The 144,179-nt window shown below is 37.1% G+C and overlaps 1 protein-coding gene and 1 pseudogene across 3 annotated transcripts; both read left to right on the top strand.

Annotated features, from left to right (window-relative positions):
* The first annotated feature begins 60,244 nt into the window (after window positions 1–60,244).
* LOC149160295 (casein kinase 1-like protein 11) lies at window positions 60,245–131,112 on the top strand. Of its 3 annotated transcripts, none has more exons than XM_089436683.1 (13): window positions 60,245–60,787; window positions 67,641–67,710; window positions 67,885–68,033; window positions 68,234–68,329; window positions 70,988–71,058; window positions 71,257–71,318; window positions 71,521–71,584; window positions 71,683–71,767; window positions 71,858–71,984; window positions 72,245–72,324; window positions 72,700–72,754; window positions 111,047–111,198; window positions 130,238–131,112. In XM_089436683.1, the coding sequence occupies exons 3-13, from the start codon at window positions 67,935–67,937 to the stop codon at window positions 130,523–130,525; spliced, it is 1,179 nt and encodes a 392-aa protein (XP_089292809.1). In that variant the 5' UTR covers window positions 60,245–60,787; window positions 67,641–67,710; window positions 67,885–67,934; the 3' UTR covers window positions 130,526–131,112. The 3 variants fall into 3 exon arrangements, with proteins under 3 accessions (XP_089292809.1, XP_089292808.1, XP_089292810.1); XM_089436682.1 differs by lacking the exon at window positions 60,245–60,787 and adding an exon at window positions 62,888–62,984; XM_089436684.1 differs by lacking the exon at window positions 60,245–60,787 and adding an exon at window positions 62,896–62,984 and having other exon boundaries at window positions 130,253–131,112.
* Window positions 131,113–138,003: 6,891 nt separating this feature from the next.
* Window positions 138,004–138,701, top strand: LOC149160294 (proteasome subunit beta type-7-B pseudogene; annotated as a pseudogene).
* Window positions 138,702–144,179: the final 5,478 nt, after the last annotated feature.

Here is a 144,179-nt window from a genome sequence, read left to right as displayed (position 1 = left end):
AGAGATCTTGTGGAAACAAAAATCGAGAGTCCAATGGCTCCGAGAGGGAGACAGGAACACCCGATTCTTCCACAAAGCTATGATACAACATAGACATTAGAACTGAATATTCTCATTACTATATCCGAGAGGAAACCGACTGGTTCAAAATGATGAGATGGAAGATTTTCTGGTGAACCACTTCCAAAGATAGAACCTAATCCTCACAGGTCAGAAGCTATAAACAGGATAACTGGGCATATCCCCCAGTTGATAAGCAGGGACCATAACTTAGTACTTATGAGAGCTATTACCTTGGAAGAAGTGGAGGAGGTAGTTAAAGTACTGGGACAGAATAAAGTGCCTGGACGGGATGGCTTTAAGACAATTTTTTTTCAGGCAACATGGCCTATCCTAGGAAAAGATATCCTGGAAGTAGTGGAATAATCCAAAAGAACAAAAAAGTTACATCCTACCCTAAACTCAACTTTTGTAGCTCTTATTCCTAAATTGGATCACTCTGAAGAGCCCCGGGGGTTTAGACCTATAGCACTATGCAATGTAATCTATAAAATCATCTCAACTATAATGGTAAATCAGCTCAAACCAATCCTCCCAGCCTTAATGTCCCAAGAGCAAACTGGTTTTGTCAAAAGCCGACAAATTTTGGATGGTATAGTCATTACTCAAGAGGCAATCCACTCCCTTAAGAATCTCAATGCTAAAGGAATGATGATCAAGCTAGACATGTTGAAAGCCTACGACCGTTTAAGCTTGATCTACCTTCAAAGTATTATGAAAGCCTTTGGCTTTGACCCTCGATGGATAAATTGGATCTCTTCTTTCATATCGACCCCTGTGTTCTCTATCCTACTGAATGGAACACCCTCTGAGGCTTTCAATGCAATAAGGGGGCTAAGACAAGGAGACTCGATCTCCCCTTTTCTGTTCATCCTAGCAGCTGAAGGTCTAGGAAGATATGTCAAAGCTAAAGTTCAAGAAGGACAATTTAAAGGCCTACACATGTGGGGAAACGATCTTCCTTTAACTCATCAACCGTTTGTTGATGACATTATGATGTTTTGTCAAGCTATCCTCAAGGAAGCAAGGTCCCTATTAGCCATCCTCCAAGATTTTATGAATGCCTCAGGAACTCAGATCAATAAATATAAGTCTGATATCTTTTTCTTTAACATAACTGCTCAATCTCAAGCCTTCCTAGCAAGAATAATGAGCTTTTGAATAGGAACCCTACCCTTAAAATACTTGGGGATTACTTTAAACCTTAACTTGCTCAAAGTGGAAAATTGGAAGGTTCTCCTGGACAATATTCAAGGTTGCCTTCAAAACTAGACCTTTCGAGCCCTTAACATGGCTAGCATAGTAATCCTTCTAAAGGCGGTGCTGCAATAAATCCCTATCTACTAGCTTTCAAGTCTAGCAGTGCTAAAAATTGTATGCAATGACATGACAAATATCTTTAAGAAATTCTTGTGGCAAGGGCCATAAACAACAAAGAAACGGGCTCTTATTTCCTGGAACTGACTAACGAAGCCTAGGCAGGGGGTCTAGGCCTTCGAGACCCTTACACTCTGAACCAGGTTATGGGGGCCAAGCTATGGTGGAGATGGATACAGGGAGGTATTGACTTCTGGAAATAAATATGGGGAAGAAAATATGGAATGCCTAGGATAACTGAAGGAAGACTGAGAACCTAGGTAAATACAAAGGGATCGGCTATATGGAACCTAGCAGCAGAAAATAGAGAATTGATAAGAAACCACAACTTCTGGGAGATCAGGGGAGGGGATAAGGCCAGGTTCTGGCAAGATGCTTGGCAACAGAGGGAGAAACTATTTAGTAGGCAGGACCTAGTGGAAATATTCTTGAAAACAAACCAACCAGCAAACCAAACGATGAATAAATTCTGGGAAGCAGAAGCAGGATTAATATGGAGAAAGTGGAAAAGGAGACAACACTAGCTAGAAGCACCAGATTCTCTCCAATGGGAAACCTATGATAAAAAGGTTGACTCTAGAAGAATAATGATAACAGAAGGAACAAACATTATAAGGTGGGGATAAAAAATCAAAGGAGTGTTTACTATACAAGAAGGCTACTACTTGAAAGCATAACACCCAAAAAAACAAGGGATACCCATATGGGAATGAATATGGAAGGATCAACTATGGCCGAAAGTAGCTTTTTTCCTCTAGGTGGTCCTCCATGGCCGAGCCCTAACATGGGAACAAATTCAGAAAAGAGGGATACAGGGACCATTTGTTTGTTGCACATGCGAAGAACAAATGGAAACGATGGAACATCTACTGAACTTTTTCATATATAGCAAAGTCCTATGGTAGAATCATGAAATTCTCTTTGGAAACTTGAATAGAGATTGCTCAAGCACAAAAAGAAAAATGGAAAATTGGAGGAAGAAAATCTACCAGATCCCCATCCTTAACCGAGCCTGGAACATCTCCTTAGGATTTCTCCTATGGACGGTGTGGAAAGAGAGAAATCAGAAAATCTTCAAAGATGAAAAAAAGACGGCAATGGAAGTGTGGAAGGTTATAATACAGAATATCCGTGAAACTATTTTTGGCCAAGAAATGGTACCCAAAACACTGGGAAGTAACACCCCAGAAGAGCCGAATAATGGCAATGCTCAATCTGAATCCACAAATGTTGATGCCTGACTCTTCGAAGCTGAAACCTACACATCTACAATCCCTATCATACTTTGTTTACCCTCTTGAGGATTTCATAAAACTTGATGGAGCTGCCAAAGGAAATTCGGGAGAAGCAGGATTCAGAGGAGTATTCAGAGACCACCAGGGCCAAACAATCCGGTTGTTTGCAATGGACTATGGAATAGCGAGCAACAATGAGGCAGAATTTAGTGCACTCAAACAAGGACTGGAAATTGCTAGAAGGGAAAGGCTACAGAAACCGGTGCTGGAAGGGGATTCCACATTGGTGATTGACACAGTGGAAAAACTCGAATAGGGTTACCCAATGGGAAAAAATAAGCAAGAGCTGGAGAACGACTATATTAGTCCAGGAAATAGGAATCCTCGTACAAGGGATAACATACCTCATTCTGACACATGTTCGTCGGTTGGAGAATGTGGCAGCTGATTTCTTAGCAAATTGGGGATGTGGAAATCCTAGAATTAACTTGGACATCCCTGGGAACGAGATAAATCAGATAGAAGGAATGAACATTCTGGGGGAGATCCTGGGAAAAGACAAGGAAGGAAGAAAAAACCCCCAATCTGGGTGTGAAGGGAGCCTGGATCCGGATGGGGGATCAGTCACATGATTGAAGGACGAATGAGGAGGGTACGTGGGCAGCCCATCCAAGGACCCCACACGAATGAGGTAGAAGGAACTGGGAGAATGAGGCAAGTGGAGGAAGCCTTGGGAAAACAAATGGGTAGGTGGGTGAACATTCAAGGAAGAAAGATGGCAAGAGAGATTAGTGAATGCATGCGAAGTGCGAGAGGAGAACGAGAGCCAGGTGACGCGGGGGGTAGTCGAGAGGAGAACGATACCAACAAGAGAAGGGGTTGTTGTCGGCAATTGCATTATGTCTGCATCAACCTAGAAAGAGACTGGTATGTAACCCGAGCTTTCCTAAGTCTAGATTTGGCATCAATGTTGCAAAACTGGAGGAGAGTCTGGCATAGAAAGATGGTGGTGTCGAAAGTAGTCGGAAAATGATGGTCCTGTCTTAAGTTGTTGATGTCTGGTTTCTTAATTGTCGTAAGAAATGAAAGAATACAAGACTTTTGGCTCAATTGTCTGGATATGTATTGGTTGCATTTCATGGAAGGCGGGGGGGAGAAGGGATATGTGGAGGGTTTGGAGGGACTCTCGGGCACTGGGGAAAGAATTTGACAATTTCCATAGTGAAAATCAGTAGCTCGGGATTGAGAAGAGGCTATGGCTCCTCTAACATCCTGCAGGGGTCTAGTAGTTTCCAGAACCAGTGGGGGGTGCGAGGGGCGTATAAGAAATGGAAGACAGGCTTAGCCTGGCTAGTTCGGTTAATGGGGGGCATTCAAATCCCAAGGGGAAGGAAAGAGATATAGTGGAATAATAATGGGGGGAAGGGTCTCTGCATGGCATCTAGGTATCCGTAGAGGCAGTAGGATATCTGTAGGGGGCATAAGTGGGTCGAGGGCCGAAAATCTGGCCGGGGGGAATATTGTGCTGGCAACTAAATCCATTCTTAGTCATCCTGAGTCGAGATGGACTGCAAGGGTGGGCCAAAACCCGTAATGATAAGAGGGAGGTGTCGGTGCATCTCAAGTCCAGTGGGTCTACCCTTGTGGCGGAAACGGAGCCAAAACCTTGCTTTTCCGACTTTGGTCACCTAAAACTTGTCTACCATCTCCCAGGAGTGGAGCTGAACCATAGCAGGGATCCCAGTTTGAGGACTCCATGGGGGGCTTTGAGCAAAGGAGGGAAGCGATACCCTTATTGTTGCATGCAGCAAGGACCAAGGACAGATGGGAAGGGAATTAGGGACAACTAGGTTGCCGAGAGAAAATCCACAGTTGTATGCTGTAAATAAGAATTACAAGGAACGACCGAAGGTTGTGAATGAAATTCGGATTGGTTTTAATGTTTGCAATTATGTTTACATTACATGTTTATTTAACTCCTCTACCATTCAAACTCTGACACTTCGAAAACAGGAGCAGGTAAGAACGCGAGAGGGGTGGGCACTGAAAGAATTGCCGAAGGAAAATATAGTGAAGGAGAGGCGAGGCGGGGAAGAAAAGGAGGTCGGCGGGTAAGTAAACAAGTAGAAAAGAAAATGAAGGATCTGGTGGCTTCAGCGAGCAAAACCTAGTGAAAAAGAGGAAGAAAAACGGGTGAGGAAAGTATGCAGAATTAATGCATGCATACCATGCAGGCACTCTAGCACAAGTAAAAGCAGCAATAGCAACTTGGGAGGCAGAGATAAATGCCAATGTGACAAATGAAACACTTCCAATGGAGGACTGGGAGCCATTGCTTATTGACCCAGGACATACCAGAGGCCGTCAAACACTGTTCAGACAAACCATCTAGCAGTACTGGGTCATGAAGAACATGTTGGCCAAGGCCATGACAACATACAGGGACAGAGAAGAATCAGTGCAATCTCGGCAAGAGGAACCAAGTCTAAAGGACATCCAAAAGGAAATCCAGGCGATGCAGGTACAACAATATCATCAAAACCTCTGTTTTGGGCAAATGGAAAAACAAATCCAAAACTTGTTGTAGAACGAAGTTCTTAGGTCAAGTGCCAAGGACCCAGCTCCTATCGAGTCATTTGACGACTGATACAAAGTAGTAGAAAGTAAATTTTGTTATTATGACAGATAACATTTACTTTACAAGTCAAAGGATTAGGCATATAACATTTAACATTTTAATTAAATTTACTTTAAATTTTGGATGGCTTATGATATTGATCGATGGCCAACAGACTCAGTTTCCCTCGGACAAATTGAAACCAACATATATATTTTGTTATTTGCTTATAAATAATTAAAAAAACAAAACAAAAAAAAAAAACACAAAAAAAAAACTACCAATCTTACACAAAATATATATATATATATATATATATTATTTAGAAAACTAAATTTAAATAAAAATAATAATAATCATTCTCCTCAAGTCATCCAACTCTACTCAATTATATAATAAAATATTTACACAATATAACTAATAATCTTTTTAAAACTATAAAAAATATTTTAATTTTTAAAATATATATATTCTTACATTTAATGGCTCGCTAAGAAGGAATATGTCAACTTTTTGTTAAAACAAAAAGTGCCTGGTCGGCTTCCCGCCTTTTACTCTTTCTTCAAAACAAAAATACAATGACGTCGTTACGATGTGACTCTTCAATATTTTAAATTGGCGTTGCTATGATGTGACCTTTCCTCACTATTTATTTAGTATTTTAAAATTATTAATAACTAAAATTTTAGTCCCTCTTTCCACTTTCACTTACTTCATCATTGTCGCTTTTTATTTACCACGTGTAGATGGCGAAAACAAAGATCCATTCTTCTCTTTTTCCGTACGCGGTGAACATTTCTTTTTCACACAAGATATTGCGTCGACATTATTGGAACGAGTAGTTGAATTATTTTATTATTATTTACAGGGATATTAAATGCTGAAGCCTAAATCATTGTCAACGATTTTATGATGACTATGACATTAGAGGAACAGTTTACACGGAGCATCATTATCATTTCACATTTAACGAGGGGACAATTTAGTTGGTAATTTGTTAAGTTTAATTTTAAAAAGTTACAAATCAGTTTGGAAAATAATGGAAATTTCAGTAAGATTACTATAAAATTTTGCATAAATTTTTCAAAATTTAGGTTGCAGTTGTTAAATTTCAAGAATTTGGGTATTGACATGTATTTTTACTATTCAAAAAACTATTCAAACATTTCAAGATTATGATTTTTATTTTTATTTTTTTCTACCAAATTTCACTGAGAAACTAGTCATCTAGGCAAATTTGTGGCGGACAATGCCAATTTTTTTTATTGGAATATTAATTTTTTTTTTGTAAAATCTTGATTTAGATGTTTTCTAATCTTGGAATTTGAAATTATGTATAAATTCAACACCCTTACAAATCCCCAAAGCTTATAATATTCACACTGTAATTTTAATTTTGCTTAAATTATAATTATAATTTATTTTAATATGATCGATTTTGGGTTTCCAGTCTAGCCTAATATGATAGTGATAATATCAACATAAATATTTTGACTTGCTTTAAAAAAAAAAAAAAAACTTCAATCTTGTGATAGTTAAAATTATAAATAAAATAAAAATAAAAATAATTAAGTAATATGGTAGAGACGTTGTAATGTCATGTCAACCACAAAGACTAACCCAAGAGAGAATTGAACTTGTGACCTCTCAATAACAAAGGTGCTTCAACTATAAAGGCTGGAGGGACTGGAACACCCACCAGGATTTGAACTTGGAATCTCACAATTTACATATTACTTTATAACACAATAATGTTGAGTTGCCCATTGGCAAAATAAAATAAATAATTAATTAATTAACATAAAATTAATATTTATATTTATAAGTATAATCATAATTAATAATTAAACTAACCTAGAAATCATTTAAGATGTAAAGTGTCTTTTAGAGTGAAAAGATATTTGATTTCTCTAAGCACTTGGTCGCAAACTATGGTGGATCCACATTGGTTATATTTTTAACTATAAAATTATAAAATTAAATTAAACTAAAATTATTGTAGTTTACAAGCCCACAATATTGCATAGCCCATGATATTTATTATGATGAAACTTATTTAAAAATTTGAGAAAATCGATTATAGAAAATAAAATTAATTTCTTAGATCATTCTTAATTTTAAATAATTACTTAGATCATTCTTAATTTCAAACATAAACTTTATAAAATTTTATAAACATCTCATATATTCAAATTTAAAATAAATCAAATTGATAATTAATATAAACAACTCTATTAAACAAACAAAATATATTTAACTCTCTTCCTATTTTTTTTTTCTAAATAAGACTATTTTAATATTCACATTAAAAGTGTAAAATTACAACATGACGAGCAAAAAGAACCAGTTGTCAAGAAGGGAAGACAGCATGATACAAAAAGTGTCCAGAGCACAGTTGTTGGACAAGACCATTTTTTGCAGTCCCGCGCAGGGGATCCAGAGGAACAGAATTTAGCCTTCCTGAGCTTACCAGATTTACAAAAAAACAAACATGATTGACCTCGACACAACAGCAGATACAAAAGATTGACGGTATTGACAAAAAGCCCTTGCTACTGGGCCGCATAACCTGTTAAGAAGCTGCAAAGCTTGATTTAAACTTCAGGAGTCTCCTCCACGATCCTGCACCATCCACCGTCAGCCAGGTCCTGGGCCTGGGCCTCCTCATTCGCAGTCGAAACCGGGGGCGCAGCCTCCATCATTATGTCATTAACGTTGCTGGCCGGCGTTTCCATGTCTTGCGAGGAACCTGCAATTGGCATCGGAACTGTTCACTGGTCCTCTCGAAGAACACTGGATTCGCCCTCTTCTTGGGCTTCCCCGAGAAAGAGCACAGATACATGGGCAATGATCCGAGGACGGTTCAGGGAGCAGTTGAAAGTGAAGATTGTTGAGCCGAAGGAGGGCAAAGACGAGGAACCTGGGGAGCTGGGTTCAAGAAATTGACAGGGCCTCAGAATGCTCCCTCTTCCGCTGCGAGAACGAGGGTGATGACTCGAAGTAGCATCACTGGAAGAAGGGCGAGAAGGAGCGCCCCAAGAGGTGCATCTGCGGCTGAGCATTCTTTAGCGGAGCCAAGGCATGACAACAGAGACAGCGCTTTTATGGATTACAGAACAGACCACCGGAGAGATACATCTCAGACCAAACACACAGGCTATCGGACGGGAACCCAAAGCAGCAGCGGGAGTCGGAGAAGTAGACGGAGGCTTCGAGCTAGCTGAGCCAGAGCCCAACCAACACAACACAAGGAACAACAGAATAAACCCATGGCGGAGTCTGGTTAATATGCACCTTCCCCTGCCTCGAGACCCTCCCGCCATAACTGTGGCATTCATGGGAGCCGAGAGCCGAAACAAGATAGCACGTGCGGAGATGAACGAAGTCTTAATGTCACCTGCAAACATTCCCTTAAACCAAGTTAAACCCACCTGCTTGTGATCCTCCCTCCACATGGATCCGGCTTCGCTGTACAAGGCTAGCAGGTGGTGGCTCTGCTCCGCCCACTCCAGTCCCATCGCAATGAAAGCAACCTTAGACACCTGCATCCAAGTTAACTCTCTTCCTATTAAGTACATCCAAAAAATCAGTTTCAAATCATGTTTAGGTTACCTTTGTTTTTGCTTTTCCTTTTAATACATAGAGCATTTCTCATTCTATAATACTTTGAATGAGAGTGAACTTGATATTACTTTGATAATTTTAATTAACAATTAAATTATAAAGAGTATATATAATATAAGTAAGATTTAAATTTTGATGTGAAGAAATCTAAATTAAATCTAATTAATAATTAAAAATAAAGTTTTTTCTTTTTCTTTTTCTTTTTCTTTATTATTAATTTTTTAATGACAAAAAAATTGTTTAATATTTTGTTTTTAAATCAAATTGTATTGTTTTAGGGCACTATTTTAGTGTTAGAAGATTTTATAATTTTATAACTATAATTATTTGTCATCTAATTTTGATAGTCTTCTCTTTTCGGGATAGTAGCTTAAGAAGTTGGTAACATGGTTTGTTTCCTCATCTATCTGAGTTCAATTCCAAGGGACATGTGTTGGTCCATTGTGATAAAGCTCAAAGAGTAGGCATCCATTGGGATAGATTCAACTTTGATGGGGTCAGGACGTCTTGGCTCTTGCTAAGTCATAAATTATTACTATATTTAGCTTACAGGTTGTTGTATATACTCTTGGTGTTATAACCACACTCAAAAAGTTTGATCTTGGGCCTTGCCCAAATTACTCCAATGAGTTATCAATTCACCATAGTTAAAAATAAAATAAAATAAAAAGCTTGATGGTCTCCCTAAGCCAATTAATTTTCCAAATATAGATGTTTATTTATTTTATTTATTGATAATCAAGGAAGTATTGGTAATTGGAACACACAATCATCCGCACCACCATAGATCGCACTGCATTGCCACCACTATAACCCCTTGGCATGATATAATAGCCCAAAAACTATATCGAGCAAGTTTAACTATGATTCAAGCAAAGTGGGCATCATTGACATTGTTAGTCCTAACCACTTTGACTACCCCTAACAGGCTTAAAATTATTTGAACGACATAATGGTGGAGTTTGATCCACTTGTGTTAGCATGTGTCACAAGATCATTTAATGTAGTCTATTTGGGTACAACCACACATTCAATCGCTACATCAAGATGACGTCATGGCTCCACCTCAAGACCTTGTGGGAATTGAACTTTGTTTAATAGTGAAAAAATCCTCACTTTCCACCATTGGATCCAACCATTTGGGCTTAAAATTTTGAAGGGCATGTGAGCGGGCTTTGATCCTCTTATGTGTGCACAAGTTACAAGATCAATTTTTATCATAATATCTCTACAAGCAACCACGCATTCAACTACTACATCGAGGTGACCCATGACTCCATATTAAACCCTCACAAGAATTGAACTTTGCTCAATAGTTAAAAATTCCTCATTTTCCACCATTAAACCAACCCCTTTGAAAAAGATTAAACTTATATTATCAATGTAAATAATTTACAATTTATTTAACGAAATTTAATATTTGATATTTAAATTAAACAATTGTTTATATTTCATTGTTATTTATACAAAACCATAACCCAATTTAGTTGTTTTACCATAATTGAAAAAGAATCTCCAAATTACATATCTCATAAGTAATAATTATAACTCTTACCTTTTTTCCTCAAAATCCAACTTAACTTAATTGAAGATCACTCAATCTCCAAGAATCATTAACTATTTTCCATTAATTATTGAAATCCATAGGAAAGAGAAGGTCTAAATTAGTTGAGTGGTTTATTTGCTTTACCATGTTATGATTCAAGAAAACTAAAAAATTTGCATAGTTTAATTATTTTATGTTTTGATTTTTTGTATTGAATCACACAATACGTTTTTTTGGTCAGATTTTGAGTGGTTTCTTTGCTTTACTTTGTCATGATTCAAGAAAACTAAAAAATTGTGCAATTTAATTATTCTATGTTTTGTTTTGTTTTTTGTTTTTTGTTTTTTTTTTGAATTAGATAATACATTTTTTTTATCAGATTGCATTTTTTTCATTATTTAAATTGTATTTTTTAAGACATAGTCTAACTATTAGATTGCATTTTTTCATCATTTAAATTGTGTTTTTCAAGGCATAGTTTAACTAATAGATGAAATGGCTTTTCAATCAGAAACTGACAATATAATTTCTAACAAGATTATGATTTCTTGTTATTTAAAATACACTTTTGAATGCAAAATGGATTCAACACCAAAAAAACACACGAGGCACTCAACCTTTGCAAATTAAACAACTTAAAAATATGATTTTTAAAAAATTGTACTAGATTTTGAGCAAAATTGACCAAAAAAATGTTTGGAAAATGGCCATTCCTTCTATTAATTAGACTACGTGGTTTTTTAATGTATAAATGGATTCAAAATCTTGAAAACCCTCTAGGGCACACACATTGTGTAGACTATGGAGCTCAAACTTACAACCTTAAGAATTCCTTGTAATATTTCAAATAATATGTTAGGTCCCTATAATACTAGTGTATTCTCTTATTATTATTGTTGTAGCCCCTTATTGTTATTGTTGTGCCCATGTTGTCCCCATATTGTTATTATTGTGCCCCATAAAAGCCCACTGTTGTTATTGTTGTGCCCTTACATTATTATTGTTATGTCGGTTGTGACTATATTGTGACCCCTTGGACTCTTATATATAGAAAGGAGGTCTTGTCATTTGTATCATCCAAGAATTTTTCATTTATGTAATGTAAAAGAGGTTGCCCCCTTGAAGAGGCTAATTTTGAAGTCATTTCCCTATCTTTTCTTCTATTTTGTGAGCTAGTTGCATAACAAATGGTATTAGAGCTTTGGATTCTAGAGTTTCGCTGTTTCAAACAGGTCATCGTGGCATTTTCGCTATAACTTTTTTCTACAACGTTTCAAAAGCTAAAATTAAAATCCATTTGAGCCGAAATCTTGATTAACCTCGAGTACGAATTTCAGATATTGTCTAGCTATATTTTTAGAGATATGATCCAAGGAAGTTAGGGTTTTTGCAGGCTCCTGAATTATATCTCAAATAGGTTACCTGGGGAAAATAGTCATAACTTTCTCTCTGAGCATCAGATTGAAATTTCGTAAGAAAAAATACAAAAAGAGGACAGATCGTAGTGTTTTGTGTATCGATTTCATGTCCAAAGAACAAAACAATGACATGTGGAACTTCGTACAAGTTCGCTCTACTCAACGAGTCTATAATCAGGTCATTGTGGGAGATTTGGAATAACTCTTTCTTGGAGAATCCAATCTTGATCAAACTTCCGGGGTTGGAATGAGGACTCAGAGAGCTACCACAGGACGAAATTTCAAACCTTGGAGATCTACAATTACAGAGATAAAACCGATTCAATATCAAGCTCCTACAAAGCCAAAAAAGGTGTGTAGTCTTTTTAAAATTTTGCATAAGTTTGGTTTGAAAAATTAGTTTGAAGGAATTCAAAGGACATAGTGAAGCATAATTATCATTAATTGATGCCCCGAAGAAAGAAAATAGAAACACCTAGTAAGCAACTTAAAATATCTAGCATGACTCATGAAGAAGATGAAGAAATGCAACATGATATATCAAAATTACGAGACCAAGTGCAACAAATTTCACTCTCACAAAAAGTAACAGAAGCTAAGATGGATGGTTTAAAGAAAGGCGTGGAAGCTAAGATGGATGGTTTAAAGAATGGTGTGGAAGCTAAGATTAATGGCGTGGAATCTAAGAAGGATGCCGTGGAAGCTAAGATGAATGGCATGGAATCTAGGATGGATGGTGTGGAAGCTAAGACAGATGGCATGGAAGCTAAGATGGATGATATAGAAGTAAAAATTAAAGGCAACATGGAATATTTGAAGATAGATTTGACAAAGTTGCTACAAGAAATGCTTACTAATGGCGAAAGGGTAGTAAAAGAAACTCATGATGAGAACAAAAGAAATGTTAATAATGATTTCATAGACTCTAATGTTGGATTGAAGACCCACCATGTTCCAAAGATCGATATGAGGAAGTTTGATGCCAAAGATCCTGTATCATGGATATTACAGATGGAGAAATACTTCGATCTCCATAATGTGCAAAACACACAAGAGGTACGCATCGCAACTTTATATTTGGAACCCAATTAGTTTGTATGGTATCGATGGCTTTAGTCTTGTAAACAAATTGTCACTTGGGCAATTTTTACGGAAGAAATGACAGCACATTACGAGGATAAAAAAGCAACATTTTTTTTAGCCAATTGATAAATATCAAACAAAAAGGTTCAATGGTGGAGAATATTGAGGACTTCCAAAAATTGAATATATGGGTAAAATATATTCTAGAGGAGCATGGGATTGATGTGTTCATAGGGACATTAAATGATAACATCCAACATGAGGTTCGCATTTGGGAACCTGATTCATTGCGGAAGGCATTCAAGTTGGTAAGAAAAATTGAAAGCAAAATTATGGCAACAAGGAAGCCTACCAATCACAACTATAAAGATGGAAGTGTTGTTGCCCCTAGCCTTCCACAATGTACAAGGTTGACACCACAACAATTAGAAGAAAAAAGAGCAAAAGGGCTTTGTTACAGTTGTGATAGAAAATACACTAAAGGTCATAAGTGTGTTAGGAAGAAATTATTTTACATATATTGTGAAGAGGAAGAAGAAAAGGAACAAGAAACATCAAAAGAAGTTGATACACGCTAGGAACAAAGCCTAGAGAAAGAAGAAATGAATCCGACCATATCTTGTAATGCATTGGTCGTAATAACCACTCCTCAAACTATCAAGATAGAAGGACATATCAAGAAGAAAAAGGTAATAGTGTTGATTGATTCGGGTAGTACCCATAATTTTATTCATTGTTAGATAGTGAAGGAATTGAATTGCTTCCTATATCCAGCACCAAAGTGTCAAGTGATGGTTGCGAATGGAAGAACCATAAATTGCTCTGGAAAGTGCCATAATATCAATCTATCCATGGGAGAATATGTGTTGAATAGTCCAATGCTTTCCATTCCAATGGGTGGTGTTGATGTTGTACTAGGAGTCCAATGGCTACAATATATGGGTACGATAATTTATTATTATTATTATTATTTATTTATTTTTTTGAACAGAAGGAAAGGAAGTTGAATTAAGGGGTATAGCAAGGAAACCAGGAAATATGATCAGCTCTAAGGGCATCACAAAGCTTCTAAAAAGAGAACAACGTGGCGTAATTACACAATTATGTTCGCTAGAGGTTCCCAGGTCGAATCATCTATTTCTCCATATCTCCAAAAAGCCTTGGATAACTATTCCAAGGTATTTGAGACTCCCAAAGGCCTCCCACCTATTCGTGATCATGATCATGCTATTCATTTAATTCCATGAAGTGTTCCTCCAAACATCAGGCCTTTCAGATATCCCTATGCCCAAAAGAGTGAAATTGAATGTATGGTTGCAGAAATGCTAAAGGCTGGTATAATTCAACCTAGTCAAAATTCTTTCTCTGCTCCAGTAGTATTGGTGCATAAGAAGGATGGATAATGGCGCATGTCTCTGGATTATAGGGAGCTCAACAAACTCACTATTAAAGATAAATTTCCCATTCATGTCATTGATGAATTATTGGATGAATTGCATGGAGAAATTTACTTCACCAAGTTGGACCTTCATTGAGGATATCATCAAGTCAGAATGAAGACTAAACACATTCTAAAAACAACATTTAGAACTCATGAGGGTCATTATGAATTTTTGGTCATGCCTTTTGGCCTTACCAATGCACCTTCTACATTTCAAGGTTTGATGAATTCCATTTTCAAACCCTTCCTTAGAAAACTTGTGTTGGTATTTTTTTTTGATATACTAATATACAACAAGTCTTGGAAGGATCGTGTTCAACATGTTGATAGAGTGCTCAAACTATTGGAGGAGAACCAATTATATGCAAAAACCTCCAAATGTTTCTTTGGAGTACAAGAGGTGGAATATTTGGGTCATATTATATCTCATGAAGGTGTTAAGGTAAACACTAGAAAAATTAAATCCATTAAGGAATGGAAAATCCTCACATCCATAAAGAATCTACGAGAATTCCTCGGGTTGACAGGGTATTATCGCAAGTTTGTTAAGAATTATGGGAGAATAGCAGCACCTCTAACAACATTACTAAAGAAAGATGCATTTTCTTGGACTCCAGAAGCAACAAAAGACTTTGAACATCTTAAAGAGGCAATGTGCCAAGCACCAGTCTTAGCTACGCCAAACTTCACAAAAACCTTTATTGTGGAATGTGATGCCTCAGGAAATGGAATTGGTGTTGTTTTAATGCAAGAAGAAAGACCCATTTCTTTTGAAATTCGTCTAATCAAAGGAAAGTATTTACACAAAGCTATTTATGAGAAGGAAATGTTGGCAATACTACATGCACTTAAGAAATGACGGCCTTACCTAATGGGAAGAAACTTCAAGGTAAAAACAGATCGTGATAGTCTTAAATTCTTTTTAGAACAAATATTTTCTTCAGAAGAGTAGCAAAAATGGGTCACAAAGATTTTGGGTTATGACTTTGAAAACATCTACAAAAAGGGAAGCAAAATGTTGTTGCAGATGCACTCTCAAGAAAGGATGAGGATGTGGAAGCATTGCTTTGCGTCATTTCTATTATCCAACCAAATTGGATAAACGAAGCAAGGGATGAATGGAAGAATGACGAAGAAGTGTGGGCACTCATTCAAAAGTTACAACAAGACCCCAATACATCTGATACATTTAGATGGAAAAATGATTCGTTATGGTACAAAGATCGCTTATACCTCTGTAAGAATTCCCAACTCAAACAAAATATTCTTATGGAATTGCACACCTCTCCCTTAGGAGGGCACTTAGGATTTTTAAAAACTTACCATAGGGTTAAGAAGGATTTTTTTGGGATGGCCTTAAATCTGATATTCAAAAGTTTGTGGCAGAATGTTTGGTTTGCCAACAAAATAAAGTTGAAACAATTAAGACCCTAGGTCTATTACAACCTTTATCCATTCCAAGTCAACGTTGGGGGGAGGTTTCAATTGATTTTATCATAGGTTTACCCAAGTTCGAAGGAAAGAGTGTCATCATGGTGGTACTTGATATACTTACCAAGTATGCACACTTTTGTGCATTATCTCATCCCTTTAAAGCCAATACAATTGCTACTGTATTTATGGAAACAATTCAAAAGCTACATGGAAACCCAAATATTATTGTAGGCGACAGAGATCCCATTTTCACTGGAAATTTTTTTACAGAATTATTTTCTTGTCTGGGTACTCAGTTAGCTCATAACTCATCGTATCATCCTCAATCTGATGGGCAAACTAAGATAGTGAACAAATGTTTGGAATGATATCTTTGTTGCTTTGTATCTGATAAACAAACACAATCGGTCAAATGGTTGCCTCTGGTTGAATGGTGGTATAACACTTCCTTCCATACTGCAGCGAAAATGGCCCCATTTATGGCACTTTATGGATATCATCTATTGTTCATCACATCATATTTAAGAGAAAAATCTAAGGTTCAAGCAGTAGAAGATCACATCAAGCATCAACACAAGTTCTCCAACTCTTAAACGATAACCTCTCTTTGGCACAAAATAGAATGAAACAATAGGCATATCAACATTGCAGTTAAAGAAGTTTTAATGTAGGTGACTGGGTATTTCTATGGCTATAACCATACAAACAGATGTCCCTCAAGCAAGCTAAGAAGGATACTAAATTATCACCAAAGTATTATGGTCTGTACAAGGTGTTGCAAAAGATTGGTACTATGGCATACAAATTGGAGCTTCCTACAACTTTCTGAGTGCACCCAGTTTTCCATCTTTCATGCTTAAAGAAGGTTATAGGTGACAAGCTCCCAGTTCAAACAATATTGCCAAAACTTGACGAGGAAGGAAAAATCATATTGGAACGTGAAGCAGACACAGAAACAAGAACTCGACAGCTACGAAATCGATCAATTTCAGAGTATCTCATCAAGTAGAAGAACTTACTTGCTGAAGATTCCACATGGGAGGATGAGAATTTTATACAGAAGCATCCAAAACTACTCAATCGTTGAGGACAACACTTTTCTGAAAGAGAGGGGCATGTTATTCCGTTATTATTATTGTTGTAGCCCCTTATTGTTATTATTGTGCCCATGTTGTCCCCATATTGTTATTATTGTGCCCCATAGAAGCCCACTATTGTTATTGTTGTGCCCTTACATTATTATTGTTATGTCAGTTGTGACTATATTCTGACCCCTTAGACTCCTATATATAGAAAGGAGGTTTTGTCATTTGTATCATCCAAGAATTGTTCATTTGTGTAATGTAAAGGAGGTTGCCCCCTGGAAGAGGCTGATTTTGAAGTCGTTGCTCTATCTTTTCTTCTATTTTGTGATCTGGTTGCATAACATAATATTGACCACAAAATATGCTTGAAAAAAATCCAAAACATAAAAAATTTAGACTAAACCTAAAAAATGGGTCATTGAATCCTAAATCATCACTATATAGATGTCTTTTATGAGCATTTATTGAAACAATCAACACAATTATTTTTGAAGACTACTATGACTTTACCTAATAGTCAACCATATTTGAAAAGCCTTTCTACAATGTGAGTTTACTTATTTTCCATTTAGAAGATTGTGAGACTATTGTCCATGCTAAACACATTGATTTACAACAAAATGTTATATTCCATCATAACCTAATAAGAATGTTCAAATTTTACTTCCATTTTTTAACATAATTTTATAAAAAATTATGCACTTAAATTCAAGTAAATGTAAATATTAAATATTAATTCATCACATAGTCTAACTAATAGATGAAATTACTTTTTGCGAGGCATTTTTTATGGTTAATTTTAATCAAAATACAAGATAGTTGTTGTTGTTTTTTAGGAAACAAGTATATATTTTCAATAAAACATATGGTCAAACAAATACCTCAACCCAATATGATCACTCATCAGTACAAACCTCTTGCTAAGAAGATAGTGTATCCACATCTTTAATGCATGTACAATCGTTGTTAAGTCAAGATCACGTGTCGGGTAGTTATGCTCATGCTCATTTAGTTTTCAAGACTCAAAACTACCACCTGTCCATCTTGCATAAGGACTCCACCAGGCCCTCTCTTGCAAGCATCTGTGCATACCACAAACTCTTTGTCCAGATCTGTAATCTGTAGTACTGGTGCATGTGTCAACAACTTCTTAAGTTGCTCAAAGCTAGCCTCACACTCCTCTATCCATTCAAACTTCTTACCTTTCCTTTTCAATGATGTGATAAGATAAGCAATATGTAAGAAGTTCCTAACGAACCTCCAATAGTAGTCTACCAGACCCATGAAATATCTTACCTCATCCACACTCTTAGGAGCTATCCACTCCATCATGGCCCTTATCTTCTCTGGATCTATTGCAATGCCCTCCTTAGAGACAACATGTCCCAAGTAGTGTACCTCAGTCTGAAAGAAACTACACTTGCTGAGCTTAGCATACAACTGATGCTCCCTTAACAACCTCAACACTGCTGCTAAATGCTCGGCATGCTCTTCCTCATTTTTAGAATATACTAGTATATCATCAATGAACACAATAACAAACTTATCCAAATATGGACGCAACACATTATTCATCAAAAACATGAATGTAGCTGGAGCATTAGTTAAGCCAAATGGAACAATAACAAACTCATAATGCCCATACCTGGTCCTGAACGTAGTCTTGTAAATGTCCTCCTCTTTGATGTGTACCTGATGGTATCCGGATCTCAAGTCAATCTTCGAGAACATTGTTGCTCCCTTCAGCTGATTGAACAAATCATCAATCCTCGACAAAGGGTACCTGTTCTTGATAGTCACTTTTTTCAACTGCTTGTAGTCAATGCATAATTTGAGAGTACCATCTTTCTTCCTCACAAACAAGACCGGTGTGACCCAAGGTGATACACTTGGCCTAATGTATCCCTTGTCCAACATTTCCTTCAACTGCAACTTTAACTCAACCAACTCATGTGTGCTCATCCTGTAAGGTGCTTTTGATGCTGAAGTTCCGCCTAGCACTAACTCAATAGAAAAATCTACCTCCCAATGAGGTGACAACTCTATAATGTCCTCAAGGAATAGATCCTGAAATTGCTACATTCAACACATCTGTATCCTCAGCCTCCTTATCGTTATCACTAGAAATGTGTACTACAAATAGCTTCCACCATTTCCTGCAGCTATGCTTTTCTTGCATGGTTATCACCATCCTAACTGATGTGGATTTGTTCTTACCCTGCAAAACTCTTGGTTCCCCATTGTCATCAACACACTCTATGGATTTGTCATAACAGTCTATCTTGGTTCTATGAAGATACAACCAGTTCATGCCCAACAACATATTGTATGATCCTAACGCTAATACATTTAAATGTGTTGCGGTAGGCATAACGTTCTAATTAAATGCACAAGCTCTTACCCAATGATGAACTCGCTTCTTTGTACTTGTAGCCACTTGCACTAACCAAGACTCTGCATGCAATTCTGTACTCAAACCACACTTATCCACCAAGTCAAGACTAACATAGCTATAATTAGAACCAGGTTCAATCAAAATAGAAATAACTTGATCACAAAGCTTACTATCCATCTCGATTATAGATGCTTGATGTTCTACCTACATGTTGTCCATTGATGCATAAATACGAGGAATACTCTGGCTAACATCCCCAACAACTTGCGCCTTCTGTGCACTATATATCTTAGGCCTACCACCCTGATGTTGCGGACAATCTCTCCTAAGGTGCTCGTCACCACATGTTCAACACTCCAACCGACCAGTGCCCTCTCCTCTATGTTTTTGTTTTTGTTGTTGTTGTTGTTGTTGTTGTGACCCATGTCCATGTTTAGCTACATTAAATCTCTTTTGCATTGCCATGTTTTCTTTCCCATTTACATTTCGAGGCCTTATTCTCTTAGGTTGTCGTTTACCTCTACCAATGTATTTTCCCTTACATCTGTGCTAAGATTCATTCTTATGCTTTGATTGTTAACAGCAATGCTTCAATTCCCCAATGACTTCCTCAAGTGACCGAGGCTCATAATATTCAATCCAATCTCTAAATGCTAATGGAAAACCACTAACAAATCACAAAACTTTAGCCTTCTCATCAGTAAGATACAGTACCTACCTCAATAGCTCCAGAAAACTTGGTTGTGTACTCTTCATCTTTCATTGATCCCATCTTTAGCTCATAGAATTATTTAGCCTTATTGTCATAGTATCTCTTTGACAAGTACTTCTTCCTAAAAAACCTCTTGAACTCCTTCCAACTCAAGTCATTTGTCTTGATGTCTCTGAACTGCTTAACATCTCCCCACCAGATGTCTTATTTACCTTTCAAGCTGAAGATAACTATTTTGGCCTTCATTTTATCTGTGTACTCATGCAACTCAAAGAATTTGTTCATCCCAAGTATCCAAGCCTTACATCTTCCGGCTTCTTCACATCTCCATCAAAATTGGGTGGTTTTTCTTTCTTGAATTCATCCGACAAGTATCCCTTATCATTCCTCCTATAAGGATGATAACGTTGACGATCACGATGTCTATCAGAACCAGAACTAGAATAGTACCTATGCTCATCACCCCTCCTTCCGGAGTGTCCAACAACCTGCCATCTCTCACTGTGTTTGATCTATCCGACCTGTGCCTACCAGGAGACCTATTGCCATATGCCCCATTAGTTCCATCCTCATGTCCCTGGCTTATCCGAAGAGGCCCTTGTTGTTGCAAGTCTGGCAAACTCTGAAGAAGTATTACATTAACCTCTGCTCGCTGCTTTTGTGCCTATATGATCCGGTCATTATCTTCCTTACAACTTCTTATCTCTTCCTTCAAGCTTATTAATGTAATTGCAAAATCGGAAGGGTTCCCAACACCATACTACTCTCTGGATTCATAGGGAGAGTCTTTGCAGTCAAGCATCCTACCAGCCATTTGATATTTCTTCCTGCAACGCATAATATGTCAAATAAACCAAATCACAATAAATCGGCCTACCTTAGTTAAACTCAAGGAGGATACCTTGTCTCTAAGGTCACCAAATCAACGTGATCATGTATAACATAATCATAACAACATATACACATACACAAATAAATGTATCAACACATAAACATCACTCTAACGAGGGTCCAATCAACAATGAAACGCCATATCAACAATGCATGCTATGACCTCATGCATGACAAAAACCATTACTCCATTGTGCACATTGCCACATGCAACCAACAATATGCATAAGCAATTCTTAACCAACTACACATACGCATAAACCCATGTAGTCGAGCATAAGCGATCAATTCTTGTAATCAACCTACAATGCTGATACATGTAATCAAAATATTAAAAAATGTAACCTAACATACAAGGATGTAAGTAGGTGACATAAAATCAACATGTAAGCAACATATAATCCAGATGCAACTAGTGACATAAGCATGACAAATGCATTCCACAAAATCAACATCAAATTCTCCATGGAAACATTACTACAACCATAATCAATAATCAAGCAAATGCAACAAGCACATAAAATGAAAGTGTAAGAGACACACATGCAATTGACATGCATGCATGACCAACACACACCACCCATCCAATCCGTGAGTTGAACCATGCTTTGATACCACTCTATAACACCATCCTCCCACATCTACCCAAGTAACCATGGCAACTGAGGTAAACATGAGACGAGAGGCTATTATGATTGGATTCGACCTCCTATGTGACCTTAAGGAAGTGGAACTGACAGAAACTATTAGAAAATATATATTACAGAGCAATGGAACACATAAAATATTACAGAAATATAAACACAGAAAACACATAAAAAAGAGAGACACAGATATACGTGGTTCACCCAATTTGGGCTACGTCCACAGAGAAACAACCAGTCCTTCATTTTATATTATCCAACAAAATGAAGAGATACAACCTACAGCAAACCCGTTGTAATTCCTTCTTCTATCTCAATCTCCTCTCTCTTCCTCGCGCAAAATACACATCTACATAGCCGCAATACAATTCCCTCATATATAGTGAGGGGTTGCCTTCTAGAGAAAAAAACCCAATTAAACATAATGTCTACCATCAGATTTCCACCTAATGAACGACCCAGATTGACTACAAAATTACAACATTTTACAAGGCAATTTTACATATGTTTTTAGCTTCGGGGGCACTACCCCCAATCCCCCGCTAGGGGGGGCTCTAAATAATTGTCATTGCCCCCCTTCGAGGTGCACATAAACAGGCGCGTTTTCAACACATTACTAAATGGGGTCCAATGCAGCGACACCTCTGAATAAAGAAGATAATCATGCTCCACACCCAACAAAAATATCACAGACTGTCATCTAACATCAGCTTCAGAACCCTCAAGAGACATGTCAGCCACTCAGAGAGCTTGTCCCTAGGTCCCACTGTTGTTCTGGATCTCTTCGGCCATAGTTTCTCTCATGCTGATCCAGGTGGCTCCAGAGACACATAGTGGACAAAGAGGGTTTATGGAAGCTTGAAAATCAAAGTGATCAGAATGATTTCGAACTAGGATCAAAGTGTAAATCTCGTCGTCCTGATCGTGGTGGTGTGAATGGTTCGTCAAACTGAGTCCGTATGCGAAAGTTAGAAGCAATCAAAGTTCAATTGACTTTTTGCTGACCATGCAAGCTTAATGAGGCCACAATTTGGACAGAACCCGGCTACCAGATTCCTGCCAACCTGGGCCAAATTTTGGGTGAATTTGTGGCCTAGTTAATTTGTCTCCTTCGGTCATTTTTCGAATTTTCGAAAATGACTAAGTTTGTTTTAAATAAAACAAAATATATATATAATTTGGGGTGGCGGGCCACCAACCCCGCCACCCCTCATACCCCATGTCTATATATATATATATATATATATATATATATATATATATATATATATATATATATATATATATATATATGTATATATATATATATATATATATATGTATATATATATATATATATATATATATATATATATATATATATATATATATATATATATATATATATATATATAATGGGGCGAACGGACATGACCCTGCCACCCCCGAAACCGCTCAACCAAACACCACGTGGGGTGGGCGGCCATGACCTCGCCACCTCGGAACCTCGCAACCCCTTACCATATCAAATGCTGCCATAAGAAAACAGGGTCGGTGGGAGTTGAACCCACGGCCGGCGGGAGGGCCGGCCCCGGCCACGCAGTGGCCCCACGATGTAACACCAACCCATAAGTACAACCAACCTATCATGTAATGCGCCAACAAACCACCATTAAATGAACCCCTCAAATGGTACCAATGTACCATGCCAAATAAAATGTGCGCCATTCAAATGTTGTTACGGGAGTTATGGGGGCTGGCTGTCCAATGTGGACCCGACCCCCCAAATACATTACGGTTAAAAAATTAAACTATAATGCGCTTAAAAAGGGAGGGGCGGGGTTTGACCATTGGACCCCTCCTTAACCATTTTCCTTATTTGCCACTACGCCAAACCAATTCATTGGTTTATCCGCACAACAAACTTATATAAACATTCATTTCACTAGTGCGCCCAGGCAGATGGAGGGACCAGGAGCGGGCACGGAAAACGACGCAGAGATAATTTTTAATTAATTTTTATGCAGGTGGAACCATGACTAAGAAAAAATTCTAAGAGGGTGAAATTTTTGCAGTGTCCAAATTGGACAAATTTTATGTCAATCTTACACCTCTCGGCAACACAAACTTGATGGCGTAGTCAGTTTCCTAATCTGAGAAGCCGATTTGCAAAGGACCCGGAGGAGGGAATCTTTTAGACTCCCCCTAGATTCCGTATGCGAAAGTTAGAAGCAGTCAAAGTTCGGTTGATTTTTTGCTGACTAGGCAGGCTTAAGGAGGCCACAATTTGGACAGAACCCAACCACCGGATTCCGGCCAACCTGGGACAGGTTCTGGGTGAATTTGTGGCTTGGTTAATTTGTCTCCTTCGGTCATTTTTCGTATTTTCGAAAATGACTAAGTTTGTTTTATATATATATATATATATATATATATATATATATATATATATATATATATATATATGGGGTGGTGGGCCACCAACCCCACCACCCCTCATACCCCATGTATTAATATAACAAAATATATATATTAATGGGGCGGGCGGCCATGACCCCGCCACCCCGGGAACCACGCAACCCCTTACCATATCAAATGTCGCCATAATAAAACGGGGCCGGTGGGAGGGCCTGCCCCACCCACTCGGTAGCCACACGATGTAACGCCAACCCATAAGTACAACCAACCCATCATGTAATGTGCCAACAAACCACCATTAAATGAACCCCTCAAACGGTACCAACGTACCATGCCAAATAAAATGTGCGCCATACAAATGTTGTTACGAGAGTTATGGGGGTGGGCCACCCAATGTGGACCCGACTCTCCAAATACATTATGGTTAAAAAATTAAACTATAATGTGTTTAAAAAGGGAGGGGCAGGGTTTGACCACCCGACCCCTCCTCAACCATTTTCCTTATTTGCCACTATGCCAAACCAATTCATTGGTTTATCCGCCCAGCAAACTTATATAAACTTTCATTTCACCAATGCGCCCTGGCAGATGGAGGAACCAGGAGTGGGAACGGAAAACGAGGCAGAGATAATTTTTAATTAATTTTTATGCAGGTGGAACCATGACTAAGCAAAATTTCCAAGAGAGTGAAATTTTTGTAGTGTCCAAATTGGACAAACTTTATTTCGATCTTACACCTCTCAGCAACACGAACCCAATGGCGCAGTTAGTTTCCTTATCTGAGCAGCTGATTTGCAGAGGACCCAGAGGAGGGAATCTTTGGGGAATCTAGGGGGAATCTAAAAGATTCCTTAAGCCACAGATTCTCACTTTCTTAGAATTCAGAAATTTGACAGTCGATTTTGCACTATTCGACGCCACAAATCTAATGGTGCGTTTAGATTTTCCATTTTCTCATTCTAATTTTTGGTAACTTTTCAATGTGGAGTGCAGGAGTCAGAATTCATGTGCGAGCAGTCATTTCCATGTGATTCAATGCTGTGAGATCGATGGTCCAAACAGCTTCAGCAACTTGACATCCTTTTCTTCAGATGGCCCCTGGATGTGAGGTATATGCAGTGTTTTCATGTACTTCTTTTTCCATGCATTGTGATGCACAAATCCCTGTTTAATGTTTGGTGTGGGATCTTGTTTTCTTACTTTTCTCATGATTCATGCTTGATGTGATGCGAAATCATCTGTGTGATGTACTTGTTGTCATGATTCGTCATGTTTTATTTGAGATCCCTTTATCGTCATGTTAATGGGATACTCATGTTGTTGCCATGTATGTTTGCATTGAGATCCCTTGTGAGCCATGTTGGCGGGATGATCATCATGCATGTGTTTTGTGTCATACTGATAGGAGTCTTTTTTACTGAGAGTTCCTGTAGCGGAACATCTCTTGGAGCCACTCCCGCATGAGGGCATTTTTCTTGTATGATAGCGACGTCACCTCTTATGTACATCATCACTATTGACAACACTTAATGCAACGGCCTATACCATCTTGACATCGGGGCCAAGAGATGTAGTCCCTCCTGGACAAACTCCGTTATCAACGTCTTGTTATTTTATGTTGCTGATGATTGTCATGTTCCTCTTCTTTACAGCATGCAGATGTATTCATTTATGTTCTTTTAAAAATGCAATTTAACACACCATGAAAGTAAAAGGTCTTGGAAGGGTCCTTCGTCACACCCGAACCTGGATCACATGCTATGGGCAAGGGAGCAACTAGAAAGCCAAAGTCTCTCTCACGGGCTTGCCTGCCAACGATCGGATAACAAAATTCCCAGCTATGTGCCAATGACCCCGAGATTTAAGCCATTTTTCCAGGCCTAGAGCCTAGGTCACTGCCCAGAATGGAGTGATAGCTTAGAATCAATAAAAATACAGGGAAAAAATGATGCAAAAGAAATAAGCTAAACAATACCATAATCAGACCCCTACTAGCTATGACAGGCATTTCGTCAAAAACATCATCAACGTGTAACCTACAGGTGTAAACAACATAATTAAGTGTAGGGATTTCATACTTATCTGAGAATTGCTATGAACCATTGTTCCCTCGTGTCATTTGCTGCATTATCATCTATTAGGTCATAAACACATTATTCATTCATATACGAGTAAAAAAATGTTGAGAGCCATACATAATTTTTGTCATAAAACATACATATAACCAACATAATAGGAACATAAATACCATAAACATATCAACCATCAAAATCCTCATATACATAAGTACATTTACACATGGAAATCAAGAGAATGAATTTCCCATTAATGAATGCAATGAACCAATCGGAGATGGGACTACCACGTTCCACCCGACCATATATTGGCTGAGCCAAGTCTCTCTTCATCTAATCACCCTCGTGCCATATCCAAGCATGAATATGGGACTAATAGAACACATCAAAAACACCAACAACGTGGATGCCATTGGATTTCTCTACCTACACCATGAGGAATTTGAGTGCCTCCTAGTCTCTTAGGCTTTACCGCAATCCACAATCTGATCCAGGGATCACTAGGCCCTATATCAAGACATACTCTCCAAGCTTTACTGATCCAGGTGGCTCCAGAGGCACACACAGGACAAAGAGGGCTTATGGAAGCTCAAAAATCAAAGTGATCAGAATGCTTTCAAACCAAGACCAAAGCGTATATCTTGTCGTCTTGATTGCAATGGTGCGAACGGTTCGTCAATCTGAGCTCGTATGAGGGAGAACGAGCTAGTCAACATTTTGGTTGACTTTTGCTCATTAGGAAGGCTTAATGGAGACACAATTTGGACATTTTCAGGCGGATGGAATACGGCCAACTTTGGCCGGATTCCGGGCAAAATTGTTGCCTCGTTAAATAATCTCCTTCGGTCTAAATTCCGCATTTTTTAAAAAGGCCCTATTATTAATAAAAAACAAAAATATATATAAATGAGGTGGCAGGCCACCACCCCCACCACCCCAAACTATATTACAACAAAATTAAAAAAAAAAATATGGGCCGACGGACCATGACCCCCACCGTCCCTCCCTCAACCCCCGCACCATATTAAACATTAAACATTTATGGGGTGGACAGGCCACCTCCAGTGGACCCGGCCCACACCCCCAACCCACTTAACAAAACATATGTCGTATTAAGAGAGGCCGGTGGGAGTTGAACCCAAGACCGGCGGGAGGGCCGCCCCCTTCCATATGACGGCTCCATATGGTGCATACAACCACCCAACCAAACCTCAAATTAATGCGCCAAGAACACAACGCGCCATTTCCACATTGAATATGCCCCATTTAATACATGTGTTGCGGAGGGTATGAGGCGGGCCGCCCAATGCAGACCCAACCCCCCAAAACAAATGTGGTTGTTTTAAAAAATGAAATGCATTTAAATATGGAGGGGTCGGGGTTTGACCACCCGACCTCCTCATTATAATGCGGGAATCTTACCGTTGGGCCAATGGCCATTTCATTGTAATATCCACCCGAAAAAAGTTTATATAAACCTATCATTTGTTTAGTGCGCCCAAGGATGGAGGAGCCAGGAGCGTGCACGGAAAGTGAGGCATAAATTTTTAATTAATTTATTTGCAAGCAAAACCATGATTGGGCGAAATTCTCAGGAGGGTGAAATTTTTTCAATGTCCAAATTGGACAAATTTTATGTCGATCTTACACCTCTCAGCGAGACAAACCTGGTGGCGCAGTCAGTTCGCTGATTTGAGCAGCCGATTTGTAGAGGACTCGGAGGAGGGAATCTTTGAGGAATCTAAGGGAATCTAAAAGATTCCTTAAGCTCCAGATTTCCACTTTCTCATAATTCAGATATTTGACAGTCGATTTGCACTATTCGACACCACAAATCTGATGGTGTATTCAGATTTCCCAGTTGATCATTTCATTTTTCGGCCACTTTTCAAAGTGGAGTGCAAGTGTCAGCATTCAACGTGTGAGCAGTCCTTCCATGAGATTCGACGCAACGAGATTGATGGTACGACCAACTTCAACAGTTTGACATCCTTTTCTTCAGTTGGCCCCAAGATGTGAGGTATATGCAGTGTTTTCATGTACTTATTTTTGCTATGAGATGCAATGTGCTGCATAAATCCATGTTTGATGTTTGACGTGGGATATTGTTTTCTTACTTGTTTCATGATTCCTACTTGATGTGATGCGGAATCATTTGTGGGATGTACTTGTTGTCATGATTCGTCGTGTTTTATTTGAGATCCCTCTGTTGTTATGTTGATGGGATACTCATGTGTCGCCATGTATGTTGCATTGAGATCCCTTTTATGCCATGTTAGCAGGACACTCATTATCATCATGCATGAGTTTAGATCATACTTATAGGAGTCCTTTTTTGAATGAGAGTTCCTGCAGCAGAACATCTCTTGGAGCCACTGTTGCGTGAGGGCATTTTCCTTGTATGATAGCGACGTCACCTCTTATGTACATCATCACTATTGACAACACTTAATGCAACGCCTACACCATCTTGACACCGAGGCCCAGAGATGTAGTCCCTCCTGGACGAACTTCGTTATCAAGGTCTTGTTATTTTATGTTGCTAATGATTGTCATGTTCCTTCTTCTTTACAGCATGCATATGTATTCATTTATGCTCTTTTAAATGCAATTATAATCACCTCATGAAAGCAAAAGATATTGGCTAAATTCGGGAGTTGAGTCAACTCGGATCATTTACAGTGCATCCCATTCCTAGGACCACTAGGCCCAATGGAGAGAAAATCCACCTCTTGGCTTTATCATATATCCCACCATTCATCGACAAGGATTCCTAGGCCCACTGAGGCACACAATCTGGCTTTACTGCAACTCACAGTTTGGTTCAGGGTTATTAGTCCAGTGGCTTCGTGATCCACAATATGGTTTAGGGACCACTGAGACCATGTATTTGTCAATTCGAAGATCCACCCTACTCAACTTCGAATCCAATCTAGCCATCCCACATAAACTGAATGAGAGAACCCATCTCATCAAATCTATCAGGAAATGGCAAGGCTAGGCTAAAAATACTGTCACACCTGGCAAAACCCATGCCATGGTAGAAAATAAACACATGCAATCCCATGCATGCCAAATCTAGCAAGGAAAATACACATGCAAGTCGATACCTGCAATGAAGCCTGTTGTAGCTACTTGATCCTGCCTTTCCCTGCTTGATCTTTGCTTCCTCTTGCCTTCTTTTCCTTTCTTGCTCCAATGCCAAAGTTCTCCAAGAAGACTCTAAGTGTTCGAGAGAGAGAGAGAGAGAAAGAGAATAATGAGAGATCTCCAAAGCTAATCTGACAAAAGGTTACCAACTGATCCTCAGAAGACTTTTTATGAATGAGACCTCTATTTTCTTCATTTTGCATTATTTTCCTTTATTTTCCTCCTCACATGCAACCTGTGACCTTTCACCTCCTTTTTCTCCTAATTTCCATTATTTTCATAAATAATTGTGCCAAAAATGTCATTTTGTCTTTCCAAAACCTTAGTCATTGCCTTTGCCAATTTCCTTAGCCATAAACAACCAAATGAACACCCCTAGGATGTTTTGCCCAACATTCAGCTTAGAATAAGTGTCTCATCGACCGTTGTTATTGTTTTTAACTTTCATTACATGGAATTTTCACCGGGCTATTACAAGTTGAGCTTGCCGCATAAGGCGCGTAGTATTGTACTACCATGAAAGAATATTGCTAAGATCTTTAAAGGATCCTAGAATGTGAAGAAAATTAGTACAAAGCTCAAAAACCAAGCACACAGTCCTGCATTATTTAAAGAGAATTACATGCACACCATCAAATTCGTGAATACATTGACTCTGTAAATGCAATTCTATGTGTGGGAAAATTATTAAAACCGACAAAAAAAACATAAATTGCAATCAATTTTGCACATATAATAGAATTTTAGTCAAATATGGCAACAACAAAGTTGAAATACAAAGCAAAATATATGAAGGTAATGGATAAAACATGATATAAGAAAAAATTAGAAAAAAAAAATAGTGTTGGGATGGAGCTATTATCCCTATATTCACTTGCCATGAAAGCCTTCACGATGAACATCCCAGCAATTTAATGATTTGACTAGCATTTGATGACACTCACATGTACTAAACAAGATAATCCACAGAGCAATAGAGGTGCGAGATAATAAGTTTACTATCATCGACCTCAAAATAAGAGGTAAAATTCCTCAAACAATTAGTGACCAAATAAATACATTATAATATTTATTAAAAATAAATAAATAAATTCCCTAATGTAAAACGTTGAAAGAGAGATAAAATTTATGATCAATCAAAAATTTGCTAATGTAAAACTTTGGATGAGAGATTAAATTATAGTCAACTGGAGAATAATAGGTAGACAATTGGTGAACTCATTAATATGGTCAGCAACGTGTGCTCCATCATAACAAATCAAAAGGGTGGTAGAGTATGTATGCTAATGTATACATTAGCGATTAAATTGTTCAGTGAAGACGGATCCCTACTCCCATAAACAAGGGGATCTCATACACCAATTTGGTGTCTCGCTTGGCTATAACCTTGAAATTAGATGACAGGTATAATATTATGTTCAATATTTTCAAATGTACTTTTAATTGCAATTTGGTAATGTAAGGTGGATCCCAACCATGGGGGTTTGCAAAACGAACAAAAAAAGAAAGACAAAAAGAAGAAGTTAGGGGATTTGTATCATACCTAACTTCGACATAGTATTTGTAAATTTCACAGTCTTTTTTTTTTTAAGTATTGAGGGGTTTTCGCAATGCATTATATTAGATATCATTTTTTTGGGATTCAATTGTGTTAAGTAAGTCATTCATCTATGACCATTTCCATCAGTCTTTTTTTTTTACGTATTGAGGGGTTTTCGCAATGCATTATATTAGATATCATTTTTTTGGGATTCATTTGTGTTAAATAAGTCATTCATCTATGACCATTTCCATGAGAGATAGTTGTAACTCACTAATTTCTCATGATTTTTGAATAGTCCACTTAGCATTCATTGCATCGGGTGATGCTCACAAGGGTGAAGAAGTGGGATTGAAACTAGTGAAATGAATCACATAGCGTCAATCATCACTTTTGGGGCTTGCACCCAATAACTAGGACTTCCTGAGAGGTCACCCATCCCAGATCACCTCTGGCTCAAGCACGCTTAATGTTGGAGTTCTCCCCACAATCAAGCCCACTTAGCTTGCTACCCCATTTGCAAAACCTTAGCAAGTATTGTGCCTCATGAACCATTCAAGTAGAGTTCCCTTCACTCTTTTGAATTTAAGTATTGAGGGGTTTTCACAGTGCATTATATTAGATATCATTTTTTTTTGGATTCAACTGTGTTAAGTAAATCATTTATCTATGACCATTTCCATGAGAGGTAGTCGTAACTAACTAATTTCTCATTATTTTTTAATAGTTCACTTAACACTCATTGCATCAGGTGATGCTCACTGGGGTGGATAAGTGAGATTGAAACTAATGATGGGCGACCTCTCGGAAGTCCTGGTTACCGTGTGCAAGCCCTGAAAGTGATGATTGAAGCTATGTGATTCATTTAACTAGTTTCAATCCCACTTCTTCACCCCAATGAGCATCATACGATGCAATGAGTGCTAAGTGGACTATTCAAAAATAGTGAGAAATTAGTCAGTTACGACTACCTCCCATGGAAATGGTCATAGATGAATGACTTACTTAGCGCAATTGAATCCAAAAAAAAAATGATATATAATATAATGCACTGTGAAAACCCCTTAATACTCAAATTCAAAAGAGTGAAGGGAACTCTACTTGAATGGTTCATGAGGCAAAATACTTGCTAAGGTTTTGCAAATGGGGTAGCAAGCTAAGTGGGCTTGATTGTGGGGAGAACTCCACAATTAAGCGCACTTGAGCTAGAGGTGATCTGGAATGGGTGACCTCCTGGGATGTCTTGGTTACCGGGTGCAAGCCCCGGAAGTGATGATTGACGCTATGTGATTCATTTCACTAGTTTCAATCCCACTTCTTCACCCCTGTGAGCATCACCCGATGCAATGAGTGCTAAGTGGACTATTCAAAAATCATGAGAAATTAGTCAGTTACGACTACCTCTCATGGAAATGGTCATAGATGAATGACTTAAGGCAATTGAATCCCCAAAAAATGATATCTAGTCTTTCTTTTATTTGTTATAAGTAATATGTCTTCTTTGATCAAATGCTTGAAGCATCTACATAATGTAATTTTGTTCCTTGTTTCAAGTTGAACAAAATTACAGATTTTTTTGGGGGAAAAAATATAAGATCTTAAATAACTTATAAGTTTATTATACATTGTGTAGAACCATCTATAAATTAATGATTCCAACTTTTATGTATGTGATCAAATTAATATTATAGATAATCTGATTTTCTATATTTTGAAAGAAACTTAATGCAGTGGAATCCCCAAAAAATGATATATAGTCTTTCTTTTGTTTGCTATAAGTAATATGGTTTCTTTGATCAAATGCTTGAAGCATCTACATAATGTAATTTTCTTCCTTGTTTAAAGTTGAATAAAATTACAGATTTTTTGGGGGGAAAAAATATAAGATCTTAAATAACTTATTAGTTTATTATACATTGTGTAGAACCATTTATAAATTAACGATTCCAACTTTTATATATGTGATCAAATTATTATTATAGATAATGTGATTTTCTATATTTTGAAAGAAACTTACTTAACGCAGTTGAATCCCCAAAAAATGATATCCAGCCTTTCTTTTATTTGCTATAAGTAATATGGCTTCTTTGATTAAATGCTTGAAGTATCTACATAATGTAATTTTGTTCCTTGTTTCAACTTGAATAAAATTATAGATTTTTTTTTTGGTGGGGGGGGGCAAGAATATAAGATCTTAAATAACTTATTAGTTTATTATACATTGTGTAGAACCATTTATAAATTAATGATTCCAACTTTTGTATATGTGATCAAATTATTATTTTAGATAATCTGATTTTCTATATTTTGAAATAAATTTCTCAAACACTTCTTTTATTTTGAGAATAATGTTTAGGATATATTTTATTTTAGATATATATTAAGAATTAGCGTAGACCTTTTGGAGTTTTTGGCGAAATAATTTTTGGTTAAATTATCATTTTGTTGTTGTTGTTGTTTGAAATGTGTTTTTGATTGGATATATACATTGGAGTTGTCTTTAGTGCGACTTTTTGGAGTCTCCGGCGGGAAAAAATTGTACTGAAAACTTGATTTGTGTTATTTAAACTAGTTTTTTTTTTACTGTATATATAGATTCAACACCCTAGAAAACTCTTAGGGCACGGAAAAATGTGTGCTGAAATCTTGATTTGTGTCATTTAAACTAGTTTTTTACTGTATATATGGATTCAACACCCTAAAAAACTCTTAGGGCACTTCTATTGCGTAGGGGTTACCCATAAAACTTGTGATTTCAATGAATTCCTGTTGGAATTTAGAGAAATTAACTCGGAAAAATCTATCGGAAAAGCTTCCAAAAATTGCACTAAAGACAACTCGATTAGATTTACTATTACGAGATTGTAAAGAATTCTCACCACTCAAATTTGTGATTTTAATAAATATCTACTAAAACAAATTCAACTAGAATATTTTCACAAAAAAATTAAACACATCTAACAAATAAACTACATCTTATAAACTCAATATATTATTTGGGAAACATTTTATATTTTGAAGTAGGAAATGAAGCAAGGGAATCAAACAACTCTGTAATCGATGAAATCAACCTAGGGTTTGATGGTCTGCAGAACCCTGACAACCTTGAGGGCGCAGCGTGTAGATGAACAACTTGTAGATTGACAGAGGAAATGCAAGCCCCAGCGGGGGGGGAGAGATCCTTTCCTATCGGAATGTAACATCTGGTGAATCAAGCGGGAAAACTAGAAATCAACCCAATTCCCCTGAAGCCGCTGGCTCTAATAATATTCTTATCCTCGAAGCCCGATGGTAGGTAAGAATTAGAGGGCAGTGTTTTCCATGTGCAACGGAGAAATCCGGATTTGTAATTCCACTGAACAAATTGGAGAAATACCGTAGTTATATGAAGGATCATGCGATGATATGCAAATTCATCGGAGTATGGTCGACAGAGAAAGACCTGATAAATTGGATCCAACAGAAATGGCAGCCAAAAGGCCATGTAGAACTCAAGTTGGGAGCTAGAGGATTTTCATCATAATATTCTCAAACCTGCAGAATAAGGAAAGGGTCTTTGAAAATGGTCCATATTTTCACCACAATACAAGGTTTTTCATGAGATACTGGGAGGAATTCTATAACGCAAATAAGGAGCAATTTCTAGCAGCCCCTGTTTGGGTCCAACTCTTTGGCCTCCCAATGGATTTCTGGGATCCAGAAATACTAGAAGGCATAGGTAATTCAATAGGTAGGTTTGTCAAAATAGAAGAATCCATGCGAAGGGGATGATATACCTCCTATGGTTGAATATGTGTTTATATGAATATTTTGAAACGCATCCCTGAATCGGTAGAACTGGAATACCAAGAAGAAATATGGTAGTTGACCTTGGATTATGAGCACATCTCGTTCTGTTGTCACCGATGTCATGAGTATGCCCACATGTACAAAACATGCCCGATGAACCAAGAGGACCTGCCAGACCTAAAGGAGGAACAAAAGAACCCCAAACAAGAGGCAAATGAGGGGTTCAAAGAGGTCATGCATAAGAAGAAGACCATGAGAACACAACAGAATCCAGGAAACCATAACCAAAAGCAAAGGGAAACTAAGAATAGATATCAGGTACTGCAAGAGGAAGGAGAAACCGTAAATGAGACATAAACAATGGAGAATCAGGACAGAGAGAAGGAGAACAATCATGCTAAATCAACGACCACCCCAAAGAGAAAAGCCCAAATAAATCTAAGAGAAAAAGAAGAACATGAACTAGTAGATCTAACAGAAATGGAAGTCGATGCAGCCAAGGATGAGTTGAGCACGAAGGAAGAAGTTCTGAAAATACTCTTGAATGATTGGAGACACCTTGATGAAAGATTCATTCCATAGGATCAAAAGAAACTGTACAATGAAACCTTCCAACAATACATGGCTACCCAAGGCCAAAGACAAGGAAACATAGCAGAGCAACTCAGAATGCAACAATAAACTTCTAAGGAACAACACAACCGAAGTAAAGGAGGGAAGAAAAGGGGTAGAAGAAATCTACAAGATTCAATTCAAATAATGGGAGAGATGATGGTAAACACTGGAAGGGTAGTACCGCTCTCATCGGTATTCCAACAACTCAATAAAGTTAACTAATGATAGTGATCTCATGGAACGTAAGGGGCCTTAACAACTGAGTTCAACAGAGGTACCTACAAGATCGTTTGAAAAAGGAAAAGCCTCAAATAGTACTCCTACAGGAAACAAAGGTAAGAGGAGAAAAAATAGAGGAAATACTACGGAAAATGAAACCACGATATGAAGCAGTAGCATTGGATGCAAAAGGAAGCATAGGTGGAATTATTATACTATGGAATCCCATCGAGGTAATGGTGGATCACTAGATAGGAATGTCAAGAATTTTGACTGGAAGATTTTGCAACATAGGGACCAAAGAATGGATCATCATTTCAGCAGTATATGGGCCTCACATTCCTAGAGAGAAAGAAAGCTTTATCTATAGTATTAGGAAACTAAGTCAAATGCATACAAAAAAATTATGGTTAATAGGAGGGGATTTCAATCTGATAACTTCACTGGCAAAAAAAAAAGGCGGGATAAGAAGGGAAGAACCAGAAATGGAGCAGTTCAGGGACATGCAAGAGGAGCTGCAACTAGTAGATATTCCAACCATCAATGGAACTCATACCTGGAACAACTGCAGAGGAGGAACCCGCCAAATAGCATCTAGGTTCGACCAATTCTTGGCAACGAAAGATATAATAAATAGGGATGTATATTATGAAGTGTCAATCCTGCCATGCATGGGATTTGACCATTGGCCAATTAAGCTAGATGTAGACATGAGACAAGGGCAGAATAAGAGGTCATTCCAATTCGAAGCCTTCTGGCTACGGGACCCTGCCTTCCTAGATAAAATGAAGGAATGGTGGAGATTGAGTACAGAACAGGGGAGGAATAAAATGCATACATTCCAGCTACGCCTTAAAGAACTCAAGGGAAAAATAAAGAAATGGAACAAAGAAGAATTTGGCAACATCTAGCAAGATCAGGAACTGCTCCGGGTTAGGATGCAGCAAGTTCAACCACAGATGATAACAAACGGCCGCTTGGGACCCCTATTGGAGGAAGAAGGAAAGCTACTGACCAAGATCGAGGAAAGGAGGAAGCAAGAAGAGATATTGTGGAAACAAAAATCGAGAGTCCAATGGCGTCGGGAGGGAGAAAGGAACACCCGATTCTTCCACAAAGCTATGATACAACATAGACGTTAAATCGAATATTCTAATTACTAGACCCGGGAGGAAATTGACTGGTTCAAAAGGATGAGATGGAAGATTTTCTAGTGAACCACTTCCAAAACATTATGACATAACCTAATCCTGATAGGTCAGAAGCTATAAACAAGATAACCGGGCATATCCCCCAGTTGGTAAGTAGGGACCAAAACTTAGCACTTATGAGAGATATTACCTTGGAAGAAGTGGAGGAGGTAGTCAAATGACTGGGAAAGAATAAAGTGCCAGGATGGGATGGCTTTATGGCAGGATTTTTTCAGGCAACATGGCCTATCCTAGGAAAAGATATCCTGGAAGTAGTTGAAGAATCCAGAAGAACAAAAAAGGTACATCCTGCCCTAAACTCAACTTTTATAGCTCTTATTCCTAAATCAGATCACTCTGAAGAGCCCCAGGGATTTGAACCGATAGCACTATGCAATGTAATCTATAAAATCCTCTCAACTATAACGGTAAATCGGCTCAAACCGATCCTCCCAGCCTTAATCTCCCAAGAGCAAACTGGTTTTGTCAAAGGCTGGCAAATTTTGGATGGTTTAGTCACTACTCAAGAGGCAATCCACTCCCTTAAGAATCTCAAAGCCAAAGGAATGATGATCAAGCTAGATTTGTCGAAAGCCTACGATCGTTTAAGCTCGACCTACCTTCAAAGTATTATGAAAGCCTTTGGCTTCGACCCCCGATGTATAAATTGGATCTCTTCTTTCATATCGACCCCTGTGTTCTCTATCCTACTGAATGGAGCACCCTCTGAGGCTTTCAATGCAACAAGGGGGCTGATGAGCCCCAATTTTGGTACAATTTGGGCTCATTTTGGCCTATTCTACTTGCTCAAACCATCCATTTTTTATTGCTTATGCATGCATTTCTTAGTTTATTCATGTTGTTTGTAGGAAGAAGGGTAGGCACTCTATCTACGTGACTAATGCATTGTGATTCCAGGTTTTGGCATTAAAAGGGAGCAAAAGGCAACGAAAAAGGGGACAAGGAGACAATGAGGTGGCACTGCTGACTTTTAGGAGAGGATGTCCACGGTCTTGGGGACATTCCTCGTGATTCCCACCAAGAACTCCGAGCTCCAATCCATCTCCCCTCCGAGGTTAGAAGCAGCCAGCTGTTCTACAGGAACAGCAGTTATAAACTGCTCTACAGGAACAGCAGTTATGACCGTCCTACAGGATCAGCAGTTAAACTCTAGTTGGACAGCCGAGCTCCTAAAATCAAGGACACTAGTTGGATCATCGCTTTTGTATAAGTATAGAGGCCTTAGCCTTAGATAGGTTGTTGAAACTCTCGTATTGCTATTGTAATTTTGGAGCACAGCTCAGTTTTTGTTCCTTTTTGTAAGCCAATTTGGCATGATATCAGATTATGAATAAAGAAGGCAGATTCTGATCTAGTTCTGAGTTTTCTTAAGGAGACTATAGCTCTCAGGTTAGGGCCCAACCTGAGAGCCATAGATCCCCTCTGCTGTAGTGTTGTTTCCATTTCATTTCAGCACTTTGAGCTTTTCATTTGCACATGCAATTCGAATTACAGGTTGTTAAGTTGGTCTTTTTCATGAATTAGATAGGAGTTGCTTATGATGAATTTGTTTCCACTTGCTTAGTGTAGCAGAGGATAGATATAATCGATTGGAGCTCCAACAAAAAGGTTGTTAAGGCTCACTGCCGTCTCATCTGGGATTGGAGTGTAGTCCATGACTAGCCACCAAAAATACGCATTTCTTGATTCCATGATTGCTGCAAACACAGTCACGTTATGTTAGATGCTTCCACATGATTCACACCTGCACCACACTCCTTTACCACAGCTTCATGCACATTCTCCTTCGCGTTTAGATTGCTGTTCATTGAATTTATAAGCACAGATAGTTAGGTTGATGCATTTTCGGTTTGGTGACAGTCATAAGCATTTGTTTCACTTACACTGCTTTCTCTCGTTCCATTATTTCATTCTCCATCTTGATCACGCATGCACACACATCTTCGACCCCTGCTCCGCTCTGTTATCTCCCAAAGTCTTTCACTCCTCACGTACTTCCATTCTCTAGCCCTTTCATTGACCTAGCCCTCTATCTTCCAACCTACTCCCTACATTCACTCCCTATCCTATTCTTCCACTTATGAAGCCATCACCAGCCTTATTCCTACCTTGCACATCTCCTCCTACCATTCCATTACTCCTCCATCACTCCAAACACTCACGGTAGGTCATCCTGTAGCCATTTGGAGACATCCTGTAGAAACCAGAGTATCCTGTAGGATCCCCTGCAGCCATCCTGTAGGAGGCCACTCTCTCGGTTGCTGAGCATCTGAATGCGAGGAACCTCTGTGGATGGATGCTAAGGATCCCTAGGGACCTCTCCTAGCCTCCCCAACCTGTCCCACGCTTTCCTTCCTTCTCCATCCCATCTGCACAACCAAACCCTAGTTAGCACAAGATCACAACCATTCCATTCACTTAAAGGAAAAATACAAAACATAACTTTCATGATGCAAGTAGTTTAGATCCATGCATTTTCACTTATTAGAGGTAATGACAGCATTGGTAGAAGTTGCATTTACATTCCTTGCATTGTAGAGGTCAGACTAGTTGAATTAGGGTTTCCTAGGTTTACATGCTTTGATTTGCTTTCAGTTCATTTTTGTCAACTAAAGTAGCTTTCCTTTGAGATTAGCTTTCTTCCATCAATTAGCAAGCTTCTTCTGAGAGCCTATAGAAGTTGGCTTGAGCCCTAGCGGACTTGTGCCAGCTGACCAAGTGACAGCTGCGACAAGAGCTAGTACTTGTGCATATAGCACCGTCGCTTCCAAGTTTGTACGAACTACCGGGTTGATAAAATGAGAGACAGGAAGCCCCAGGAGTTGTAGCATTATTGCTACAATACTGGAGCTCACCAGGGGCCAAGACAAGGAGACCCGATCTCCCCTTTTTTGTTCATCCTAGTAGCTGAAGGTCTAGGAAGACATGTCAAAGCTAAAGTTCAAGAAGGTCAATTTAAAGGCCTACACATGTGGGGAAACGATCTTCCTTTAACTCATCAACTGTTTGTTGATGACATTATGATATTTTGTCAAGCTACCCTCAAGGAAGCAAGGTCCCTCATAGCCATCCTCCAAGATTTTATGAATGCATCAGGAACTCAGATCAATAAAGATAAGTTTGATATCTTTTTCTTTAACACAACTGCTCAATCTCAAGCCTTCCTGGCAAGAATAACAGGCTTTCGAATAGGAACCCTACGCTCAAAATACCTAGGGATTCCTTTAAGCCTTAACTCGCTCATAGTGGAAAATTGGAAGGTTCTCTTGAACAAGATTCATGGTCACCTTCAAAACTAGACCTTTCAAGCCCTTAACATGGCTAGCAAAGTCATCCTTCTAAAGGTGGTGCTGCAATCAATCCCTATCTACCAGCTTTCAAGTCTAGCAGTGCCAAAAACTGTATGCAATGACATGACAAATATCTTTAAGAAATTCTTGTGGCAAGGGCCACAAACAGCAAAGAAACAGGCTCTTCTATCCTGGAACAGGCTAACGAAGCCTAGAAAAGCAAGGGGTCTAGGCCTTCGAGACCCTTACACTCTGAAGCAGGTTATGGTGGCCAAGCTATGGTGGAGATGGATATAGGGAGGTATTGACTTCTGGAAAGAAATCTGGGGAAGAAAATATGGAATGCCTTGGAAAACGGAAGGAAGATTGAGAACCCAGGTAAATACAAAGTGATTGGTTATATGGGACCTAACAACAAAAAATAGAGAATTGATAAGAAACCACAGCTTCTGGGAGATTAGGGGAGGGGATAAGGCCAGGTTCTGGCAAGGTTCCTGGCAATAGAGGGAGAAACTATTCAGTAGGTAGGACCTAGCGAAAATATTCTTGAACACAAACCGACCAACAAACCAAACGGTGAATAAATTCTAGGAAGCAGAAGCAGGATTAATATGGAGAAAGTGGAAAAGGAGACAACACTAGCCAGAAGCACCAGATTCTCTCCAATGGGAAACCTATGATTAAGAGGTTGACTCCAGAAGAATAACAATAACATAAGGAATGGACATTATAAGGTGGGGATACATAATCAAAGGAATGTTTACTATATAAGAAGGCTACTACTTGAAAGCAGAACACCAACAACAACAAGGGATACCCATATGGGAATGAATATGGAAGGATCAACTATGGCCAAAGTAGCTTTTTCCCTCTGGGTGGTCCTCCATGGCCGAGCCCTAACATGGGACCAACTTCAGAAAAGAGGGATACAAGGACCATCAGTTTGTTGCACATGCGAAGAACAAGTGGAAACGATGGAACATCTACCGAACTCTTGCATATATAGCAATGTCCTATGGCAGAATCATGAAATTATCTTTGGACACTCAAATAGAGATTGCTTAAGCACAAAAAGCAACAACCGAAAATTGGAGGAAGAAAATCTACTAGAGCCCTATCCTTAACCGAGCCTGGAACATCTCCTTAGGATTTCTCCTGTGGGCGGTGGGGAAAGAGAGAAATCAGAGAATCTTCAAAGGTGAAAAAAGACGACAATGGAAGTGTGGAAGGTTATAATATAGAATATTCGTGAAACTATTTTGGCCTTGAAATGGTACCCAGAAGACTAGGAAGCAACGCCCCAGGAGAGCCGAATATTGGCAATGCTCAACCTGAATCCACAAATGCTGATGCCTAACTCTTGGAAGTTGAAACCTACACCTCCACAATCCCTATCATACTTTGTTTACCCTATTGAGGATTTCATAAAACTTGACGGAGCTGCCAAAGGAAATTCGGGAGAAGCAGGATTCAGAGGAGTATTCAGAGACCACCAAGGCCAAACAATCCAGTTGTTTGCAATGGACTATGGAATAGAGAGCAACATTGAGGCAGAATTCAACACACTCAAACAAGGACTAAAAATTGCTAGAAGGTAAACGCTATAGGAGCTGGTGGTGGAAGGGGATTCCACATTGGTGATTGACACAGTGAAAAAACTCCAACAAGGAACCCAATGGGAAAAAATATGTAAGAGCTGGAGAACGACTAGATTAGTCCAAGAAATAGGAATCCTCATACAAGGGATAACATACCTCATTCCAACACATGTTCGTAGATCAGGGAACGTGGTAGTTGATTTCTTAGCAAATTAGGGATGTGGCAATCTTGGAATTAACTTGGACATCCCTGGGAATGAGATAAATCAAATAGAAGGAATGAACATTCTGGGGGAGATACTAGGAAAAGACAGAGAAGGAGGACAAAACCCCTGATCGGGGTGTAAAGGGAGCCTAGATCTAGACGGGGGATCAGTCACATGATTGAAGGACGAATGAGGAGGGTACGTGGGTGGCCCATCCAAGGACCCCACACGAATGAGGTAGAAGGAACCGGGAGAATGAGGCAAGTTGAGGAAGCCTCGAGAAAATAAATGGGTAGTGGGTGAACATTCAAGGAAGAAAGGTGGCGAGAGAGATTAGTGAATGCATGCGAAGTGTGAGAGGAGAATGAGAGCCAGGTGACGAGGGTGGTAGTCGAGAGGAGAACCAGACCAACAGGAGAAAGGGTTGCTGTCAGCAATTGCATTCCATCTGCATCGACCTGGAAAGAGACTGGTATGTAACCGGAGCTTTCCTAAGTCTAGATTTGGCATCAATGTTGCAAAATTGGAGGAGAGTCTGGCATAGAAAGAGGGTGGTGTCGAAAGTAGTCGGAAAATGATGGTCCTGTCTTAAGTTGTTGATGTTTGGTTTCTTAATAGTTGTAGAAAATGAAAGAATACGAAACTTTTGCCTCAATTGTCTGTTGTTATTATCTGGATATGTATTGGCTGCATTTCATGGAAGGCGGGGGGGAGGGAAGAAGGGATATGTGGAGGGTTTGGAGGGACTCTCGGACACTGGGGAAAGAATTTGGTAATTTCCATAGTGAAAATTAGCAGCCTGAGATTGAGAAGAGGCTATGGCTCCTTTGACAACCTACAGGGGTCTAGTAGTTTCTAGAACCATTGGGGGTGCGAGGGGCGTATGGAAAATGTAAGACAGGCTTAGCCTGGCTAGTCCGGTTAATGGGGGCATTCAAACCCCAAGGGCAAGGAAAGAGATATATTGGAATAGTAATGGGGGGAAGCTTGACCAACAGGTCTCTGCATGGCATCTAGGTAATCTTGAGAGGCAGCAAGATATCAGTAAGGGGCATAAGTGGGTCGAGGGTTGAAATTCTGGCCAGGGGGAATATTGTGCAGGCAACTAAATCCATTCTTAGTCATCTTGAGTCGAGATGGACTACAGGGGTGGGCCAAAACCAGTAATGATAAGAGGGAGGTGTTGGTGCATCTCAAGTCCAGTGGGTCTTCCCTTGTGGCAGAAACGGAGCCAAAACCTTGTTTTTTCGACTTTGGTCACCTAAAACTTTGTTTGATAGCTCCCAGGAGTGGAGCTGGACCACAGCAGGGATCCCAGTTTGAGGACTCCATGGGGGGCTTTGAGCGAAGGAGGGAAGCAATACCCTTATTGTTGCACACAACAAGGACTAATGACAAATGGGAAGGGAATTGGGGGCAACCAGGTTGCCGAGAGAAAATCCGCAGTTGTATGCTGTAAAGAAGAATTAGAAGGAATGACAGAAGTTTGTGAATGAAATTCAGATTGGTTTTAATGTTTGCACTTATGTTTACATTACAGGTTTATTTAACTCCTTTACCATTCAGATTCTGATGCTTCAACATCAGGAGCAGGTAAGAACGCGAGAGGGGTGGGACTGAAAGAATTGCCAAAGGAAAATATGGTGAAGGCAGAAGCAAGGCAGGGAAGAAAAGGAGGTCGACTGGCAGGTAAACAGGTAGAAAGAAAATGAAGGATCTGGTGGCTTCATCGAGAAAAACCTAGTGAAAAAGGGGAAGAAAAACGGGTGAGGAAAGTATGCAGAACTTAATGCATGCATACCATGCAAGCACTCCAGCACATGTAAAAGCAGTAATAACAACTTGGGAGGCAAAGTTAAATGCCAGTGCAACAAATGAAACACTTCGAATGGAGGACTGGAAGCCATTACTTATCGACCCCGGACATACCAGAGGTCATCAAACACTGTTCAGACAGACCATCTAGTAGTACTAGGTCATGAAGAACCTGCTTGCCAGGGCCATGACAACATATAGGGATAGAGAAGAACCAGTGCAAGCCTGGTAGGAGGAACCATGTCTAAAGGACATCCAAAAGGAAATCCAGTCGGTGCATGTACAACAATATCATTTGAATCTTTGTTTTGGGCGAATGGAAAAACAAATCCAAACCTTGTTGTAGAACGAAGTGGCCAGGTCAAGTGCCAAGGGCCTGACCCCTATCGAGTCATTTGACAACTGATACAAAGTAGTAGAAAGTAAATTTTGTTATTATGACAAATAACATTTAATTTACAAGTCAAAGGATTAAGCGTATAATAGATACAGTAGCAAACTTAGCATGGATCATAATGATCAAACTATTTAAATTTTGCATAACTTATACATTTTATTACCTATTTATAGATAATTAATAAATAAAAAAATACTACCAAACTTACACAAAATAAATTATATATATATATATATATATAAATATTATAAAAACTAAATTTAAAATAATAATAATCTGTGATCCATATCGAGTTTATGAGAGATTTTTTGGCGTAAATCACAAGATCTATCATTTGTCGACGCGTTTTGAACCAACTAGTGTGGTTCATCGTCAGGACAAGTTGAAGAACCAGATCCAGCTTTGCATGTTAAATAGCTTGAGCAGAGCCTCCAACGGCTAACTAGGCCAACGGCTAAATTGGACTAGGGACCTTACCTTTAAAATAAATATATAAATAATTTAATTTAATTGGAAGTTAGTTATAATAAGGGACCTTACCTCTAAATAAATATATAAATAATTTAATTTAATTGGTTGTTAATTTAATAGTTAGTTAAAGGGGATTAACTATTTAATAAATACATAGAAAATATAAATATTAGAATAAAAAGTATAATTAACTATTTATAGAGTTATTAACTATACATATAAATATTGGAATAAAACGTATGATTAACTATTTATAGAGTTTAAAATTGGTTATTAAGTTAAAAATAATAATAAAAATAAAAATAAATAAATAAATAAAATAATAATAATAATAAGTGGTCGAGCAATCTCAATAGAGAGGATGGCTGGAAGATCAGTAGATGTTGGGTCCCAGCTCTCTCTTCCTTTCAGCCCCTCCTCCTCCCCTCCCATCGTTTCTTGTCTCATCTTTTTATTTTATAATAAGTTAATATTTACAATTATTTTATCTAATTTATTTATTTTAAGTATTATTTATTTATTAATTTTTTAAATTATTTATTTATTTTTATTTATATATATATATATATATACTTAATAACCAATTTTAAACTCTATAAATAGTTAATCATCCAATATATATATGTACATTTAATAACTCTATAAATAAATAGTTACAATACTGACCTTCCTAGCCTTTTACAATGTCAAAATTATAGTGAACTCGGGAGGCTTCTCTCCAAGCTTTTTGAGCATAGGAATAAAATCTTAAATCAAAATAAATAATTTGTCTTTTTAGGTCCGATAGATCATTATTTGGTCTCAGCGGACGTTAACCATCATCATCATCATCATCATCATAGTTAATTATACTTTTTATTCTAATATTTATATTTTCTGTGTATTTATTAATTAGCTAATCCCCTTTAACTAACTATTAAATTAACAATCAATTAAATTAAATTATCTATATATTTATTTAGAGGTAAGGTATCTTATTATAACTAACTTCCAATTAAATTAAATTATTTATATATTTATTTTAAAGGTAAGGTCCCTAGTCCAATTTAGTCGTTTAGTCGTTGGCCTCGTTAGGCGTTGGAGGCTCTGCTCAAGCTATTTAACATGTAAAGCTGGATCTGGTTCTTCAACTTGTCTTGACGATGAACCACACTAATTGGTTCGAAACGCGTAGACAAATGATAAATCTTGTAATTTACGCCAAAAAATCTATGGTAAATAATAATCATTCTCCTCGAGTCATCCAACTCTACTCAATTATATAATAAACTATTTACACAATATAACTAATAATCTTTTCAAAACTATAAAAATTATTTTAATTTTTAATATATATATATATATATTCTTACATTTAATGGCTCGCTAAGAAGGAATATGTCAACTTTTTGTTAAGACAAAAAGTGCTTGGTCGGCTTCCCGCCTTTTACTCTTTCTTCAAAACGAGTTACGATGTGACTCTTACTATTTATTTAATATTTTAAATTGGCATTGCTATGATGTGCACTGGGACCCTTCCCTTACTATTTATTTAGTATTTTAAAATTATTAATAACTAAAATTTCAGTCCCTCGCTTGTCACTTACCACGTGTAGATTTCAATCCATACTTCTCTTTTTCCCTACGCGGTGAACATTTCTTTTTCACACGGGTAAAAGGACAGAATATTGCGTCACATTATTGGAACAAGTAGTTGAATTATTTTATTATTATTTTCAGGGATATTAAATGCTAAAGTCTAAATCATTGTCAACCATTTTAGGATGAATATTATGACATTTGAGGAACAGTTTATACGGATAAAATTTTGCATAAGTTTTTGAAAATCTATTTTATAGTTGTCAAATTTTAAGATTTTGGATGTTTTAGGGGTTTTTGATCCTGTTGAAATGCGTTTTCATTATTTAAAAACTATTCAAACACTTCAACATTATGATTTTTTGAATTTTTTTTATCAAATTCTAGCGAGAAACTCGTCATTTTTTAGGCGAATTTGTGGCGTTGGCAGACAACCTTATTTTCGTTTTATCAGAATCACAAGTTTTTTATTTTTGTAAAATTTTAAAAATCCCCAAAAACATATAATATTCTAGTCCTTCGCTACATCTAAAATTCTATAGTTTGACAATTCTATAGTTTGACAATTGTAATCTAGATTTCCAAAAATTTCAACAAAAAATTTCCAAAAACTTATCACAAAAATCTATATTTTCAAAATTAAATTGTGAACTAATTAAACTACTCTATTTTAAATTTGAGTAGGTAATTAATAGTTTTTCTTTAACCATTTGGATTAGATTTACTTGGTTTTACATTATAACATAATTTTATTTGTGATTTTATTCTATCTAAAATATTTATGTAATTTTAATTTTGCTTAAATTATTATTATAATTTAATTTAATATGATTGATTGTGTGTTTTTAATCTGTTTAATATGATAGTGATATTGTAATGTCAGCATAAACATTTTGACTTGGTTAAAAATAAAAAATAAAAAAAAGGACTAAATCTCGTGATAGTTAAAATTATAAATAAATTAATTAATAATTGTGTTAAGAGAGTCTCTCGAGCGCAATATAGTAGAGATGTTGTGATATTGTAATGTCATGTCAACCACAGACACTAACCCAAGAGAGAATTGAACTTGTAATCTCTCAGTAACAAAGGTGCTTCAACTATAGGGAGTGGAGGAACTGGAACACCGGGATTTGAACTTAGAATCTCACAATTTACATATTACTTTATAACACAATAATGGCCAATTGAGGTGCCCATGGGCAAAATAATTAATTAAATAAATTAACATAAAATTAATATTTATATTTATAAGTATAATCATAATTAATAATTAAACTAACCTAGAAATCATTTAAGATGCAAAGTGTCTTTTAGAGTGAAAAAAACATTTGATTTTTCTCAGCACTAGCACTTGGTCGCAACTATGATGGATCCACATTGGTTATATTTTTAACTATAAAATTATAAAGTTAAATTAGACTAAAATTATTGTAATTTACAAACCGCGATATTACATAGTCTATAGTATTTGTTATGATGAAGCTTATCTCATCTATCTGAGTTCAATTCTAAGGGACATGTGTTGGCCCATTGTGATAAAGCTCGAAGAGTAGGCATCCATTGGAATAGATTCGACTTTGATGGGGTCAGGACTTCTTGGCTCTTGCTAAGTCATAAATTATTACTATATTTAGCTTACAGATTGTTGGATATACAGCTGGTGGTATAATGACACTCGAAAAGTTTGATCTTGGGCCTTGCCCAAATTACTCCAATGAGTTATCAATTCACCATAGTTAAAAATAAAATAAAATAAAAAGCTTGATGGCCTCCCTAAGCCAATTAATTTTCCAAATATGGATGTTTATTTATTTTATTTATTGATAATCAAGGGAGTATTGGTAATTGGAACACACAATCATCTGCATCACCATAGATCGCACTGCATTGCCACCACTATAGCCCCTTGGCATGATTTAATAGCCCACAAACTATATCGAGCAAGTTTGACTATGATTCAAGCAAAGTGGGCATCATTGACATTGTTAGTCCTAACCACTTTGACTACCCCTGACAGGCTTAAAATTATTTGAACGACATAATGGTGGAGTTTGATCCACTTGTGTTAGCATGTGTCACAAGATCATTTAATGTAGTCTATTTGGGTACAACCACACATTCAATCGCTACCTCAAGATGACCTCATGGCTCCAGGTCAAGACCTCATGGCTCCATGTCAAGACCTCGTGGGAATTGAACTTTGCTTAATAGTGAAAAACTCCTCATTTCCACCATTGGATCCAACCATTTGGGCTTACATTTTTGAAGGGCATGGGAGCGGGCTTTGATCCTCTTGTGTGTGCACAAGTTACAAGATCAATTTTTATCAAAATATCTCTAGGTGCGACCACGCATTCAACCACTATCTCAAGGTAACTCATGACTCCATATTAAACCCTCACAAGAATTGAACTTTGTTCAATAGTTAAAAACTATTCGCTTTCCACCATTAAACCAACCCCTTTGAAAAAGAATAAACTTATATTATCAATGTAAATAATTTACAATTTATTTGACAAAATTTAATATTTGGTATTTAAATTAAACTATTGTTTATATTTTATCATTATTCATTTATTACTTTGTTTATACAAAACCATAACCTAACTAGGTTGTTTTACCATAATTGAAGAAGAATCCCCAAACTACCTATCCCAGGAGTAATAATTATAACTCTTACCTTTTTTCCTTTAAAGCCAACTTAACTTAATTGAAGATCACTTGATCTCCCAAATCATTAACTATTTCCCATTAATTATTGAAATCCATAGGAAAGAGAGGGTCTAAATTAGTTGAGTGGTTTCTTTGCTTTACCATGATATGATTTATGGAAACTAGGAAAAGGCATAGTTTAATTATTTTATGTTTTGATTTTTTCTATTGAATTAGACAATACATTTTTTGGTGAGATTATGAGTGGTTTCTTTGCTTTACTTTGTTATGATTCAAAAAAACTAAAAAATTGTGCAGTTTAATTATTTTTTGTTTTGTTTTTTTTTTCTATTTGAATTAGATAATACTTTTTTTATCAGATTGCATTTTTTCATTATTTAAAGTGTGTTTTTTAAGACATAGTCTAACTAATAGATGAAATGGTTTTTCAGTCAGAATCTCACAATATAATTTCTAACAAGATTATGATTTCTTGTTATTTAAAATACACTTTTGAATGCAAAATGGATTCAACACCAAAAAAAACACATTAGGCACTCAATATTTGCAAATTAAACAACTTAAAAATATGATTTTTAAAAAATTGTACTAGATTTTGAACAAAATTGACCCGAAAAATGTTTGGAAAATGACCATTTCTTCTATTAATTAGACTACGTGGTTTTTTAATGTATAAATGGATTCAACATCTTGAAAACCCTCCAGGGCACTCACATTGTGTAGACTATAGAGCTCAAACTTATAACCTTAAGAATTCCTTATTATTTTTCAAATAATATCTTAGGCCCCTATAATGCTAGTGTATTCCCTTATTATAGTTGTTGTAGCCCCTTATTGTTATTGTTGTGCCCTTGTTGTCCCCATATTGTTATTATTGTGCCCCATAGAAGCCCACTATTGTTATTGTTGTGCCCTTACATTATTATTGTTATGTCAGTTGTGAATATATTGTGACCCCTTAGACTCTTATACATATAAAGGAGGTCTTGTCATTTGTATCATCCAAGAATTGTTCATTTGTGTAACGTAAAAGAGGGTTCCCCCTCGAAGAGGCTGGTTTCGAAGTCGTTGCTCTATCTTTTCTTCTATTTTGTGAGATAGTTGCATAACAACTGGTATCAGAGCTTTGGATTCTAGGGTTTCACTGTTTCAAATAGGTCATTGTGGCATTTTCACTATAACTTTTTTTCTACGACATTTTAGAAGCTAAAATTAAAACCCATTTGAGCTGAAATCTTGATGAACCTCGGGTATGAATTTCAGATCTTGTCTCGCTATATTTTCGGAGATATGATCCAAGGAAGTTAGGGTTTTTGCAGGCTCCCGAATTATATCTCAAACAGGTGACCTGGGGAAAATCGTCATAACTTTCTCTCTCAGCACCATATTAAAATTTTGTAAAAAGATACAGAAAGAGGATGAAACGTAGTGTTTTGTGTACTGGTTTCAGGCCCGAAGAACGAAACAATGACATGTGGAACTTCATACAAGTTCGCTCTACTGAACGATTCTATAATTAGGTCATTGTGGGAGATTTGGAATAACTCTTTCTTGGAGAATCCAATCTTGATCAAACTTACGGGGTTGGAACGAGGACTCAGAGGGCTACCACAAGACGAAATTTCAGACCTTGGAGATCTACAATTACAGAGATACAACCGATTCAATATCGAGCTCCTACAAAGCCAAAAAAGGTGTGTAGTCTTTTTAAAATTTTGCATAAGTTTGGTTTGAAAAATTAGTTTGAAGGGATTCAAAGGACATAGTGCAACATAATTATCATTAATTGATGCCTCAAACAAAGAAAATAGAAACACCTAGTAAGCAACCTGAAATCTCTAGCATGACTCATGAAGAAGATGAAGAAATGCAACATGATATATCAAAATTACAAGACCAAGTGCAACAAATTTCACTCTCACAAAAAGTAACAGAAGCTAAGATGGATGGTTTAAAGAAAGGTGTGGAAGCTAAGATGGATGCTTTAAAGAATGGTGTGGAAGCTAAGATTAATAGCGTGGAATCTAAGAAGGATGGCGTGGAATCTAAGATGAATGGCATGGAATCTAAGATGGATGGTGTGGAAGCCAAGACAGATGGCATGGAAGCTGAGATGGATGATATAGAAGTAAAACTTAAATGCAACATAGAATATTTGAAGATAGATTTGACAAAGTTGCTACAAGAAATGCTTACGAATGGCAAAAGGGTGGTAAAAGGAACTCATGATGAGAACAAAAGAAATGCTAATAATGATTTCATAGACTCTAACGTTGGATTGAAGACCCACCGTGTTCCAAAGATCGATATGAGGAAGTTTGATGGCAAGGATCTCGTAACATGGATATTACAGATGGAGCAATATTTCGATCCCCATAATGTGCAAAACAAACAAAATGTACACATCACAACTTTATATTTGGAACCCAATCAGTTTGTATGGTATCGATGGCTTTGGTCTCGTAAACAAATTGTCACTTGGGGAAATTTTTAAGGAAGAAATGACAACACATTATGAGGATACAAAAAGCAACATTTTTTTAGCCAATTGATAAATCTCAAACAAAAAGGTTCAATGGTGGAGAATATTGAATATACGGGTAAAAGATATTCCAAAGGAGCATAGGATTGATGTGTTCATAGGGACATTAAATGGTAACAGCCAACATGAGGTTCGCATTTGGGAACCTGATTCATTGCAGAAGGCATTCAAGTTGGCAAGAAAAATTGAAAGCAAAATTATGGCAACAAGGAAGCCTACCAAATATAAAGATGGAAGTGTTGTTGCCCCTAACCTTCCACAACCTACAAGGTTGACACCACAACAATTAGAAGAAAAAAGAGCAAAAGGGCTTTGTTATAGTTGTGATAGAAAATACACTAAAGGTCATAAGTGTGTTGAGAAGAAATTATTTTACATAGATTGTGAAGGGGAAGAAGAAAAGGAACAAGAAACATCAAAAGAAGAGGATACACGCGAGGAACAAATCCTACAAAAAGAATAAATAAATCCAACCATATCTTGTAATGCATTGGCCGTAATAACCACTCCTCAAACTATTAAGATAGAAGGACATATCAAGAAGAAAAAGATAATAGTGTTGATTGATTCAGACAATACCCATAATTTTATTCATTGTAAGATAGCAAAGGAATTGAATTGCTTCCTATATCCAGCACCAGAGTGTCAAGTGATGGTTGCAAATGGAAGAACCATAAATTGCTCTAGAAAGTGCCACAATATCAATCTATTCATAGGAGAATATGTGTTGAATAGTCCAATGCTTTCCATTCCAATGGGTGGTGCTGATGTTGTACTGGGAGTCCAATGGCTACAATATTTGGGTACGATAGTTTTTATTCAAGATTTATTTTTTTTTAGAAGGAAAGGAAGTTGAATTAAGGGGTATTGCAAGGAAACCAAGAAATATAATCAGCTCTAACGGCATGATAAAGCTTCTAAAGAAAGAACAACGTGGCATAATTGCACAATTATGTTCGCTAGAGGTTCCCACGTTGAAATCCTCTATTTCTCCAGATATCTGAAAAGTCTTGGACAAGCATTCCAAAGTGTTTGAGACTCCCAAAGGCCTCCCACCTATTCATGATCATGATCATGCTATTCATTTAATGCCAGGAAGTGTTCCTCTAAACATCAAGCCTTACAAATATCCCTATGCCCAAAAGAGTGAAATTGAACGTATGGTTGCAGAAATGCTAAAGGCTGGTATAATTCAACCTAGTCAAAGTTCTTTCTCTGCTCCAGTAGTATTGGTGCACAAGAAGGATGGATAATGGTGCATGTGTCCGGATTATAGGGAGCTCAACAAGCTCACTATTAAATATAAATTTCCCATTCATGTCATTAATGAATTATTGGATGAATTGCATGGAGCAATTTACTTCACCAAGTTGGACCTTCATCCTTCATCCAGGATATCGTCAAATCAAAATGAAGATTGAAGACAATCCGAAAACAACATTTAGAACTCATGAGGGTCATTATGAATTTTTGGTCATGCCTTTTGGCCTTACCAATGCACCTTCTACATTTCAAGGTTTGATGAATTCCATTTTCAAACCATTCCTTAGAAAACGTGTGTTAGTATTTTTTGATGATATACTAATCTACAACAAGTCTTGGAAGGATCATGTTCAACATGTTGATAGAGTGCTCAAACTATTGGAGGAGAACCAGTTATATGCAAAAACCTCCAAATGTTTCTTTGGAGTACAAGAGGTGGAATATTTGGGTCATATTGTATCTCATGAAGGTGTTAAGGTAGAGACTAGCAAAATTAAAGCCATCAAGGAATGGAAAATCCTCACATCCATAAAGAATATACGAGGATTTCTCGGGTTGACTGGGTATTATCGCAAGTTTGTTAAGAATTATGGGAGAATAGCAACATCTCTAACAACATTACTGAAGAAAGATGCATTTTCTTGGACTCTAGAACCAACGAAAGACTTTGAACATCTTAAAGAGGCAATGTGCCAAGCACCGGTCTTAGCTACGCAAAACTTCACAAAAACCTTTATTGTGGAATGTGATGCCTCAGGAAATGGAATTGGTGTTGTTTTAATGCAAGAAGAAAGACTCATTGCTCTCGAAAGTCATCCAATCAAAGGAAAGTATTTACACAAAGCTATTTATGAGAAGGAAATGTTGGCAATAATACATGCACTTAAGAAATGATGACCTTACCTAATGGGAAGACACTTCAAGGTAAAAACAGATCATGATACTCTTAAATTCTTTTTAGAACAAAGATTTTCTTCAGAAGAGTAGCAAAAATGGGTCACAAAGATTTTGGGTTATGACTTTCAAATCATCTACAAAAAGGGAAGCAAAATGTTGTTGCAGATGCACTCTCAAGAAAGGATGAGGATGTGGAAGCATTGCTTTGCACCATTTCTATTATCCAACCAAATTGGATAAACAAAGCAAGGGATGAATGAAAGAATGACGAAGAAGTGTGGGCACTCATTCAAAAGTTACAACAAGACCCCAATACATCTGATACATTTAGCTGGAAAAAGGATTCGTTATGGTACAAAGATCACTTATACCTCTGTAAGAATTCACAACTAAAAAAAAAGATTTTTATGGAATTGCACACCTCTCCCTCAGGAGGGCACTTAGGATTTTTAAAAACTTACCACAAGGTTAAGAATGATTTTTTTTGGGATGGCCTTAAATCTGATATTCAAAATTTTGTGACAGAATGTTTGGTTTGCCAACACAATAAAGTTGAAACAATTAAGACCCTAGGTCTATTACAACCTTTATCCATTCCAAGTCAACGTTAGGAGGAGGTTTCAATTGATTTTATCATAGGTTTACCCAAGTTCGAAGGAAACAGTGTCATCATGGTGGTAGTTGATATACTTACCAAGTATGCACACTTTTGTGCATTATCTCATCCCTTTAAAGCTAGTACAGTTGCTACTGCATTTATGGAAACAATCCAAATGCTACATGGAAACTCAAATATTATTGTAGGCGACAGAGATCCCATTTTCACTAGAAATTGTTTGACAGAATTATTTTCTTGTTTGGGTACCCAGTTAGCTCATAAATCATTGTATCATCCTCAATCTGATGGGCAAACTAAGATAGTGAACAAATTTTTGGAAGGATATATTTATTGTGTTGTATCTGATAAACAAACACAATGGGTCAAATGGTTGCCTCTGGCTGAATGGTGGTATAACACTTCCTTCCATATTGCAACAAAAATTGTCCCATTTATGGCACTTTACGGATATCATCCACCGTTCATCACATCATATTTAAGAGAAAATTCTAAGGTTCAAGCAATGGAAGATCACATCAAGCATCAAGAACAAGTACTCCAACTCTTAAAGGATAACCTCACTTTGGCACAGAATAGAATGAAACAATAGGCATATCAACATCGTAGTCAAATAAGTTTTGATGTAGGTGACTGGGTATTTCTATGGCTACAACCATACAAACAAATGTCCCTCAAGCAAGCTAAGAAGGATAATAAATTATCACCAAAGCATTATGGTCCGTACAAGGTGTTGCAAAAGATTGGTACTATGGCATACCAATTGGAGCTTGCTACAGCTTCTCGAGTGCACCCAATTTTCCATGTTTCATGCTTAAAGAAGGTTATAGGTGACAAGCTCCCAGTTCAAACAATATTGCTAAAACTTGACGAGGAAGGAAAAATCATATTGGAACCTGAAGCAGACATAGAAACAAGAACTCGACAGCTACGAAATCGATCAGTTTCAGAGTATCTCATCAAGTGGAAGAACTTACCTGCTGAAGATTCCACATGGGAGGATGAGAATTTTATACAGAAGCATCCAAAACTACTCAAGCGTTGAGGACAACACTTTTTTGAAAGAGAGGGGCATGTTAGGCCCCTATAATACTAGTGTATTCCCTTATTATTATTGTTGTAGCCCCTTATTGTTATTGTTGTGCCCATGTTGTCTCCAAATTGTTATTATTGTGCCCATGTTGTCCCCATATTGTTATTATTGTGCCCCATAAAAGCCCACTATTGTTATTGTTGTGCCTTTACATTATTATTGTTATGTCGGCTGTGACTATATTATGACCCCTTAGACTCCTATATATAGAAAGGAAGTTTTGTCATTTGTATCATCCAGGAATTGTTCATTTGTGTAATGTAAAGGAGGTTGATTTTGAAGTCGTTACTCTATCTTTTCTTCTATTTTGTGATCTAGTTGCATAACATAATATTGACCACAAAATCTGCTTGAAAAAAATCCAAAACATAAAAAAGTTAGACTAAACCTAAAAAATGGGTCATTGAATCCTAAATCATCACTATATAGATGTCTTTTATGAGCATTTATTGAAACAATCAACACAATTGTTTTTGAAGACTACTATGACTGTACCTAATAGTCAACCATATTTGAAAAGGCTTTCTAAAATGTGAGTTTACTTATTTTCCATTTAGAAGATTGTGAGACTATTGTCCATGCTAAACACATTGATTTACAACAAAATGTTATATTCCATCATAACCTAATAAAAATGTTCAAATTTTACTTCCATTTTTTAACATAATTTTATAAAATTTATGCACTTAAATTCAAGTAAATGTAAATATTAAATATTAATTTATCACATAGTCTAACTAATAGATGAAATTACTTTTTTCGAGGCATTTTTTATGGTTAATTTTAATCAAAATCCAACATAGTTGGTTTTTTTTTAAGAAACAAGTATATATTTTCAATAAAACATACTAGAATATAAGCCAAAACTTGGTACATATTGAACCCATGATTCTTCTTCAGTGATACAAAAGATCTATCATTGCTTGACACCATTTACACTCGTTTAGAAACATACATTCTAAACAAGTTTTCCATCCGCTTCCGTGACCATCTCATCCATGTGAAGGCTCAACATTTCCATTGCGAGTTGTAGCTTTCCATCTTGATTTCAACAATCCCCAGTTTATGAGTTAACAACTCATAATGTGTACACATCTCAGATAGGATCATTTCCGTCTGTTTGATGGATAAAGATACTATGAAGTCAAGCGCACCCTCCTGCTACTCCACAGTACTGTTCGCCTCACTTGAGTTGTCATTGATATCCATGGTGATCACCCAATGCCAATTCCTCCCTTTGTACTGATAATATATGTTGCAATTCTCTAATTTTGGCACCATAGGGATGCTCCTTGGCTCTACATATTTTTTCCAAGTCCACTGTCCTCCATTCATGGATTTTCAATACTCCTTTAATGCCGCAAGAGACCCCAGATAATGTTTGGACGAAGAAATCCAACAACATTGTAGGAAGGAAGATATTAGATACCAGCTCTCATGACGACGAGGGGCACACAACTTGCTGCCTGCTTCTCAGATGAAGTAATACTTAAGTCACACACTATTCTTTCCTCCTTAAGTTTATAACTAGGCCTCCAACTGTCCATCCTCTAGCATTGCATGTAACTAGAGAGTGTATGGATACACATTTATGTCCTTAGATGGTGTGAACCAATGTCCGCTGCATGAAGAGGTTTATTATCATCATCACGATTACGATATTTGTAGTGTCCGGATGAAATGATTGCTCCTGACGCTGTTTCCTATGTTGATCTATGGTTAACTCCTTAATACAATGGGGTTAAAATTCACCTTTCATGGAATTGGTTTGATTGTAAAATCCCCATCATCAACTTTCATTACTCGTTCTAATGGAACTCCTGGATTGGCTAGAGAATTTGCCTCTATATTAAGATTTTTGTTAATGTGGAATAACACTACCTTCTCAAATTTAATCACAATAAGTTTAATTCGATGCAGGATTGGGATCAAAGTTTGTTCATAATTTCCTTCCATTTTGCTCACTTGCTTTACGACAATCATTGAGTCGCTGAAGACCATCAAATGATGAATTTCTTTGTTAAGTGCCAATTCAAATCCTTGTCACAAAGGTAAGTATTCAGCTTGGTTGTTAGTTGAATCCCCTAGTCCCTAGGCAAATTGGATCTCCCTTTCTTCATCAAGGTGAAAGATAACCCCTCCCGCTCTTATCGCCCCTAAAAATCCGACAAAGATTTTTAAAAACTCGAGTTTAAGTTGTTAAATATGTAGAATTCGAGTGTCCCAGATGTTTTTTAAGGTGCTAAATCTATTTATGCATTCAAAAATACAATTTTAAACAACAAAACTCATAATCTTGCTTAAAACTATAATATCAGATTCCAATAAAAAACCATTTCATTTATAAGTTAAACTTGACCTTAATTTATTAAATAAAATGATAAACTTCTTATTAATTAAATTTATTTTAAATAGTTAACCTTTTATTATTATTTTACTCATCCAAATTTAATTTCCACGAACAAAATAGCAAATATTATTATAATAACTTCTGAAACCAAATTCCGTTAGACTAAATCCAAGTAAAAAATGAATAAGTTCTCATTCACTCTTATCCTCAATCCCATTAAAAATTAAAATTCTAACCATTATTATAATTATTTAACAGCATCCCCATCTTAATAATCCTAATAATCCAGATCTTATTCAACCCTTTCCTATTCTACCAGTCACAATCCTCTATTCAGCCCCTCTATATAACCTATCCTTCAGATAACCGTTATCTCCGTTGTCCCCATCCTTATTTCAACCCATTAGGTAGCGTCCAATTATAACACTTATTATTGACTCATTCAAAACTATAAAAAATTATGACAGAGAGGCGTGGAGAAAGAGAAGATTTGGTATTGATTTGAAGGTATTGTAACCATGTTGTGCGTGGAAAAAGGAAGGCATAGAACGCGTCTATATACGTGGAGACACCGCCAAAGTGGTGATTCTCTGCAAAGACCTAGTCAAAGTGGTGGTTTTATTTTTGAGGCTTGATCAAATTGGCGGTTCTCTTTCATGCAATCCACTATTAATCTTTAAAAAAACAATATGGCTAGAGTGATATTAATATATCATCCTCAAATATCTGAAAATTGGATGACATGACATAGACAAGTGGGGCCTATCTTATATTCCATCCCATCTTCAGGTTAGGTTCACCATATATGTGTGTGTTTTTGAAGGTAAAGGGATTGTAGTGGGCAATATAGATTTGTGTTTTCAGAATGACATTTGGAAAAATAATTTAATATTTTGTTAAAGTTTATCTATGTATTTTTTTTTTAAATAAATTTTATTAAAATTGAAAATTATATATAAGTTGTATTCTAATAAGTATTATATTTTATTGATTTGATTAATAATTTAATTGATGATCTCAATAATATATTAAATTATTATTATATAAAATATAATTATTTATCAATAATATATTAAATTATTATTATATAAAATATAAATATTTATGAACAATTTTACGCTTTATAAAATAATGTAAATTTGTATTTTTATCTCATAATTTCTCTATAATTTAACATTTTTTCAAATATATTTATGGATTAATTTTATTAATAAAAAATAAATATTTTAATAAATAGTTTTTATTTTTATTTTTTATCATTCTTAACAATGTACACAATAAAAGTCTTTCTACTTCATCAATTTCATTAATAAATTAAAATCTATTTATACATTATTTAAATAATTATAAAAAAGATGAATTTTATATAATATTAAAAACAAATCTATTTTTTTTTCCCAATTGTGGTTTAGAGTGGCCACTACATCCACAAGTATTAATCCTGGCAGATCCACTCACCATGAGCCTAACCCGAAGGTAGATCCACTCACCATGAGCCTAACCCGAAGGTACATCCACAGATAATAATCCAGGTAGATCTACCCACTAACTTATCCACAAGTAATAATCGAGATAGATCTACCCACCGACTTATTTGGTCAGGCCTAACCTACGGACATCCAAGAGATTAAACCAATTGAGCTATCCTTGGGACTTTAAAATCAAATTCTATAAACATATTGATAATGTTTTAATGTTAAATAATATTTTAAAAAATATTGTTAATCTAGAAATAATCTTAAGGAATATTAATGTAGGATACCTTTAAGATCTATTTTTGGTTTGAAGTCAAATGTTTGGTGTGTATATTTTACTCTCATAATTATTGTTAAATAGATTTATAGGTTTAATTGTGTGTTATTTTTAATTCAAATTTTGAATGAATATATTTCACTTTCACCATTATTATTAAAGAGATTTTTAGGTTTAATTGTTGTTATTTTTAACTCAAATTTTAAATTAATATTCTTTTATTATTAAAGATAATTAGTGATAGAATTTGTCTTTATAAATATGTGAAGACAATTTTTGAATATAACAAATGAAAATGACTTATTATAAAGATAGATTGATGTATAAATAATGATGTGACAAATAAGAATAAAATTTAGGACAAAAAGATAACAACATCTCACTAACTTTAACCACCCAACCTAGATCTCGTTAATACATTTTTTTTTGAATTTAAATACGTAAACTTAGCATTAAAATTAAAATTAAGATTACAACTTCACCAATCTCATCTTATTATTTTAATGTTTCTTATGGCTTATAATAAATAATATATTTATTTAAAACATTAAAATAAAAATAACTTATAAATTAGAGATAAACATTTTGAATGAATTCTTTCTATCATTAATAACAAAAGTATCTAATAAGAATTAAAATTAAGTAAACAACTTCACCTATCTCATCTTATTATTTTAATGTTTCTTATGGCTTATCATAAATAATATATTTATTTAAAACATTAAAATAAAAATAATTTATAAATCGAATTAATAGAATAAAAACCAACTTAAAATTATTAAATAAATCTATTTTTTATATTAAATATTATTATTTTTATATACGAATTATATATATTTTTATAAAATAAATTTAAAATTAAATAAAATTCACAAAAATATTTATATATATATAGTTTTTTAAATATTAAATCAAAAGTTTGGAAAGAAAAGCTTACAATATAAATTTCAAGTTTTATATATTATTATATCTGTTTTATTTATTAATTAAATTATTGCAATAAAAAATTTCCATTTTTTTTTTTTTTTAATTTTATTGGTTAAAGTGTCTACATCAATTTAACAGTCCCAAACCCACATATCGTAGAAATTTCGTATTTGCTTTATCCCAAAATTCAATAGTTTTTTTTAATAATAAAAACATGATTGCAAAAGTGGAAAAAATTTGTTCCAAGAATGCCCAACGATGGCCACCCTGAAATCCATCGATGTATATATGGATATATTTAGATATTCATAGGATCCTTGGAGGCCGGTGGTTTCTTTCATTCCAATTGTTTATTTTTTTTCTGTTTTCTCTCCTCATTCTTTTCAAAATCGAAGGCCCTAAACAAACACCTACGCTTTCTGAGAGGTGGTTGGGATTTATACACCACTGTTGGGAAGTCAGTATTTGACTCATGAGGGAGAATGTAGAATGTTGAGACCGTGGGCATCGTCGATCAAATGGGCTGAATCTGAATCCATTTCTTCTGTGGGGATCACGCCAGGATGGGATAGCAGAACCAGAAAAAAGTAAGCAAAAATATATTGGAAACAACATAGAAAATAGAATATTAGGTGCCAGGGGATTACTGGTTTCTTCATAGCCGAAACTTTTCCGGATCTCAATGGAGCCACTGGTGGGAGATAAGTATAGATTGGGGCGCAAAATTGGCAGCGGTTCATTCGGAGAAATCTATCTCGGTGGGTATCTCTGGAATCATTTGTTCATTCTCTGCAATCTGTTGGTAATGTATGGATATTTTTGCCTTTGTGGGTGCCTCCAAAATTCCGCTAAATCGATCATTTATGGCGATTTATTAATAGATATAGGTGTCTTGGATAAATTTATCTCTGCCTGTGCAGCTCTGTTAAATCAATCCTTGTAATGTATTAATCACTGTAGATGGTTGGATGTATTTATCTGGGTCGGTGCTTCTGAAGCTATGAGAAATCGACGAACCCTTGCAATTTCTTTTGGCTGAATCCATCTTATGCATGGGCCATTCTTGCGATTTATTTATCAGTATAGGTGGGTGCTGAGAAATATATGTAATATGGTTCATATAAATGAATGCAAATTTCTTTAATCAAATTGACCAATCTTTGGCATCGCCATTGAAATCTCGAGCTTCATTACTAGTGAAATCCACATTAACAGGGGCTGGAATGTTGCAATATCTGTGTAAAACATGTTGGCTTTCTTATTTTCCTCCAACTTAAATTAATAAAACTTTGAGGCAAGTCAATAATGATTGCATACGAAGAAAGAGACCAAAAAATTGAAAAAGTCGTGGAAAATCTGTTAGGATCCACTTCCAGGGGATTTACTTTTTATCCCAGTGAATGATTACATAGTACAATTTGGAACACCATCTTGTGCTCATTTCAATTAGCTACAAAAAGTTAAGTCTCAGACGGGGAACTGCCAGACAGGGAACTGCCAGGTGATAAGGCAGAAAAAGTTAAGTCTCAGCAGAAACAAAACCTTAAATTGTCATTTTCTACATAATAAATCTGATTTTATACAAAGGAAAAAGATCTGCTAAACCATATTCAAAAGCGATCATTTCTTTTAAGTTTGAATACCCTAGTTTGAGAATCCGATTTTTACAAAGTATGCCAAAGTTTTGTGAGGGAGATCAGAAGAACCATTGATTTATTATTTACACGGCGTAAAATTTTGGTTGAGAAGCTGTAGCATGGCAATCAACTGTCAATATCTCCCATTGAGTTTTTATTTAGGGTAATATTCATCACAGCCAAATGTTAAGATAAAATTCTTTTGTTGCACGCATGTAGGCTTTCAAGGAACATGATAAGGTACAGCATGAACTGTTCACGAGTTTGGCATGTATTTTAGAGAAATTTAGACTGTTCACGAGTTTGGCATGCTTTTTAGAGAAAGTTCATTTATTTGCAGTGAAAAAATTGCCTGAAACTTTGTTCTCTATCTCATCCTATACCATCTGTCCTTGCAAAGAAACTTTCAATAGGTCATTGGAAACAATATGATAAGGTTTTATATGGGAGATAAAGGTGGCATCAATATGTTATTTACACGGTGGCATCAATATGTTATGGCATCTCAGCTGTCAAATATTACCCATAAGTTTTATTGGTCTTTATAATTAGGGTAATATGTGTCACAATTAACAGTTCATGCAAAATTATTCTCATTGCATATGCTCAGCCTTCCAAGGACCATGATAAGGTACACATGGACTGTTGATGATCTTGGCAAGTATTTTAGAGGATATCTGTTTACAATGAAAAATTTGCCTGAAATTTTGTACCCAATCTCACTGTCCTATACCACCTGTCCTTGTAAATATATTTATTAACAAGTCAATGGAGATTATATCATTGTTAAATTGTTTCTGTTTTTGGGTGGCAATATAAGGATGTCATAATTGAGATTTGGATTTTAATGGTGATATCTATCAGCGAGCTCATTTGTTGACAATCAAAACTTAAAATTTCATTCAGAAAAATTTGAAACAAGTTGTATTTGAATAATATAACATCAGCATCTTGCACTGTTATGACACATGAGCCTTAGAGCCTAGGAAATGGTGAATGTATTGGCTAGTTTGTGTTTAATCATGGCCAAAAGCTTTTATGATGGTTGTTAACAGCCTAGCCTATTCTTGGTCTACATATTGCTAGTTATAATTTCATGCTTACATATTCCTTCTGTATTAGGAGTCAAATGGTATGCTTCTATTCGTCTGTGATCACAAGGGTTTTGTTGTTGTTATTGTTGGAGATAAGTTTTGGATTATAAGCATTTGTGCATGCTTTTTCTTTGATGCCCGAGAAATATTTTATTGATGATTTAATATGTGGGCTATTCTCAGAAGTAAATATTCAGACAAATTAGGAAGTGGCCATAAAACTGGTATGTTCGTCTTCTCCTTTATTTAGGCTTGTGAGGATTATGAATGTGGGCATTTTGCAAGAACATTGAACTGGATTATCATTAGTGTTTCTTTTAAACAGTAATGGGCAGGACTATATTAAAAAGGAGGGCTGTGGTAAAAGTTTAAAACCAAGCAGCTAGGAAAAACTTATAGAGTTTAGGCCTAGCCCTCCAAAAGATTAAACTGAGGGAATTTCTTCCCCGAAGGGCATTCTATCCTAATAAGCCCTATACTATCTTGGCAGGTATACTGTACACACTGCTGAAGCAAACAGACTACATGAAAAAAACATAAGATAACAAGGAAAGAAAACACTAGATATCAAGCTGCTTATGGGATTTTGCTAACTGGTGCTTCCTTGTTTATTTTGCTTCCGGGGACTGGAACCTTGCAATTTTGCTCTCTAGAATCTGAAGCTTTGAAAAGTGTTGCCTTTCTCTTGTTCTAGATAGGGATTTTTGCAAATGATCCTTAATGCAGGATGGCTTTGCTGAGGGGGATGAATCTGAAAGGGAGGGAGACTTAATGACACTGTTAGGGATATCCAGGCGGGCCACATTTTGCTTCATGAGCTGAATTGGATTGAAACCTCCAAGTACTTGTCGTGCTGGAATCCCACATGCCTTGCTTTACCAATGGCACAACTGGCTCAAGCTACATTATTTTGCTATTTTTTTGGCTAAAACTCTGACTTCCACCTTTCCCATTGGAGCCCAGTGTTAACAACACTGCATTGGTCTTCACTCACCTCCTTAACACCTCTTAATCCATTTCTTGAATTCTCCTAGCTCATAGAGGACACAACACCCATTTCTACAATGATAGTGTGCGATCATGCATAGGATTGCTAAGAGAATTGGGCTAAAACTGAGGCAAAGTTGGCAAACAAAGCGATGGGGATGCAAACTCAAAGCCAAAGGAGGAGAGCTCCCTCTTTCACCCAGAGCCACTTGATGCTGAAGCTATATAGAAATCAATGATGAAATAGCGATACAACATACACTTAAGTATGTCTACGGTGGACACCTGTACCCATAATATGAGTCACAATGCTCACTGGACCTTTGGGCACTTCATAATACTTTGCCCAAATGTGAGTATGCCACTACGCCATACATACTTGCTGTTTCAATATTGAAATACCAAGGAAGGGGATGACTAAGGAGTTCCCCGCCATTTCTAAAGTTGCACTATGGTGGGAGTTGAAAACACCATTTATATGACAATAGCTTAACCCAAGGCCTAGTTTTCCGATCAATTTGAAATTGAGTTATGATGCCTTAAGGCATTGAAGAATTCAATCTTACTGAAGCCTGCACTTCTTGAAGAGTTCTTTTCACTAAGTGGGCTAAGATTCATTGCTTGGGGAGAGACTTGCACTGTACTACTCTTAGAGTAATCATCGAATCATAGTTCACCCGTCAGTATCACCTCTCTAGTCCCTTGTGTTGAAGTAGGAGGCCTTTCAAGAGGGCTAGAGCCTCTGCTTCATTGTTCATCGAGATTACAATCCCCCAAGCATATGAAATTTCTTGATTTCCTCCAGAGTAGAAGATAACTCCCCTTGCACTTGCCACCCCAAGATTATTATTAGTGTCTCCAAACAATAATTGTTTGCAATGTTTGCATGTTATAATATAAAAGTTAATGTATAAAGCTAGCTTTGTTAGAGGTGTTTTCATCCTTGAATGTGATTCTGTATCTTTTCTTGCTAAATACAACCCAAGAAGTATTCTTCAGTTTTGTTTTACACAGTAATGGTTGTTTAATATTATCAACATTGTCACGGCCAAAGTTGTTTATCATTCTTACAATGCAAAAATTAAGCTAGTCTTGTTTCCATAGAAGGAGATTATCAACTAAAGCATTTAACTAGTGCAACCAAACTATCATGCTTAAAATTTTATAGGTATATATCCAGATAATTTATTTTAACAATAAAACTATTTAATAAAATATACATCAATTAATGAAAATTAAGGCCCATGATGGTTATCAACATCAGAATCTACCTAGTTTGCTAGCGTCAACCCCGAACATGTCATTTGAGTCTTTGGGAAGAGTTGAAGTTATAGGGTCCTTGGAGACATAGGGTAGGGAGGGGATATGCAGGGGGAGGTTGATATGAGCCAAGATACATGCCACTACGTAGGAGTGTCTAGGGTGGTTTAGAATTCTAGTTGTCTTCCCCATAGGAGAAGCATAGTAGCATTGGATTTCTTTTCCTAGTGCTTGAGTCCAAGGAGGTACTTCCCAACCTCTAAAGCATGTGTCTTTCATCATGTTTAGCTTTGTGACCTTCTTATAACAGAGCTGAGGAAGTGGTCATGCTCATGGCTCCATAAGTTATTTTTCACATTGATGGAGATCTTTCTTCAATCATTTCTTTTCCCCTAAAGGCTAACAAACAAAAGCAACAATAATGTTGAGATATGGCATCTAGGTCAATAGTGTTTTCTAATCTTGTAAAAGCACCAGGGTTGTTAGATTGATACAAAGAATGCGAGTGGCCAAAGGCATGTCGAGTTCTTCCTCCAACCACTCTAAGCTATTCCAAAGGACCAGTTTGTGCCTCATAGCTATCTAGGATTGGTTGTCTACCTTCTTTGCTTTCCAATCAATCCAAATGCTAACACAATTTTCCACGTCAGGCAAGACAAGCATCAACGTTAGACAAAGTCGTGAAGTTTTGTAACTTTGCATGCAGGAGATTAGATGGAGATATGCTAGGTGTAATGACTAGCATCCAAATGAGGAGAAGAGGGGAGGAAAATGAACATGCCTTCCTTCACGGAAGCTCCAACATTTGCCACTCTATCTGCTTCCTTGTTGAGCTCTCTTTTGACTTGGAAGTAGGATATAGATTGGGAGCTGTGAGTTAGTGAGATTACTCTGTGTTAATTAGGACGCCCATGGATCCTTTAGCAGTTTGTCCATTAGAAGTGAGTGAATGATGATGGTTGAACCCCTTATAATGGGCACTTTATGAATACATGGTCTAAAGGCACAGATCCTTTGGAGTGCCACTAGGGTCTCTGCCTTGTTGTTAGAAGCAGTGCCTAGATCCGGTGCTTTCTCAAATGCTTTCTGCTCATTGGGATCGAAGAGAACCACCCCCTCCTGTGTTTGCCATCATGATAAGTATTTATCAGTTTAATACTATTATATTTGGCATAAATATAAAATATTCTAAGACAAAGGACTTTTGCAAACAATATTTTCTTATACACCCTTTTCACCATGCATTCTCTTCTGCTTGCGTGTGCATTTAGCCAGCTTGTTCATAGTTTGTACTAGTTAGTGAAAACTCCATATTCATTCTTGCTGCATTTATAAATGCTAACTTCAAGAACAAATAATGTAGTTTTTTATGTGGATCAGAATATCTGTCCTTGTGATAATACTCACTATAGCCTGGAATGTGCTTCATTTTCAAAATTCACTCCCTCGATATGTTTTCACCTAATATTTTCAATATGATGGAAGAGCTTCTCATTGGCTGTATCAATTTTTAGTGTATACTTGTAAAGATTATGGTGCTCCTCAGTTCATCATGCAGTTCTGCAGTTCTACTGTTTTCTTATTCTGTTCCCTGAGCAATGCTATAGAATCTAGATGTCTGTTTTTTACACCTGTAAAGGTCCAATTTATCGCTTTCTTCTTTCAATACCTTTATTAGACCGTGGAAAGTGTTTTGAACATATATCTTTTTGATGCTATCTACCTTTCCTTGTTCTCTGTCTTGGAGGGTATGTGTTGATAAATGATTCTTTTGAAATGCTTGAAGCTGACGTTCTAACTTGGTTCATTTTTCTTTAGTTACTTTAATCCTGATCTAAAAAGTTTACTTTGGAATAATGCACAAGAATTCCAGAAAGCTTTTAAAAGTGATTACAATTATTTTTCCAGAATAATGAAAGTGTGTGCTTTTAGAAGAAATTCCTTTCTAGTCCAATGTTGCAGGGCTTGAAATGTCAGATGCATTTTGGATTCAAGCGTTGTTGAGTTCAGGAGTTTCCAGATCTGTGTTTTTTGGCTAGGGTGATAGAACAAGCATATAAGCTGTAAAAGATTTATGACAGCATAAAGAAACACAAGAAGGAAAATCAAAAGAATAGATAGTAAATACAATTTTATATTGATATAATCATATATGAGAATGGTTAGTAAATATAATTTTAGATTGATATTTCAGTACTGTCTCCTTGATTGAGTAGAATTTTATATGGAATTAGTGTCAACATTAATTTAGGTTCTTAGTGGTTTTCTTTTTTAGTAATTTCAACAGGAAAAGCCACAGGGTTTGCTGGGTTCTTTCTTTTTGGTGAAGCCTAGGGAATCTTGTGTGGAACTGAAACACTTGAAAAATGTTTCTTGCCCCTGGTTTGAATAGCAAAATGCAGTTTGTGTACCATGCTAGTTGGGAGTGAGAACCAAGCTATATGCATAGCAATAGACTTGTTATTTGTAGGTATTATGTGCCATAATTGTCAAAAATGTGTCCCGTTGAATTTCAGCTAGATGTAATGAATTTAAATGTCTATGTTATTCTCATAAAAAGCAGTTCCTGTGCAGTGCAATTGCCCATATAAATTCTTTAGACAACATTCTAACTATGTTTTGCAACTAAACAGGAGAATGCAAAAACAAAGCACCCACAACTTCTATATGAGTCCAAATTGTACAAGATTCTCCAAGGAGGAAGTAAGATCGCTGCTGTCTAACTAGGAATTCTTAAATTTTTTAATTTGAGAATTGTTGGACCTGGGAAAGTTGCTGTAAATTCTATTCTGGGTCCTGCTTTAAAGTTTTTGTCTTTCAAGATAAGTTTCTTGAAGGTTTCTGGATGTCTTCCTCACATAAATTGTTCGGCTACAGCTGGTGTTCCAAATATAAGATGGTCTGGTGTTGAAGGTGATTATAATGTCATGGTCATAGATATACTTGGACCAAGTCTCGAGGATTTATTTAACTACTGCAACCGGAAATTCTCATTGAAGACTGTTCTGATGCTTGCTGATCAACTGGTGGGTGTCTAATCCCAAAGTATTCTTGCTTTGAACAAATCATTCATGTTATAGTTTTGTGTTCTTTATTTTGTGATTGTTTGGTGCTTCACTATCTCCATGTTCAAATAGTGATTTCCCACATTCTGAAAATGTAGGAGGCCATGGAAATATTTCATGAAATGGATTGGAAGTATCTTCTTAACTGCTTCTATTTGCAGATTAACAGGATTGAATATGTGCATTCAAAGAGTTTCCTTCATCGAGATATTAAGCCTGACAATTTCCTTATGGGGCTTGGCCGCAGAGCAAATCAGGTGATTTATGTTGTAAATATGATCTTTGTAATAATTCTATTTAGCTGTGTAAGATCTTTTACTGCAGAATTTGGAAGTTCTAATTCTATTTCCCCTCAAGATTTAAGCAAATCAAATAAGTTATAACAAATATATCATATGCTTTCAAAGATTCTACCATAGAAAAATAGTCTGTTTGCATGTTTTATAAAACCCTATATTCTGACTTTATGTTAAGACAGTGGCAAGGCTAGTACAGTTTAAATTTGTTTAAGCTTGAGTTTGATTGCCTGCAGAAACTTCCATATAATCATTGCAGCAGTAAGTTGTAATGATGTTTCCTTGACAGTGTACATCTCTATTATTGAACCTTATCCTGCACTCAATATAGGACACCTGTGTATGCACACTGATGTCTGTATTATACATTTGAATTTCGTACTATGTTTTAGCTTTTAAGACACTATATAGTTTCTTTAATAAATCCAAATTTACCAAGTCATCACCCGATTTAAATTTTATTTGTGAGGCGAAAACTATGCCCATATTTAAGATGCTTTTCATATGCTAACACCTAGCCCATTGGAAGATATAGGTAAAGCTTGGAGACCATGACTGAATTTATTATTCTGCGATACACAACAAAAAATGGCAAACATGAACAACAAAAGGGCACTCAACAAGTTTCTCCAGGAGGACTTAAAGGAGAATGCATGAGAGTTGCAATGTAAGAAGTGTTTTAACAATTGCAATATAGTGTTTGAAACTTTGAAAGCTGCCTGGTAGATAGGAAGGAGCTGACAATCTGCTCATAAGATTGTTACAGAAATGGCAAATGGTAAAGAATGTTACATAGACAACTTCACCCTGGAGAATTCAAGAGCACCTGAAACTCAACATTCCATGGAGAGTAAAGCAGGTATCAGCCCAAATAAGAACTAGCTCATATAGATCAAGTTATGTGACAATAAGATTGGAAGAAACCCAAAGAGCAACAAGAGAATGAGACATGTTGGATGTGCGGAAAAGGAGGTGAAGACCAAGCAACACGTCCTAGTTCACTGTGAGGCGTAGAGCCACAACAAAAAGGGAACAAAACTAGAGAACAACAGTTGAAGAGTGGCATTTTAGGAGAGCCATGTAGAGGACATGACAAAGAAACGGCAAGGACAATGTTCACCAGAGACAAGTTTCTGAAATCCAACCAACTGGATTAGGTGACCCACACTTCTTGTCGAATCCATATAAGTAGCACAAAACTTGTGTATTGGAATATTGGATATTACCTCCTCCACGCATTTCTTTTTTCTTCTTTCATTTGTAAGAGAAATGTTTCATTGGATGTAAGCTGTTCTGTCCCATAGGCCAGTTGTTATCATAGACTTTTTAATAGAAAATTCTATTCCACTCTATTCTCTCTCTGCACACATTGACATAATGTTATTGAATATGATGGCCATCCATAATGAATGGTTCATAAAGCTGTCATATCGCAAGACCTTTCTGTGATCAATATGTTTAAGGAACTGATTGTACTAATATAACTAACCAATAATTATTTTAGGAAGCATCTATGTATTTGAAAAAACCAAATATAGTTGAAATACAAGAGTATGCATCTCACATTTATGAAAAACATGCAAGTTTTTGAACTTCTAGAAAAATAATATATCTATGTAAGCAGACAGGGGCATGAGATTCAAGAAGACTAGGGAGACACCCGAACATTAGGGAAATACATGGGAGGATACCGCATAAAACATATATGTGCATACATACATATATGTAGTGATGATTATGGTTATAATAACAATTGCAAATAATAAAGCTCATTGCAACACGTGAACAATTGATTGATGAATCAGAGTTACGAACCAGACATGTAAACTCTGAAATGAGGACAATAGATAATGATAGATAAACAAGAAATAGGTAAATCTTTGCTTTTTCCATTAGTAAGCAAAATGAAAATACAATAATGCATACATTGTAATGATATAAAAAATAATTATGATACATACTACAAACGATCAGATGTGTAAAGAGGCTCTCTTTTCTCGTTTTAAAACTTTAGTTGGTCATAAGGGACTCCCAATGCTTCTTCTTCATTGTTTGCCATCATTGTTAATGCCCATTAAACTTCTTCACAAGATCTTTAATTTGCTGAATTATGAAAGAGCTACATTGTTAGTGTACCGTCATTTTTCCATTATTAAGTCATCAAAATGCCTCTGTCTCTGGTTCCATGTGCTTTATTACTCTTATTTGTCATCACAGTCAAATCATAGTTAACCAAATCCACACCTAATCAAATAGCTGCCTGTGATAAATACTTTTTACATGCAAGCATGCACATCTACATGAAAGCATGAGGCTAATCCTGCAAATTTTTAGGCTGTAGTGGTTTATGCATCCACAATTACTCACTTGTATGTGTGTGTGTGTGTGTGTGTGTGAGAGAGAGAGAGAGAGAGAGAGAGAGATTATATTTTGCATTATGGCCATTATCATCTTAAGTCATTATGGATATCTCTCCCATCCTTATATGGGTGGGGTGACATTTTTGGTGGAAAGCCGTTCATCACTTATATAATATATTTTATACTAGAGAGGTTATCTGTTGAAACTGCTTATTTACAATACGTTAAACTTCTGATGCTAGTCATTATATGTTCACAGTGTTACATCATAGATTTTGGGCTTGCCAAAAAATATCGGGACCCAGCAACTCATAAGCATATTCCTTACAGGTATGCGATTTCAAACTTTCTTAATCCTTGAGGTCAGGAAATGGTAATGGTTTATTCTAGTATCTTTTGTGAATGGAGATATCACACATTATTTCTTCTATATTTGCAACGATTCAACTGTCCAACTTTGATTGGTATCCATTTCATTTGATTGAAGTATCTTGCTAGAATTTTTTATTAGTGAGTTTTGATCTGCAGGGAAAATAAAAATCTTACAGGGACTGCTCGTTATGCTAGCATCAATACTCATCTTGGAATTGGTGAGTAAATCTTTGCTTCACATTACTACCAACATTTCTTTTCTTGATTTCCCTGGGAACTTTATTAGTGTCCATTCGAAATCCTATCCACAATTTATGGCATATAACTGTCCCCACTTATGACTGACAAGGGTAGTTATTACTAGTCAGATCATTGCAAAACTTCGTTTAGTTATATTGTGTTGTCTTGCATGATATTCAGAGCAAAGCAGGAGAGATGATCTTGAATCTTTGGGCTATGTGCTGATGTACTTCTTAAGGGGGAGGTTTGTTTCTGCATTAAATGCTGGTGTATTGATTTTTCTTTCTGATCATTATTTAAAATATTACTTGATAACATAATCTAGTGTATTGGTTGTATCAGCCTTCCGTGGCAGGGTTTAAAAGCAGGGACTAAGAAGCAAAAGTATGACAAAATAAGTGAAAAGAAAGTCTCCACTTCAATTGAGGTAAACATTACGAGGTTTACTTCTTGTCAACTTTTTCCATGCTGGAACTGTCTACCACCCTCTGATGATTACTAATACATGCATTTGCAGGTTTTGTGTAGGTCTTACCCACCGGAGTTTGCCTCATATTTCCATTACTGCCGTGCATTGCGCTTTGATGACAAGCCAGATTATGCATACTTAAAGAGGATGTTCCGTGACTTGTTCATGCGAGAAGGTAAGAACTCTGGATTAGTTTGCTTCTAGTGTAAGATTCAAATATGTCAAGGACATTCCAATTTTGATCCTCCATCCAGAATCATTATTTTAAGACTAAAGTCTAAGACATTAAAAATGGTTATTCAATCTGAAGTTTTATTTTAAGGGAAATTATTTTCAGTAGATTTTGATCCGTGGCCTACATATAGTTTCTGGCCACTTCAGGATGCTTATAATTCTTATTATAATATTCTTGTACTGTGATATGTATTATTGCAGGTTTTAAGTCTGATTATGTTTTTGACTGGACTATCTTGAAGTACCAACAAACCCAAATTGCTGCTAGTCCTCGATCAACTGTAAGTTACTAAGTGAATCTGGTTTTGTAGCATGATCCTGATTTCCAATATATACTCTCTGTGGGATTCATAGCTGTTGTAGAATGAACTTTATCAGGTGGAATATATACTGTAATAGGTTAACCTGGAACCATAATGTATGAATAACCATAGTTAAAGAGCCCTGTTAGGATTAAGATGAAATTGATTGGCTAATAGCCTAATTATGCTTTGTAAGTTATCCACAAGTGGGTTTAAGTATGTCTAGCTTACTGCATACTTAGGAGCAAGTTAGGTAGTAGTTAAATGGGCTTATTTATTTTGTTTAGAAGTAGGAGTACAAATTAAATCAACTTTTTTATAATATGTAATGATAATCTACATTTCCTGCAACAGCCTATTCTTGGAGCTGGAAAATCTGGTATAGCAGGTCTTACAGAAAGATTTTCAGGTTTGCTTGTTGAATAAGCTTGACAACATGTTTTATATTGTTGGGTTTGTATTATTTGATGCTTTAAGGCCTTTTTGGGTGTTCTTGAACGAATGTTGGTAGAATGATATTGGGTTTGATTGAAGCTTCTATTTTCTTTCTTTACATTAACACCTTGGGTTCTGTGTATTTATGTATTCTAATGAAAATTTCCAGGGTCACACTTATCATATGCTGACATTCAAAAGCAACATGATGTAACTTTGAGCATCTCGGCTCCTTTTTTAATCTCTTTTCAACCATAGTGCCGAAAACTGGTAGATATGGAAAAACAATTTTTGTTCTTCTTTTTCATTCGGTTCATTTATTTTAAAAACAGTAATTTCTCACAACTGGAAGGCTGAAAATTTGAAGAATTATTAACAGTGTAAGTCAGAATTTTGATGTAATTAATATATCCTTCACACCAAGTTGGCCTAGAAGAGATCAAGTCAGCCTAAGGACATCAATTCGACCTCCCTTGAAGCCTATAAATAGAAGCAAGTCGAATTCATTTGGAGCATCTCATCTCAAGCTAGTTCGATATCTCTAAGGAAGCTAGAGTGGTGCAAAGTGGGTCTGTGGCGAGTTGGGTGGAGTCTAAGGAGAAGAAGAAAAACAAAATTTTGGTGCCTCTCTCTCTGTTTCGTGCCCTAGTTTGGGAGATTGAAGTCTTCCAAGTTTCACTGATGCCGGAAGCTGCTACATAGTCGAAGTTGCTGGAAAAGAGGTTGAAGATCTGGAAGGCTGACTTGGTGTGGAGGGAAGGTTTGGTCTTTGTCTAGGGTGAAGAGTCTCAAAGAATACTATTGAAAGGAAGTGAATTTTGATTGGGTTTTCCCCTCGAGAGGGGTTTTTGCCCTGGCATAGTGCATATATCTGGTGTCCATTGATTTATGTGCTTTCACTTTGGTAATTGCTTGATGAACTAAAGAAAGACAATATAAAGAAAACTTAATAAGAAGTCAAGAACATCACCAGTAATTATCAAGTATAAGAAAATCTTTTTGCCTTTTTGATTTTCTAACAGAAACATGTTGAAGACCAAGTCATAGTTAGGTTTTAAGGTGATGTTAAATTAACCTAGGTTAACTCTATATTAACTCAAATGTATGGTATATTGGCTGCTACCATAAGAAAATTTCAGGAGTACTTAAAAAGTTAAAAATATTCCATTCCAAAGAAAAAGGTCTAGACTACTGAAAAATAAATCTTTGGACAATTAACTGAGATAGCATGAACATGAACATTTATGACAATTGTGTAGGCTCAAGGTTACTTAGGAGAGGGAGCAAAAACGAGGAGCGGGAGCGACATTTTCAGAAACTCTTGTTTGGGAGTGATTCGGGGAGCAAATTTTTATATAATATATATATATTTTTAATATTTTGATGCATATATGTCAACAAAAGCATGTAGAATGATGAATTAGATATAAAAAGCATAAAAAACATAGATTGAACCATATAACAACAATCATCTAAAGTTATAATCTTCATCAACCACGTACACAGGTTAGTAACATACAACATATTGAGTCTCATTATTCATCAATCTGAAAGTTTCAAGCTTTCAAAATTCAATATATAATATTTATCATCATTGATCACCAAAGTTGTACTTGTAAGCTAAGTGTAACCATTACAACAAATACTATCTAACATGAAATGAAATGTTATAAAATGAAATGAAATGAAACAACTTTCAACTTTCACGAAGCATCATATTCATAATTTATTACCAATGAGTTATAATTGCCAACTTCAAACTTCAAACTTAAATTGTCATATATTGTTTACAAAAAATATCATAATAAATATGAAAGAGTCAATAGTTACAAAAACAACTAGAAACTAGAAAAGACAAGTAAATCTATTATCCCTTGCTAATTCTTGGGCCTCTTGCCACGAGAAATGTCTAATTTTTGGGCAGGTCATGGTACTATTGGTGGTCTTCTAGGAGTCTCCTCTCGCATAGTTGCACGACTAGTTTCAGAAAGCACATGCCCTCCACGTGAGGATGTAGATGGAGGTGGTGACAAGAAAGGAACAATAGTCGGAACTCGAGCACTGGCACTACTACTGGATGGTGGGGGTGGCATGGTTGTTGTTGCTTCATCATCATCTCTGAAAAGTTCTGCTTCCAATTTTTCAACATGTATAGTGCCATCCTCCAAATTATTGTCCTCTAGGTGGTTGTCCCAAATTTTATATGTTGGATCTTCATAAGCCCGATCACAATAATGACTCAACAACCTTAAGTTGTAGTGCACATAAACTAAACTTTTTGTCTGGTTTTCATTGAGTCTGTTTCTTCTCACATTATGTATGACGCTGTAGGTGCTCCAACATCTCTCTGCAGAAGAAGTATTTACAACCCGTGAGAGAACTTTTTTTGCCAATTTTGGCAAAAATCCTATGCCGCCATATTCTTCCCACGATGTGAGAGCATCAAATCTGTCTCTATCTTCCATTCCATGCAAAGAACCAAACAAACCAATGCAACTGAAGTATCTGCCTAATTCAAGACGCAAATTAGCACACTCCTCCCTATAAGGGACTAGCTTGTCTAATGCTTTCATATATCCCTCTTGTACCTCTGGATTTGTATGGGGTTTGGCCCTAACCCCACCACCAGGTGCAGGTTGGCCCAACCAAGATGGAGAGTAGTGTTTCGGCATAAGGATATATGCCAAGGCATGTAGTGGAACATTAAGTTTATTCCACTGTGTACACAAACAATTGTGAATCATTGTATACAAGTTGGGATCATCTTCCTGAACAATATCTTTTATTTGCACCAACATGGTATCCATTTGCTCATACACCTCCCCAATCACTGGTTTATCTGTATCTGCAAAATGAATCATGCTATAAATGGACTTGGTGAATTGCGATACTCGCCTCGCACATGCCCAAAATAGACCATCAAGAGCGGTCTCCTCCACTTGTTCAAAACCTTGTTTGTTAGCTGCAGTTGTAGCCCTGTCCTTTAATACCTGCTAGTGTGGACTTGATACCATGATAGCCAATGACTCTCTTACCTTCAAAAGGTGCCTAAAGGTGAGGTAATAGCTAGCAAATCTAGTCTTCGCAATCTTCAACAACTCCAATCTCGAGTGATTGTGGAAAAGCCCATGGGTATTGCTATGATTTGTAATAAATTTTATCATTTGTTTTCCTCTCTTAGACAAATCACCAATCCATTTTTATTTTTGGTTTTTGTTCTTAATAATATCATGCATCAAAAGGTTCATAGTGTAAACCAAACACTCAAACCAAAATATGTTGGGGTATTTATCCTCAATAATTGCTCTTGCTGCCTTAAAATTAGCAACATTATCAGTGATGACTTGGATGACATTGTATGGCCCATTACGTTCAATTGTTTCAAGTAATGGTTCTGCAATGTTGATGCCTATCTTGAACTTCTCTGAGTAATCGTATGTTGAAAGGAAGATGGCACCACTAACAGACACAACAAGAACAATTATCAATATCTTGCCTTTTACATTTATCCATCCATCAGATACAATGGATACCCCATGCTCATTCGAAGAATTTGTCATTTTACCCAAAGAATGTGATATTTTTGTTTTTTCATGATCAAGTCCAACGGTTCTAGCCTTGTCATACCCATGGCTCTTGTATCCTTTGGGGGGCATCATTAATGGCAGAAACCATTTCATGCGAATAAGGTGAGTGAAGAACATTGAATGGTATCCCACATGCCCAGAGAAGCCGGTAAATTTTTGAATCCACATCATTCCTACACCCTTCGTCAAGGAAATATGATATGGTTATACGCCTTAAAGTGATGTTTGTGCCTGTGCCTCCATATCCACCGCCATGGGAGGATGCTGAAGGAGTTCTTTGTGCATGTGATTATGCGCTATGTTCAAAGAAACCCTTTGATTTTTTAGATTTGTATTGGGCTTCCTCCTCTTCCCTGATGTATTTGGCTCTTTTTGTTGTTGACACACTTACACAAGGTTTGATTCCTAATGGTTTATCTCCATCCCATGGTATTTTCCCACAAAGGTGCCTTCTGGCACGGGTATATGAACCGGTGTACATTTTGTTGCAATGGTTGCATGTAAATTTAGTGGTTCCACCCCCTTTGCTTGCTTCAAACCTAGTAACATATTTCCACAATGGGGTTTTGTTTAGGTTTTTTGGGCCTCATCATGTCCACTCTCTTCCTCCTCACCAAGGTACTCCTCTTTAGGGTTTTCATCAAATCCACTATAACCCACTTCTTCATCCTCTTCTTCATCATGATCAACCCTTCATCTACTCTCCAACACCATTTTAACCAAAAAAGGAACCAACAAGAAGAAAATGCCAAGCCATATAGCCATGGTGTTTGAAGTTTTGAGTTTGCAGAAAAATGGAGGAATGGGAATGGGAAATAAAGATTTTATTTATTTATTTAGCAATGAACGTAAAAAAACAAAAATGCTAGATTAGAGTGTAGATCCTATCTCTTTGGCCTTCAATCCCAAGCTCCAATCTCCCTTGCAACCTCTTCCAAGCTCCTCTCTCTGACTCTCTCCAAGCTTCTCTCTCTTGCTCTCTCCAAGCCCCAAACTCTCTCTTGCTCTCTCCAACTTAGTCAGGGAGCAAAATTTTTGTAAAGGGAGCATGCTCCCAAGGTAGCTCCGTACTAGCTCCCGAGCGGAGCGCAAATTGGGAGCAGATTCAGCCGGGGGAGGGGGGTGCGCTCCCCTGCAACCCAGTATAGGCTGATTCCTATTCCACAATGATTTCTTATCAACAAATTTCTCTGTAAACTCTGAGTTTGCAACTACTAATGGAGATGTGGAAATACTTGGTCATAGTGAGATTATTAAGCTGTTAAAATAACCTTATGTATACTCTATTTTTCTTTCCTTGGTAAAAGGCCCTTTGTTATTGAAGTCAATTGCATGCTTGGCTTAGATGCCACAACTAAAGGGTATCTATTCCATCAAAATCTTCTAAGACTTGCACCTTGCCTTGGCTGTGGAGATGCATTGTTGAGGACAAATTGCCTAGACTTAATTAATAATGAGATATCACAAGGTAGTACGTAATTGGCCTCGTAAATATGGCTGCCTATGAAACCGGGTTCGTCTAAAACAGGCCACGTGTCGGAATCCCACGAATCCGACACGATTTGATGGGAATTCGAATCCAAAAATGGGACACCACGTGTCCTAACGGGACACCATCGAATCTCGGTCGTGTCCCGATTTTGGGATTCGAATCCCAAAAACGTAAGGGTTTATGAGGGAGCTTTTATGAGGTTTATGAGGTTTGTGAGGGTTTATGAGGGTTTGTGAGGGTTTATGAGGGTTAAAGAGGTTTATGAGGGTTTGTGAGGGTTTATGAGGGTTAAAGAGGTTTATGAGGGTTTACGAGGTTTGTGAGGGTTTATGCAGATATTTGAATTTTGTATGTACTATGCATGCTATAATGTTACTAACTTAATTTGTAAACAGTGAAACTAACATCTAGATGAAGATCTATGTTTGAAATCAATGAATTTGTATCATTAATGAGAATTTGTCTAAGAAATATCTAATTTTTAATATATATATATATATTTTAATAAAATAATATATAACGAATCCTACGTGTCCTGTTCGGGGGGTCAATGTGTCTGAATCCGACACTCGAATCCCTGTATCCTACGAATCTCGAATTCCGTGTCAGGTGACTTAGATGGTTGCATGTTCTTGGTGGGATTCAACCTCCGTCTTTGTCAAGAAAGATCTCTTGATTTACCACTTGACGACAACTTGCTTGACCAGGTCAACTCTAAATTAAGTTAAACAAGTTTTTGTTCTTGAAAAATGCTTCTTTTTAAATTTTGTACAAAGCACATAACAAAAACCTATGTGGCAGATGGGCCGTCAGAAGACAAAATTAGGCATAAATAAAATTCCCATTCTAAAGCAATGCCTTGAATATTACAAAACTTCACCTTACCAAACAAGACAGGGAGAAGCAAGGACTTAGAAATCACAATTAGCAAACTAGTTCCATTCTTTCCTTTACAAAGACGCAATAATAACCCATGGGTGGCTACATCCATTAAACCGGAACTTGTAACCAATATACCATCTCTAATATAGTACCTTGAAGTGTGTTGAGGAAGACATCGTCCCATAGACAAAAGAAACCTTGCGCCACACTGTTGTTGGGACAATCACTCATCTTGCAATTTTTAACCCTACAACAAGCTGCTCAGCCATGAACATATCCTATTTGGTAAAAATGGGTGTCATAGTCCAGACATTATCACTTTACCACACTTCCTTGAATGCCCAATACATCTACTTTGAGTTGTCCTCCTGCTAATAGTGTCGTTGAGCCACCAAAGGTGGCCTAGAAATGAAAATGCCTCCGGCACCCTGCAAAGACCCATCACCTCAATCCAACTTTGATATGTGGAAACAAGCACTGTTGTGGGGACAATCAGTCATCGTGCAATTTGTAACTCTACTACAAGATGCTCACCCCTAAACAGATCCCATTTGGTAAAAATGGGTGTCATAGTCCAGACATTATCACATTACCACACTTCATTGAATGCCCAATACATCTACTTTGAGTTGTCCTCTTGCTAATAGTGACGTTGAGACACCAAAAGTGGCTTGGAAATGAAAAATGCCTCTTGCACCTTGCAAAAACCCATCACCTCAATTCAACTTTGATATGTGGATACAAGCACTGTTATTACTCGAAATTGTCCCTTGGAAAAGTTCCCAAGGAAGGTTGAATGGACACTCAGGAAAAACACTCATGTTAGGAGTATTCCTCTTGTTTTGGAACTAGTGCTTGCTAACCCTAGCGAGATAACTCCAATGCTAGATCCAGTGGGTGATGCAGAAAGATGGAAGGAAAGAAAATCAACTAGGTAAGCCATATGATTATGTCTTGCTAATTATAAGCCCTAAAAGCGCAGAACATAAGCAAGGAGATAGGGAACAAACTCACAAATTAGATGAACTGACTTTCACTAGACACAGGTGCTGGTGCATATTTATGGTACAATAAAGTCAAATCCACCCCAAGATACTAAGGGGATGTAGCATGAATGTTGCTGCTCAAGGCCTTCATGAACTTATCACACTACCACAATAGATAGACTGAGATACATGGAATAAAATGGAAGAAATAGGAAATGGGAGAAAAATAATGGACATTGGACAGTGTTAGGCCCCTATACTACTAGTGTAACCCCTTATTGTTATTAGTATAACCCACTTATTATATTGATGTACCCATGTAGTGCCCATATTGTTACTATTGTGCCCCATAGAACCCACTATTGTTATTATTGTGCCCTTACATTATTATTGTTATGTCGGCTCTGATTATGTTATGACCCCTTAGACTCCTATATATAGAAAGGAGGTCTTTTCATTTGTATCATCCAAGAATTGTTCATTTATGTAATGTAAAGGAGGTTGCCCCCTCGAAGAGCCTGAATTCTAAGGCGTTGACATATCTTTTCTATCTTTTCTTGAGCTGGTTTCATAACATTTGGTATCAGAGCTTTGGATTCTAGGGTTTCGCTGCTCCAAACAGGTCATCGTGGCATTTTTGCTATAATATTTTTTTTTTAATTTATTCTGTGACGTTTCAGAAGTCGCAAAAAAAAAAACCCATTTGAGAAGAAATCGCGCTGAACCTTGGGACCGAATTTCAGAGCTTTTTGCGCTATATTTGTGGAGATATGATCTGAGGAAGTTGGTCTTTTTGCAGACTCCTGAATTACATTCCAAACAGGTGACCTGGGGAAAATCGTCATAACTTTCTCTTTGGGGATCGGATTGAAATTTTGTAAGAAGGTACAGAAAGAGGACAGACTATAGTTTTTTGTATATCTTTTTCAGATCCAAAGGTCGAAACAGTGACACGTGGCACTTCATACAAGTTCGCTCTTCTGGAAAGGTATATAATTAGGTCATCTTGGGAGATTGTGTATAACTCTTTCTTAGAGAAACCAATTTGGGTCAGACTTGTGGCATTGGAAAGAGGACTCAGGAGGGCTACTATAGGTTGCAATTTCAGAACTTAAAGATCTGAAAGTACAGAGTTACAGTCGTTTTAAGGTCGAGCTTCTAAAATCAAGAAAAAACAAGATGAGGAAGTTTGATGGCAAGGATCCGGTAAATTGGATACTTCAGATGGAGCAATATTTTGATCTACATGGTGTACAACTGTTACAAAATGTATGTATTGCATCTTCATATTTAGAACCAGATCAATTTTTATGGTACGAAGGGCTTTGTTCTCGCAAACAACTTGTTATGTGGTCAATTTTCACGGAGGAAATGATAGCACATTATGAGGATACAAAGAGCAACACCTTTTTTACAGCAACACCACAACAATTGGAAAGAGTAAAAGGGATTTGTGACATAGTGGAAAGAAAAATTATGGAAACCAGGAAGCGTACCCCTCACAACTATAAAGATGGAAGTGTTGTTTCTCCTAGCCTTCCACAACCTACAAGGGTTACACCACAACAATTGGAAGAAAAAAGAGAAAAAGGGCTTTGTTACAATTGTGATAGCAAATGCACTAAAGGTCATAAGTGTGCTAAGAAGAAATTATTTTACATAGAATATGAAGAGGAGGAAGAAAAGGATCAAGAAACATCAAAAGAAGAAGATATACTCCAGGATCCCACCCCAGAGAAAGAAGAAATGAATCAGACCATATCTTGTAAAGCATTGGCAATAATTACCACTCCTCAAACTCTCAAGATAGAAGGACATATCAAGAAGAAAAATGTGCAAGATGTGAAAGATCACATCGAGAAGGAAGAAATGAATCCAACCATATCTTGTAATTCATTGTTCAAAATTACCACTCCTCAAACTATCAAGATAGAAGGACATATCAAGAAGAAAAATGTTCAAGAAATGAAAGATCACATCGAGCACCAAGAAATGAATCCGACCATATCTTGTAAAGGATTGGAAGAAATTACCACTCCTCAAACTCTAGAGATAGAAGGACATATCAAGAAGAAAAAGGTTCAAGCAGTGAAAGATCACATCGAGCATCAACAAGAAGTTCTCCAACTTTTAAAGGATAACGCCACTTCGGTGCAAAATCAAACGAAACAACAGGTAGTTAAACATCGTAGTGAAAAATGTTTTGATGTAGGTGATTGGGTATTTTTACTGCTACATCTCAAGCAAGCTATTTATGAGAAGGAAATGTTGGCAATACTACATGCACTTAAAAAATGGCGACCTTACCGAATGGGAAGACTCTTCAAGGATGAGGATGTGGAAGCATTGTTTTGTGCTATTTATATTATCCAACCAGATTGGATAAACAAAGCAAGGGATGAATGGAAGAAGGACGAAGAAGTATGGCCACTTATTCAAAAGTTGCAAAAGATCCCAATTCAAACAATATTGTCAGAAATTGAAGAGGAAGGAAAAATCATATTGGAACCTGGAGCAGTCACAGGAACAAGAATCCGACAGCTACGAAATCAATCAATTTCAGAGTATCTCATCAAGTGGAGGAACTTACTCGCTAAAGATTCCACATGGGAGGACAAGAATTTTATACAAAAGCATCAAGAACTACTCAAGCGTTGAGGACAACGCTTTTTGAAGGAGAGGGGCATGTTAGGCCCCTATACTACTAGTGTAACACTTATTGTTATTAGTATAACCCACTTATTATATTGATGTACCCATGTAGTGCCCATATTGTTACTATTGTGCCCCATAGAAGCCCACTATTGTTATTATTGTGCCCTTACATTATTATTGTTATGTCGGCTCTGATTATGTTATGACCCCTTAGACTCCTATATATAGAAAGGAGGTCTTTCATTTGTATCATCCAAGAATTATTCATTTATGTAATGTAAAGGAGGTTGCCCCCTCGAAGAGGTTGAATTCTAAGGCGTTGATCTATCTTTTCTATCTTTTCTTGAGCTGGTTTCATAACAGACAGAGATCCAATCCAATGAACCTTCCATTCCTCTTATATTCGAGGACAAATCTGTACAAATAATGGCCTATAATATTTTAGATTCAAAATTTGGTGCCATTCAAAGTCACCTCCAAAACCCTAATCTGACTGTTTTCCATGCAAGGTCAACTTATCAAACCATATAAACATACTAAATATGGGTGGTCTGATGCTCACCCAGAACAAGATAGGGTGGTCTGTGTCTCTTGTTTATTGTCCACTGTGATCTCTATTTACTACTCTTGTTGAAGATTTGTATGGTTGAAGTTTTTCATGTATCTACTTGTTGATTAAAGTATGAAGAAGGAACTGATTGCATCAATAGAAGTCGTTATTAATTGTGAAAAACTATTCTAGCGCTAGCTACACTAGAATTTCAACATGGTTTCAGAGCTTTAGTGAAGGAAAAGAGCAAAGAGATCATCTTGAAGAGCACTTGAAAGGTTTTTGGGTTCTGCCCTCTATTGTGACCAACGATCTTCATCATGGATTCTTCCTTCATGAAGACTAAAAGCAAGCTTGAAGGAGCCACTAACTACAGGGCTTGGAAGGCAAGGGTTGAGATCATTCTTGAAAGGAACAAAGTCTTGGGAATTGTCACAGGCAATGTTGCCAAGAAACGTGGGTTCAGGGACGGGTACGAGGACATGTGCAAGGATGGGTGTGTAACTTTTTGAAATAGGGTACGTGGGTTCGATAGGGGTATATTATAATTTATATATTTGATAAATGATAATATGTATGAATTTTGAAATCTTCCAACATACATGTTAACAATGGTTTAAGTTGGAACCTAACAATATGCATGTTAACAATTGTTTAATTTGAAACCTAAGAATCTGATTCTTATCTATGACACTGGCAGGTAGACTAAAATCCTTTTAAAATACACATACATTTCGTTATTAAGTTGAAACATAGTGTTGTTAAGGTCTATAATAAAGTTAATGACAGGGACGCCATATTCATGCTAGAAAAGATGATTTGATTCCTATCAATCAAAGAATACCTATAGATGACGCTGACCTCCAGGAAATTCATTATTATCAGTCCCTCAGAGAATGTTTCTATATAACATAATGTCATCCTTCTGCTAATCCTTTCATCAACGAAACGTTAGCTTATATATTTAGTGGACCTACTAACTACATCCCAATAAAATATGAAGGTTGAGAATAGGGTTTGCACTGAAAAATAACATAACGACCCTTCCAATATGATTCTACCATATTCCAATAAAAGCACGGTACGTTGATCTGGCTGCATTAACCTGACAATCTTTAAAACCCAACTTCAACTGTAAAAATTTCATTATAGTGAACCGGTTAATTAAGGATGCATTCAACTTTTTAAGTTATTTGTAAGCTACTCTTAGGTAGGAGGATATTATCTTCCGTCTAATATATCATATGGATATCCAATACCCAAATCATTTCTTTATCATTTGTTTGATACTGGAATTTTGAACTTCCATGAACTTATTCAACATAGCGACAAGCCATTATGTGGAAGGTGAGAAGAAAATGATTTTTGGATAAGGGAAAAAATGCCATCAAGAACCCCTCACGCATCTGTTTTCGGGGTTTGCGCACCCATATTGGGGGTTCGACGAATCCGTTTACACAAAAGAAACTAGCTTGAAGATACTGAGTACCGAGTTCTCATGGGAAGTATGAGGTTTGTTTGGATTCATTTGGGAAGTACTTGTTCCAACACCCTGTTCGTGGGGATGAGAACCCAAGATGAGTTTGCGAACCCTACCCCTGGGTTCGTGAACCCTGTGCAAGACAGGTCACAGATAAAGTCACTGAACCATTTGATCAAACAAGAAAAGATAAGTATCATGAAGATATTTTGGTAAGAAGCATTATATTGGATTATGTTAGGGATCATTTGATTCCCTATTTTGTTGAACATAAGACTGCTAAGGCTATGTACGATGCCTATCATTGGGTTGTATACCATTAATAATGTGAATCAATCCATCAATCTAAGAGGTTAACATCACGATGACAAAGAATGACACAGTGGCATCATATTTTGTAAAGATATCTCAAATTAGAGACCAACTCAAAGCCATTGATGAAGAAGTATCTGATAAGAATTGGTCGTTGTTTCTTGGGTGGTCTCCCTAGATCTTGGGACTCATTTGCATCAGGTATTAGCGCAAGAGAGAATGCCCCAACTTTTGACAAGCTATGGGCAACATGCACTCAAGAAGAGTCAAGACTCTATTCTAGAGGAGACATTGAAGATCCAAGTATAGAAGCATTTGCAACTCATGTGCAGGGAAATAAGAAGAAGAAACCAAATTTTGCAAATTCCAAAGAAGTGCTGGTAAACGACAAGGTCCAAGATTTGCTTCGGGAAAGGACTCTACCTCTCATAGAAGACCTCCTCATCCCTCTCCAAATAGAAGAGATAGAAGAGACATAAATGATAACGAATGTTCAATGCTTTTGTTGTCAAGCTTATGATCACAATCAAGCTCAGTGTCCTCAAAAGAATCAAAGAGATGACTATGAAAGGGATGATGATCGTAAAAGAAGAAGAAGACATCATGCATTTGTTGCTGATCTAAATGAGCCATCATCAAAGAGGCAACATAAGAGAAATGACTCTGAATTTGAACACTCGTTTATTTGTGCTCTTATAGGTTCCATTGAAAATAATGATAAAATGTGGCTTGTGGACAATGGTGCTTCTAGGCACATGACTAGAAACCGTGATCATTGACCTGAATTACTTGAAAATAAGTTCACTCAAAAGGTGGAGCTTGGAGGCAATGGAAAATATGAAGTCAGGGGCATTGGTGTCATCCTTCCAATTGCAATCTAAAGGTAATGTATCCATTAACAATATTTTAGATGTTCATGGTTTAAAGAAGTTGTTGTCCATATCATCTCTTGAAGACAAAGGATATAGAGTTTCTTTTGTCGATGGACAAATCTTAGTATGGAAGAAAAATGCATCCTTTGAATTTGCTAGTCATTGGGGTACGAATTGGAGAACTATATTGTCTCCTTGGTTATTCATTCCAAGCTCTTCTTCACAATAGTATAGAATTTAGTGAGATTTGGCTTTGAAGGTATGCTCATATGCACTACAAAACTTTGGGAAGATTGAAAGATTTTGTTAAAGTAGTACCTGAACTTAAGATAGATCATGATGGAGTATGCAAAGGATGTGCCTTTGGCAAAAATGTTAAAGGAAGATGCACTAGCAGTGATACTAGATCCAAAGGAATATTAGATCTTATACATTCTGATGTCTGTGGTCCCATGCCGATAAAACCTTTGGTGGATGCTTATACTATGTATCTTTATTGATGATTATTCTCACAAAACTTGGATTTATTTTCTCAAGATCAAGGATCAAATGTTTGAAAAGTTTCATGAATTCAAAGCACAGGTTGAAAATGCTATAGGAAGAAGAATCAAGACTCTAAGGTCCGACAATGGTGGGGAGTATGTATCAAATGAATTGATTCATTTATGCAAGGATGCTGATAGTTCCCTACTACCTCGAACAAAATGGGACTTCTGAAAGAAAGAATAGAACTATAGTGGAAGCTGTCAAAGCAATGCTTCATGATCAAGAGATGCCGACGTTTCTTTGGGGTGAAGTTGCAAGGACTGCTGTCTACGTTCAAAACAGTTGCCCACATCGATCTTGGATTACAAGACTCCTGAAGAACTCTTTACAGGTGAGAGACCGAATGTTGAACATTTAAGAATCTTTGGTTGTCCAACTTTTGTTCATGTACCTAAAGAGAAAGGACAAAGTTGGAACCATTCGGGAAGAAGGGTACCTTTGTTGGATACAGTGAGAATTCAAAGGCCTTTAGGGTCTATAATATATATCATAGTTTTAAAACTCCGAATCGGATTTGGAATTGGTCGAGGGTCGACTTTGACTCTGACTCCAACTTGGTATCAACTCGGCCTAGTTGATTTCAATGACTCGGTCGTTGTAAAAAATACATTAAATATTTATTTTTTATGAAAAAACATATTTTTAAAGATTTTCATTCATGTTTCCAAACTCAAAGCATTAGAATATAGAGAGAAGACAACATATGATCAAAGTATGCTCATGAATATATCTATTATATCAAAATGGCACCCAGTGCACTGTCCAATACATGTAATATATAGAGATCAGAACAAAAACACATAACCAAGGAGGCTCTAAATGGCCTCTACAACAAAACATCACTAGTCACTATTGCTAAACAAGGCAAGATCATCTGGCTCAGACTCTGAATCAGAGTCAGACGGGGAAACCCATGGCTCCTCCTCACTACTGCCCTAAAACCAACTCTAACGCTTCACAAACTCTTCACAAATGCTCACACAAATGCAATGAGATATTTGTGAGTAAATATGAGGGGGTTGGGTCACTTTTATAGGCTTGGGAGAGGGGTAGAGGCATTGAGAAAAAAAAAGACCAATTTTTTTTGAGTTTGAAGTCCGAGGTGTCGCCTTTTTTACCTGGGGACTAGCTCGACCAGTTCAAGGCGGCCTAACTAAACTATTCAGTTCGTTACCAAACCGGCTGAATCAGTGTCCGACTCGGTCAGTTCAGTAATGAACCGACCGTCGAACTGGTATTTTCAACCTAGCCGACCCAGGCAGGGGTCTGGCTTAGTCAACCAGGCCGAATCCGATTTAGATCGACCCAATTTTAAAACACTGGTCTATATTCTAGGGAAACAATATATTGAAACTTGCAAGGATGTTATATTTGATGAGGATGCTGCGTTATGGAAATCCAAGGGTTCACACTTGGAGTTTGATGATGAAGTACACACTACTCCAAATAATGTGGAACCAAGGCCCCGGGGACTTGAATCTATGAATGAAGCTCCACATGAAGAAGACATTGATCATGAACCTGTTGAATCTACACAAGCTCCTATTGCTAAGATAAGAAAGAGACCAACCTGGTTATAGAAAACATTAAAGGAAGCTGAAGGTCATGTTGTTGCTCGTGGGACATTCAGGGAAAGCAAGAATCCTAAAAAGTACTCTGGTTATACAGCCTTGATGTGCAAGATCATTGAGTTTGAGCCATCCTCCTATGAAGAAGTTGTTGAAGAGCAAGTATGGAAAGATGTGATGATTGAAGAATATCAATCTATATTGAAGAACAATGTTTGGGAGATCGTGCCTAGACCTGAAGGAAAGTTTGTTGTGTCTTCAAAATGGATCTACAAGATAAAACATGTTGCTGATGGAAGTGTGGAAAAATACAAGGCTAGATTTGTGGCTCGTGGATTCTCCTAGAAAGAAGGAGAGGATTATGAAGACACCTTTGCTCCCGTTTCCAAGTATGCATATATTAGATCTATTATTGCTCTTGTCTCTCTTGCAGGTTGTAAGTTGCATCAAATGGATGTCAAAACAACTTTTCTGAATGGGGTCATTGAAGAAGAAGTTTATATTGAACAACCTCAAGGGTTTGAGGTCCATGATAGATAGACACATGTTTATAAATTGAAGAAGGCCCTGTATGGCCTGAAGCAAGCCCCTCGTGCATGTTACTCTTGTATTGATTGTTATCTGTTGAGTCTTGGCTTCAAGAAGAGCGATGCTGATCCAAATCTATATTTCAAGGTTGTTGAAGGTGAACCTTTGATATTGCTGTTGTATGTAGACGATTTGTTTTTGATAGGAGTTGAAGTACTAATTGTCCAATGTAAGAGGGAGTTGGTTTTCGAATTCGAAATGAAGGATCTTGGCCTTATGCATGACTATTTGGGATTGGAAATTTGGCAAAAACCTGATGGGATCCTTCCTAAGTTGCACGAAACGTTTCGGAGTTTCCGAAATGGATATGTTTAGAGACGTCACCTCCCAAAAATGGAAACGTTGGCTGAAACATCATATATGTATATATAAAAATATATATATAAATAAATAAGTGAATAACACATTATCTTGCAAGAAAAAAGCAAATAAGACCCATAGATGACAATTTAAAAGGAAAAACAAGTCTATATTAACTCTAATAGATGATTACATGATGGTCAAGTTTCAGCAGAGTTTCGGCCAAGTTTCAGGTACGGGTGCGACTTGAAATGATAGATTCTTTGGGCCAAGACAAGTACATTGCTTCGATTCTTCAGAGATTTGGCATGATGGACTTCAGGTCCATGGACACTCCTATGGTGACGAACTTGAAGAAGATTCGGGATAGTGACTCAGAGTTATTTGATCCTACTATGTATCACAAATTGATTGGCTTTGTTACCTCCCACTTCGTGGGTGATATCCCTAGGAGAATTTTTTTCTCCAAGATGGTCCTCAACTGACAACCAACAACCCTTTGTAGCCACCAACTAGCTTGTTGTGCCATTTCTCTGCCACTTGAGCCAATGATGTGGTCCCTTACCCATCTGTCATGATCGTATGTTTGAAGGTGGGCCTCCCAAACCTAAAGGTATGTCTTTTCATTTGGTAATTGAATATTGAGTTTACTTATCATGGACACTTCTTGGCATGGACTAATGGGGGGCTTCAGCAGAAAGAGTGGGCTAGGTCTGTGCTTCTTTCCCTTAGACCTCTTTTGCATGTTACCCTTGGATCTTAGTCTCTCGGTATCTCCTTTATTGACCATTTGGCTTTAGGGGGGTACTACATGGGAAACCCCAATTTAGGGTGCGTGGTCCTGCTCCCTCATCCTCATATATCACTCCCTTTCCCTTTATTATATATCCCCATTCATCATCTTTCTCAGTGGGGCCCACATTTCCCCACTGGGTCGACACAGGGTTAGCCTCCCCTTTCCTTTGCCCCCACCTTGGGTCAAGCTTAGTACAATGCCCCGAAGGTTGAAGCAGCTGAAAAGAAAAAGTAAAAATATAAATGCACACATTCAACAGGAAAATGTACCACAAGATGCAAAAGATGGCCGAGACAAATATATTTAGTGCGTGGGCAAAAACCAATACATGAGCTTTACCCCATATCCATGGCCATCACCCTGGTTCCATAGGCCCTAGATGAGCCTCTTTTATCATTTAGGAACCCATGATTGTCCCAACCCTTGGTGGGTAATGAACCACCCTGCCTTAAAGGGGGTATTCACTGTTATGTCTTACACATCATGCTCTTATCCTTTGAGCCCCGGGCAGTTAATAAAAAAAATCACAAAAGGCAAAAGACATAAAGAAGGGTGGAAAAATCAAGCTCGGAGCACTTCATGTACAATGATTGCTCCCTCCTATACATTATATACCCAGGTGTGGGATTCCCTTTTTCTAGCTACCCTTGTGCCCCGATATGTGGCCCAGGGTTGCACCTCTTCATTCCCTATTCCATTTACCTCTTTGTCACATGCCACTACCGTTTGAAGGGTGTACCTTGGACATACTATCCCCTCTAGAGGTAGAAACCACCTAATAAGGTACTTGGTTAACCCCCTTTGGAACTTAGAGACATTAGCACATGCCGAAGCCCATTATGGAAGGGCATGCCATTATGAATTGTCCACTTGTTGTCCATGGTTTGTAAGCTCTTTTACTCAATTACTTTAATTTCTTGTTGTGCTGGAAGGCTAGGGGGCTCATTGGATCTTATGCAGATTGTAGATGGTTTCCATCCTAAGTTTGGTCTCCCTATATGGCGTCCTAACTCTCCAGAGGGTTACATTGGCACATGTAGGGTGTGTGTAGAGAGCCGTGGGCCTCCACAACAGTAGTCAACGCTCCATGGATCCCCAGAGATGGTTAGAAATTGCTTGAGGTTCACCTATTGGACGAGGAAGATGCATCTGGTTCATCACGCCCAGCCAACCCCATAGTTGTACCATGCACTTGGCAGATGACCCAAGACTTGTATGCTGATGTGGCATCACTCATATTATCATATGAACCTTTACAGATGGTCTACAGGCATCTTCAATCTACTTGGAGACCCATGAGGTTATTTGGATGCCCCCACACCCAATGGGAGCACCACAGGTTTATTGTTTGGATAACAAGGGGCCAACCCCTTGTCCATCACTTTTGAGGGTCCTATTCATCTGTATGGCACTTTTGGACTTCATTAGGCCTCTTGGAGGGCCCAACAACATGTATTATTCATCATTTGACCCTTTGAGAGGCTTATTATTTTGTTTTTGAGCTAACTTGTTGGGCTTGTCACCAAAAGTTAGTTATTTTGCACTTTATTTCATTTTAGGGGCTAATGTAGGCCTAGTTAGGTAATTCAAACTCCTAAGAAGTGTATAAATAGGAGTGATGTGAATTCATTTTGAATCATCACTTGGGTTGGATCACTCTCTCTCTTGAGATTTTTGCTGTTCCTTCTTGGTGGACGAAATTGGAGTATGGATGAATTTTGATGTTTGGATTACATTTTCTTGTCTTGGAGCTTTTTGATTAGCAAACCTATTGATGGTTGGATATATTCTCTTACATGTAAGTACAAACTTAATGCTATTTTCTTTTACTTTGTCACATGCACATTGATAATGGGATTTTTGCTATTTTAGGGCTAATTGCTTCATGCATTTACTGCTAAATTGTGGAATTATGTTTCTATATAGCATATCTCTATGTATGGGCCATATATGTTGAACGAATTTTCCTAGAGATCAAATTCATCTTGATAAGCCATCTTGATTTGCAAACAAAGTATAAACGCTCTTAGGTCACATTCTTTTTTGTCCTAATGCCAAACGAAGTTGTCCTCAAAGCCTCTTTGAGTTAGAAACGAAATCGATTCTCTTTATTCATCTTGACTCCATATCCCCAAAGGAATTAGGCATTGGTCCACCATAAGGTGATCACCTCAAAACCATTTTTCTTCACCTTTTCCTCCTCTCTAGGTCTAGCCACGCTAGGTCAACTAGGGCATCATTTTCCTGACAAAATACCCATAGAAAAAGTTTGATCTCTTGGCCTCTCCCACACTGGTGTGTCCTCAAGGTCATCTCCAAATTTGAGGAAATTTTGACAGTGGGATTGTGAGATATCCCAAGCCCTAGTCCTGAGATCAAACTTTGCCCTGGGTTTCCCTAGGCTAGCACTTCATAGGATCATTTTTGCATCTCTAAGTGAAAATTCTTTCTTTGATCCTTTTCCCCTCCTTGTTTAGGTTAAAATCATCATTGGTTGCTAAAACCCCTCCTTTTAGCTTAAGCTGGGTCCACTTGGTCCAGTGTGGTCCCATTTCTCTTCAAAGTCAATTCTTCAAAGACAACTTGGAAATCCAAGTTTTGCAAGGATTTTAGGGATTGGGGAGCTCCTCCACAAGTCACACTCCTTTAACATAGCCCTTAAATCCTCACCTCCTTCTCCTAGAAAGCCTTGTACCTTGCTTAAGAAGCAAGCAAGCCCCACTCTTGACTCCCTTCTAGGAAAGGATCATTGAGGTCGCTTCATATCCATTGTTGATCTATCCATCACAAGTGATTCTCTATACACTGGGTCTCATCCTGTCAGTGAAAATCCGTAAAGAGTAGGGAGCCTTAGCTGAGGTGATAGTGGGCTAAGTCTCCATCGTTGCCCTTTGATCTAGCAATTGACCCTTTCAGATTCCCTTTTCGGTTCCGTGCTAGTTTGAGTGGTAACAGGCCCATTGCACTATCTTGTGAACACCAGGCTTGATATTTGTTACGTAGTGAATACATTGAGTCAATTCTTGGTTGAGCCTCGTTGTGTACACTGGGTTGTAGCTAAACACTTGTTAAGGTACTTGCGAGGTACCATTGAGTATGGTCTGATGTATGCTTCAAATGGTGAATGACAACTATATGGTTTCACTGATGTTGATTGGGCTGGTAGCTCTAATGATATAAAGAGCATCTTTAGATATTGCTTTAGCTTGGGCTCTGCTATGGTTTCGTGGTCTAGCAGAAAACAAACCTCTATTGCTATGAGCACTGCTGAAGTTGAATACATTGCTGCTTGTTGCAAGGCTATATGGTTTCAAAATTTGTTCTCTGATTTAGTTGATCAAATGTTAGAGTTGACTATTATCTATTGTGATAATCAAAGTTGTGTGAAGCTATCTGAGAACCCAGTGTTCCATGATAGAGCAAAGCACATAGAAATCAAATATCACTACATCCAGAATATTGTCCAAAGAGGAGCTTTGACGCTTGAATATGTTCCTACTGATGAGCAGGTTATTGATGTATTGACAAAGCCGTTGTCATAGATGAAGTTTTTCTATTTTAGAGAACAATTTGGAGTTGTTAAGAACCCCTTTTTGTTTGAGTGAGAGGGAGCACTAATTACATAGCATCATGGATAGACCATCTCTCGTAGGCTGTATGCTGTGAGACATTGTGGTCTGGGAGATGGATTCCTCCCATAGGCTGTGTGTTGTGAGACATTGTTGTTTGGGAGACGTATTGATGATTCCTCTTGTAAGCTGTGTGCCATGAGACCTTTTGGTGTAGGAAATGTATTCCTCCTATAGGCTGTGTGCCGTGAGACATTGTTGTACGGGAGATGTATTGATGATTCCTCCTGTAGGCTATGCCGTGAGACCTTATGATCTAGGAGATGTATTCCTCCTGTAGGGTATGTGCCATGAGACATTGTTATCTAATAGATGTATTGATGATTCCTCTTGTAGGTTGTGTGCTGTGAGACCTTGTGGTTTGGGAGATGCTTTGTTGGTTCCTCACTTAGGCTGTGTGCCATGAGACCTCGTGGTCGGGGAGATGCTTTGAGATGGATGCTATTTATCTTTCCTTATGAGTTTGAGAGAGAGAGAAACTTGGATTGTGTTCTCTTCCTTAGGCTGTGCGCTGTGAGATCTATGAATTGGTCAGGAAGTTTGATCTTGAGAGAGAATGAAAACTACCTCCCTGGCTAAGAGGGAGTGTTGAAGAATAATGTAGCTAAGGTCAACATTTTTCATTGCAAACATGAAGAAATTAATTTATGGTCACATACGAGTTGGCCTAACAACATCTATAAGTCGGCTCCATTAGGGCTAATTAGCCCACACATGGCTCATATATATATGTGACCATTGGCATTCTTTTGGACACAATCTTAATGAAAGTTCGATCTGCAAGTACAAGAAGAAGACACCACATGTGCGAAGAAGAAGAAAGGGTTTCTTTTGATCTGCGTTGACCTTATTCTTGGAACTGAAGTTGACTGAATTTATCTTGGGCATTTTTACTCTTGTTTGGGCTACTATTCTGTGTTATCTTGAAGGCCGAAGACTTCAGAATCTTGGTGATTTTTGCTGACTGTAATTGTTGCTCCCCCATTGGACGTTGACTTGGGTTGACCGAATTATCTTGGCTGAGTTTTGTGGCCGAGCTTTTGTAGACAGTTCGTTGACCTTTCTGTGGAGATTTCAGTGGATATTTCGGCCTCTTTGTGCAGACCTCATTCATTAGACAGAAGTTGATTATCTCTCTTTCTATTGGCAGACTTTGACTGGTATTTCATTAAGGACAATTTTGGATTTGTTGGAACAATTTTGATGTAACTTTGATGGACAAAATCTCTCTCATAAGGAAAGAATTTTGGGTTTTGCCTAATCCTGGTGTCTCTTGTGTATTGTCTAATGTGATCTCTATTTACTGCTCTTGTTGAAGATTTGAATGGTTGAAGTTTTTCCTGTATAACTACTTGTTGATTAAAGTATAAAGAAGGAACTGATTGCATCAATTGAAGTAGTTATCAATTGTGAAAATTTATTCTAGCCCTAACTACACTAGAATTTCAACAGGTTTTTCATGAGTGGCATGTCTCCAAATATGAGCACAAAATCTTCTTCCAAAAACATCATTTAGGGTTTGTAAAATAACCCTTTAAACAAAGCATTTATCTGTCTAAGAATTATGCATGAGATATGAAAGCAGGAAAATAAAGTTCACCAACTCTGGTCCTGAAATCACCCATAATAATACACAAAAAGCCCAAGGAAAGCAGTCACATGAGTATGAAGATAAGTGACAGCCAACTCAACCTCTTCATGAAAGGTGCTTTGACTTAAGCTGGAAAGCATGATGATAAATACCAAATGCAATCCCATGCATACACCCCCAAGAAAATTGGCTCATATTAGAAAAAAATAGTGGTGTTCCATGGGGACTGGGGGCTGCACTTGGGAAATGTTTCCCCACATCCCCCCTGTGGGGGAAAATTGGGGAAACACATTGGAAATCATTTCCCCAGTATGGAGGATGCATTTCCCCAAAAGGGGGACATCTGGGTGCCCCCTCCTCCAGAAAAGGGACACCTGAGCATCTCCAGATTTTTTGTCCAACAATCCATGAAGATAGAACAAAGATGGGGGATAGAGTTCTGAGGATTTTGTGACCTTGGTAATTAATGGTAATATTAAATTCTTTAAATTATATGATAGAAAAGGTAAAACAAAGGATAATGTTTACTTTTTCTGTTCTTTTACTCAAGTTTTTAACATTACCATTAATTGTTTCAGCATGTTTGAGAGTGGTTCCAACCTCATTATACTTCATGTGGAGAAAGTAAAATTTCATATTCAATCCAGAATTCAGTAATCCTAACAGTTTTCAGGATTGACAAGATTATACTATATAGTGTTTCCATTGGATTTCACAATGCTGAATTTGCATGGGATGCATTGTTATTGTTGGCATTCTATCATTATTATTTTTATTTTTATAATTTTTAGAGACGACAACCCCTATGCTAAGGGTGCCAGCATCCCCCCTGCATTTCCCTAAAATTTGGGGTGGCTCTCAGATGTCCCCCTGCATCCATGCTCCTCAGTCCCAGAAACTTGGTGGAATATAGAAAAATAGACCTCCAACCAGAATGAAGAACCTTCCAGAAATGAGCACCAATTGATGAGAGGACTGTCTCAAAAACTGGAAGGAATCTGCAATATTAAATAACCAATCCCATGAAGGCTCCTCAGTGCTCATTAAAAGCTAAAATTAATCCTCTAAAGATAACAGACCCTTAATACCAGCATGTAACATCCAAAACAAGGTGTGTATGGTTCTCAAAAGCTGAAACAAACCTCATGATTGATTGCTTAGCTATATGACAAACAGGCTACCAAAAGGATTTGATAAGGACAAGAATAAGCATCTGGACTCTGGAGATAGCCTATATTGGGAAAAATAAACCATCATAACTGCTTAAAACAAGTCCCATGAAAACGGCCTCTTCCTTATCAGAATTTGTCTTGAAGAGAGCGACTAGAAGGAGGTTGCTTGCAGAGAAAGGCAGTGTCCCCTTCCAATCTGGATTTAACACAAAAACAAAGTCCAAGATTAAGATTGCTTGTGCATCAAGAAATTACTCATTGATATGAAAACCTGGAGACTCGATATTCAGCTAGCTGAGGATCATTATGAGGAACATGGTTTGTAATGTTTAGCCTCAAAACGTGTCCAATCTTGTGCTGTAAAGCTATGTTATAAACATAGTATTAAAAACCGTTTTTAAAAACCGGTTACCGGTCTAACCGGCCGGTTAGCAAGCCCACCGGTCTAAACTGGCCAAAAAGCCCGGTTTGAATGCCCATTTCTCCATTTTTTTTGCCGTAACTGGTGAAAACTGGCCGGTTTAGGACGGAACTAGCCGGTTTGTATCAAACCGGCCGGTTCTGTCCTAAACCGGCCGGTTTTAGGCACGCCCACCATAAAGTTAAAAAAGCATAGTTTTTACTTTGTTTCAGGGGTTTTGGGGGAAAACTAAGGGTGTTTCAACGCTAACAATGTTGGCAATTATTGGTAATGTTTAAGAATAAAGTGACATTTTCTTTAATTTTCATTTTCATCCTTTTACTTAAATTTTTAACATTACCATGAAATGACTCAGGATGTTTGAGAGTGGTTTCGACCAGTGAAACAGGAATCACCGACTTTGGCGATTAATCGCGAGTTATACTCTGATCGGCGGCGAAACGATTCGACTGGAAACTCTGCGAGTCAACTCGCGTTGACCGAGTTTGACTCGTGGTCAACGCGAGTTTGACTCGCGAGTCTGGCGATTTAGCCGATTCAGCGTTTTTTTGGCGAGTCCCGCCAGTTTTTTTATCGGGTTTCGGTTTATACTTTATGGCGGTAAGGCGTTAGAACTTAGAACTTTGGCTGAGTCCGCAGAGCTGCATTCGACGCCGCCGGATTGCTGAGTACCTGCCGGATCGCTGAGAAACTGCGTGAGCCCGATTACTGAAGTCTGAACCTGCGTGAGCCCGAGCCGGATAACTGAACCGGCGTGAGCTTGAGCCGCCTTCAACCTTGAGGACGAGGTAACAAACCACGGTAACCTGCGTGAAGTTTATACTTTATAACTTTATTGACAGTAACTGTTAACATATATAGTATCCAGGATGAGGGGAGATGACAACAGTTATCAGACTAGTTCTTGGTATCGTGGAAACCTCCCAGGTGTTCCCGAAATCTCCAAAAACATGGGGATGCAGTACATGCCTGGAGGAATCGGTCTGAATCTCCAACGTCGTTGGGGAAATTCCTTCAGATCTTGTTCAACAGATTTAAGCCCAAAACAGAATGGCAACTTTGCTATTGATCACACATCTACGACTGGTGAGCGTAGTGCTGGAACCCTGAAGATGATTGATCAGAGGTCTCCAATTTCTCCCCTTTCTCCTCAAGGGATTGGAATTTGGATCTGACGGTTTGCCTCAAACCAGTCAGAGTCAAAGACTTTATTCCAGTGAAAGAAACCAAATGCATGATGATCTAATCCACAGTTCTTCACACAATCATGGTTCTTTTAAAGATCAAGAATACGTTCATGAAAGTTTTCCATGTAACAATGAACTTTCACACGAGAGCTCTATATGTATTCAATCTTCTGGTGGAAGTCCTTTGTCTTCACAGCATTCACAATCATATTCTTCTGATTCTAGATATTTCCATTCAGCAGAGGATGCAGCCGACCTAGTTGGAAATGCTCACAGTGGCAATGGGCAGGCAGCGAATTTGAAGATTTTAGAGGAAATAGAAACAGCACTGTTGGGACCTGATGGCGACGATCTTGTAATTATGGACTATGCCTATGGGGATCATGCACTTAATTCTAATTCAGAATGGAGTTTGGAGGCGTTGAGTGACTTAAACGATTTTCTTGACCAAACCTCCAACCCTGGTTACTCCCAAATAAATAATGCAGATAGCTCCAGGGTGCCAGATAACTTGCAGCAAGTTTGAAGTGCCTTTTCGACAAATCTAGGTCACTTTTGTTCCCCAAGCGAACTTCTGTCGCAGTGTTTTCTGTTGGTGTGCTAACAGGATCATGGAACATAACCTGTCCACCACCATCATCAAATTTCAGTAGTCAGACTCAAGTGCTGGAACATAAGTTTTATCATCAATGGAGGAAGTTTTATAACTTTTATCCACAATTGACAAGACTTTCACCACAGTCAAATGCTTTTGAACTTGTGAAACTTCTTTTGACTACAGAAGGGTTTATAATCCAGAAATAATCCAGATTCCAAGCACAGGGTTCTGCTTTTATTGAAAAGCAACATTTCTATACTTTTACAAGTTTACAACTTTATTGACATCTGTCTTCATTTGATTTTTTAAATTTCTAGCATATTTTAAATTTTTGGATCATTTTTAAATTTAATTTTTTGTTGTCTTTCACAGGAGCCACAAATTAAATAGAAGCCAGACTCCAAATCTTAACAGAAGCCACAAATTAAACACAAGTTCAAAGCAACAACAATGCCGAGAGAGCGAGACTTTGCTTGGGCTTATTGTGACAAGATTCCCGGAAAATCCACGCTCCTTTGTAAATTTTGCAAAAAGGAATGTAGTGGAGGCATTTATAGATTCAAGTTCCACCTTGCAAAAATACTTGGCCATGATATAGGTCTTTGCGGCAAGGTTGACGACAATGTCAAATACCAAGCAGCCTTGGCCCTTGAGATGTTAGAGCAGCATAATGCCAAGAAAGCAAAGCAAAATGCTGAAATAGGAACTGTTGGAGTTGATACTTTTTCTGCCACTAGCCCCATGTCACCTCAATCTGTTGAATCCTCAATGCCATTCCCAAGTTTTCCACACATGCCTCCAAGGCCAAGTCAAACTCAAAGCCATGCGAGTCCTTCAACTCCTTCCTTCGACACTGGAGGTGGAAACATAAACACCTTTTTTGCTCCCCGCACAAAACCTGGCTCCCAACCTACCTTGGATGGCACTGGTTGGAAAAAAAAATCTATAGTCAGGCAAGGAAGGCCATTGCTAACTTTTGGTACTATTCTGACATACCTTTCCACTGTGCCAGAAGTCCTTATTGGCAAGCTATGATTGATGCAATTGCTGCTGCAGGTCCAGGGTTCAAAGCCCCTACATCAGAGAGCCTTAGGACAGATATGTTGTTAGAGAGTGTTGAAGATGTCATGCTTGTGCTAGCTGAGTTTCGTTCATCATGGGTAGAAACAGGGTGCACCATCATGAGTGATGGATGGACAGATCAGAGGAATAGAACTTTAATAAATTTCCTTGTATCTTGTCCCGCAGGCACAATGTTTCTCAAGTCAGTGGATGCTTCAGATAAGGTTAAGACTGCCCAACTTATCTGTGAAATGATGGAGGAAGTCGTTCAAGAAGTGGGAGAAGAAAATGTTGTACAAATTGTCACCGATAATGCAGCGAATTATATGGCTGCTGGTAGACTTTTTGAGATGAGGCACCCCACTATTTTTTGGACCTCTTGTGCTGCCCATTGCATAGATTTAATGCTTGAGGACATTGGTAAGCTTCATTGGATTCATGAGGTTGTGGAGAAGGCAAAATCCATAACCAAATACCTATACAACCACACTATTGTCCTAAACACTATGAGAATATACACTGAAGGTAAAGAAATTATTCGACCTGCAGTGACTAGATTTGCAACAAATTTCATATCTTTGCAATCTGTGGTTGAGCAAAAGATAAATCTGAAGAGGATGTTCTTGGGACCTGAGTGGATGGGATCTAAACATTCCAAGACCCCTGAAGGCATCGAAATTGCTGCACTTGTGTTTAATGATGGCTTCTGGAAAGATGCCGAAGAGATTATTGCTGTGATGGAGTCCCTTGTTAGAGTTCTCAGGTATTTTTAGTCTTTTAACTTTTTCATTTTTTAAATTTCATTTCAAGCTTCTTTTTATTTACAATGTTTCATATTTCTCTAAATTAGTAAATTTGAATGCTTGAACTTTCATGATGGTTGATGGTGACAAACCCGCTATGGGTTACATTTATGAGGCGATGGATCTCGCAAAGGAGGCCATCAAAAGAAGATATGGGGATGATGAGACAAAGTATATGCCTCTTTGGGACATTATAGATGCACGTTGGGATAGGCAATTGCATTCCCCCCTTACATGCTGTTGGGTACTTCTTAAACCCACAATATTTTTATGATAAGAGCAAATTTAATGAGGATGGGGAGGTTGGCAGAGGACTTATGACATGCGTGGAAAGGTGCTTCCCTGATCCAGAACAATAAAGTCGTGTCTTTTCCCAACTACAAGATTATAGGGCACCATCTAAATTGTTTGCCTATACCAGTGCTATAAGACAAAGGTCAAAGATGTTGCCAGGTACCCAGCTTGAAGGCTTCATCAATTCATTAAATTTGTTTAAACTTTATTTTGTATGTTAAATGTTTTATTAAATTCTCTTTTCTTTTTAAGTTTTTACTATTTACTAATTTGGTACTTCTAGTCTTCTACTCACAAACCCTTACCACTTGCTAGGTCTTTGGTGGCAAAACTTTGGTAGTGATACGCCAGATTTGAAGAGATTTGCCATTCGAATCTTAAACCAAGCATGCAGTGCTTCAGGTTGTGAACGCAACTGGAGCATGTTTGAGAAAATACATTCTAAGAAGCGCAACCGATTGACACAAAAATGCTTGAATGACCTTGTATTTGTCCATTACAATCTACGACTTCGCAACAAACAAATACAAGGTGAGATTCGAGAGCTTGAATTTGAAGGTTTCATAATCTAGTTCGTACTTTAAAAGTTTAAAGTTCAAACTTCAAAGTGAAATTTTAATTCACATTTCAATGTCTCATGATAATGACAGATATAGATCATTCCCCAATCGACCTTGAAGAGATAGATTTGCAAGCTACAAATGCAGCAGAATGGGTTCAATTAGATGAGCCCCCTCTTTTCAACCTTCATGACTTGGAGAACTTTGAGAGTCAAGCAAGCGAAGGACTGGAAGGAATCGTTTCTAGTTCTCACTCTTAAGAGTTTTAGACTCTTAGTTGCTGATTTTTTTCTGATTAGTATGCAGTTTTTAACTTTTTTGTAAACTTTTAGAAGCATATGCTTCTAAGGACTCAAGACTCAGTGCTTTGGATCATGTGTTGACTCATAACATATATGAGATACTTATTTATTCATGATATTTTGGACATCTATTGATATTATGCATTGTTTGGACATACCTTTACCCAATATTAATGAAAAATGGTTTTTTTAATTCAATATATGTGTATATTTTTATTTAATGAATTCAACGATTTTTTCCCGATTCGATTAAAACTCTTCGCTCTTTTGCCTCGCCGATTTATTGCCGATTCCGTGTCTGGTAACATTGGTTTCGACCTCATTGGATTTCATATGGAGAAACTAGAATTTTGGATTTCACTCAAAATTCAGCAGACTTAATGGTTTTCAGGATTTCATGGTTTGGGGGTAAACAATAAATGCAATCGGAGCTCCAAATGATGAGCAAAACCCCTAATCTAGATCCCATTGTGTTGGACGATATTGATCCAACATGAGAATTGGTGGAGGAGACTGAAGAACCTGTGTTTGAGGCTGATTTTGATATCGACATGGCTTTAGCGGGGGATGACGTAGATTATGTGGTGGCATTAGAACTAGGATCAGTAGCGGCATCAAGGAAAGGCAAAGAACCAATGGAAGGCACTAGTCATGCAGGTCGACAAACTCGTGCTTGCATTAGGTCCACTTTTATTGTCATTGGTGGCATTGATACTGAGGTTGCAGATCAGGTTGAGGCATCCTCAGACTCTGAACCAGATGATGTCTATGTAGCTCCTGATGATGATCCTGTGTCTAGTAGTGGTGATGAACTTGATGATTGATCATGTGTACACTGTAGACTTGTAGTAGGCCAATGGCCTCCTAGCTTGCAGCATTGTTTTTGGACTTTATAGGCCATTTAGAGCTTCATTTCTTATGTATTTTGCTATTTTGTCAATGATATGTATTGCACTCGGTGCCATTTTGATATATTCACCTTTACATGGTATATAAATGAGCAAAATTTGCATATTTTGTCTCTATTGGCTTGGAATCATGGTTTTACATCTTAAAAATAGTTTTGTTTCATTAAAAATTAATTATTTAATGTATTTTTTTAAAACCGGTTCGTTTAGACCAAACCAGTACCAGTTAGACCGGTTTCAGTCAGTAAACCGGTTCATTAGGTGGACCGGTCCGGTCACCGGTTCCGGTTTTAAAAACTATGTTACAAACTCAGGAAATGTCATATTCAGGTTTTGAATTTAAAACTTGGGTTGCTTGCTGGTCAAGCAATCATGCAATCAACACTAAAATTGTCCACAAAGGATATCTCTCTTTATTCGTAGACTGAATGAAACCTTGAAAATCACTTTGTTGAGTAATCAAACTGAGGTTTTAACAACCATCATCACTCCTGCAAAGGAACCTCTAAGTGATGCTCTAGAGGCACATGGGCTTGTTTGTTGGCTTAAATGCAACTCCTTATTTTTGCTAGCCTCTAGCATGCCATTCCCTAAATGCTGGCGAATCCCTACTGGATTTAAATTTTTAGGCATGAGCTATGTGGGTGAGAGGGAAGCAGAGATTTCTCCCCTTCCCTCATGTTCACTCATCTCAAGTTGGTTAAATAAGGATAAATATGAATGGAATTAAGTGTTAGGAGCATAGTTTCTTGGGGATTTTAAAATATGTTAGCATGATAATCATATATACATTTTTTGATAAATAATAATCATATATTTACATTAGCATCTACATAAAGTTACACTAGTGTAAATAATTACATTATTAGACCTAAAAGTTAGCTGCTAAGAGTACACAATGTGCGGGTACCAGTGTCTGGGTTTAATCCTAGGCATGGTTATGTACTATCGAATTGGATCCCCAAAAATTGGTATACACAGGTATAGGATTTTTTTCCTGGGGAGAAAATATCGTAATTTCATTAATTGCTGAAATTACATGTTGTAGATGCCCTTAAGCATATGAAAACTGTGACCTTTGTCAACTATTAGAATTTCAAAATAGGTACCGAGTAGACCTAGTAGGGTGTACTGTTTAGCTATAGCTATTACATATCAAAATGTCAACAAAGGTGATAACTGTTCAGAACTCAAAAGTATTAATTACAATAATTACAAAACTAGAATTTATAATCATAAACTGCTGTGAAGCTAGGGGCCGTTCCCCCTCCGAAGTTTATGTTCTATATATGGCCTGTGAAAGAATTGGTAGGTTCTTTCTGGTGAGTGTTCAGTGATCAACCATTCTCCTCGAGGACAATTTGTTGCCTCTTTTGAAAGCTTGTCCGCACTTTCACTGTGCTCCCTTTCAGTCTTTCCGGTTTTGTGTGTGCTTGAATGATGTTGTAACCCTGCGTGGAGGAGTATAGACCCTTTTTGGAATGACCCCAAATTAGCTCATCCTCGTCTTCAATCAATCGAACATGGGACTCAATCAGCGCTTGTATGTAATTTTTCCACGATTCATCCCATTGAATTGGGATATTCCACTCGATCCCAGAGTGCCAAGCTTGTGACAAGAAGGATGTGTTTCTCTAATCGCCAAGTTGCGAAATGTACTGGATGCCGATATTATTAAAAAATGTGATAAGCTCCAATGGTAGTAGATAAGCATTCCCACTGATAATCCAGGGGTCGATCCCAATTCGCACAGCTGCCCCATTTCTGATTTTCCAGATGAGTCCATCTTTTATGATAGGCAATGTATTAAGTGTGGCTCTCCAAATAACATAGATTCCTTTTCTACTCCAAGTGGGGCGCCTTATCCAATCCATAATTGAGCTGGGCCAAATATATTTGTGGTAGATAACCTCCGTCCAAAGACTCTTGTGTTTAAGGAGAGACCACCCTTGTTTTGCAGCCAGTGCTTGAGCGAAAGTCGGAAGATGTCTGAGACCCGAACTGCCCCATTTTCTGGGAATTGCAATTTTGCTCCATTTAACCCAGGTGAAAGGCTTCCCCTCCTTCTGACCCTTCCATAGGAAATGGCTGCAGACTTTTTGTATTCTGTTGAGAGTTCCCATTGGGATCCATGTCAATGACATCCAAAAGACAGGGGTAGCTTTAAGGACTGCTTTGATAAGAATCAATCTTCCCGCCTTGGATAGGAAGCGATGACACCAGATGTTGATTCTTTTCTCCACCTTTGTGATCAGCCAGGTCCAATCAGCGAGTTTGTAACCATCTGCTTTGAGTCTAAAACCAAGGTACTTCAGACCTGCTTGCAAGTCTAAGAGATGAAAAGGGAAATTTTGTAACGAGAGTTGTATTTCTCCATGTTGATTTCCATACCTGTAGCAATACTGAAGAGTTTTAATGTCTGTTTTAGGGTGGTGATGTCTTGTACACTCCCATTGAGGAAGATAAGAATATCGTCCACAAAGAGGAGATGTGTCAATGTGTAATTATCAGTGATCTTCAACCCACTGAGATTCCAGTTCTCTTGTCTGAGTCAATCAGTTTGCTCAGACCTTCCATAACCAAAGAAATAGAAGAGGGGATAGTGGACAACCTTGTCTTATTCCCCTTTGTGCCTGAAAGGGATGAGAGGCAGACCCATTGATGAGAATTGCAAAGGATACAGATGTAATGCAGCCCCTATTCCAATTAATGAAGTCCAGTGGGAAGCCGAGGTGAGTGAGAATCATTCGGATATATAACCAGCTTACTTTATCAAAAGCTTTTGTTAAATCAATTTTGAGAGCCATCCCTTTGAGCTTTTTCAATTTGATAGAGTGGGGGGCTTCTTGGGTTGATTCGATGGCTTCATGGATATATCTGTTTTGAAGGAATGCGAACTGTTCTTGAGAGATGTGTTCCGATAGGATAGGCTTGATGCGGTTGGCAATGATCTTGGCTATGATTTTGTAAAGGCAATTGCAGAGAGAAATAGGGCGAAAGTCATTGAAAGAGGAAGGGGAGTTTGATTTTGGAATTAGGGCTATGAAGGTGGAGTTGAGAGGGGCATATATACGACCAAGAGTTCGAATGTCTTCAATAACTGCAAGTAGGTTCGGACCAACAATCTCCAGGAAGGCAATATAAAATTCCACAGGCCAGCGATCTGGGCTTGGGCTTTTGTCTCTCTTAAACCATTTTAAAGTACTTTCAAGTTCCCCCATGGACACAGGCTTGATGAGATCATCTATGCCCTTTGGATCCAGATATCTAGGGAAGTGACCAGCCAGATTGATGATTTCGGGCAGAGAGGGGGCAGAGGGTGCTTTGAAGAGTCTCTTGAAATGTGTAGTACCAAGTTGAGCTAGCTGAGGATGCGACGTGGCCAGACCCTCTTGTTCCATGGGCATTTACCAGATAGTGTTATTGGCTTTCCTTCCATTTGCGAAATTATAATTTTTTTTTGTATTGTCATCCCCTGCTCCAATCCAGATAGCTCTGCTTCTGAGCCTCCATAACTCTCCCTATCCATAAGGATCTTGGATTTCTTAGATTCCAAGTCCACAAGATGGATCTTAGCATCATTAGATATAAAGCCAAGCCCATTTTCATCTGTTAAAGAGGCAAGCTGGTCCTCAATGTCCACTAGGGACTGATCATCCTGAGCTTTTTTCCTTTTGGACCAATCAATGGTGAGTCTCCTGAGTTGATTCAAGTGCCTACAGAAATCAAGTGAGGGGGTTGTGCTCTCCAGTAATCCGAGACTAATTTGACATAGTCTGGGTCTTTTAGGTATGAAGAATTGAACTTGAAGGGGGACCGAGGCTTCCTCGAAGGGCCGGTCACTTGAAGGTAGATGGGAGAATGGTCCGATATGCCTCCCGAATCAACCGATTGTCTGTATAGGGAGAGGGTTCGGAGGAGCTCTTCATGTATTAAGAATCTATCCAGCCTTCTTCCAAGTGCAGCATCACCTGTGCATCACGCATCTATTATGCCAAGTGGGCATTTTCTTATTCATGGGGATGTCAATAAGCCCATGGAGATCCAGGAGGGATCTCATTTGATTTGAGAGGGGGTCAATTTGAGAGTGATGTCCCCAGGATTCCTCATTCCCAATGGAGAAATTTAGATCACCTCCAACGATGCACAGATATAGGATCATTATAATACATAAAACATATATTCCTCGTATTGCACAAGAAAAATGAAAAATTGAAGTGAATTGTCACAGAATATCTGGGTGGGGCACATGGAGTGTGAGGGCCCGGGCATCCATGAAAAAATGTGTTTGTCTTTTCTTAAAAAAAATGCACTTTAGGAAAACATAATCATCTCTCCTCAAGTAGAAGATTCCCAAGGTAAAAAATTCCTCACTTTTTCAAACAAAATATTAAGAAACTATAAACACACTCCTTTTTCTATTTTATGCACAATCTTATATTCCAAAATTGAATCCAAGTACAATGGAACTGAAGTTTCCTCTATTCTAGGGGGATGGATTTACCAATCCCTCTATCACACTTCTTGGAAGAAATGTTTACTTTTAAATCTCATTAAAAAAACTACAAAAAAAAATTGAACCCTAAATTTGATGTTTACCACTTTTAGTGGAGTGGGAGACAGCATGAGAATCAAAGTTTGGAGTAGTCATGATACATACTGTAACTACCACCAGAACAAAACGCAACTGAAAGGAGGGGCAGATTCGAAAGAAGTCTGTCTCTAAACATGAACCTCACAACGGCATGTTTTGATGCTATATGTGGCCATGCCAGAGAGTGGAATGCTAGAAGGATCACAGTCTGCTACCGAAGAGATTGGGGATCATGGGCAGTTTAAGCTGAAAAAGCTAGGGCCAAAATTGCAGTTGAAGGGGGGACAATTTTCAATTTTTTCCAGAGCTGTATGAGACTGCGTGGTTGGTCTGAACCAACCATATGATATTGTGTTGATAAAGTACACTAAGAAGATGTGAGCTTGGGACTAGAGTGCAGATCTGTAGTAGCTCTTAACAACAGAAAAAGTAACTAGAATCTCCTGGAAAGCCACATGGCACAGATTGATCCACAAAGCAAAATATTTTTTTCTAGTCAGGAAAGTATTTGTATATTTCTATCAAATGCATTAAGCCCAATAGGGCATTCCCATTGTCTCCTGTTTTCCGTAGGCCACAATACAAGATTATATCTGCAGTGTTAAACACTCCAGTTGATCTGCATTTCTTGTGAGTTTTGCAATCTGGGAAGAAACCTCAGTTTCTGCATGTACGCTGGTAGTTACACAAAAAATTAAGGTCATGGGCGACAGTCAGAGGCCTGAAATGGCCCTTAGACTTTAGAGTGAGAAAACAGACATGCAGGAATCAGAAATCCCTAGTTCCAGTGAGTCAGAGATCCCATAGCATTTAATTGAAAAATAATACCAGTTGTGGCCAATGCTTAATCATGCATAGAAAACAATTTCTGTGGTAAAAATAAACCTGACATTGATAAACACTCAAATCAAACATTAGATTGAAGACTTGCATTTTCTGGACCAGTGTTCAAGAGCTTCATACAATTTCGCACTCTCTCTTTGGATGGATGAAACCAAAGAACTCCACAATGAGCTTGAGTGACAATGGTCAAGAGTCAGGGAGGCTTAACTTGTAGCTATGATACCACGTGACGCTGAAGAATAAAGCAATGTTTTCAGAGTTGAGTTTTCTATCTTTTATGTGATGATGTGCACCATGTGTGGAGACTCTACTTTCCTCGTGGTGTTTATGTGCTAAACCTTAACACTCTCCTTGTGTAAGCGTGGATGATCAGGGATCACTGCACATTTTTTATGGCACACAGTTTGGGTGACTAATGGGGAAAACAGGTGCGAGGCTCCTTTTCATGAGGAACCATCCTCTCACAGCTTAAGGGACTTGTGGCATTTCCCTTAAAAATATCGAGTCCCTTCCTACTGGGGCACATGCTCATATGCTAGCATTTCTTGGTTTTTAGGATGGGAATTTTCTTGTAATCTTGTTAGATTGTTATAACTCTTTGTTCCATGCTGTAATATTTAGTTCCACAAAGTAATATTATAATGCATTCACCCACCTGGCAACACCCCCCCTTCAGGAATATATCATGGAATTCTGTTCTACTTGACTAGTTTTCACTTTATATTTACACTTTATTTCATCCTATTTGTGGATTTTGTTTTTAAGTCACACAAATGGGAGCTTTGCATGCCCATTTTTTTGGATACTAGGGTGTATAAATGTATTATTGTAGTCAATAGAATTACTTTGGAGCAATGTTCTTAGAATTGGCTCTGAACCAGACAGTTGGATTGGTTCCAAAAGATTTTCAGGCGGAACTGCTGGTTCCAACTTGAAATGGCCAAGTTTCATATGGAATTGGTTAGTTCCGTAGAGATTAAATCATCGTTTTCAGAAGATTTGAAGGATGAAATTCAAAAATAGATGAATATGAAGAATTGAGTTTAAATTTGTTTGAATTCACTGAATCTTAATGAGAATAAATGATAATTGATGGGTTTGAATTTGCTGAATCTCAACAAGAATGAATTATAAATACTGCAGTTTGGATATGAACGTTGATCTGATCTGCCATTGTTCAGTGTATTTTTTTGGAAAAGGTTGTTGAATGTAAGCTTGGTATGGATAAAACGATTATGCCCTTGATGGAATAAATTGTAAGTGCGTATGGCCTAATCAAAATGGACATTGGAATGTTTGTGTTGGTCAAAATGCTTGATGGGCAGATACGTGTGGGCCCCTTATCATAAAGTACGGATCTTCTAAATCATCAAGGGTCTTACCATTATGAAATGATAAATACCATGCAAACCATTATACTATGAGAACCAATTCAACAATTGTTATTAATGGGAAGTAGAGATATGTTGTAAACCGTGTTTCTTATATCCCACTCAACAATTTCTTCGTTGTGCTCTTTGTATTCCATCTAGTCATTAATGGCTTCTATGTATTTTCTGCGGGGCAAGTTATAAGTTATAACTGTGTATGTATATTTGGTCGAGTTGGGTATAACTTGGAACAGGTTTGCATAAATTAGTATAACCTTTGAAATATGTCTGTTGATGTATACTATATATTAAGATATTCTAAACTATTAAAGTTTATTAATACATTATACTTTTAATAACTTATTATCATTTTTTAAAAATTTTATTTGTATTAAAAGTTTATATATATATCCATGAGAAATGTATTTATATCTATGTTGCCAGGAAACGTGGGTTCGGGGACGGGTACGGGGACGGGGACGGGAACGGGGACGTCACTTTTTGAAACAGGGTGCGTGGGTTCGTCGGGGGTATATTATAATTTATATATATAATATATAAATATTATATTTTATAAATTATAATATATGTGAAATTGTATATTTTTCAACTTTAAACAAGAAAACTAAAATACTTGTGATTTAAACTTTAGATATTTAAGCATGCACATCATTGAACATTCAACATTCACAATGAAATTTCAAAATTTCTAGTGTTATATCAAGTGTGAATTGGAGTTTACATATTAATAAGAATCATGATATATGTCCATTCACATTGTCATTCTACATTCAAAATTTGCCTTAAGGCATCTCCAAACAAAAACTAGGAAATTTTAAAATACTAAAATAAAAATAGCTAATAGTGAACAATGGCTTCCTCAAGCCATGTCATCAACATCACTCAGATCTTCAGTTAGCATGCTCTCCAGGTAGGAATCACTCTCATCTCGAGGCTCTTTCTCATCCATAGCAACTGGAGGTAGCTCAATAAGGCCATCTGGTTGTATCTCCTCACCCACACACATAACATCATCTGTGTATTGGTCCCATCTCTTGAAAGGACCTCCTTGTAACAAAGATCTTTTCGAGATATGAGACAAAGTGTGCTATGAATGTACACTAAGTTCTTTGCCTTCTTTGAGCCCAACCTATTTCTCTTTACTGAATGGATAAAGACACAAGTACTCCAATTCCTCTCGAAAGATGCAGAACTAGCTACTTGGAATATTAGGGGAAGGCCATTAAATTAATTAAAAATTTAAAAATTAAAATTAAAATGAACTCCAAAGAACCCGATTTTGGGGTTCCAAGTACCCATCATCACGGTTCTTCGTACCTGTCAAGACAAAAGAACCCAATTTCAGTTAATGGAGAACCCGGTTCTTTATAGAAGAACCCGGTTCTTATGGGTTCTTCTCAGAAGCACCCATCCAAGAATCCGGTACTTGGGTTCGAGAACCCCACCCCCGGGTTCGGGAACCCGTGCAACATAGATTTATATTCTATACGAGGAATATGCATGTTCGGGTCCTCTAGGGACTGCTCAGACAACAAGGTTGAAGTCATTACAAGAAATACTCGTCACGAGCCTAACATGTTACATGCAGGAATTGAATCCAGGTGGTGAGGATAATGACATTTCTCCCATCCAGATGAGCTAAACCCAATTGATATATTAAAATTCTATATACATGTGTGTGTGTTCTCAAACTGTGGCTATTTTTATCAAATGTTTTTCTTTTGGTGGATATTTCTTGAATTTCATTGTGGCTGAATTTGAAGTTGAACACAAACACAAATGAGGTGACTAAGCGTACAGGGGGGTATGGAGGTGTGCTTGGGCCCACAAAAACAACTTAAAATAATAATAATAATAATAATAAAATCTCTTTGCTTATATATTTTGGTTCAGATATGGATTTTGCCTTTTGCTCTTTTAATTTTTGATTATATGCACCCTTACACGAGAAAAATTGCATATTCGTGTTTAATGGCTTTGGATATACATGGATATATTTATGTTTTGGTTGACCAGATTTTGGTTCTGGTTTTTAACCGGTTCTGTTCTGGTTCCCTTTTTTGGGGTTGACTGGTTCAGAAATCGGTCCAGTCCTGATGACATTGCTTTGTAGACATTTAAATAATTATGTCATATTTTGAAATGCTCAGATTTTTAGATAAATCATAATCCTAATTTGTACCTTGGTTAGAAATGTTTAGATTATTAGATAAATCAGAAAGTATGCCTTCAGTTTTTGTTGTTAGGCTAGTTTTGTTGTATTCTGAGTTGCTGAAAAACTTAGCTTTACAATGCAGCTGGACAAGAGGGCCATGCAGGAACCTCTCGAGCAGCTGAAGGGTTTAATCGGAGATCTAGTGGAGTCAATGGTATAGCTTTGAATCGATCCGGAAGCCAATCTAAGTACAAGAGCTCTGGACAAGATGGCCCTTCAACATCCAAGAGAGTGGTGAGCTTTTTGGTGGATTTTGTTTTATTTTGCTCTAATAGCTTTCTATATTTTAAGAGGGAAAGTTGTAATTTCATGCTGGATTGCTACTCTATTTCATTCATCACTGAAGGGCAATGTTTTTGCTACTCTATTTGTTATACCATGTATGTTAATGTTGTATTTAATTATATGAGTTGGAAGATTATGCAAGTTTTTCAATGATAATACACATTAAGTTTATTAAAAGAAGTTTTCACAGATAGCTGTTCATGTGCATTGATTATCTGATTTCTTCCATAAATTCGTGACAAATTGCTACTAGATGCCCTATGACTTGCTGTTTAATGATATTTTTTCCTTTGAATTGCTGCCATACTATTAGAAGTTAGAACTATCATAAACTGATAATGCAGTATTCAGCACCCAATCCCACAAAACATGGCTGTAAAAATCATTAATAGAGCATTAGTAGACTGATGAAGAGAAATATATATACCTCATAAATACATTCTCCCTACAACTGGAATCTCCTACTGCTGGTTCTCTAGTGCCATAATACTAGTTTATAACTAACTCAACTTTAGGTTCCCCTCATTACCTGTAGTTGAATGTTTGGAGCCAGATTATACACGATTTAGTTGTAGTTATCACAGCTTTAGTAATTTGTAATTACTCTATTTAAACATTAGAAGCGGCTAATGTCAGTTGGTCATCCATTGCGACCATAGTTCCTGCATAAAGCACACCCAGTGGTTGTCATCTTCTGGTGATGATTATATTTGATGCAAATTCCAAACACTGGCACTTAACATAAATCTATCTAAACTATGGAATCTCAGATCAAACAATTCATAATGATTTTACTGTGTGCTCTTAGCTGATCACATCGATCACCTGGTTTTACTAATTGCAGGGTGGATATATCACCATATTTGTTGAAAACAGCAACAAGAAATGATAAAAATAGAATCCAGAAATTCCAATTTAATTTGTCCTTGAATTAAACTGAGAATTAAAATCGAATTTTATTCTCATAGCAACTTGTAATAGTTAACTAGAGTGAGTTGACTTAGTTAACTTAGGAATTTCAAGTTGGAAGTCTTTCTGAAGTCATGTATATGTTCTCCCTATATTATAGGGGTTTAGGATGAGTTAAGTATGAGTGGTAATTAGTTAGCTCAGTTTATTGAATTAAGTCCAGTTAAATTAGTTCCAAACTGTTTGAGGAACTAATAGTGAGTTAACAGTCAGTTGATGCATTAGTGCACTCAACTAGTGCTACTCTAGCTAATTGAATATTCTCTTATCAGAAACTTATGCATGTCGATTTTGAGAAAGACCCAGTTGAGACTAGAGTGCACAGACAATGTACTATTTGTTCTAGATTTTTCTAAGTTGCACTGATAGTGCATGCGATCAGGAACTGAACCTAGAAGGGATTGCACAGTTATGGATGAGGAATTTCCCTTTAAATACGAGCTAATTCTCTCAGGAAGTGTGCAAAGAATTAGAAGCTTGGTGGCTGGGAAATTTGGTTAAGTATTGGCCAAAGGAAGTCATCGAGCAGAGGATAGGAAATACTTGTGTAGATTAAGGTCAAGGTTGAGCAGAGCATATTGTATTCACCCGAATTCTTTGAACAAGGGTGCAAGGAAATAGGGAGCATGGAGAACATAGAAGAGGCTTGGATTTGGTTTGAGCTTGCTTGTGAGCTCGAAGATTGATTTCACTGAGTGCTAGGATTGTTCTTGTGAGAGCAAGCATTGTAATCCCATCTTGATTTTCCGGATTAATGCAATACAAATAGTGGGGTTTTGAGCTGTGGCTTTCCTCGGATATTTATTGTGTTATGTGCCATTGATGTTCTTCTTCTTGTCGATTATTGTTTTGCTCGATCTTTATGTGCTTCCGTTGTAAAGAGTAGAAGTAGATTCTCGTCTCTTGTTTTAGTAGATTACATGAGCTTGTGAATCTACAGGATTTTCTACATGGTATTGGAGAGAGGTTGTCTTTTGGGTTGAGAATTTGCAGAGAAGATCTAAGAATTTCTGTGCAAAATTTTCAGAAACAAATTGCAGATCTGGATTCCTTGGGAAAAAATACCCAAATTAAAAAAAAAATCAGTGGGATTGGAGTTCAGATGAGGGAGATATCACTGATTTAAAATCAAATCTTTTTTCTAGAAAATTCCGTGACGGCGGGACATCGAAAGATATGGTGAGCCTTGCTCTTCTTGGATTCCCAAAGAGTAGGCATAGTTATTAGGACTCTGTAAATGGTCGGGAGAAGCTGCCACATTGGGAACGATTGTGGTCAGATTTGATGCAGGAGGAGATCAGGAGGAACACCAGAGATGGGACCTCTTCCAAGGAAGTGGAAGAGGATTTTGCCTTAGTAGAGTAAGGCAAAGTGGGCCAAGGGAAAGAAGTCCCAAGGCGAGGAGGGCAGAAAGAAGATGGACTTGATGAAAGTCAAGTGTTTTCATTGACACAAGCATGGGCACTATGCCAAGAATTGCCCACGGAAAAAAGCAAGCAAGGAGCCGACAGTAGTGGCAGCAGGTGAAGCTGTAGCTTCACAATTCGAACTTGATTTCTCTCTCATTGCATGCATGGCCGACACTGCCATGGGAGGCATGTGGTATCTTGATAGTGGTGCCTCATTCCATATGACGAGGAATAGAGATATCTTTAGTGATTTTGAGGAGAAAGACCTTAAGCAAAGCATAGGGTTTGGAGATGACGAGAGGAATAGAGCTACCAGGATTGGTACGATTACCTTTTAGAGGGATTCTAGCTCCCCTTTCAAGATCATAGATGTGATGTATGTTTGAGGACTAAAGAAGAATCTTGTTTCAGTCACGGTATTGGAAGACCGTGGCTATGATGTGTTTTTAGTAAGGGAAAGATTTTCCTTAGACACATCGCCGCGGGACAGGTGAAACAGATCGGTGCATGGGTCAAGAACCTGTATGCTTTTGAGGTTCAAGATACATGCAAAGCCTCGAGGAGCAAGACAAAGGTTAGAGATTTGGTGGTTGAGAGGGAGAGTAAATTATCTCTCAACATGCAACCCTAGAAGAAGCCTTGGAAGCAGCTTCAGGAAGTTGTGGAGTAGCCACAACTAGAGAAGTTGAGAGGAGACCGAGTGAAGAGATCCACTCAAGCAGAGAAGGAGTCTCAGAAGCTGTCTCAGACAATTGTGGAGCAACCACAATTGGAGAAGCCGAGAGGAGATCGAGTGGAGGCATCCAGTTGTGCAGAGACCTCCAGTAGGGGGGAATTTCGAGCCAAGTGGGCAGAGGGATCACATGCAGCCATACCTCCAGGCTATGTCACACGGTTCGAGTTCGAATTCGAGTTTGACAACGATTAAGTTCGATTCGAATTCTAATTTTCCGATCAGGTTCGAATGAGGTTCGACATTAGGTTCGGCTATACATATTTTTCAATATATATATATATATATATATATATTATATATATATCTATATATGACAAAATATATATATATATATATCTATATATGACAAAATAATAGGAAATTCAAAATCGATCCATAAACACATGAATACAAATTCTTATTAGTAAACATACATGAATAATGTAATCATTCTAACATCTAGTTAAATGTAAACATACACAATAGTAGTTTGCAAAAAGAAATGACAAGGCAATTGTTTGGTATCTTTTGTGAAAAAGGCTGAGAAGGCTCTTGTGGACAAAGCTGAGAAGTCTTCATTTTAATTCTGCTCATCATCTGGTAACTTGTAAGCTCAAACTTGCACTATTTCAAGCCTTGTATTGTCTGAGAATTATGGTCTTTAGAATACCCATAAATTATAATATGCTAAGAAAAAATGAAGCAACTCCTTCGAATGGGGTGCCTATGGTGCATGACTCATTCACTCACCTTCATGCTAACAAAGTGTTTCCAGGAAATAAGGTGAAAGTGCTGCCCACAAAAGGATGAAAGGTGACCCTTTATTGCTGCCTAGAAAAAGTAGAGTAACTTGTCTAATAACTCACTAACTGGAGTCTGGCAGAATGCTGTCATAAATTACATGTAAAGTGGAAATCTTATGGTGGCCATTTGTTTTTCATGTTTTTTTAAGGTTGGTTATATTTTTAATTTTTAATCTTTTGATCTTTTGAGAAATAGGTTATTTGTTTGATGTTTCTTATATTTTATATTTATTTATGTTTTGAGAAGTAGGTTATTCGTGTTAGATAGACTCAATTCGACTACCTTGATTTCATGAGCATTCTAGAGGGATTTATATTTATTAGTTTATTAAATTTATTTATTATTTATTATTTTATATATATTTATGATTTAAATTTTTGTTATATTTTTAAATATAAAATTTTTATTTATAAATCTAGTTTTATAATAAGAAAAAGAATATTTAAATATAAGTGAACTTAAAAAGTTATGGCATCTTAGAAACCAGGCTCAAATGAGAACATTCTTTAAATTAGGGAAATATAACACAAAGATATGAAGAATGTTTTTTTTTTTCATTTAAAACTATAAAATAATATGGTGTATAAGTTAACTTGAAATTATTATTAAACTTTATCTATAAAAACTGTGAATTATTAAGAAGTTATGATTAAAAAAAAATGTAATTATAAGAATAATTTTTGTATATGATCAAAAAATATGTTTAGTTATCTGTAGTTGTTTATTTCTCATACAAAAATCTTAATGTTAAAATGAAAAATATAATTTCTAAATTTTACATAATAAGAATGATTCTTACCCTATTAAAATCTAATTATTTATATAATTAATAAAATAAAAAACAATACAAATATTCTATTTAATTATTTATATAATTAATCAAATAAAAAACAATACAGATATTCTATTTATTCTATTCGATAATAATGAATTCTAAAATTTTCATATTATTAAATCACCTTTTAAATAATATTCTATTCTCACTAGATTAAATAACCTTTTAAATAGTATTCTCTTTTCTCACTTGATTAAATAGACGGATGAAATGATAACAAAAATGAATATCGTAACCAAGTATATGATAAATGTCTAACTCTATCTTTGTATGTAAACTAGCGACTCTAATTTATGTTGAGTAACTTAAATATTCGGATGTCAAAACTATAGTTTCAAATTTTGAATTTCAAATCACGGTTTCAAGTTTCTTTGTTTCAGAATTTTACTCACCATCAAATATTTTTAAAAGGCCAAGTTTCCTTATTTTTTACTGACCATCGAATACTTTAAAAAAGCCAAAAGTTAAGAACGTTATGCCAGGAACAGGATTTTCTAAATCGGGAGGATCCCACAAATATCTTCATCGTACGCACTATTGTCTATCCGAGGACGTCAGCATTTTCTGGTTCATAAAAGCATTAGACGAGATGGAAGAAGCTGTTACATTTGGCACATGGTGTGGTTGATGTATAATATGCGGCCCCTGGTTTTTCGTCTAAACAGCCAAATAAAACCGTCAAGAAAACCGGTTCGCTGAGGTTCGGGTTCGACTTGAGGTTCGAATTTCAGGTTCGCCGAACCTGAACGAATTTCATTTTTTTTTTTTTTTTTTTTTATTTGTATTTACCAGGTTCGCCGAACCCTGTGACATAGCCTCCAGGTGAGAGGTGGTGCGATTTGAAGTGATAGTCCCAAGAGGGCTGAAATTGGGCAGGGTCCATTGAGTGGTTTTATTTCATGGATCGTACCTTGCTATGGAAGGCCAAAGTACATAGTAGCGGGAGGAATCAGTGGGATTGATGCAGTCAGAGATCAAAGTGACAGAGGCTAGAACAGTCAGATACTGAAGAGCGTAGAGAGGGTTGACAACAAGTGTAGAAAGACAGAGTCAACAAAAGTGCAGAGTTTTCCGTCGATAGAGGCAATAATAGTCAGAGACTTTGATGACAGAGGCATAATTCTGATTTAGGTTGGATGTTTTTTGTTTCTGGAGTTGCTGGAGCAACAATTCTAGAGAGAGGTGTTGCATGCAAAACATTCCAAAGGTTCAGGATCAGGATCGATTTGAATTCCTTTCTTGTTGAGAGGGAGTGTTTAAAATAGCAACAAGAAATGATAAAAATAGAATCCAAAAATTCCACTTTAATTTGTTCTTGAATTAAACTGAGAATTAAAATCAAATTTTATTCTCATAGCAACTTGTAATAGTTAACTAGAGTGAGTTGACTTAGTTAAATTAGGAATTTCGAGTTGGAAGTCTTTCTGAAGTCATGTATATGTTCTCCCTATATTATAGGGGTCCAAGATGAGTTCAGTATGAGTGGTAATTAGTTAACTCAATTTATTGAGTTAAGCCTAGTTAAATTAGTTACAAATTGTTTGAGGAACTAACAGTGAGTTAAGAGTCAGTTGATGCATTAGTGCACTCAACTAGTGCTACTCCAGTTAACCAAATATTCCCTCATCAGAAACTCATGCATGTCGATTCTGAGAAAAACCCAGTTGAGACTAGAGTGCAGGGACAATGTTCTATTTGTTCTAGATTTTTCTGAGTTGTACTAATAGTGCATGCAATGAGGAATTGAACCTAGAAGGGATTGCGTAGTTATGGATGAAGAATTTCCCTTTAAATATGGGTTAATTCTCTTAGGAAGTGTGCAAAGAATTAGAAGCTTGGTGGCTTGGAAATTTGGCTAAGTATTGGCCAAAGGAAGTCATCAAGTAGAGGATAGGAAATACTTGTGCAGGTTAAGCTCAAGGTTGAGCAGAGCATATTGTATTCATCCAAATTCTTTGACCAAGGGTGCAAGGAAATAGGGAGCTTGGAGAGTAGAGAAGAGGCCTGGATTTGGCTTGAGCTTGCTTGTGAGCTGGGAGATTGATTTTACTGAGTGCTAGGATTGTTCTTGTGAGAACAAGCATTGTAATCTCATCTTGATTTTTCGGATTAATGCAATACAGATAGTGGGGTTTTGAGTTGTGGCTTTCCCCGAATATTTATTGTGTTATGTGCCATTGATGTTCTTCCTCTTGTCGATTATTGTTTTGCTCGATCTTTATGTGCTTCCACTGTAAAGAGTAGAAGTAGATTCTTGTCTCTTGTTTTAGTAGATTACGTGAGTGTGTGAATCTACATGATTTTCTACAATATTTTTGTTGCTAATCAAATCATGAAAGCCCTTATTTCTGTCTAGTAAATCTCTGCCACTTTTTCCACTGGAAAAATCGTAATCTTTCATTAACTTTGAAAAATTACATATTGTAGATGCATTTTGCATACGCTGTAAGTTCTTTTGCCACATATGGGTATAGCTATATATCTATTCTGTTCAAATATCTTATATCTGTCATCTTCTTTGAGATTTTGAGATTCATGCTGGTTAAAATATATATGTACTATTCATTGTTTGCAACAACATGTGTGTTTGGTAGCCATTATATGACTAGATGCTCTAATATCTAAAGTCACATAAATAGTGAGCTAAACGACTGTACATCAACTGGGACCTATGAAAATAATAGGCCACAAAATTTCAAATGGGTTTCCAACCAGGAACTATTGAATCTATTAGCCCGAGAGACTTCTTAGTCTATGACAAAACTATATAAAGGTAAGTTTCTTGAAACTTCAAAATGGAATGACATGGAAAAGTGATCCCCCAAAATTTTAGGATACAGGAAAATGGGGAAGTTACATAATGCTAAAAAATATAGTTCCAAAAATAGTTTTCCGGGTCTAAATAACAAATTATGAAGAAAAGTAAAATGAAATGATTAGGAAAATTAGAAAAATCATCATTCATGTACATATTAATTGCTCCACATGATTGAAAATGTAATTAATATAACATACCCTTTGAATGACTAAGAGACAATGGTGGTAGGAGCGAGTCAACAACCAGGCAGGTAGGGTTTACAGATTTGTGAATTTTGGAATGCATTAACGTCTTGAACAGTGGAAGGTTATGGTCAGGTTGTATGAGCCAGGGGATCCTGAGTTTTGGTGTGTGGACCAATAACAAAGATTTTGCAATAAGTGGTACAACAACTGAAGTCATATAAGTAGGGATCTCTAATCCAATCCCATCGTAGATAGAATGGTCAGGAAAGGGGACAGTAGAAATCTCAGGTCCAACTTCGAAGCAACAAGAAATGGGTGGGGTAGGGAAGGTAGAGGAGCATGAAACTCCAATGGACAAGGAAGCAATGAATCAAACTACAGGTTGGTGGCTAAAGAATGGGTGCTTGGCAAAAGTGATGGTAAACCCTAGGTATGAAGTCACATCTAATATTGGCAATTGCATGCAATATATGAAGGACCATGTGGTTATACGTAAGTTTATGGGCATTTGGCCTTCAAAAAGAGCCTTAATCTCATGGATTGTTACTCCTTGAAACCAAAAGGGCAATGGATCTCAAGTTGAGATTCAAATGCTTCTTTATGGTGATTTTGCTAACACAACAAATAGAGAGAAGGTATTCGAGGAGGGCCCTTAATTTTTCAACTTAGCTAGATTACATCTATGATACCTAGACATGGCAATTTTCCTTGAAGAAGGATGATTTCAGGGAGGCGCTAGTCTGGATTCAATTGTACTACTTCCTCAAGAGTTTGGGGGCCAGGAAACCTTAGAAGGCTTGGGGAACACTTTAGGCTCCTTTGTCAAAATCTGTGATGTGACCAAAGCAGGATGCTACACTTTGTATGAACGTGTTTGACACCCTCTCTGACTCAATAATAACTATCTCATATTGGGACACAAAGTGGGTCCAAACCTTGGATTATGACCATATACCCTTTTGCTACCAGAAATGCAATGAACAAGAGCATTTTTTTTCTACGATTTCCCAAAAAATGAGAAGAGGCAAGCAAACAAATTGAAGGATCAATAGGACAATATTGGATTCCAGAAGGTATTAAGTAAAAGGAAAATACGAAGGAAAAAAACAAACTAGTCAGGGCTTGTCAAAAGTAGGGGAAGGAGAACTAAGTGCGGTGAAAACCCTAGAACCCGATTCAATTAAAGGGAACCCAACCAATTAGGATGCAAAATTTTTGAAAATGGGGAAAATTGATCTTGTAATGAGCATTGCAACAATGGAGGACAAGGCGATATATATGCAAGAAGAGAACCAAACAATAGACTCCAACTTGGCATCAGAGAAAGAAAATATGACCCAAGATATGGAAAGAAGGCCTAGAATATGACATTCAAGATTTGGTAGACATACATGGAGAGAAGAGATAAGTAACATCAGTAGAGAATCAATTGAGGCAAATGCATAAAGATTTGATAAAAACTAAGGAAGGTGCCAATTGTGACCTAGTACTCGAAAGATTTGGGAGGGTTGGGGGTTAAAACTTAAGACCCATCCTCCCAAACCTTAGAAGAAAGTGATCACAAATGAGAAGAGGAGGGGCAAAAATCATCTAAGCAAAAATTGGAAGAGACGTGAGCACTCTTAGTGGATTTTAGACAAACCGCATGTCTTATGGAGTCTGGACAAGTAGTTCCAATCCTAATCTAAAGTTAAAAATGAAAGTGATTGCTTGGATTATTAGAGTCCTCAACACGCCTTCATTGCATAGGTTACTACGAAAAAGAATTAGTCAAGAAAAGCCATTCTTATGCTACGAGAAACAAAATGTGATGTAGAAATAATAGTGTGCATAGCCAAAAGAGTTGGAAAAAGTGTACAGTAGAAGTAGATGCAACTAACAATGCCTTTTGGGGTTTGGCAAACCATTGGAACCAAAATCTCTTAGAGATGGAAATTCAAGTGACTACATCTAGATTTATATCGACAAGATGCAGATTCCTGGGATCTCTAGGGTAGGGACATTACCAACATGTATGGCCCATCCATTCCAACCCAAAAAAGAAAATTCTTAAATTCCATGCTCTTGCTAGGGACATCCACTTAATATGTTCCATGCATTGTGAGGGGCAACATTAATATGATCTCATCCCTTAGTGGAAGGAGGGGTAGACTTAGAAGTGGATCCAAAAAAAATCTTTCAAGGAGATTATAAACTAGTTGCGATTGGTTGGTTTTCCCACCAATAATGGTAATTGCACATGGAACAATAGGTGTGGGGGTTCACATCAAATAGTAGTGTGCCTTGATATATTTTTAGTATCTGAGACTATGTGCCATACTAGGCAAGCCATTTCAATTGACATCTTGCCCTCTTAAGGCTCAGATCATTTGTTGGTCCTCATGACTTAGGAGGACAATTCGAAGCCCTACCCATGGCTATTTCAATTTGAGAAGTTTTGGATGGGTCACCCTCTAGAACATTCAAATATGGTGGCAAGAAAGAAAGGATTTGTAGGACTCCAAGATGTACCAAAACATGAATTGAAACACATCAATTCTCGAATCAAAGTCTTGAAATAGGGAAGCTTTTGGCAATATTTGTGAAGAACAGAACAAATTGGAGAAGGAGATAAAAGCATTATAGAAATCCGTTGTCCAAGAGGGCTTGTTGCAGGAGTACAAGAAAAAAGAGGAATAACTAAAAATGGAAATTCATTAGAGAGATAAGCAAGAGGAAATCCTGTGGAAACAAAAATTCAAGATCAAGTGGCTTCAAGAAGGAGATAAGAATACATGGTTCTTCCACAATTCCCTTGAGTAGAAGAAACAAAGATAAGATTTCCTCACTCAAACTTGCTGGGGGGTGAATGCAGAGGAGATTTAAGACATAGAGAGGGAATCAACTTCACATTTTAGTCAACTCCTACATGAATCGATAGTAGATTGGGAGATTGCAATCTCATCAATTGTGGAGATCATCCCCAAGTTGGTCTCACAAGAATAAAATCAAAACTTGATCAAGCGGACCACATTATAAGAGGTGGAAGGAACAATAAAGGAAATAGTTGTGGGGAAGTCTTCTGGACTAGACAAATTCTCAATTGGCTTCTTCCAAATGTGGTGGTTGATCAATAGGGAGAGATTTGTGGGAAGTGGTGGAAGATGCACACATCTATGGAGAGATTCTCTAAGCATGTAATGTGACTTTCCTCGCCTTGATTCTTGAGGATAGTTAGGTAAATACAATAGTTAAGTATAGGTCCATTATGTTATGCAGTGTAACGTATAAAATTATTACTAAAATCGTGGCAAAAGGCTCAAGTTGATCCTCAATAAGATCATCTCTCTAGAGTTGGGGGCTTTGTAAAAGGAAGATAGCTTCTTGATGGAATCATCTTGGCTCATGAATCTATTCACTTTTTAAAAATGAGCAAAAAACAAGGTTTGTTAATCAAACTTGATATGTCTAAAGCCTATGATTGCCTTAGTTGGTCCTTCATTTGAAGCCTTTGGGTTTTGCCTTGTGTGGATCCACTGGATTGGAAGTATGATATCCTCAACTTTCTTTTCTATTCTTGCTAATGGCTCCCTTTCTTCTTCCTCTAACTCCTCAAGGGGAATTCATGAAGGAGATCCCCTATCTCCTTTCCTTATATCCTAATGGAAAAAGATTTCGACAAACTTTTCAAACATCCTTGGGAAATGAAAAATTAAGAGGTTCTCTCTCCACCTTATTGTCGATCCCCTATCTCATCTACAATTTGTAGACGACACCCTCATGAGTCATCTTTTAGTAAGAGAGGCATTAACATTGAAATGCATTTTGGATTAGTTATTGTCAACAAGTGCTCTTATTAATCACTGTAAATCCCAAATATTTTTTCTTCAATATTCCCTTTACTATTCAATGTCGTATTGTAAGAATTCTGGGCTTTCAAAGGGACTCCCTTCCATCCAAATATCTAGGGGCCCCTCTTCTGGATAAGGCCTTAGAAATGTCTCTTGGGAAAATCTAATGACCAAACTTGAAGCCAAACTCAAAATTTAGACATTACGGTTCCTGTCCCTTCACAATTGGATTTTGCTAATCAAATTTGTTCTTCTTTCTATGTCTCTTTACTTGTTTTTGTTCTTGGCAACCCCCACGAGCATCATCAAGAGGATCCACAACCTTCAACAATCCTTCTTGTGGGGTGATGCCACAAAAGAGTGGAAATAAACATTGGTAGTATGGGACTAAATATGTAGTGTTCCATGGGGACGCGTCCCCCAAGGTCGGGTTCATGCACCCCTCGCACCCCATGCACTCGAGATAAGGGGACGTTTGGGGGTGCATTTCCCCACACACCCTTTTTGGGGAGTTAGGAGATGCAGGGAAGTGGGTTTTCCCTGTGTGGGGGACGCAACTCCCCAAAAGGGGTGCTTCTGGGTGTCCCCCCTCGAATTTGTCTAATAACATTTAATAATAAAAAAATTGAAAATTCACATATTAAAAACTTAAAACAAATAAAACAAAACTAAAAATTAAAAAGTTTAACTTACCTAGGTTAACTTACCTATTCATTTCCCAAATTCTCTTGCCCGTTGTTGAGCTCTGCTAAGTGCTATCTTGATGTCGTCGAGTTGTGCTCTACTGCGGCTGTCGAACCTTACTCTCTTGCTGTCTAGCTCCGCTCTCTTGCACACTGTCGAGCTCTTCTAGAATGATGAATGATGAATTTAATTTTTAAATCAATGTAGATTATAGAATGATGAATGATATGGATCAATGTATTTGAATATTTCATTATTGAATTTTATTATTAATCTCATGGTATGGATGAATGATATATGTATCAAAATGAATGATGAGGACAGATCAATGTATGTCAATATTTAATTCAATTATGAATTTAAATTTTGTGTGGATCAATATATTACTATTAGTCCATTTATGCTTTCATTATTGAATATGAACTTGAATCATATATATATATATATATATATACCCGGACATCACCCCGTAGCACCGAAATTTCCCTAAAATTAGAGGGTACTCCCACATGTCTCTTGTGCATCTCATGGGTAAAGCACTAGTTGCCAAAATCTAGTGGCAATGGATTAAATCACTCACTTAGCTTTTGGGTTAAGACATGGACAACAAAATATGCATTCAACATCTTGTCTTAAGATTTAATCCTATATGGAAGGTAACTGTCCAAGATCATTAATATGGCACTATGCTTGGGACAACAGAGGCTTGGTTCAAGAGATTTGTTTTTGGGAAATCCGAAACAATCAATCTACCCTCTTGTGGGAAGATATGTGGGAGTAGGAACCCATCCCTGGGAGGATGGATCTATTTCAACAAGCTAAAGGCACCCCAACATGAAGTGAGTGCACCAAAGTCTACCATTAGTGGGAAACCTTCCCTCAACAGGTCCCCTTCAAGATAGATACGACTTAGAAGGGGATCAAACATATAGAGATGGGGCCATGAAGGAGATGGCAACTTCAAGGTTAAATAGGCCTATAACTTAGCAAGAGGATGGAAAATGGAGAGTAAACAAGAGATTTGGAGAAAAATTTGGTATCCCACAATCTAGCCAAAATTCTCCTCCTCTTTGTGGTTGGTGGCTAGTGGGAGAATCCCGATATTGGGTTTCCTTATGAGAAAAGGATACGAAGGGCCCTTGATTTGCTTATGTGCATACTAGAATGCGAGACTATAAATCAGCCATTTAATGATTGTCAGATAGTCTGATACAAAAAGAGGTGACATAAATCAAACAATTGAAGGTTGGAGAGAAGCCCCATGTCGCAATCCCATCGTGACTAGAGTTTGGAACACATTCCCAGGTTTCCTCATTTGGAATACTTGGAAAGAATGCAATAGGTGGATTCTTAGAAATGAATCCTAGACCATTGAGGAGATCTGGGGATAAATCCATATGAATTGAAGGGAAACTATTAGTGCTTGAAACTAGAACGACAATGATTGACAAGTAAAGGGAATAGAGTTAGTGATACTCCAAAATGGCCAGCTAGACGACATTAATAGGTTACCTGTTCTTTGAGGAAAACCCTCTAAATTTTCCCTAAAGAGAGGTGGACATCACCCCAAAGGGCTTCCTCAAGCTTCCTCAAGCTCAACTTGATGGAGCGTCTAAGGGCAACCCAGGTTTGTTGGGAGCAAGAGTAATTAGAGACCAAGATGGTAAGATAATTACACTTTTCTCTATCAGAATGGGGAACAACTGTAGTAATGGGGAAGAACTAACAACTCTCATCAAAGGTAGTAATGGGGAAGAACTAGCAACTCTCATCAAAGGTAGTAATGGGGAAGAACTAGGAACTCTCATCAAAGGTCGTTGTATGGCTCAGGAACAACGAATCAATTGTCTGGTCACTAAAGGAGACTTGCAACTCCTTTTCTATGTGATGAAAAATATCATAAATAGAGTCAATAAAGTGAAACTATCAATCAATTGGAGACTCTCCTTGGGCTTAGTGTAGGTGACAGAGGTGGAAAAACAATTAAAGGTGATTATTCCCGCCCTTGTCAAGAGGCGAAGCAATGCCTTAGTGGATAGAATGGTAAATGAGGCGGTCACCTATTCTTCTATCTCAAAGGTTTCACAAGGTTTGGAGGACCTCCCACAATGGCTCGGGGAGGATTTCCGGAACTTACAAACTCAAGATAACAATTATCCGAAAGAAGCAATCACAGGTGGGGAAGGTGCTTAACCATGCTGTAGTGAGGTTGGCCACTTGGATGGTGTGATTTTGGAAGGGGAATGATTGCTCTTGCATGTTGCTTGTTCACTTGCCCGCATGCCAATGTAGGGCACTTATTGTTGTGGAGGGAGGAGGATACAACATCTGTCATTGCTGTGCAACAAAATCATGAGGGGAAGCCTCCATATGCAATAGTTAATTAGTGCGAATGTGGGAAGTCTTCAAAAGAATGACAAGCAAGGATCAAGGTATGATGTTGCAAAGTTATGGCAGGACTTGCTCGAGGACGCTCGCTTCTTGCAAAGGGAATGATTATGGATCATAAAGCACCAGGGTGATGATGGAGGAGTTGAAAGTGTTGTAGTCTCGGTGATAGCAACAAGGTGGGTCTGGGTGACTTTGTGGTGTGGTATTTTGGTTATTAGTGCAAGATGGTGTGAGGTGTGGGGCAAGGTCGAGAGGGGAAGAAGAGAAGAGGTAATGGTTGGACAGGTAGCGCTGCTGCCTCCTCCAACCCCGCTCTTTCCTTTCATGTGGCGAGAGAGTCTTGGACAATAGAAAAATGCTATTATAGCCAATATTCATCAAAGGCGCACGGATAGATGAAGGCATTGGAGAAATAGGTTGCTAATAAAAGGAAAGAGGTATCAAGGAACTGAATCATGGAGTAACAAAGGGCTAGGTCTTTGACCCATTCTACTCACCGTTATAAAATTTTTGAGGACTGCTGAGATCTGCTTGGCTATGAAAACCATGGTGGCTTTGGCGTTGGAGAAAGCAGAGGCAGCCCAAGAGGAGACACTTCATGCACTAAGGATCTTCGAAGCAAAATTTGAGTTAGTATATAAAGGGATCTATGGCACCAGGTTTGTAGTGCCACTGGCAACAGAGGAAAAGATAAATCAACCACCGGTTGAGCAGGCAGGCGGATTCCCATCCAATCTCATCATCCTAGAGGAGATGGATCCATCTCCAAGTAGAGAGTTGGACCAAATAAAACTTTTCAAGAATGTTATGCTAAAGAAGGAAATGGAGCAGACTCCCACACCCCTTGCTCAAGGTGGGTGGGTGACTTTGTGGTGTGGTATTTTGGTTATTAGTTGCAAGATGGTGTGAGGTGTGGGGCGAGGTCGAGAGGGAAAGAAGAGAAGAGGTAATGGTTGGACAGGTAGAGCTGCTGCCTCCTCCAACCCTGCTCTTTCCTTTCATGTGGCAAGAGAGTCTTGGACAATAGAAAAATGCTATTATAGCCAATATTCATCAAAGGCGCACAGATAGATGAAGGCATTGGAGAAATAGGTTGCTAATAAAAGGAAAGAGGTATCAAGGTACTGAATCATGGAGTAAACAAAGGGCTAGGTCTTTGACCCATTCTACTCACCTACTAGGGTTGTAAAATTTTTGAGGACTGCTGAGATCTGCTTGGCTATGAAAACCATGGTGGCTTTGGCCTTGGAGAAAGCAGAGGCAGCCCAAGAGGAGACACTTCATGCACTAAGGATCTTTGAAGCAAAATTTGAGTTAGTATGTGAAGGGATCTATGGCATCAGGTTTGTAGTTCCACTGGCAACAGAGGAAAAGATAAATCAACCACCGGTTGAGCAGGCAGGTGGATTCCCATCCAATCTCATCATCCTGGAGGAGATGGATCCATCTCCAGGCAGAGAGTTGGACCAAATAAAACTTTTCAAGAATGTTATGCAAAAGAAGGAAATGGAGCAGACTCCCACACCCCTTGCTCAATAGTCAGGTTTGAGAATAGGTTTCTTTATACATAGTGAATATCTATTAATGGCTTTTCATAGAAGCAATATAAGTTGGAGGGTGACTGGTTTCCCTTGAGGCAGTCACCCAAACAGCAAATCAGCTGTATCTACTATTTTGCCTTTAACATGAAATCTAGATATTTTTTGTTTAAAAAAATGTTCCCGTACATAATTACTTCATACAGAATCCAAAATCAGTGTTATAGATTCGTTATATGTGCCAAAATACAATATAAGCCTACATTTAGCTCTCAAATTCATCGAGGCCTTCATCATCTAGCCCAAGAAAAGTTGAGCAAGACCTTTGTTTAGTGTTAGAATCTAGATGGTGGAATGGAAAAGGACTCAGCGATATTTCTGCAAATGAATTCCCCAACTGAAGGGCTGCAGGGGAAGGGTTACAAAGTACTGTTTTTCATAAATGCTGAAAATGCTGTTAAGTATATTGAAATATGAAAGGCACCCCAATTTCTCTATATTCTGTGTGAGATCTGTTCAGTCCATCCTTAAATGGGGTTTCCAGTTTAACTATTAATGTAAAATTTAAGTTAATTACTTTTACTTACTCTAACCAAGTTACAAAGGAACTAAAGATTAGGTGGTGACAATTATGACAATGCTGTGTGTTGTGATTTTTCACTGGGGATTTGTTTTAACCTTTGAAAAACCCAATATATTACTAGAAGTTTCGCAATTATTTTCCCTTCAAAGAGTATATGCTATGGTATCAATGCATTAAGGTAGCCTTTCCCTCGCCTACCCATGCAAGTATTGCAAGTGCACGAGGTATAGATCCTACATTTATTTTTTCACAACTCCCGTCAAGGCAATCAAACACATTGAACATAAAATACCTATCTAATCCAGAAGTTGAGGATTTCTTAATCGCTAATATTTGGTCCCCTTTTCTCTAGGCAAATTTTGAATGTTCTAATATATGACTTTTGCTACATGAAGTGGAGGGTGACCATCGTACAAATATATTTGTGGCAGCACCAAGGATCCCCAAGAAGAATAGCCTGCCAATGAAATGGCAATGTAACCATATTTACAAAAGGTCTTGTATCCAAGTCTTGTTTTTGGTAGCAAATGGGCACCTGTGAAAAACAATGTTAATATCTTCTTGGTTTTCTACAATATCTGTAATTTCCATATGTTAATCATCTTCTATGAAGGCATTACTATAGTTGGAATGCCATGTACAAAGTGGACTAGGGAAGGAGCCACATTTTGAAGGAGACCCTTGCACCCCAAATAGTGTGCACTATTTTGTGCCATTTATATGGATCATCATTTAGATCCCAACTGCTAAGCTTGCTTCCAATAGAAGGTTTGGGGATCATCTTCTCATACAAATCTTTGTTTCATATTGAGATAGGTGCTATGACTCTAGCTCCAATCCCTAAAAACATGGCTTTTCCACTCCCTAATAGGCTTGGAACATGAGCTTGGGCACTGCACTTTGCTTGATACTGTAGAAAAACTGGTTGGTAATAACAAGCTATTACTACAGTGGCATATTCCTATGATGTGATTTTGTTCCACATCAATACTTCCTCTTGCCATGTGTGTCCTGGGTATGTGTATTGTGAATAACCCCTCATTGATATTGGTTGTGAGACAAATGTGGTTTACGAGTAATTATCTGCAGCAAAATCTGAGCTACAGCCTACGACTATAGTGGCACATTCTTATGATGGGATTTTGTTCCTATTATAGGGATGCTACTACTACAGTGGCACATCCCTATTGAGGGGCAAACTGAATGAAGACAACTAAATGGCTGTGGGATACATCCGTAATAAACATAGGATTTAGTTTCAGCATTATATGGCTTAAATGGGACAGGTATGAAATGAACAAGGAGTGCAGGGTACAGCACGTCATAGTGCTATATGATGGGAGACATGAATCAAACACCAGAGAGACCCATCAAATGAAGGCATCTATTGAAATTGGCTGCTTTTTGCTAGCACATTTGAACTTATGCTGAAAAGGATAAAATCTTTTTACTCGAAGTTCAGGATATAATCTCTTTACTCAAACGACAATGGAATTCCTTAAACAATGTTGTTCTAAATTTTGCAGGACTTTGAAGATTATGGTTATGAAATACGCCTAACATTTCAATAGAATTTAGATTCATTGTATCACTACAATTCAATGGCATATAGGTTCATAATGAGAGACTTTAGTTTTATTGATATTGCATGCAATTATTTTTGTTTCTATATTTGAAATTTTGTGTGAATTCTCCCATACATGGACAAAACCTGATACTTTTGTAAACTTAGATGGCATGGTTTGGTTTGTTTCCGAGTAAACAATCCATATTCTTGTCAGGCAAACCGAACAAAGACAACTGAATTACTATGCAATACATCCATCATAAACTTAGGATTTGGTTTCTTATAGGCATTTTGAATTCTGGTTGTGCACTATCAGTAGATGTTATTATAGTTTCCTCTAAAATGACAAATACAATGATAAATGTTATAAATATTAAACAAAGATGATGTATAGAGGCCAATGCATAGGGGCAGGACACTTCTCATGAAGATGGAAGTTTAGATCAGTGTTGCGAACATCCCTATTTTATCACGAAATGACGATTTTTTGACCTAGACGATGTTTGCTGATTTTTACTGATATTTTCCCGATTTTTACGATTTATCTTTTTTTGGTTTTCTGTACCCTTGTCGATTTTATCTCGATGCCAATGTTTGCAACATTGGTTTAGATCATAGAGAAATAACAGTAAATGTAAATTAATTTAAGACTGATTTCAGGGCCTGTGGTTGCAGGGAGTAGAAAATGAGCGTGGAAATTCCACTATGCGAACTGGAAGCACGTCAAGGAGAGCAGTTCTTTCAAGCAGGCCAACTGTTTCAACTGAGACTGGTGAACAATCTCGTTCACTAAGCAATTTTCTTCCTTCAAGTCTTCGTTCTTCAGGTTCTGCAGCTGAGCCCAAGCGATCTTCAATATCGAGAAATCCATCTATGAGGAGTCAACAAGAGAATTGTTTAAGAAATTTCCAGCTTCTCTCTGTAGATTCACAACAACATAGGAGGTGATCTGATTTTTTAATGTGTGAGAGCAGTTTTACAGTGGAGTTGCTGTTCAGATAAGGAATATGCTTTCCTGATCAATTCTGCTGCCTAAAAGTTTCTTTATGTCAGCTTCTTGAAATGTGAGAGCTTTTTAAGAGGTATAAGGGATGTTGAGTTTCTTGGAATTTGCAGACATGAGTTCTGTAACTTGCAGGTAAATAGCAAACCAGTGTGTATGTAACTAGGGAATTATCTCCTTTGCTGCGTCAAGCAGCTATTGATTTGATTCTATTAAATTGTTGAAGGGTATAGTCAATTTGCAGTGGTTGGAATGAAATTATAACATGTGAGCCTAAATGGCCACATTGGATTTGGTTATTTGACCTGTAAGATGCACGTCAAAGTTTTCATTTACCAAGTCTTGCAGAAAAGCTATGATCCGTTATTCCTTGCTACAAATAATCCTATGTTTTGAAGTTCATGTTGCCTCTTCAAAATGAGAAGGATTTAACGTTTATTCATCTTAAAATAGACATTGTTTTTTGCAAGGGACCTTTGCTTGCCAGTAGCCATCTATAGTTTTTCAAGAATATCAAAAACATTTTTTCCCATATGTTTGACCTAGTATGTATTATTATCTTTTTGTTGATTTGCATTTTTTCATAATGTAGATTTAAATAAGTATTTGCATAGTACAATACAGAATCAGTTTGAAAAGGAAATGTTTACCACAAAGGTCCTTGTACCATAGGACATATATGACATGTACAAAATGAAGTGTATTAGCCCTTAATCACTAACGTTACCACAAATAGATCATAAAATGATTGATAGACCAATTTTAGACCTTTATTAGTCTAAGACATGACTTTTTGGGATGGTAGGCGTCATCATAATTGGATTGGAGTTAGTTGCTCTCTATGTTTTTGCCCTTGAAGTTCCAGTTTTTTATTGAGCTGCTGGAGCTGGTGTTTCCTCTTATTGCTTCTAGGCAGCACTAGAATTTCTTTCTGCATTTTCCCATACTGAAGTTCTGGCTATCCTTGAGCTGATTCCTTGCCTAATGCTTCACCTGCATCCTTGGTTTATGGTAGTGTGATGGCCTCTCAGGATGGCACCTTGAACATTTCTTTGTCTCAAAATGTAAAACTGGAGCTTCCTCTAGCTGGTTCTATTGTTGTCACCAACCCATTTGTAGATCCAACCCCACTGTGCCTCAAACCATGTTTCTCGACAGGATTTGCTAGTTGTGCCCCAATGCTGCCTGCATATGTCACGAAGGTGGGGGGAACAGACCTTTTTGTTTCTTGGCTTCTCCCGAGGCATATGCACAAAGAACTTCTTCAATCTCTTCTCCTTCTCCTCTTCTTTCAAGAAGAGTGGCTGCCCAAAAGTTATCTGAAGCATCTGTTTGTAAAATCAAGAATCCATTACCTGGCGGTTTTAATGCTGGCAGATTCTGGCATTCTTGCTTAAGCAACTGAACCGCTTTAGTAGCTTCATCAGACCATCCTCCATTAATAAATTGACGAATCGGAGAAGTTTTTTCAGAGAGATTTGGAATATATTTATGTACATAATTTAAAATTCCTATAAATCTCTGAATCATATGTTTATCTGCTAGCTGATCAGGAAATTCAGAAAGTTTTGTTAACACATGCGGCTGCATCTGAATTTTCCCATTACTGACATGAATTCCAAGAAAATCAACACTTTCTTGAAAAAGGATCATTTTCTTTTCTGACAAAACAAGACTGGTTGGTTGCTCTGTTCAATGTACTATCAATGCAAACAAAATAACATAGTAGAGGAAAGCTGCTCTTCAAAGGAAAATGTACATCATGCTAACGAGAGAATTCCTATTCGTAGCATCATTAATGACATGAAATGCTTTAAGCTTTTCCCGATACATCTTTATGCTTTCTTAAAGACCAAGGTAATTCTGTCTTCATAGTCGTTCACAATTTGTTTATACATGCATTATATGATGCTGGAGACTTGAAAATCCTTTCCCAATTTAAGTCCTCTTTCAAAAACTACTTTAACTTTCCATAAAAAATTTCCATTTTCTTTTTGCCTCTACATATTGCAGAAATATGTTGCATAGTCTCACTGAGATACGTGAGTTCCACCTACACGTGTGTCCGTAGCAACATGAAATATGTGTTTGTAGTTTCATTTTTCCTTGTGCATACCCCCTTGAAACCATCCTCACTCGTCCATTTTAGGTTTCAAATGCTTTCACTTCAGCTAAGATGACATTTGACATTTTTAATTCATAGACTTCTGCCTTCGTTTTCTTGATTCCTTTACATTGAGACCAAGCCCAATCTTCCGGCAGGTTACCTAAGATGGATGGTTTCATTTTCTGATGTCTTACTGGGGTTTCTTGGTATTCTATTGTCATTTCTTATCTGTTGCAACAAAATACGTTTTATTAGATAAATTGGCAAAGTTCTACCTTTCTTGAACGATGTAACAGCAGGAAGCAGGGATTAACAACTATTGGCATGGTAAAATATATTTTCTGCCGTAAAATAGAGCTAAAGGTGATTGTTACAAATGGTCCTCCACAGAGATTTGAATATTTCCCTATTACATATTGCTAATATTTAAGATATCAACATAGCCCAAAAACTCTACTATTGATATTTTATGTCTAATCTTTACAAGTGGCACACAATGTGCCAGTATACTATCGGGGGTACTGATGCCTTTAATGGGTTGACTTTTGGATAGATAATCCATATATTACACAATTGTATTTTAGTCTATTTGGGCAAAGGCTGACCTAGTCACTGCTTGGGACTAGTTCCCAAACCCTATTTGAGGGGTATAAACAAACCTCTCAACTCATTTTGTAAGTCGATCATTCAAGTTTGTTATTAATTAAAGCCTAAGGGCATCTTATCTGTTGCAAGTTTCTTTTCGAGTTTTTTCTTTTATTTTTTTGAAAGGGGGGATGGGGGCGGTTAGGTTGGGGTATGGTTCTTGTGTTTTATCATTGAAGTATTGTTACATTGCTTCAATTTTACTCTTGAATTGGATTAGGGACTTCAGACTCTCTACCTCGTGATTTCAACATGTGACCAGGGTTAGTGTGGATATTTCTTCCTCTGTACAGCACTTTTGACCTCTAATGTAAAAAATACCTCTAATGTAAAAAAGAAATATACTTGACTTGAAAAAGAAGAAGACCTCTAATCTAAAAAAGAAATATTTGACATGAAAAAAAGAAGTTTCATAGATCCATCTGAACTTAAGCTCACAAGGATTTTACTTATCCTCCTCTGTTTAATAAATCTCGTGTTAAGATCTATGCTAGTAGGTAAATTCAACCACAAATAAATATTCATTGGATAGTTTGTCCACGGCATACAACCATAGCATGTCTTTCAACACTTGATTCACTCTTTACATTTTCCCAATCTAGTAGGATACACTATGAAATTTAGTGCTTGCCCATGGCTTGAAACATATTTTTTCAAAAAATGGGGGTGAACTTCATATGCCAGTCATATATAATCTTCCTTGGCATTTAAATTATCTACATCATCTTTATTTTACCAATGTTTTAGGATGGTGAGTCTATCCACATCTGACATGATAAAATGATTTTTTTGTAGGTTTGAGGAAATCTATAACAAAGTTCTTCGAATATTTTCCCATTTACTTTTTGGAATGGACATAAACCCAATAGGATGTTGATGTTCTTTCTTCACTTTCTAATAGTCCAAACTTCTAGCAACATATTGAACTTCATCCTTCATTTTCAACATTTATTGTTTCTTCAAGTCTGTTATGGTTTTCAAGCACATGAACATTTGCTTTAGCTATTTTGTTAGTATATTTCGATACTAGGGCTAGTTTAATTTCAACTTCATCTGCAATGCTTGTAGGTAAAGATTGCTTTAGTTTGGTAATCCGATGGTCACAATCATATTTTACATATGAGTGATTGAACAATGATTTGTGGCACAACATTCGATTGGTCCATGATTTCTATTTAAAGAGTATGAAAGATAATTTGTTGATAATCAATGTGAGATGTTCATGTAAACTATTTTCCCGCATTATTAAATTGCCTTCAATGTTGTGGGTTGTTCATCATCAAGGTTTTTTAACCTTGTAAACATGGTGTCTTGATCTTCAATCTCTATCTGTGAATTTGTTGGGTGTTTGACCTATGTGAGTAAACCTATGTTTTCAACATGGTATCAAAGTGCAAGTGAAGCTTCAATCCTATTTTGACTGAGATCTTGATACCTTGCAAAAACTACGAAATAATTTTGTGTAGATCAAAGTTTGATTTTGTCCATTGCTCGAGTGTGCTTAGAAGTTGTGTTGCATGCAAATCCCTCTCTTATTTTTGCAACTTTTGAGATTTCTTGTCCAAGTGAACCATTCCATTGTGTTTGTAATGGTGTTTCCAGCTAGGAACAACTTTTAATTAGAGAAGGCTTCCTTTTCATGAGATTACTTTTTTTTTAACTGAAGATTCATAAACATGGTAAAATATTTGATTGATTTATTATTATTATTTAATATTTATTTGTAAAACTTATTTCTATGTAATGCATTTCCTTTGAAACCCACTAGGTACTTACTTTCATTCTCGAGAATGGTACCTAAGATAAATTGGGTTCTTTAGGGTTCAAGGTTAGGCCAACATTGAGTTATTGGCTCGCGAAGAGAGTAGGTATGGTGCAAAGTGAGGTTTGTACATGGGTATGGGAGGATAACAACTTTTCTTTCACTGACTCAAGCTGCACCCAATTGACAAAATATTTCTACCTAGGTGGGAGAGGATGACAACTTTTCTCCCAACCATTCAAGCTACATCCAATTGACTATAGAACCTTGAAACTTATTTGAATCTCTCTCTCTCTCTCTATATTGTCAACTCGTTGTAGCTTGAATGGTTGAAAGGATGAATTTTATATATTTTTGATTTTTTCAATGAGTTTCAAGGTTCTATTCTATAAATCTGCATATGCTCTTTGCTCTACGCTAGAGTGTTCTTTACATACTAGAAACATAGCCAAGTATTATTGTCTGGTCTCCAATTTTTGTTGGTAAAATACTAATAGTTCTAGCTTTTATTTAAGTATTTTGGCAAGAAATTGTGTAGTTGTGGTTTTGGGGTTTTGCATGGCATCTATGTATAGGTAAATGTGGCCCTAACTTGGCCTCTTTCTAATCGTATGTGTGTTTTTATCTCTCTCTTCTATGGGTGTCAAACCCTTTCCTAGGCTTCCAAGCCACCCTTATTCTTTGGGCTATCCTCTTTCTAATCGTATGTGTTTTTATCTCCCTCTTCTATGGGTGTCAAACCCTTTCCTTGGCTTCCAAGCCACCCTTATTCTTTGGGCTATGGCTTGAGCCAACTCTTCTCTCTTTGCGTTGTCCTTGTCATGTCTTTGTGATTTGCATGCTCTTCTCATTAACGTCAGTCCCTTGGCATTGTCATAAGATGTTTCAAAGGGGCACCTTTCATGGGGACCACACCTTGGTCAAGGTGTTTCACTCTTGAGTTCCCTTTGTTTCACTACAACCTTGCAACCTCATGTGGTGTTCACCTTCTATACCAAAACTCTCTTCCCAGACCTCTCAACCTTAAGAACACAACCCCTCTGAAACAATCTTTCTTTCTTAAAGGAGTATTGTTACATTGAATAGGAAACTATTTAACCAACCTCATTGTATCACATAGATAGTAGATAGAATGAGGCTACCACATGGAACAACCAAAAATTGGCGCCTTGTTGTACACACCTTGCCACGTTGGCTTATATCCACTTGCCTAGTCAACAAGAGTGCCATGTGGTTAGCCGAATGTTACAATGTCACTTATGAGTGATCTCCCATCAATGACATTTTGGTTTGTGATTATGATTTTCAAATGGGTGTAACTTGCCATTAGGAGTTATGATTTGAGTGATTTTTGTTTTTATGTTTTTTAAATATCTTACATAATTTTTCTTTCTCTAAGAATTGGGTTGGCAAGCTTATGCAAATTTTATTGTTTTCTTCTTGCCTTATGCAATTTTCACAAACACTAATCACACTGTTTAAAAACCTTTAGAAGGTATATGTTAAGCCTTTGGGCACCTTTTCAGTTACATTTTTTGAAAATGCATAAAATTTAAAGTACTTTTTATTTATGTTTTTAGTGTCATTTTACTGATAGATTTTGGTATGGCCAGTGCAAGTAAGATTCAAATTACAAATACTATGTATTTCTATTGGAATCTCCTTTGGAAATCTAAAATGGAGGATTTGTTGAGAGGTTAAAAACTTGATTGAGTCACCTTCGAAAGATAAATTGCACCCATGGATGCATTGAAGAGAGCCAAATGGGATAAGTAAAATGGTTTAATGCAAAGACCCATAGAGGTGACAATCTATAACTACTTGAAATTTCATTTTCTAAGGGGTTGATACTCTAGATAAAGCTTGGAAAAAACACAACAGAAGTGTTTGGTAAACACAACTAGCTTTGAGCCACCAAATTGAGAACTAGCTTTTTGCTTTTGGATCCTAATGATTTTACTTTCATTGAAGATTTTTCACTCTATTATAAGGGATTTTCTTAGTCTAGATATTGCTTATAGAATGCTCTATGATTCTATAACCTAGTAGCAAGATAATATTTTACATGATTGAGTTACTAGTTCTAGGAGTAGCCCTAAAAAAGCCTTAGTGGTACTACAAAAGCAAGACTCAAAACGTTCCAAGAAGCAACTTCCTTGCAACCATTGTTAGACAATTAATGCATTAGGGTTATGATGAGGAATATGAACAGTCATGGTGAGTCTAAGAGACCTTACAATATGAATCCAATGATCATGAACATTGTATATATATGTGTATCTTATTATTGAAATATGCATTAGGGTTATGATGAGGAATATGAACAGTCATGGTGAGCCTAAGAGACCTTAGAATATGAATCCAATGATCATGAACATTGTATATATATGTGTATCTTATTATTGAAATATAGTTAGTGCTTCTCTCATTTTGGGTACAATCCCATAGTGGTATTAGAATAGGGTGTTCATTCAATTCCATAATTCTTGTTGGTCAAAAACACCCTCTTCTTTTTTGACCTATTTGATTATCTGCACCTATTATATGTGGTATCTCCATGTAGAACCTATCTGGCAATCTGGATATGTTTCCACTGTTAGTGATTTCATTGGTTCTTGTTCCCTCTTGTGTTCATTGGTGATAGTGTTAGGAAGCCCTCATCGTAGAAACCCTTGTTTGCTTTATCTCTTCCACACCCTTTTGTGTGGCATCCCGTTTACATGCCCATCCACGACCTCTTGAATCTCTAGGGAAGATTCTTCTTCAATTCTTTATTTTCTACACAATTCAAACACTCAATTGGATTTAGGGTTTGTAAGGTGCCTAAATTCAATGAAATTTCTCTAATTCACAAAGCTTGGAGATATTATTTTGCATTTTATAGGGGTTTTGTTCTTGGCCTTGAAGCCATGGAAAATAACATGATCAAACTTTCTCATAAAGGCGACTTCAACTTTGATTTGTGTAAGAGAAAGGAAATGCACAGACAAATGGTGCTCAATTTCCTTCTTTTCATAAGACAAGACAACGATTGTAGGTCTCGTTTTTTGGGATACATTCTTGGAGCGAACACTCATGCATTAGAAGGTCCATTTGTTTGTGATAAGTATAGTGAAAAATTGCATTATTAGCATGAAACATATACTGTTGTAGAGTATCTGACACTGATATGGAAGTAGTGACATATATGGTTAGCTCCCAACTAAAGTTGCATCGTCATGTAACTGGTCAAGAATCGAGGGTTGTCATTGTTATTACTTTTCTCAAATCTCATCTTTACAATAACCAAGGCCATGTGAGTGCAACCATGATACTTGGTCATGTGGATTATCCAACACCACCTTCGCATACAATTTATCCCCACGGATTATCTGGTTCTCTACCTTTTACTTCAATGGATTCTACTTCTCTCGCTGCTATTGTTATGTTTGAATCAAGATACATAAAAGTTTTCCTTTTTGGTTCTTGCATTGTGATAATATACGAAGGAGTGTTTGTTCACTATCAGTGTGTCAAAGAACATCATGCGACAAATAATGGAAACTTGATATGGCTCATTTTCTTGGGCAGTTTCAATTGCATAAAAAATCAAATATTATTGGGATGACATATCAGATTTGGAGCTTTCTAGTTGTACATTAAATTAGTTATATGCAGAGTCAATTTCTTTGTTCAAAAATATGCTTTGGTAATGAGAGTGTCTTGAATATACAATAACTTCTAGGAGAATACTTTTGTGGTCTCTTTGTAAATTAGAGACATTGAGTGCCTATTTTATTCCCTTGAGGAGGCTATGTGTTGTCGGAATTGACTAAAGTAAAAATCATTTGACTCTAAAAGCATCAACACCACATTCACAATCATGAATAATAGCAAATTGCAAATAGTTTTTTTGTAAGCTTACTTGTACCTTTTCGAATTGCATTATAAGTGGGTGCATTTTTAGTAGAACTTGACATCCTCATCGAGTTAGCCACATGGAGGATCATATTTTTTGATTTTGATCCTTATGAGAACTATGGATTTTTTTTGTCTTCTCACCTTGTATCTGACAAGGGGGAATAATACTAGTGATTGATAGTTAGGCTTCTAGTTTTGAAGTTGTATCAATCAAGCATGTTAAAATGAGCCCGTACGATAGCTAGCATTGTAGTCAATAACCAAAGACTTGAGCTAGAGTTAGAGTCATAAGCATGAGTCAGTTTTTAGTCCTCTTGAAACCACCATTTGGTAGAAGACTTACAACCTTTGGTTGAAAACATTTCATGGTTATCTTCAAATTTCCATTTGCGAGCACTTCCAATCAACATAAGGTATCAACTTCTAGTTAAATTTGATAATGTTCCAAGAAAAAATTAGCTTTAGAGCCACGTTCCAGAGTTGGTGGTCAACCTTAAACCACCATTTAATATAAGACTTAGACTTATGCTAGCCATTAGGCTTTGTTCATCCCAAAAACACCAAATTCATAGATCCCATTTAACCATTGGAAGTGGTCCTCATATCTCCATTTGGACTCACAATAACCCCTTTGGATTAAGGGGAGAAATGTTGGACACTTAATTCATTAGGGTTATGGTGAGTTATATGAACCATCATTGGGAGTCCAAAAGACCTTTGAAGATGAATTGAATGGCCATGAACATTTTATTTACATGTGTATCTTATTAATGGAATGTAATTCATGCTTATCTTTCACACTGGTGTGTAGTCCAACAACTGCAAATTAAATAAGGGACTCAAACCCTTCAACTTTATCTTGCTCCCAATGTTGATAAAGGAACTAAGAAAAAAACTAATAATTATGACAAACATTGTAACTTTTGTGGATGGCATCTAGAAATGCATTATTTCAAGAAGACGGTGTTTGTTATAAGAGTGTTCTTGTGAACAACCACTAATACAAATGGGGCCAAAATCCGATGGATATTCATCAGATATGCAACTTATTGGTGTAGACAATCCGACACATTGGAGCTAAGCTACTCGTTGCTGACATTGTGTTGAATAGTCGACAATTTATTAAACGTCGAATATTCGATGGTACAAACGTTGATTATCTGACACAAAAATAGCCGAAATTGTCACGAAAAATTTGACGCTTTGAATTTTGTTTTGTGACGCTCACATCTGTCAGATATTTGACACAAAAAATGTTGGTAGAGCCGCCCACATGCGGAAAATATCTGATGAGACCCATGTTTCATTCCGTCGCCCTAGATGCCAAAATTGCGACACTTTGTTGCCGAGTATTCGCTGAGTTGTTAGTTTAGTCTGATGGGAACGTTTGATGGTGTGGCATCGGATAATCGAAAATAGACCTAGATCATGTGATGGCAGTGTTATCTCTCTGATGCTTCCTTCCGTCGGTATGGAGCAACAAGTTCGACGGTTTAGCATAAGATATTCGATTTTCTATTAAATTAGTTCGACGAGAGTTTTATATCTCAGACGCATCGTTCAATCAAGTTGGAGTAATCAGTTTGACGATTTAGCGTTGGACATTCGACGTGATAACATTTTTGTCCAATGAGAGTGTTATATGTTTGGCGCTTCGTTCCGTCAAATATCTGATGATTGTCCCGTCGGATAAGAGTCGAATATGTGACGACTTCAATGTACCATCGCATATCTGACGGGTGTGTGCACTAAAAAGATAATAATTTAACTACTTTACATGAGGTTTTCTTGCTTTCTTTGTGGCTCCATCATATTCATTCCAAAGGTGAAAGACCAACACCTCTATTCAATAATCCAACCACTATGATCAATAATTCATAAATCAAAATTACTCACAGTACATAGCAATGTAATTTTTGTGTTATTATTATTGGAGTGAAAGAGAACGATATCTCATCATTTTTTAGATTTTCACCCCAAAGCCAACTTTTGAATTCACAAACAATGATGAATCCCTTATGACTCATCCCTATATTATAATTGTTATACATATAAAATTATACATAACACACTCCCACAAACAACAAAGTTCACAAAAATGAGATGATCTATATTGTCTTGATGCTCTCAAAAGAAATCATGTTAACATGGAAGGGAATTTTTGCCACTTTGAGTAAGTTTGGTAAGTTTGGATAGTCATCAAACTCAAAGTTTCAAGTGATTAAGCAATGCTCTGGATCAAAAAATTTAGAAACTTTTTGCTAGATTTTTGAAGTGGCTTAAAAACCAAGAGTTGAAATGGTTTCTATAAAACAAATTGTGAGGCCTTCCTCTGCAATACAATCCTAATTCTTAATTAGGTATGCAATTCACTACTATTATTTTTTTCCATGATATCTACATGCATAATGTTCTCTTGTATTATTCTTCACAGTTTTCTCTATTGAACTAGAGTTATGAGCTTCTCTAAGGCACATAAGTAGTTTTCATGCCTAATGGATGCATCAATATACCATGAGGAGATTTTCTATGTAAAATAGGATGCTTAGAGTTTTTTTAAATGGTTGGTAGGTGCAAAGATGATATACCATTGGAATAAGATGGAATTTGTTCCACACTAATACTCTCTCCTTTTGTATTTAAGAGTCTAGGAAGTGACCCATTTTAACCTCTTAATAATAAGCACATAGGTTCCTAATAAATGTGAGTAGAAGCATAAATATTGCAATGCTAATATTATAATGAGAGAGAATAGTATCACATAACTCACATACCTATATGCTAAAGCAAACCTACAGTCTATAATGAACTTCAATTGAACAAAGTTTTTGATGTATGATTTGTTAGGCCAAAAAAACCACAATATGTGATGTTTTATGGCTTGATACCATCAAAGAGTCAGGGGAAGTGAAATCATTAATTTTTGGTGTAGAGATTATTAATGTGGAAAGAACCCCAACACCCAAAAGGTCAATTTCAAATTAACAAGCCTTTTTGTGTATACTGCACTATCTCAAAACAATCCCAATATGTAAACCCTGAATAGTTAGTATTGCCAAATGGTTAGGCACATGCTATTGTGATAAGATAATTTGCAACATCACATCAACATTGACCATAACTCAAACAACTTTTAATGTTGTGTTAAGAAAGTTTGCAACATCACGTAAACACTAACCATAACCCAAAAACATCTCACAACATATACATAAAAAAATATTAACAATATTAATATTAAAACTAATATTATCATTAAATTATAAGTTTCAAAATATATCAATCTAATAAAACCATTGATAATGCTACTAAAACTAAATGTAACTTTGAACAACCATATTTATGAAGCATAATGGCTAGTAAAGATAGATTAGGAGACCCGGGGGAGTGAGTGTCTAATAACATAAGATTCTAATAAATAGATAGCCACCCATAGATAAAAATGACTTATAACATATAGTATTGCAATATTTATATTGTTAAATTTATATTTAAATATAAATTTAAAAGACACAGATTATATAGAATTTATTTCAATCCTATCAAATGATATTTTTAATAGCAAATTATTAGGCCACATTGTAAATAACAAAGGATCTCCATAGATTCTTTGACCAAATTTCTTTACTAAGGATGCTATGGGGATGAATATGGTATCAAAGGGTGTGAATAATGTTTTAGATTTCCTTCAAAATGAGTTTCATGACATGGATGTTAATGAGTGTTTCTAGCAATTTTTGTGCAAACAAGAAACCCACAGTTGTGAACCGGATTAAAAGGCATGGAAAATCAATGGTGTGTGATGTTATCATCACCAAGGAAGTTGTCGACAGATTTTGAAGACACTGTTCCAATTTTTTTTTTTGAAGTTGAACAAGCTCAAGAACATAACTATATTTGCACTAGCTAGTACAATGGGGGGCTTCAATGCTGACACATCCAATATTTTCTACTATATTTATTGTAACCAATCTATAAATTGGTTCCATTTTCTAAACTATTTTAGTCTAACAAAGTTATAACATATATTAGTTGTCAATTCACAACAATTTGTGATTATGGTGACAATTTAAGTACATATGAGTGTAATGTCCATTATGGCATGTATGGATTCTCCTCCCTACATTTCCCATCAATGATTATAGCCTTGAATGGGCTAGCAATGGCCTGTCATCATCATCTCAAAATGACTTGGTAGATGGAAATTTACAATGTCTGTCATTATCACTTCACACAGTCTCATAGATGACCCCTGAAATAGATTATATGAATGAATTTATGGTAGGGCATCCCCTCTACTGAGCTTATGATTGATTATGACAACAAGTGAATAAAGGACACTTTATAAGTAAGGGATCTTGTCAGCAAAGATCCGTTAATTTTCTTTTATTCACTTGTTGTCACAATCAATCATAGGATAGGTAGAGGGGATGTCCTTCCATTAACTCATGCATATAATCTGTAGAAAGTGTCATCTATGAGATAGTGTGAAGTGATGATGATAGAAATTGTAAATTTTTATTTGCCGGGTCATTTTGAGATGATGAGATATACCAGTTCAAGGTTATAGTCATTGACGAACAATGTGGGGAGGACAATTCATAGGTCACATCATGGAAATTACACACATGTACTTAATTTTCACCATAATCACAAATTGTTGTGATTAGGCATTGAACCAGGAGTAGCTAACACCTAAACTAGGAGTGTGGTAGTGTATGGTGGAGTGGGATAGGGATACAAAGTAATAGATGGTTGCCTTATCATGGGCATGTATTATTTAAAGGCTTAGTTCAACACAGGAATATGATTATAGGCTCTTGGTGTTCCTAACAAAGTTAATTGACTTATACCACAAATTTATCAAATATATGGTATTCTACACCCTCCTTGTATTTGAGGTTAGTGAACAGGGGTTATCAAGCCCAGGTGGGATAACATGTCCCTGGTGTATAGCCTAACCCTACCTGTCTCTCTATATATATGGACCAAAGTGATGATCTACCAACCTATCTGTGCTAGCCAAGATGGATCAACCTATGAATATGTGATGACTATATTGGGATATAGATCTATGATCAACCTATCACATTGATTGGTAACCAAATCCATGGAATGATATAAATCTCAAGAACGTGTCAAAGATTAAAGAGAAATCAAGTTAATATTAAACCTAACTCTCTACCAT

The sequence above is a fragment of the Pinus tabuliformis genome, chromosome 5_2, assembly GCF_031772625.1.
Source record: "Pinus tabuliformis cultivar Carrire ecotype Pingquan chromosome 5_2, CPIR1, whole genome shotgun sequence".
NCBI classification, from domain to species: Eukaryota; Viridiplantae; Streptophyta; class Pinopsida; order Pinales; family Pinaceae; genus Pinus; species Pinus tabuliformis.
The sequence above is the reverse complement of the archived record's forward strand: the minus strand, read 5'-3'. Positions and strand labels throughout refer to the sequence as shown.

Excerpts from the sequence above, each read along its gene's own strand:
- LOC149160295 (XM_089436683.1), top strand. The coding sequence starts at position 67,935 with ATGGTCATAGATATACTTGGACCAAGTCTCGAGGATTTATTTAACTAC. Across the intron at positions 71,319-71,520 it reads CAATACTCATCTTGGAATTG|AGCAAAGCAGGAGAGATGAT; the intron begins GTGAGTAAATCT and ends CATGATATTCAG. Across the intron at positions 71,768-71,857 it reads AAGTCTCCACTTCAATTGAG|GTTTTGTGTAGGTCTTACCC; the intron begins GTAAACATTACG and ends ATGCATTTGCAG.